This window comes from Chiloscyllium plagiosum, unplaced genomic scaffold (genome assembly GCF_037043375.1).
Source record: "Chiloscyllium plagiosum isolate Xiang-an unplaced genomic scaffold, Cpla_swu_hap1 HiC_scaffold_13, whole genome shotgun sequence".
Lineage (NCBI taxonomy): Eukaryota > Metazoa > Chordata > Chondrichthyes > Orectolobiformes > Hemiscylliidae > Chiloscyllium > Chiloscyllium plagiosum.
Genome location: NW_028270151.1, coordinates 71,924,231 through 72,068,409, shown reverse-complemented (window position 1 = coordinate 72,068,409; position 144,179 = coordinate 71,924,231). Strand labels below are relative to the sequence as shown.

The window sequence follows — 144,179 nt, the reverse complement described above, 5'->3', positions numbered from 1 at the left end:
AATATCATATAACTTCTCTGCAGGATACATAATTAATACATCAGGAAGTTATTTTAGTTATATTCATAAGCATGTTAAGCACTTCATTTTATATCTTACACATTTGGGCTTTGTTTTTGCTTATTATTAAAGGATATTGTAACCTACCTTGTATGTCTTCCTTCAACCAACTCATACAAGCTTTACTATGGTTATCATGTTTCTAAATGTATTATGTTCTAATTATAAAATCTTAAAATATTTTCCATGAATTTCCTTGGAAACAAAAATACTCAGCATTCCTGTTATTTCTGATTAAAATGATACACATTTCATCGTAAGTTCTCCAACTGAAAGCAAATCCTGGACTCATCATTTGTTGCCACTTCATACTGAATCATTTCTCTTGCCAGAGATGGTTGCCATTGTGTTTCATCCTCAGAGATGGTGCAAAGAGGCAGGTATCTGGAGTAAGAATGGCATTAAACACACATTGTTAGTGTTATTCTAAACTAGACATTAGCCATCCAGACATCTGATGCAAGTGTTATAAAGAAATACTTTTTCAATCAACTTGCTTATTAAGCTTTACTAGTTAAAATCATAGCTCCAATATCTCTCCATTTAAAGTGGCATCTCTGGAAATGTATAGATATTTTTTAAAGAAAGGGAATTCATTTCTCAGTAAATCAGACATTAAAGAAGGGTAGCATAGATGCACTATTAACTAAATTAGCTAATGAGTACATAAAACAGGTTATTACCTAGCAATCCCTGGAAGTAATGTTTTCAACTAAACTAATAGAAAACATCAATAGAATACAGAAACGTACAAGAGAACCATTATTAACTCTCAGATGGGTGACCAATCACAAAATGGAACATCATCTATAAGAATCATATTATTTGACCCTCATATTAACTTAAAGAAAAAGATTAATGAAAGATCATCATTAAAAAGGAGACTGTTTAACAGTAAAATAACTGTGTAAAGCCTTATAAACAACTTCATCAGATAAAAGCCCGCAGTTGCAAAGAAAAGATGTTCAATAATTAAATAATTGGGATTTTTTAACCTTTAGTTGGGAATGACATGAAGATTAACATGGAAAGTTAATGAATGAAGGACAAGGGGGGTAATGCCCTCATTTGCAAGATAAAATCATTTGATTAAAAATTGGCATACATTTGGAATATTAGGAGCTAAAGTTTCAAATGTGTTGATCTGCCTCAATAAACAGTTTACATAAAGTGCCTTTTCTCTTATCCCTATTTGGGAAGTTTAAAGTTAAGGTTAGTCAATAGTTCACGTTGAATTTTGATGGATATTCTATGACAATTGGCTGCACCTTAAAATTTACATTGTGTGCGAGAAATAAGATTTGGTTTTCCATCTTACAATAGTTTTTAATGTAGTAGTAAACTTGGCTACATGTAGTTTATTGTCTGTTAGTTTCTATGAATAAAGTTTTCAAAGTGCTCCATGCATTTATCTGTAAACAACTGAATGGGCCTCATGTTTATACAATCCTTAAGTGGAGAAGAGTATTCTGAAGAGATTTTTCCAGACCATGGTAATATTTAGGACATTGGTGGCCTAACTAATGTTTATTAATCAAAAGTATGCTTTTTGGAAGGAGATAATATTCTCTGCTGATGTCTTTCATTGAGGAGTAGATAACTTAGTTCTTGAGGTTCATGAATAAGTGACTGTGAGAGCTGAGTGGGTGGTAATCAGGAAAATTCTCCTAATTATGTATGGTTCTAAAAAAAAGAGCTGTGGCTCAGAAATTACTTTATATTGGTTTTTGGAAATGTGAGTCAGTTAGTTAAGTGGCTGAACAACTGCTTTGTGTTGTGGAACGATACCAACAGCATAGCTTCCATTCTCACACCAGTCAAACGTACTGTCAAGGGCTTTCCTTCTCAACCTCTTGCCTGACACTGGTAATGCTCAGGTTAACCCAGCTCCAGTTTTCTCTCTGTAATGAGAGAGCAGTCCTATGGTCTCCTAAGACTATGGCAACTTTGCCTTTCGCTTAAGAATTTGCATCCTAATACCAATCAGGATGTTCAGAGGAGGAAAGAAAAGAACACTAAACCATCTCTGCTGTTTTGTCACTAATTGCAAAATGAATTCCCAGGTTTGTTAACTGCTAATAAATATTCGCCAAAGTACTTTGTGCTTTTCTACCTGCTTGTCTACGTAAGCACATACTACAGCAAATCAGGCCCTTGTTAAGATAGAGTTCTTGATGTTTATTAACAATGCTAATAATAACATGGCTACATTATCGTGGATATACAGGCTTCGTATGAGTTCTGTGCTTCTTCAAATTACTAGATGTTCCACACATAGAGTCAACTGACAGAAGACACTACACCGACTCCAAGACACAAAGAGACAGATAGAGAATGACTAAAGGCAGGGTGGGTACCTTGATACTGAAGCATTATTTGTTGTAATGCTACGTAATTGTTTTGAAGGTGTCTGGTCTAGAGTCTCACTCCATTTAGGGAATCTATCTACAAATGCAGAATATATAAGACTATAATTTCTAAAATAAAGAAAGGAAATGAAAAATGCTTTTCCATTGGGAATATTTGATGCAGAGACTGTTACAACCTTTAAAGAAAAAGTGATTACATCTTTGTGGCAGATGAAGATGACATGGGAGAGCAGATGTTGAGATTAATTCTAGATTAGTTGAACGAATAATTGGCAGAGATATAGTAGATTTAATATCCTTTTTCTGTAACACCACTTGCACATCCCATGACATTATTGGAAATCCAATTGCAGCAGTTATACAAGAAATAAAAAAAGAAATTCATGTAAGTTTGCAACAGCTAAACAAATTCTTTGGCTTTCTGAAAACATGTGGAGTTGACTGTGAGAGGTCAGCTCACTTCAGCACATTATTTATGAATGGGAGCAAAGTATCTGGTTTAAAAATCTGTTCACAATCAAATGCAAACTGCCTGATCTTTCCAAGCAAATTTCTAACTATTACTGTGACATAAGTTCATTTTGAAGCAATTGGAAATGCAAGCTAAAGAACGACATTTTCTTTTCTCTGCTTCATCCATGATAACTTTGCAGTTAGGTGCAGAATAAACAAGTGTTGATCTCTACAGATCACTGAAGTACTGTTTTGTGACCAATTATTTGCATTATCAAGGAGGTGGCAATAGAAACATTAGCCACCTTATATGTGTGCAGGAAGACCATGAACATGCACAAAGAATTTGAAAGGACAAGACTGAGTGCACCAATAGACGCAAACATCCACAACCCACTGCATTTGACTGCACTCAGGCAAACTTTCACCTTTGTCAAGTGTTAATAAGCATAACAATGTTTCTGCGGGAAGCAGTTATTATCTGGCACAGAATTAATGTCAGATAGACATTGGCAGTTACACCCAGAAATCCTACCGTCAATAATAGTTAACCCACTCATACAGAGCTGGAGCACAGGATAGGTTCTTTCAATGAAACTCTTTGAAGTATTCACATGTTCAATGTTTACAGAACTTGCAACTGTGTACAGAGCAAAATTGAAGCAAGGGGAATATTGTAACATGTCAAAGGATGCTCTTCTCTATAGGGTCATATGTCACAAAGAGCAAAAAATTCAAAACACAGTTGATTCTGCTACAATGCAAGTTTCTTCAACACAAATTGGCTATAATGATATTGAAGAATTCAGGCCATGGTTTGTAGAGTGTGAACTTTCCTTTCCTGTATTGGCTGTAATGTGATTCTAGTCTCTTTGGTTTAAATTGTGCTGCTACTACAAGATTTCCTTACAATGCAGGATCACACAGGAATGGAACTGTCCCATTATACCAGATCAGACTGTGTGGCAAGGTGTCCATGGTGGGAGGGGACTGGATGAAACAGAGCCCGTATCCAACCTTTGCTTATTCTTCTTCCTGTCCTTAATCATTTACTCATTCTATAATAAATAGACCAGTACAATACAATCACACTCCAACTATTGACAACTGGATTTGCTTTGAAAGTATTTCTTACTTATCCTGTTCTTTTATCATGATTACAAAATATTCTTGCACAACATGGAAGCAGTTCATGTTGGACCAAACTTGCAGCAATGTAAACGTCTATCTGTGGGTTTCATGTATGAACTTTCTTGAATGTTATCACAAATTTCAATGCATTTTATACAATCATTTTTCTGCATCCTTCTGCATCCTCATCTGCTTCAGAACGTTGACACAGCTAGATTGAATAGAATGGATTGCAGCACCCTCTAACAATTCTTTCCACTAGCTCCAGATCAAACATCATTCTGAAGTGACACTCATGAAGAGCTTTCTCCAATGAATAAAACTTAATAAAGCAAGTTGCGGCTTGAGATGCCTCCTGAGATGGCATGAAGACTGATGGGTGCTAAATAAATGTTGTTTATTTATTTTACATATTTTACAATTTACATTTCAAATTGTATTAATTTGAAATTGTTGATTATTTGTTCAAACATAGCAGCAAAAATCTCAGTTGCACAAGTTACAGTTAACCAGTTTTAACAATAAAATATTGAAGTTACATTTTGATGGAAAAATTATCTTTTATGGTGAAGAATGTTAATTCATCTTAAGAGGCCACCTTGTGAACCAAGATGATTGAAGTATATTTGACCCAGTGCCCATGGAGCTAACTGGATAAGTGATCTGGTTACTGTGAATTGCACAAAGGCAGAAAGGTTACCGAATGAATAGGAAGACGGAACAATAAAATCAATCCCATTGTGAATCATTAACCCAAAACAGAAACTTGAGTGTTTCAGGCTAGGAAACTCCCTCCCCACCCCCAAAGAGGCAAGTAAATTGTCCTTGGTTTTACTGAGAACATTTGAGGAAGTGAGTGTAAACTACTCTCTGAATCAGAATCCCTTTCCAGATATAGCATAGTCAAAAATATTGAATGGACTATTTCTGTTGCCATGTTCCAATGCTGATATTTTATCGCTCCTGTTTTCTTGAATGTTTACAATGGTGAATATTTCTCCACATACATTAGGTTCAAAAACATCCTTCAAATAAACCATCCCATTATAATGCGATGGTCAGATGATTTACCATCAAGGCCCCCTTCCCTAATAAGTTGGACCCTCAAGGTCTGCCATGCCCCAAGCTGCTCTGAGATACAACCTGGTCGACAGAATGGACTGGGTGCTTGTCTCTGCACGCAGAGGGTCCTGGAAGTGGTATTGCAATGACAGGAGTAAATGCATTCCATAAGGCAGCACTGAAGTCCTCTTATACGGTGCTGTAAGTGGATTGGAGCTGTGCCGTGATGATGCGCTGAGATTAGTGCATGTCTGATTCCAATGATAATAAATGTGGGGTGTGCGTGGCCACTGACCTTGAGTGTGCACTGAGATGTCAGTGCTGGGCATCAAAATGGAATTCCAGAGGAACAAACAGTGAGCTGGAGTCATCAGATACTGCTCAGACTTTCAGGTTAGCATTTCTCTAGTATCTATCCGGAGGGAGAGATTAGGCAGTAATGAAGGCAATAATGAGTGATACTCTTTACAAATATGTCTCTCACTGCTCACTAATGAGAACCTTGTCTTGCTGTCCAACACTTCTTTGGAAAATGGGACTTTCTGTCTCGACATTAGGAAGGATGTGATGGCGATCTCACTTGATTTTTCCAAATTCCTCATCATGATTCATGTTGCTCAGAGGTTTGAAAGATCCCATCCAATGTTTCCAGATCTTTCTCTTACTTTCTATGTGTTATGTAATGTACAGTGAATCTGATTGTTCGGTTTTGCCTATGTTGCTCTAATGCCTTGGAATATTGCAGGTTTTGTCAAGGACAGAAGAACATTATCCCAGCTTGCTGTGTCCACTGCAAATATGGGATTTCTGTTCACTCTTAACTCATAAATGTGAACTTAATCATAATAAATCCACTCTGCTTACAGAAAATGTCATATTTGATGTGGAATCAACGTAATCTCATCGAGAGCACTCTGTGCAATTCTGATCACCAGATTATGAAAAGTATATCGATGCATTGGATAGGGTTCAGGAAAGTATGGTACCAAAATTCATGGGTATACATATCTGGAAAGGATTGATAGGCTGGGCGGAGACATGGCCGAATTATGTTAATTACTAAGTATATAAGTTAGTTCTTTTTTAAACAGTGACTAATGAACTTCAAGGATCCATTAGATGCTACCAGCAAAACCAACATCATTTACAAGATACCATGCAAGAACTGTAAAAAACACTACATCAGATAAATTAGCAGGAAGCTTACCACCAGGATAACTGAACACTAATTAGCCACCAAAAGACATGACTCGCTATCACTAGTTTCTATACATACAAAGAAGGACACCACTTTGGGAAAACACACACATCCTAGGAGGCGAGACAAAGACAAGCATGAGAATTCTTAGAGTTGAAACTTTATTGCTGGAACAGCACAGCAGGTCAGGCAGCATCCAGGGAACAGGAGATTCGACGTTTCGGGCACAGGCCCTTCTTCAGGAATGAGCAGAGAGTGTTCAGCAGGAGAAGATAAAAGGTAGGGAGGAGGGACTTGGAGGAGGGGCGTTGGAAATGTGATAGGTGGAAAGAGGTCAAGGTGAGGGTGATAGGTCGGAGTAGGATGGAGGCGGAGAGGTCAAGAAGAAGACTGCAGGTCAGGAAGGCGGTGCCGGGCTGGAGGGATTCGGCTGAGACAAGGTGGGGGGAGGGGGGATGAAGAAACTGGTGAAGTCCAAGTTCATCCCCTGTGGTTGGAGGGTTCCCAGTCGGAAGATAAGACGCTCCTCCTCCGACCGTCGCGTTGTTGTGGTTTGGCGGTGGATGAGTCCAATGACCTGCATATCCTCGGTGGAGTGGGAGGGGGAGTTGAAATGCTGTGCTACAGGGTGGTTGGGTTGGTTCGTCCGGGTGGCCCAGAGGTGCTCTCTGAATCGCTCCGCAAGTAGGCGGCCTGTCTCCCCAATATAGAGGAGGCCACACCGGCTGCAGCAGATGCAGTAGATGATGTGGGTGGAGGTGCAGGTGAATCTGTGGCGGATATGGAAGTTTCCTTTGGGGCCTTGGAGAGAAGTGAGGGGGGAGGTGTGGGCGCAAGTGTTGCACCTCCTGCGGTTGCAAGGGAAGGTGCCGGGAGTGGAGGTTGGGTCGGTGGGGGGTGTGGATCTGACAAGGGAGTCGCGGAGGGAGTGGTCTCTACGGAAAGCTGATAGGGGAGGGGAGGGAAATATATCCTTGGTGCTGGGGTCTGTTTGGAGGTGGCGGAAGTGACGGCGGATGATGCGCTGTACATGGAGATTGGTGGGGTGGTAGGTGAGGACCAGTGGGGTTCTGTCCTGGTGGCGGTTGGAGGGGCGGGGCTCAAGGGCGGAGGAGCGGGAAGTGGAGGAGATGCGGTGGAGGGCACCGTCGACCACGTCGGGGGGGAAATTGCGGTCCTTGAAGAAGGAGGCCATCTGTGTTGTACGTATTTTGAACTGGTCCTCCTGGGAGCAGATGCGGCGGAGACGAAGGAATTGGGAGAATGGGATGGTGTTTTTACAGGGGGCAGGATGGGAGGAGGTGTAGTCCAGGTAGCTGTGGGAGTCGGTTGGTTTGTAGTAGATGTCCGTGTTGATTCGGTCGCCTGAGATAGAAACAGAAAGGTCTAGGAAGGGGAGGGAGGAGTCCGAGACTGTCCAGGTGAATTTGAGGTCGGGGTGGAAGGTGTTAGTGTAGTGCATGAACTGTTCAACCTCCTCGTGGGAGCACGAGGTAGCGCCGATACAGTCATCAATGTAGCGAAGGAAAAGATGGGGGGTGGGGCCAGTGTAGTTGCGGAAGATGGATTGTTCCACATACCCTACGAAGAGGCAGGCATAGCTGGGGCCCATGTGGGTGCCCATGGCTACTCCTTTTGTTTGGAGAAAGTGGGAGGATTGGAAAGAAAAGTTGTTCAGGGTGAGGACCAGTTCGGTCAGTCGAAGGAGGGTGTCGGTGGAAGGGTACTGGGTGGTACGGCGGGAAAGGAAGAAGCGGAGTGCTTTGAGTCCTTCGTGATGGGGAATGGAGGTGTACAGGGACTGGATGTCCATGGTGAAGATGAGGCGTTGGGGACCGGGGAAGCGGAAATCCTGGAGGAGGTGGAGGGCGTGGGTGGTGTCACGACGTAGGTGGGGAGTTCTTGGACTAATGGGGACAGGACCGTGTCGAGGTATGCCGAGATGAGTTCGGTTGGGCAGGAGCAGGCTGAGACGATGGGTCGTCCGGGGCAGTCAGGTTTGTGGATTTTGGGCAGGAGGTAGAAACGGGCGGTGCGGGGTTGTGGGACTATGAGGTTGGAGGGGGTGGATGGGAGGTCCCCTGAGGTGATGAGGTTATGGATGGTCTGGGAGATGATGGTTTGGTGGTGGGGGGTGGGGTCATGGTCAAGGGGACGGTAGGAGGAGGTATCTGCGAGCTGGTGTTTGGCCTCAGCGGTGTAAAGGTCAGTGCGCCAAACTACTACCGCGCCTCCCTTGTCAGCTGGTTTGATGGTGAGGTTGGGGTTGGAACGGAGGGAGTGGAGGGCTACGCGTTCCGAGGGTGAGAGGTTGGAGTGGGTGGGACCTCCAAACAGACCCCAGCACCAAGGATATATTTCCCTCCCCTCCCCTATCAGCTTTCCGTAGAGACCACTCCCTCCGCGACTCCCTTGTCAGATCCACACCCCCCACCGACCCAACCTCCACTCCCGGCACCTTCCCTTGCAACCGCAGGAGGTGCAACACTTGCGCCCACACCTCCCCCCTCACTTCTCTCCAAGGCCCCAAAGGAAACTTCCATATCCGCCACAGATTCACCTGCACCTCCACCCACATCATCTACTGCATCCGCTGCAGCCGGTGTGGCCTCCTCTATATTGGGGAGACAGGCCGCCTACTTGCGGAGCGATTCAGAGAGCACCTCTGGGCCACCCGGACGAACCAACCCAACCACCCTGTAGCACAGCATTTCAACTCCCCCTCCCACTCCACCGAGGATATGCAGGTCATTGGACTCATCCACCGCCAAACCACAACAACGCGACGGTCGGAGGAGGAGCGTCTTATCTTCCGACTGGGAACCCTCCAACCACAGGGGATGAACTTGGACTTCACCAGTTTCTTCATCCCCCCTCCCCCCACCTTGTCTCAGCCGAATCCCTCCAGCCCGGCACCGCCTTCCTGACCTGCAGTCTTCTTCTTGACCTCTCCGACCTATCACCCTCACCTTGACCTCTTTCCACCTATCACATTTCCAACGCCCCTCCTCCAAGTCCCTCCTCCCTACCTTTTATCTTCTCCTGCTGAACACTCTCTGCTCATTCCTGAAGAAGGGCCTCTGCCTGAAACGTCGAATCTCCTGTTCCCTGGATGCTGCCTGTCCTGCTGTGCTGTTCCAGCAATAAAGTTTCAACTATGATCTCCAGCATCTGCAGACCTCACTTTCTCCTCTGAGAATTCTTAGAGGCATGGCATTCTAACCAGAACTCCATCAACCCTATCTACCTTCCCTTGAAAAAAATGTATTAGAAATGACATCACCACCTTAAGAAACCAAGACCTATAAATAGAAAGGCGGGACATACCACCAGTGCTTCACCGGAGACTCTCGCTGATGATATTACCTAGTCATGGTGACAAAACATCTGAAAACCAGCCTTCCAGCTCAGCGAGCTAACTTATCTTCTAATCTTCTAAAAAATTGCTAAGTTAATTACTCTTTGAAAGGTCTAATAGAGTGAGGAAGAGCACAGCGAAAGGCTATCTATGTACGATAATCACCAATAAAAATAATAGAAAGTTGAAAATAAACTCCTTTACCCAAGTATGTAGAAACTAGTAAAACAGGAAATGGTTGCAGTGGGTGGTATAGATGCACCTAAAGGGATATTAAATGAACCATGAAGGAAAAGAGGAACTGACGGTTAACATGATAGATATACATGACAAAAAAGATGGGGCAGGAACTCAACTGGACCTTGAACACCTCCAGGATGAATTGTTTGAACCAAATGGCTTGTTTTTTTGCTGTATATTCTACATAATATGATCTAATGCAGAAGCTGAAACCTTAACATCTCTTCAGCTTACAATGAATTCCCCTTTCACACAGTAGATGAAAAAAGGCAGAGTATATGTTTCAGTTTAATCTATTTATTGAGATAAACATATACAGAAAAAATTCAAATCACCAGGTGACAGAAATAATGCTAGATTTACTTCTCTTGATAACTTTATTTTGTGAGATAAAAGATATTTTCATTTAGCTAGGTTTTTCTCACACAAGTCACGCAATCTAATATTTATTGAATTCCGACTGATTGCTGTGATCTAAAATTACGCAGTGAACTAAATATAAGTTGCTTTTCTTTTCATTCTTTCATAGGAAATGTCATTGTGTCCAACCCTGATATCCTTCACAATCTTGTAGTTGTTATGTATTTGCCAATTTGCTGTATATCTGCAAGGTCTAATATATCTCTGAGCAAAGCAGTGGTAACAGCAATTCTAAATCTGCAAATAGGTTTATTTCGAGTGTTTCAAAGTCTCTCAGAACTCACTAAACAAGGATGGGGTTTGCTTAGAGCCTCAAGTCTTTCTGTAATTTGTTTAGCTTTCTTAACTCTCTAACTCCATCGACTGGCTTAATCAGACAAAATATAGAACATATATTAGTTAGAAGAATGACAGTATCAAACACAGATCACTTGAATCATTGAACACTATAATGGTTACCTGCCTTCTTGAACCATTGCAATCATGCGATGTATGCAGACCCATGACAATACTTTTAAATCAAAAATGGCTTCTCATATCTTAGCTGCCAATTTTCAAAGCACCTCGGAGTTTCAGCTGTTGTGTATCTTTTGTGTTTTCTCACAATGAGAAGCTGCAGATTTAACTTGACAAAGTAAGATAATTTGATGGATAATCATATTATGATTCTCTAAGAGCTTTTCTTTTATCAAGTCACCAACAAACTATTCCTGCATTTGTTGTTCGTACCAATTCTAAGTTCAGCCAGCTCAAAATGTTAATGACCAGATGAGAAGGCTTGAATTCTCTCTCCTAAACCCAATCTCCTTAGCTGGTCACAACAAAGCTTTACATTTTGTTTTGCACAAAGCTATACCCCTCTCTAATTACTGTGGATGAATATAGGAGGTGAATAGGGTTTAAGAAATCTTATTCTCAAACAACTAAGTGGTTTCCAATTGCAAAAGTTAAGGGGCCCCCACTTGTGAGTGACTGACAGCAAGAATTGTTAAATTCTTCAGACCCCTATAAATTGCTGATCTGGCCACCCTGCTACACCCAAGATTTTACAGGGAATTGAGTGAGTCCTAGGGCATCATACAGTGGAGACCCTTCCATGACCAATTAACTAACAGTCCAAGGTTAATTCTCATTCAGCCAATGTTTTGCATTGGTGGGAGGAGGTCAAGGATGGTGTGAATTAGCTTGGCATAACTACTCTGCATGGCTGGTTGGCAGGAAGGAACCCACACTTTTGTGACTGCTGACCCTTTTAAGGTAGGTAATCCTCTGGGTACTCTGCATGTCACACCCTTCCAGTTCAGACTCCCAGTCCTTTGGGGCCCCATCCTCATCTCCACCCTCACCTCAGTGGTGAGTACACCCTTCACCACTTAGCTGGGCACACTCTAATTTTGGGCTAAAAATCACACAACACCAGGTTATAGTCCAACAGGTTTAATTGGAAGCACACTAGCTTTCGGAGCGACGCTCCTTCATCAGGTGATTGTGGAGGGCTCGATCGTAACACAGAATTTATAGCAAAAATTTGCAGTGTGATGTAACTGAAATTATATATTGAAGAATTGATTGTCTGTTAAGCCTTTCATCTGTTAGGATACAGTGATAGTTTCACTTCTTTCATGTGTAAATCACAAAACCATTTTTTTTAAAGTTGCATTCTCGGGTTAGCTGTTCACAATGGTGATAGCTAGATAATATTAGATTAGATTAGATTAGATTACTTACAGTGTGGAAACAGGCCCTTCGGCCCAACAAGTCCACACCGCCCCGCCGAAGCGCAACCCACCCATTCCCCTACATTTACCCCTTTTACCTAACACTACCGGCAATTTAGCATGGCCAATACACCTGACCTGCACATCTTTGGACTGTGGGAGGAAACCGGAGCACCTGGAGGAAACCCACGCAGACACGGGGAGAATGTGCAAACTCCACACAGTCAGTCGCCTGAGTCGGGAATTGAACCCGGGTCTCTGGCGCTGTGAGGCAGCAGTGCTAACCACTGTGCCACCGTGCCGCCCACATATGGTGATAGCTAGACAATATCTAATTCTGGGGACTAAGTACACTCCCAGCTGTGGCTGTAATCCCAGTGGTTCTATGTTCTATGTTATATGTAATCCCAGTAGTGCTGTGAGAATACTATTGACTGATCTGATTAGCTGGCAACTCTCTAAGCTGGGATTTCCTCTCAAGTGAGGGATGGAAGTTCCTCCTTCATCCAATTATTGCTCTGGCTGTGGGGCTTCTTACATTGATGGAGGTCAGTTCCTGATCAATCTTTTCACTGGCAGAGGGAATCCAAACCATGTTGCTATATATATTTAACGAATGGTATCTTGTTAAATATCCATGGAAACAAGTGAATGGAGAGAAACTTGATTTATTTTTACCTGTGTTGGTTAACCTGATTCAAAGTGAAAAAGGTGATTATTTCCTGTGCATACTTATCTATCGCCTCTTCTTGAGGTCGTGCACTTCATACAATGTGTCACTAATACCAAATGATATCAAAGGTGATCTGATGATCTTGTGGTTATATTTTGTTCGAAGATAATACAGTGCTACGTTAGCAACTCCAAACTGCCTATTTCTTTTCTCACCGTAGATGTTCAAAGTCACTGAGGTCAGTGTCTCATTGCGTTGTACAATTCCTCCCACACTTCACAGTGACCACCCTCAGTTCTCGCTTATTAATTCTGTTGCAGTTTACTCTCCAAAGTGATCTTTGTCAGGTCATTTCAAGTAAAATGCTCTTCTCCCACTCCTACACACCATTCTGAAACCCTAAGAAGACCCATCCTGAACTCCCTGCCCACCTCATCTACATCCCTCCCTCTGGAGATATCTTCTGAAGACATGGCGATCTGTTTCTAATGTATGATGAATACATGCTCCCTCTCTATCTTCCCAGGAGCATAAAGTCCCCAGACACAACCTCAATCCTCAGCCATGGGCCAGATCCTATAGTCTCGATCACCTCCCTGAACTGGCACCTCCACCCTACCCCCGACTCCCTGCGGACCAAAAACTCTCCTGCCACTCGTCACTTGCCCACCAGCCAACTGTAAGCTGAGACCTTCACTCACCTCGCACTTTCACCCACTTAGCACCAGCTTCTCCCCACCCACCTGGCACCATATTGTACTGCCCCATTTGTAACTTTAATCCCTCACTTCCCATACACAATCACCTCTCTCAGGAGCTACAAAGCAGGTTTACCCCAAGAAGATAGCAGGAATTGTGATAAGATAAGAATTTGGTTTTAATAATGAGCTATTCAGTTGTTTGCTGGCTATGTGGATTGTTGACCTGGACTTTAGCTCACCTAGAAGATTGCACAGAGAATTCTATAAGTAAGTGTCTTTTCTGTCCAATCAGGATTGATAATCAATGGACTAAATCTGATAGGGGCCTGAACAATATGGGTTGTGTTGATATTTGTTGAGATTCATTGTAGAATCATGCATGAGTTCCTATAGGCCTATCTTGGTATTGTTATGCACATGATTCCCACTTAAGGGGGATCATTGCAGAATGGATTCTGTTATAGTGTAAAGCTGGAGACAGGGAGAATCTGCAGGTGATATTCAATGTGGTGGGTCTCTATATGAGGAGGACATGGGGGCAATGCGTTGTCAGGGTAGTGCGAAGCATTATGGGACATAGAGGCTTTAATGGATATCTGCCAACTAGGCAGGGTTTGCTGGTGACAGTGCCTATCGTAAGCTGCATTTCCTGCCAAAAACCTTCCATTCTCCAGATGGGAAGTGGTGCCAGAAAGCATGTAGAACGCAGTGAAGGGTGGATGGGGCAAATGTCTGTTTGATAGGCAAAAAAGAAGGAGCTTTTGCGAAACCCTGTTACATTTAGTTTGCAATTGTTTCATTGCCCATTTCCAATATAGAATGAAGAGACTTAGGGGTCAGATGCTGGTCAAAGGCAATTTTTGTAACATCCCATTGGAGTCTGAACTTGAGATTAATATGAAAGTGAGCAGCAATGATTCTGATTGAATAGAATCACAATAGTCCAACTTTCAAAGGTCCTGTGAGAGGCACACAACGTCCCGTCCTCAGGAATTATGGAAGTGTTATAACATTCTGTTCCAAGCCCAGGAAGAAGAGTAGATTGCTGCAGAGGATAAGGAGACTTGGCACAACTGCAGGCTGGTCTGGATGTGTAGACGGCCCAGAGGTTTGTGGCCTCAACTCCATTCACTGGAGATGACTGAGGCTCTGTATGTCTGTGGACAGAACAACGCTAGATTCTGGTATGGGACCTGAGGGCTGCAGGAGTGGGAGGCCATTCTCCCCCAGTGTCTGTGGAAGTGATAGTCGCTCTGAACTTCGATACACTTGGCTACTTACAGGGAGCAATGGGTGACCAGTGTGGGATCTTTCAGCTATGTTCTCTGAAAAGCATTATGAGCAATGCCAATTCATAGCAAGTCAATTTGTTCCCCGTGTTGAGGTCAGTGCTGTAGCACAGGCGGTCAGATTCAGGAACATAGCTGACATCCCCCCACCCCAGTAAAGGATACCATTAACTGCACACACTTGGCACAAAGAGGGCAAAGTTCACAAACAGGAAGGGACTCCATTCTATTAATGTTCAGGTGGTGTGTGAGATCACTGTTACTATTTCCCGGAGGTTTGTGCCCAGTACCCTGGCATGATTCCTACATCCTGGAACACCCTCATGTTCCTGGTGTGTTTGATGGTCCAGGTGCCTTACAAGGCTGGTTACTGGGGGACAACGACTATCCATTGTGACCTAGACGAATGACACTATTGTACAGTCACCACAGTGGAGCACTGATATAACACTGACCATGAGCCAAGCAGTGATGGAGCAGCTTATAGAGCTGCTGAAGTTATGGTTCTGCTGCTTGAAATGGTCTAGAGGGTCCTCCAGTATACTCCAGACTGTGTATCACATCATCCTGACATGCTCTGCTCTCCACAATGGAGGGGGCAATGAGGCAACAGGCAATGTGATAAACGCTGAGGAACTGAGGTACACGAGCAGCCTTCCAAGGGGGACAGTAACAATGGGGAGGAGTAAACTCACCTTATCAATTACAGAGCTCGGCTGCATCAGGCACTGTCAGCCAGACAGGAGCTGATAGGTACATATTTGCATGGAAGAGAATTAGGTGCAGCAAGAAATCATGAACGCAAAGTCCACTTTGGCTGCGATGTTGAAATCTGGTTTGCATTATGGAGGGACCTTCAGCCTCCATTGGCTTTGTTCATGTTCCCTTTTGCTTTCTGTAAATGAACTTTGAATTTCCCCAATTGCTTGCCCACATGTGATGTTCTTTAATAGACAATGACAAGTTGTGAATCTATAGTGGGCTTTGAGGACAGGATAGTGCTGATTTAGAGGGGGTTCAGATGAGGTGTGGCTATGGACTGTTAATGGGCTTTCTTCGCCTGAAATAAGAGAAAAGGAGGGATTGAGTGAGTTGAAAGACGATCACACAGCTGTTAATGCTGGTGCAGATGGATAACAAGTGGTAAGGAGTCCCAGGCGATGTAGAAATCACGCAGGTTGTGTGGGTTTGAAGGCAATGAGAATGAGTAAGGGAAGATGTTGCCTGACAGTGTGAATGGCAGAGTCTTGTTGCGAAGTGGTAGAGATGGAGTGAGTGTGAGGCAGCACAGAGATGCACTTAGCACTTACCCTGAAAGAACAAAACAGGTGATTGACCTCTTTATGGCAGCCTTTCACACTGTGGACACCGCACTGACCTAGGTGATGTCATGACCTCCTCTGTCAGGAAGAGGAGAGCCCACTTCTGCACCTTCCCCACCACCAGGACTTCCAAGCCTTTTTGGAGAATCGTGGCACCATCTTCTTCTTCTTCAGTATCTTCTGACTGAATGTTCATCAATGATCAGGCCAGCTTTGCAATACCAAGGCTTATCCAAGTGCACAACAGCACTTTAAGTGGAGTACAAGCTAAAGGGATTTTTAATGGACATTCACTGAGTGGTGAGAGAATGGGGTTAAGAAAAATATCAGCCATGATCAAATTGTAGAGCAAACTCAACAGCCAAATGATCTAATTCTGCTCTTATATCTTACTGTATTATGATCATTTACATGTTAAGCTTTTAAAGGGACATCATACCCAAAGGTTATAATATAAAAACAAATCACAACAGGACTGATACATTTAATGGTAATGTCCTGGGGAGTGTTGCTGAACAAAGAAATCTTAGAGTGAAGTTTCATAGCTCTTTGAAAGTAGAGTCACAGGTAGATCAGATAGTGAAGAAGGCGTTTGGTATGCTTTCCTTTACTGGTCAGAGCATTGAGTAAAGGAGTTGGGAGGGCACGTTGCAGTTTTTCAGAACATTGGTTAGGCTACTTTTGGAATATTGTGTGCAATTCTGGTCTCCCTCCTATAAGAAGGATGTTATGAAACTTGAAAGGGTTCAGAAAAGATTTACAAGGATGTTGCCAGAGTTGGAGGATTTGAGCTATAGGGAGAGGCTGAATAAGCTGGGGCTGTTTTCCCTGGAGCGTCAGAGGCTGAGGGTTGACCTTATAGAGGTTTATAAAATCATGAGGGGCATGGATAGGGTAAATAAAGTATTTTCCCTGGGGTGGGGGAGTCCAGAACTAGAGGGCATAGGTTTAGGGTGAAAGGGGAAAGATATAAAAGGGATTTAAGGGGCAACTTTTTCACACAGAGGGTGGTGCGTGTATGGAATGAGCTGCCAGAGGAATTGTGGAGGCTGGTGCAATTACAGCTTTTAAGAGGCATCTGGATGGGTATATGAATAGGAAAGGTTTAGAGTGATATAAACCACATACTGGCAAATGGGACTAGATTAGGCTAGGATATCTGGTCAGCATGGACGTGTTGGATGGAAGGGTCTGTTTCTGTGCCATACATCTCTATGACTCTATAACATTCCCAATTTTTCCAAAGCTTACTCTCATAGGTCAAAACTGAAAACACTTTTCACTTTGAGTGCAAAATAACTAACAGGGTGTATAAAATGAATGCACACAAGAACTCTGAGGAAAGGTTACTGGACCTGAAAAGTTAACTTCGATTTCTCTCCTCAGGTGCTGCCAAACCTGCTGAATATTTCCACCAATTTCTGATTTACAGCATCTGCCATCCTTTCAGTTTTTATTCATTAAAAAATGTATATGGATTTCCAAGTCAAAGACTTTTCATATTGTTCTGACAATATGACATTTCTTACGAACCTCACTATGGTGTGATCTTCTTGAAGTTTGAAAGTTGCCCTTGGCAACATGCTGTTGTGTTTCAGATTGTTGACCTGCTGTTCCATCACACTGTCATTGTCCAAGGGTGAGCTTTTGCATTTGCAGCACACATTGGCACACTGTACAAATCTCTTAGCTAGCTTCCTCCTCAGCATTGCTTCATTGGGTATCAGACTCTCATAATACCTGGGTTAACAGTGTACTTTCAACCTTCCATGGGTAGCCATGTTCCCATTGTGGGGGTTGTGACTCTGACCTTTAACACTGCACGACTCATACAGATCTTGGAATACAGGGTTACGGTGGGGGCAGCAGACTGCACTTGCCACACATCTTGCTTGTTTTTTGTGTCCTGGCCACAATAATCTGTTTGCTATACCCACAGCATTCAAGTGCCCAACCACAATTGCTTTGCACTTTCTGCCATCTGCTGGTAGTGAATCAATACGGGGATCCTTCATTCTCCAAGAGGTCATTTGAGAGTGCTTCAGTTGGTGCTGAGATAATTGCCAACTCCATTATCTGCTCCAAAGGTGATGACAGAACATTTCATTCTTACATTTTCAGTTTGTGCTTTTGTACTCACAATCTCATCTTTCTCTAGCATCACAATTCCCCTCCCACAAACTGTCTTCTTTTTACTTTGTTCACATGTCTCTACCCTCCCCTCCCCTCCCCAACCCTTCAGCCATGTATGCTTGATATTCCAGATTCCTATCCAAATCCCGTTTGATTTTTTTCTCTTCCATTTAATTCTTTCTTTAAAATTAATCAATAACAAAATGCTACGGATGCTGAAAAGCTGAAAAAAAATCAGAAAATTGCTGGAGAAAATCAATAGGACTAGCAACATCTGTCGAGAGAGAACGGGAGTTAATGTTTCACTGGAGAAGCTGAAAGGTCTGAAGGTTGCTAAATTACCCAGACTAGATGGACTACACCTCAGAGTTCTGAAGGAGATAACTGAAGATATTGTTGGTGATCTTTCAGGAATCATTAGAGTCAGGGAGGGTTCCAGAGGACTGGAAAATAGCTAATGTAACACCCCAGTTTAAGAAGGGAAGGACGCTGAAGACAGGAAACTATAGGTTGGTTAGCCTGACCTCTGTTGTTGATCAGATTTTAAACTCTGTTATTATGAATCAGATTGTGGAATACTTGGAAGTGTATTGTTAAAATGAGGCTGAGTCAACACAATTTTGTCAATGGGAGATTATGCCTGACAAATCTGTTATAATTCTTTGAGGAGGTAATGAGCACGTTAGACAAAGGAGATCCAGTGGATGGGATCTATTTGGATTTCCAAAAAACCTTTGACAGGTGCTGCACAGGAGACTGCTAAAAAGATAAGGGCTCATGGTGTTCAGGGCAAGGTACTGGCACGGATGGAGGTTTGGCTGACTGGCAAAAGGCAGACCGTGGGGGTAAAAGTGTCTTTTCAGGATGGCAGCTGGTAATTAGTGGAGTTCCACAGGGGTTAGCATGGTGGAGCAGACTCGATGGGCCGAATGGCCGAATTTTGCTCCTTTTTCTTCTAGTCTTATTCACAGCCAATTTGACTCATTTTCAGAACTAACATGCTAGAAAAGAAAACACTTTTCATGACAAGCAAAATAAATTATCAGGAGTGTACACTTTACAAACAGCTGTTTATAAGTATTTGTTATGGGGACAAGTTCGAAAGAAGAGTCATTTGGATTTGAAACGTTAACTCTGTTACTCTTGCCACAGATGCTGCTGAGTTCCTCCAGCCTTTTCTGTGTTTATTTCAATATTTTCCAGACAACTCTTAAAAGTCTTCCCCATTGAGGCACAATTCACTTCCTTTTCACAAATCTCAGTGAAATGTCATGGGATTTTATTTCTATAGTAAAGGTATGCTATGAATGTAAGTGGTTGTAATGTTCGCAGTAAAGGCTACCTTATTACAGGATATAGTTTTCAACCATAAAACCCTGCTAGTTCACTTTAAAAATATGGAGAAAGTGAGGACTGCAGATGTTGAAAAGCGTGGCGCTGGTAAAGCACAGCAGGTCAGACACTATATTAATATGACAATGTATGTCAATTTTAGCTAAGTCCAATAAGTATTGTTGGTCTAGTCGAATGGGCGGACACATGGAGAATGACATTTAATGTAGTGAAGCAAAAAATAATAAATTTTAATAGGGAGAATGAGGAGAAGCAATAAATATATATACTAAAGCTGTGAAAGAACAGAGGGCCCTATGGGGAAATGTGCACAAACCGTTGAAGGTAGAAAGAGAGGTTGAAAAAAAGGATCAATAGAGCATGCAAACTTTTATAAAAAGCTTATTGTGAACCATTATAAAACACTGTCTGAGACTCTAAAGGAGTACTGTGAATACCTGTGAATACCATACATTCAGAATTATGTGAAGACATTCGAGAGAGAGTACAGAAAAAAAGACAAAAACAGATGAAGACCTACAGTTGCATGGATACATTGGAGAAGCTGAAGTTCGTCTTGATGAAAAGAAGGTTGAGAAGTGACTTGGTAGAGGTTGGAAATTGATAATTTGTATGGGTGGAAAGATTGAGTTGTTTTCCGGACCAGGGGGATGATGGCAGCAGATTAAGAGAGCGGGATAGGTTCTAGGGAGAGGAAACTATTATAAACGTTAGTTAACACAGCAGCCAGAAAGCACATTTTAATGATTAACACTTTGGTAGAATTAGGGTTCAGACAGCACGAGGTGATTTTTATTGATAAAATGAGCTCAGAGATGACATGAAATGGAACAGAAAGTAGATAAAGATGTGAATTCAAGGTTAGGTCAAAGGGTAGCTTTAGAAGAAATTTGACTTAAGAGGTTTGAAAGAAAGTGGTGAAGTAACCGGTAACAGAATAAGTTCAGGAGTTCCCAGAACTTATTGTTGAAAGTCAAGCAGTACTATAATTACCAATCTTGTATTAGGCTCCTCTTGCTCGTGCCAGAAGGGAAACTTATTCTGCATTTTCACCTACAAATTCTTTCCCTTCTCTACCACAGAACTCCACTGAGCAGAGGAGGCCACAGATTGAGCCATCCTGTGCCAGCACTACCTCTCAGAAATTGCATTAACAAACAGTTCACCTGCAACTTCCACCATCACGGAGACAATTACCTCGGTGATTATTCCAGTCGGACTCATCAGCGTAATTAGGAATAGCCAATAAATGCTGGCCCAACTCAGTGTATCACAAATGTTTTGATGCCACCATTGAGACAGGGCACAAATACGTTAACTATAACAGAGACGAGGCTATCAGAGCCTTAGCCTAAAGGAGTAGCTAATATTTTATTGAACAGATAAATCAGATCAAAAAAGAAAATCAGTCCTAGTGGAATGTGGCAAACAGCAGCAAGCAGAGGGCTAACAGCCAACTGAGCCAAGGAAATAATAATAAGAATAGAAATAGTCTCAACCCAACTCAGTCATCCTGAAAATGGATAGTCTGAAGATTCTCTTTGGCCCATTGTCTGCTGTTCTTGTTGCTGCAGAAGCAGTTGTCTGTCTTGCTTTGTGCCATGGTTCTTCTGCAGTAGTAGGATGGCTGGACTGACCTCTGTCCCTCTTTCATAGCTTGCAGCAGATCTGTATTAGGAGTAAGTGAAAGCACAGTTGACCTCTAATGTCCTTCCTGATGATGTCCAGGTTAGGCCCCCACAGAGGGTATTGCCACACAATGTCAAGGCTGCTTGCAGTCCAGTTGACTCTGTAAAACTGGGCCTGTTGAGAGGATAACTCTTTGCCACAAACCTCACAGGAGCTTGCAGACATGTGCCACTGCAGAGTTACTCTCAGGCCTGACAATACCTCTTCCAATGCACAGTGGCAATCCTAAACTTCATGTAATGTGGCCCCAGAATAGTTTTCATGTGCCAAAGAATGAAGCCTGAAAAACATACTGCAAGAGTCCTGTCCTCACAACCTTCATTTTGTAACCACAATGTGATGGCTTCAGTCCAAAAGACTGTGCCTTGGCCAAAGAGGTAGATGAGGCATCAAGTGAATGTGCCTTGCTCCTTAGCTCTTTTTAACCTCAAAGTTACAAGATCCTAATAAAGGCATAACTTACCCTCAATCTTGCTTCATGAGAGCCAGTTGTAGTTGCACGGTATGAGGAAAAAGATTACTTTTAATCAACCTGGTCAGACATGCTATGACACATTTCTGGGGTAGGTATGATTTGAAGGAGAAAGTGAGGGCTGCAGATGCTGGAGATCAGAGCTGAAAATGTGTTGCTGGAAAAGCACAGCAGGTCAGGCAGCATCCAAGGAGCAGGAGAATCGACGTTTCAGGCATGAGCCCTTCTTCAGGATTTGAACTCAGACATAGGAATACACTCCCACTGTGTCATAAGTCCCTTGGGATAGTCTGCTCAACTGTGAATTAAGTATTGTATTTTGCGATCATCGGACTTATCACTGAAGTAGCCCTCGAGGAGGCTTTACATTCCAAACCAGAATTCTGCACTCTTTCAAAAAAAGTTACTTACTCCACCCACTTTACACGTTGCTTTGTTAATATTGAAATCTTAGGCCAATTGATTTTCAGGTCAGTATGGTGAGGTTTAGACATCGTGTTTGCTGCGATGACTTGTATCAGATGGGCCCCACTTTCTTCACATCCCCAGTACTCCTTGTGCCCCTGATAACCCTTCACAAGTCTCCATTTTGGTTTCAGATCCTTCACATGACCAACAATGTGCCCCTTTTACACCCAGAGCCTCTGGTTACCAAGGTTTCAGTGCACTTGCTGGTCTACACCTCCTAACATCAGGCCAGAGTGACAATTACATAACTTAATGCCTCTTTAAGATGGTGCAGCGCTCTCACATACCCTACAAGTTCCCTCCTACTATTGACAATTGGCCTCTTTGTGACTGTGACCTTTCTTACTTATTGAATACAACCAGGCAAATCCCAGACTAGAGCTGCCTGCAGCCTCAACGATGACATGGACTGGCTCCAAAACTCCCCATGAAAATGTATTATTCACATCGCCCCACCAAATGACTCCAGCCCTTGCTTGGACTGCATTTTCAAGGTGACCCTGACTGAGTGACCTGCATGGTCTGGACTGCTTTTGTCTGACTACCAGGACTAACCATGGCTCAATCCCTAGACTGAAACAGTGGATTGTTACACTTTCATTGGACAAACTGCCTGACAGATCTGCCAGTCCATTCCCTCAACTAGAAATGGCCTAGCCGCTGGACTGACTGCGCTATCTCTCAATCCCTCTGTTCTCATGAAGCATGCCTTCCCTTTCTCGTTACTTTATCCACAAATGGCATGCTTGCTATGCACTTCAGATGTTGGTACTGCATGCCATTCTGCAACATGTACAATCTTGCTTCTCGTCAATGCTTTACTGTTCCACTGGAGAAACTGATGCTATCATTGCCCAGTTTGGTGGAGTGATGGTCCATGAGGCAACTACTGCAGTCCTCGTGGTTTGAGGCAAAATTAAAGAGAGCATTGTGAAGGTGTTAGTAAATCACCAAAGGTTGCAGAGTCACCCAGACTGGAGACTGAATAACAAAGTTATTAGGTACACTCCTGGTTTATGCAATCAAATATCTGAAGCATTGAGCATTTCAATTAAGAAAGTTAATTGGAAAGGCAAAATTAATTCTAGTGAGTTGTGGAAAAAAATTAGCTGCATGTATTTATTTTTAGCACCCAAAGGCAAGAAAATGATCCAACCATCAAAGGAAGAAGAACTTCAATGTGAATATTTATCTTGATGGCAACAGTTTGTTGTTTGATTTTTTGCCCGATTAAGTCATTATGCTATTAACCTCTCCAACTCAGGGACTGGAATATCTCACTCAATAAGTGCAAACACTAATTGTTACAGAGCTATAAATTTCGAAACACAAATTGTGTTTTCTCTGGTACTTGAGTACTTTGAAACAATTGAGACCTTTTGAATATGGAAGGAATTTTGTCAACTCTTGAATGAGAGGTGGAGGAGAGAAGGGAACATAGACAATAGGTCAGAGATTAGCAAGGTGCACTCAGGAGACTGAGGGCTGTAAGAGCAGAGGGAACTATGAAGGCAATCTTATTCAAATCAAATAGGGGTTGGCAAATACTGAAGAGAAAAATTCCGTTCACGTCAGGATCCAAATAAAGTAAGATTATGTATCTCAATACAATTGAGCCACTATCACTTTGTTTCTGTTAAACTATTTATTTATAAATATTTTTTATTGGATAACATGTGATTTGCCAACATTCTCTGTCAATCAGCAGTACCAGCGTAATAGTTGCTAATTGGGCAAAAGTTACATCCTTCACTGTGTGGAAATTTGGAAGGTTCAGAACTGACAATACAGCAAATTATTTTTCTTTCTTTGTAATAACTATTACATATTAATACTAGCAATACACATTGCTGCTGATAATTGAAGGAGAAATATTTGTCAAATATGTGTGTTTGTAAAGTGCGGTGAGTTCTCAAAGGATTTGATTTGGAGGAGCCGGCGTTGGACTGGGGTGTACAAAGTTAAAAATTATACAACACCAGGTTATAGTCCAACAGGTTTATTTGGAAGCACTAGCTTTCGGAGTGCTGCTCCTTCATCAGGTAGTTGTGAAGCAGGACCATAAGACAGAGAAGTTATAGCAAAACTTACAGTGATACAATGATACATTGCACAAACCTAGATTGTTATATTTTTCATCTTTTAGAATGGGTTTCTGGTTTTGGTTCTTTAATATGTAAATCCCAGAATTTCTTTTAAGTCACATTCTCAAGATAATGTAAAGTTTTAAATCAAAAGGTAACATCTCAGCTCAGGCAATGCCATAAAGGTGTGAGGTTAGAGTCTGTCTGTATCCCAATCTTCAATTAGACTGGTTCTATTTCCAAAGTGGAATTTACAAAGTATTGCATGGATTGACTGCTTGCAGTACTGTATTTTTTGAGCAAAATAGAATGTATCTGCCAATATAATTCGCAAATACAAATTTACCCCATAAACCTATGTCTGTGCATGTGCAGGAAAGACAGACGATGTGAGTGAGTGCATGTGAGTGCGTGCGTATGAATGTGAGTGCACGTGAGAGAGTGTGTGTTTGCGTGTGTGCAAGCTTGGTAAAGTGTTGGTGTGAGTGTGGTAGGGTATAAGCCTGTGAGGAGGTGCGTGTGGGAGGTATCTCTGTGTGTGTTTGAGAGAGAGATTGTGTCTGAGGGAAGATCTGTGTGAGTGTGTGTGTGCGTGTATATATATATATATATATGTGCATGAGAGAGAGAGTGTATAGTGCAGTAGTGTCACCTGTAGTGTGACATGAACCCAAGATCCCGGTTGAGGCCATTGTCATGGGTACCGAACTTGGCTATCAGCCTCTGCTTGGCCACTTTGCGTTGTTGCCTGTCCTGAATTCCACCTTGGAGGATGGTCACCCGAAGATCCATGGTCAAATGTCCCAGAATGCTGAAGTGTTCCCTGACCACAACACCATACAACACTGTCATGGCAACCATTGCAAGACGTGTCAATCCAGATAATATTTGTAAATTGCACTTTGGAAATAGAACCAGTCTGGATCAGGATTGAGATACAGACAGACTCTAACCTCATACCTTTAAAGCATTGTCTGAGCTGAGATGTCACCTTTTGTTATAAAACCTTAAATTATTTTGAGAATGTCACTTAAAAAAAGTTCTCGGATTTACACATTAAATAACCAAAACCAGAAAATCCATTCTAAAAGATAAAAGATTTAACAATCTAGGCTTGTTCAATGTATCATTGTATCACTGTAACCTTTTGCTATAAATTCTGTTTCTTATGGTCCTGCTTGACAGCTACCTGATGAAGGAGCAGTGCTCCGACAGCTAGTGCTTCCAAATAAACCTGTTGGACTATAACCTGGTGTTGTGTAATTTTTAACTCAAAGGACTTGTTTGATGTATTGTAAGGTTGTTTTAAAGTAGGTTGTGGGAGATTATCAACAGGAAAAGGGCAGGTTAGCAGCAACTGACGGTTAGCTTGCAAAGGTAGTGGGACACTGCAAAAGTGACATTTAAGAGGTTTGATTCCTTTCATGAGGGTGTTCCAAATGTTTCTCTAAGGATTTTTTGGATGAACTATTGGAAAGCTCAAAACTCGGAACTAATTGGCTGAGTTTGCAAAACACATTAATTAAACTATCAATAAATTTAGGTAAAACAGTGAGCACATGAATATCATTGCAACAGGTTTGTCTGAAAGAAGACCTGGTGCTGGTCAGCTTGATGGATTCTTTATTGTTGCACCATTTTCACACCTCGAAAATGGACAGAGCAATGTTGTATTTAAGCTTCATAGTTCCACAAACGGTGACACGAAAATGTCTTCCCTCTTGAGCCACTCAGCAATGTGGTTTATAGATCTTGCCACTTACTATATTTAGCATGATACTTCCTTTTGCATTGATACGGCAATACTCACACCAACAGTTTGCTAAATTAAGTTTTCAGAAATTTCCAGATTTGAGTCATTGAGTCATAGTCGTAGGGTCATAGAGTCATCATTGAGGAAAGCTTTATTTGGAGACATTTGTACTTCCTCTCATGAGCAAATTTGTGCTGTGGTGTTCAGGGAGAGCGACAAGACTAGTGAAGATGAAGTTTTCCGACACAGATCAAACATTGTCCTCTGGTGCCTCAGTCATGAAATAGAAACTTGACTGATTGAACTGGACAAGGGTGTCCCATCATTCTGACTAAAGGAAACAGCAACTCAGGTGAAAATATTTAATTAGAAGTACTACAAAGTCAAATTGAAATAAAATAGCATAGCTCTTCACATTGTTTATTTTGATTTAATTTTTATTACATTTCACAGATAGAATGTTATCAGGCAAATATTATTTGCAAACACAAAAACTTCTTTGAAATGGAAATTACTTATATTTCCTTTAGACCACTTTCTGTGGAGATTTTGTTATAATACATCTGCATTTTACACTCCTGTGGTTAAAATTGTGATTGCCTCTGAATTCGGGCAGTGTAAGATAAACCTGCGTCCCATTCAAACGAATGGAGGCAGCATGCAAACTGTGCACTGCCTGATGAATATGACGATAATGACATGCAGCTCAGAGATGAGCATATAGAACATAGAACATAGAAGAATACAGCGCAGTACAGGCCCTTCGGCCCTCGATGTTGCGCCGATCCAAGCCCACCTAACCTACACTAGCCCACTATCCTCCATATGCCTATCCAATGCCCGCTTAAATGCCCATAATGAGGGAGAGTCCACCACTGCTACTGGCAGGGCATTCCATGAACTCACGACTCGCTGAGTAAAGAACCTACCCCTAACATCTGTCCTATACCTACCTCCCCTTAATTTAAAGCTATGCCCCCTTGTAATAGCTGACTCCATACGTGGAAAAAGATTCTCACTGTCAACCCTATCTAAACCCCTAATCATCTTATACACCTCTATCAAGTCACCCCTAAACCTTCTTTTCTCCAATGAAAACAACCCCAAGTGCCTCAGCCTTTCCTCATATGATCTTTCTACCATACCAGGCAACATCCTGGTAAACCTCCTCTGCACCCGTTCCAGTGCCTCCACATCCTTCCTATAGTATGGTGACCAAAACTGCACACAATACTCCAGATACGGCCACACCAGAGTCTTATACAACTGCAACATGACCTCAGTACTCCGGAACTCAATTCCTCTACCAATAAAAGCCAGTACGCCATATGCCTTCTTCACCGCACTATTTACCTGGGTGGCAACTTTCAGAGATCTGTGTACATGGACACCAAGATCCCTCTGCTCATCCACACTACCAAGTATCCGACCGTTAGCCCAGTACCCCATCTTTTTATTACTCTTACCAAAGTGAATCACATCACACTTAGCTATATTGAACTCCATTTGCCACCTTTCTGCCCAGTTCTGCAGCTTATCTATATCCCGCTGTAACCTGCCACATCCTTCCTCACTGTCTACAACTCCTCCGACTTTCGTATCATCCGCAAACTTGCTCACCCAACCTTCTAACCCCTCCTCCAGGTCATTTATAAAAATGACAAACAGCAATGGTCCCAAAACAGATCCTTGCGGAACACCGCTAGTGATGGCACTCCAAGATGAACCTTTGCCATTAACTACTACCCTCTGTCTTCTTCCAGCCAGCCAACTCCTAATCCAAACCTCCAACTCACCCTCAATGCCATACCTCCGTATTTTTTGCAGTAGTCTACCATGGGGAACCTTATCAAACGCCTTACTAAAATCCATATACACCACATCTACTGCTTTCCCCTCGTCCACCTCCTTAGTCACCTTCTCAAAGAATTCAATAAGGTTTGTGAGGCACGACCTGCCCTTCACAAAACCATGCTGACTATCCTTGATCACATCATTCCTATCCAGATGTTCATAAATCCTATCCCTTACAATCCTCTCTAAGATTTTGCCCATAACAGAAGTGAGACTCACCGGCCTATAATTACTAGGGTTATCCCTACTCCCCTTCTTGAACAAGGGAACCACATTTGCTAGCCTCCAATCTTCTGGCACTACTCCTGTAGACAACGAGGACATAAAAATCAAGGCCAATGGCTCTGCAATCTCCTCCCTTGCTTCCCAGAGAATCCTAGGATAAATGCCATCATCATATGTTACTGAGTAACTGGATTTCTCAGCAGCAGTCTAGTTTGAGCAAGGTTAGTATCCCCTGAAGCTTAGCCTCACCAATTAGAATCAGCCTGCACCTTTAAAAGCACATTCAGGCTGCAGCAAGTGCTGAAGCAGCTTGCAATAGACTACAAGATTCTGTGGAAGCCACAGAGGTGATGCAAAAGTCTGGCAAGGATGGTCTAGATTTCCAAATTCCATGCTGAAAGCTTTTCTGCAAGGGGTCGACAGAAGGCAAGTAATTCGCTACCCTCAAGTGTCCTCAGGAATTACTCCAAATGAGAACTAAGAAGCCAATGGGAGATGGCTGTCATGTTCAGAGTAATGTCTTGTTGCTTTGCTGTAAGATGGTTTATAATCACGAATGAGTGATCAAGGTCAGTAAATTCATCCTCATTTCTCATACCCTCAGAGCTAAGGGCAGGTGATGGCCTAGTGGTAATATTGCAGGATTGTTAATCCACGGCAGATGAATTCAATAAAAATCTGGAATTAAGAGTCCAATGATGGCCATAAATCCATTGTGGAAAAATGCATGTGGTTCATTAATGTCCTTTAAGGGAAGAAACTGTCATTCTTACCTGGTTTGGCTTATATGTGACTCCAGACCCAAAGCAATGTGGTTGACTCTTAATTGCCCTCTTAGCAATTAGGGATGGGCAATGAATGCTAACCTACCCAGCGATTACCTCATCTTGTGAATGAATTTTTTAAAATACCGTTAGGTGCAGATAGCAGAATACTTTTTAAAGATCCCATTCTCATCTGCTACTTGTCCCTTTGATGTTTCTGTTCCATTTCCTTCTGATGATGTGACCCAATGTGGACTGCAACTGGTGTCCCAATGAGTGGGAGCAAGTGGTGCACTCACTGGCTTTACAGTAGCCTTCCCAATGCCCAGTACCCCACTGTATTCAAGACTCAACTCAAAGACTGCACAGACTCCTTCAATTTTTTAATCTCTTCCAATAATTTGCTACTCCCAAAACCTCAGCAAGAGTCAGTAGAATGCATTAAACTAGTCAGCGGTAAGCTAGATGATGATGCATTTAGATAACGCTGGTGTGTCTTCCATGCTGCTGAACATGTGTTAAAATGTATGGGTGTATGTGAGGCTGTTAACCAAAGCAATGAGCTCAAAATGACAAGCTAGGCATTAATTAGGGATTAGATGCTGTCTGGAGTTGTGGTACCCTTACTTTGAATACTTTTAGGACATACATTTGAACACCCACAATGTTAAGCTACTTATCATTTACAAGAGGTTGTGATAGTCACTACGGTATGTAATCATTTGGCTCCTAAGGACTACATTGTTGATGATGGCTGTGTGCTGATTCTATGTTGATCATTGCAGTTTTTTAGAAACAAAATGGACTGCAGCTACTTTTAACTGAAGGAAAAGCAAAAGTTCTTTGCACCATTCCCAAAGAAGAACATCTCCCATAAATTTGTACAACACTGAGCATTGCACTTATTCAAAGTTTGTGAGAGGGTTTGTAGCTCGGGTGCTTGTTGTTGTGGTTCTGTTCGCTGAGCCGGGAATTTGTGTAGGTATTTGTAGTGGTTTGAAGCGGCAGATTCAAACCACTACAAATGCTAGAGGAAAGATCACAGAAGCACTCCCAAGCACTGAGGATGTCACCTAGACAGGGGACAAAACATCTACAACACAAATTCCCAGCTCGGCGAACAGAACCACAACATTGCACCTATTAATTCCCTGCAATGGCATCATTTTTGTTTAAGTATCTATTTTAATAATAATGTGCATTTAAATATAATTGCTTGATAATATTTTATGCTTCCCTGTGTATTTTACATTACAGTGATTTGTCAACTTTCTGAGATTGGTTACAACAATCTGTGGATTTTCTGGAGTACACTAGCAAAAGCATAAGATCAGTTTTAAAAGGGTGAGACAGGATTATAACATTGAGCAGTCATTTTTGCCAGAAAAAAAAACTTTGCCCATTCTTCACTTCTCTTCAATTTTCGGTGAAGAAACACATTGGTGAGCAGCAGACCTGTTCGGGTAAAGAATAACATTTAAGACACTGAGTGATTCAGTAAAGACCCCAATTAAAATGCTCATATTCTGCAGTTATGTAGCATTCTACCTGTTGCAACAGGAACAGCAACATAGTCAACAAACAACAGTAATGTATCACTGTGTACTGGGGGAAACTGAGTTTCAATATACTTTTAAACGCGCACAATATTGCTAAGAACATTAGAATTGGTGCTATAGGATAGAACAGATGGTGGTTTACAATGTGTAGGACTTAAACAAGGGATTGTTGAACCACTGTCATTTTAGAACTAAGTATGTTAAATAGCAACCATTAATTCTATATGACTTTCAAATACAGGCAAAACAAATGAAGATCATATCTTGCACGTGTTGCAGTTGGACAATTTTAACATGAAATTGTAGCTCCCCTATTGATATTAGGCAGTCTTGAATCTTATAATAATGGCAGATAAACCAGCATAAAATGAAACTTAGAAGTAAGCATGATTACTCACTTGAGTTGTTTGATCATCTTCTGTACCCATTTTGCTTTGGGGTTGGCACAAATTGGCCCCTTCTGTTTGGTGTAGAATCTAACAAGAAATAAATTACAGTAATTTGCTGAACAAATAAATTGACTGTAGTGTGAAGTTCCCCTTCTAACAGAAATATGAAGATACCTGCTTCATAGAACATAGAACATAGAACATAGAATAATACAGCACAGAACAGGCCCTTCGGCCCACGATGTTGTGCCGAACATTTGTCCTAGCTTAAGCACCCATCCATGTACCTATCCAAGTGTCACTTAAAGGTCACGAATGATTCTGATTCTGCCACTCCCACAGGCAGCGCATTCCATGCCCCCACCACTCTCTGGGTAAAGAACCTACCCCTGACATCCCCCCTATACCTTCCACCCTTCACCTTAAATTTATGTCCCCTTGTAACACTCTGTTGTACCCGGGGAAAAAGTCTCTGACTGTCTACTCTATCTATTCCCCTGATCATCTTATACACCCCTATTAAGTCACCCCTCATCCTTCGCCTTTCCAATGAGAAAAGGCCTAGCACTCTCAACTATTCCTCGTAAGACCTATTCTCCATTCCAGGCAACATCCTGGTAAATCTCCTCTGCACCCTCTCCAAAGCTTCCACATCTTTCCTAAAGTGAGGCGACCAGAACTGCACACAGTACTCCAAATGTGGCCTTACCAAGGTCCTGTACAGCTGCAACATCACCTCACAACTCTTGAATTCAATCCCTCTGCTAATGAACGCTAATACACCATAGGCCTTCTTACAAGTTCTATCCACCTGAGTGGCAACTTTCAAAGAGCTATGAACATATACCCCAAGATCCCTCTGCTCCTCCACCTTATTAAGAACCCTACTGTTAACCCTGTATTCCACATTCTTATTTGTCCTTCCAAAATGGACAACCTCACACTTGACAGGGGTGAACTCCATCTGCCACTCCTCAGCCCAGCTCTGCATCATATCTAAGTCCTTTTGCAGCCAACAACAGCCCTCCTCACTATCCACAACTCCACCAATCTTCGTATCGTCTGCAAATTTACTGACCCACCGTTTGACTCCCTCTTCCAAGCCATTAATAAATATTACAAACAGCAGAGAACCCAGAACTGATCCCTGTGGAACTCCACTTGTAACTGGGCTCCAGGCTGAATATTTACCATCTACCACCACTCTCTGACTTCGACCGGTTAGCCAGTTCTCTATCCAACTGGCCAAATTTCCCACTATCCCATGCCTCCTGACTTTCCGCATAAGCCTACCATGGGGAACCTTATCAAATGCCTTACTAAAATCCATGTACACTACATCCACTGCTCTACCCTCATCCATATGCTTGGTCACCTCCTCAAAGAATTCAATAAGACTTGTAAGGCAAGACCTACCCCTCACAAATCCGTGCTGGCTGTCCCTAATCAAGTAGCGTCTTTCCAGATACTCATAAATCCTATCCCTCAGTACCATTTCCATTACTTTGCCTACCACCGAAATGACACAACATTCACTGAAACAATATATTTCAAAGTAAGTTGTCAATTATAAAGAAAGGACAATTATTTCCAAATGGATTCCTTCTAACTTGTTTTACTAAATCCATCTTGATCAGTAATGCTGGGCAGAATCTTCTCAGCCCCTGAACAATGGCAGCCTTAACATCAAGGTTCAGAAAATTTCATGATCTGGCCAGCAAGGACCTTAAGATCTTAAGACTGTAGGAACAGAAGTAGTCTATTCAGACCATCAAGTCTGCTCCACCATTCAATGAGATCATGGCTTATCTGATCATCCTCACCTTGATTTTTCTACCTTTTCCCCATAACAATTGATTCCCTTACTGATTAAAATATATCTACCGCAGCCTTTAATATTCTTAATGACCAACCTAAGCAGCCTCCTGCAGTAAAAGATTTGGCAGATTCACTGCCCTCAGAGAGGAAATTCCTCCTTACTCTAACTTGAATGAGCAATTCTTTGTTCTGAGGTTATGTCCACTAGTCATAGCCTCCCCCACACAAGGAAACAACTTCCGCCCATCAGGATGCTGAAGAATCTCCTGTGATTCAATTTGATTCAATAAGTCTCTTGATGTCAAGAGCAACAAGTTCCATTTTCCTACTAAGCGTTTAACAACCAGATGATACTTTCACTAGTAAGCAGCAAGAAGCCTTTTTGCATATATCGCTATCTTAAATGGGTGACTGCTACTCTGGCATCATGCCGTCCTGCCCTAGACTCTTACACAAGGGGAAAGAAAGTTCTCTGCATGTACTCTCTCAAGCCTGATCCATACTACTCATCTTCTGCTTATAAGAAAATCTCTTCCCCCCATAGCACCTCCCCCCCACCCCCACCGCCACACACCTAGGATTCACTTGGTGATCTTTCTCTGGAGCCCCTTCAATACCGGTCTATTTTTTCTTAAATAAGGGGACCAAAACTGTTCACAGTATTCTAGGCCTGACTAGCACCTTGTATAACTTTAGCATGACTTTCCTATTTTTATGCTCTATTTCCTTTGAAAGCAAACATTCATTCACCTTCCCTATTACCTGGTAAACTTGGATGCCAGCTTTTTGGGGTTCATGTATGAAGATCCCCAAATCCCTCTGTGTTTCAATTATCTGCAGTCCTTCTCAACTTAAACATTATTCAGCTTCCCTGTTCTTCTGGCCATAGTGTATATCTTTTTTTTCCCACATTATATTCGATTTGCCAAGTTTTTGCCCACTTGCTGGAATTGTGTATATCTCTCCACAGACTCTTTGTGCCAACTGCTCTGAGAATTGACAATAATACATTTGCTTTCCTCATACAAATCATTTATGTATAGTATATATTTGACTAAACGTATTTCACCCCAAATAATTTTGACCCCAGTTTTGATCCCTGCTGCACACCACTAGTTACAGCTTTCCATCCTGAAAATGCCCTTTATTCCAAATGTGTAACATCTATTACTTAGTCAATTATCTATCCATGCAAGTATACTACCCTGACACCATGAGTTCTTATCTTTTTAAGTAGACTTAAATGCCTTTGGAAATCCAAATACATTGCATCTCCTAGTTCTCCCTAATTTAGCCTCTTCAAATAATTCCAGTCAATTTGTCAAGCATAATTTTCCATTTGTGAAGCCATACTGTCTCTGCTTGCTTACAGTATTATTTCTAAATGCTCTGTTATTACAGTCTTTATAATAGACTGTAATATTTTCCCAATTTCCAGTAAATAAGAATACTTGGAAAATTACTACCAATGCATCTACAATATTTGTAGCTGCTTCCTTTAGTATTTTAGGATGAAATCAATCAGGTTCAGGTGATGTACCAACCCTTTCCCCATTAGTTTCCCTATCATTGTTTCTCTCATGATGATTTATGATATTTGTTTCCTCCTTTTGTAACATTGTTTAGTATTTTTGGAATCCTATTAACTTCTTCTACTCTGAAGATTAACATAAAATATTTATTCAGCTTCTTTGTCATTACTATTTGTCCAGTCTCATTCTGTAAGGGGCCTATGTCCATTTGGCTTCTCTCTTCCTTTTATATATTTAAAAAAGGTCTTATTGTCTATTTTTATATTATTTGTTCATTAATTTTCATTGGTCAACTTTTGTTGGCTTTTAATGCTTTTCCAATCCTCTGGTTTACAAATAATCTTTGTCAGAGTTTTTTGTTTCATCTCTTAATTAGATATTATTCATAATTTCCTAAATTACCAGTGGAGTGCCACAAGGATTGGTGCTGGGTCCACTACTTTTTGTCATTTACATAAATGATTTGGTTGCGAGCATAAGAGGTACAGTTAGTAAGTTTGCAGATAACACCAAAATTGGAGGTGTAGTGGACAGAGAAGAGGGTTACCTCAGATTACAACAGAATCTTGACCAGATGGGCCAATGGGCTGAGAAGTGGCAGATGGAGTTTAATTCAGATAAATGCGAGATGCTGCATCTTGGGAAAGCAAATCTTAGCAGGACTTATACACTTAATGGTAAGGTCCGAGGGAGTGTTGCTGAACAAATAGACCTTGGAGTGCAGGTTCATAGCTCCTTGAAAGTGGAGTCGCAGGTAGATAGGATAGTGAAGAAGGCGTTTGGTATGCTTTCCTTTATTGGTCAGAGTATTGAGTACAGGAGTTGGGAGGTCATGTTGCAGCTGTACAGGACATTGGTTAGGCTACTGTTGGAATATTGAGTGCAATTCTGGTCTCCTTCCTATTGGAAAGATGTTGTGAAACTTGAAAGGATTCAGAAAAGATTTACAAGGATGTTGCCAGGGTTGGAGGATTTGAGCTACAGGGAGAGGCTGAACAGGCTGGGGCTGTTTTCTCTGGAGCATTGGAGACTGAGGGGTGACCTTATAGAGGTTTACAAAATCATGAGGGGCATGGATAGGGTAAATAGGCAAAGTCTTTTCCCTGGGTTGGGGGAGAACAGAACTAGAGGGCATAGGTTTAGGGTCAGAGGGGAAAGCTATAAAGGAGACCTTCGGGGCAACGTTTTCACACAGAGGGTGGTATGTGTATGAAATAAGCTGCCAGAGGAAGTGGTGGAGGCTGGTACAATTGCAACATTTAAGAGGGTATATGAATAGGAAGGTTTGGAGGGATATGGGCCGTGTAGTTGCAGGTGGGACTAGATTGGGTTGGGATATCTGTTTGGCATGGACGGGTTGGATCAAAGGGTCTGTTTCCATGCTGTACATCTCTATGACTCTAACCATATCTCTGAACAGGTTGATCAGAAAATATCAGTGTAAGGCATGATGCAGCACATAAAATCAGACACCGAGGTACAATTGTTCCATTCTCCAGAATCTCCAGCATAGCCATCCTAAGTCAAATCAAGAAATTGCTTGAATATCATCAGATGTGGTCGAGATAACTGAGTACCACATGGACTGCGTATTTAGACACTGAATTAATACAGAGATTGCTTTTCTCTTATTTAATAAATGAAAATTATTAAAGATCAAAATCATGATAATTACCAAAAGCTTCCTAGATTTCTTTTCTGCAAACATCTGTAGGCAGCTTTTCAGAAACCACACAGCCACTGTTGCCTTCAAAATGCTTGGTGTTTACAAAAGCACCATGAGTTCAAATTAAAGGTTTGAGTGCTATTTGTAAAACATTTGAGCACTGTGGGTGCAGTTTATATTGTTGTTACGAACATATGAAAATATAAGGATTTATGAAACAATAAGAAGCCACTTAACCCAACAATTTAGCAGCTTTTAGTAGATTGTGTGCAATTCAGTTTTATGGAAGCTACTTGGTATCTATCCATGATCCTCCAACTATTTTGATGAAAACAAAACTTACTTTGTTCCCCAGAGATTAGCGTGCTATGATTTAACTTGATTGCATATTATAGTGCAGACAATTTGCTTCTGTAAAGTGTACCTACATGACAGCTTTTACACAAGGCTTTGACATCGGCTGAATCCTGTAACTTGTGATGGTAAAAGAACCTTTCTTTGAGGATACAGACTTGCAGCAGTTGACGGGAATTCTGCCTGGACGTCGAACTGTAAAGGAAGAGAGAGAGAGACCTAGAATTAGCACATCCTCAAGAGAAAGCACCAACTTATTTTTAAGCTTTGATTTTTATCAGGCAACATACTTCTCTCAGAAACAGCAAGACAATCCTTTCAAAAACTCAGTTCTTAAAGAGAAAAAAAACAAAACAGCTTAAAACATTTCAATTTTCAACCAACTTACAAGAGCCAGTAGTCAAGGTAATAAAGCCAAGTATCATAAAGAACAAAACAAGATGAAAAGGTCCCCTGTTTAACATAAGGTGCATCTTAAACATACAGATGTCAGTTATGTGTATGAAAGAGTCTTAAAGATTGAAAAATGTTACAATTTATAAAACCCTCAGCTTATGTCCATATCTGAAAATAGTATCGGAAACTGCACAAAGGAAACAAAGCATCAGTTTAGTGTCATACCTATGTGTTTATTTTTACTGTTGCTTAGTGTTGGGGAGATTTCACTGGGGTGTTTAATGTAGGGCTAGGGAGGGTGACACTTCCAGCCCTGAAATGGTTAACAACAGCCAAGCGAGCTGCTGCAGGTGACTGCATGACTGCTGGAGCTTGTAAGGGATATGCATAATGTTAATTAAATCTTGGAGCCTGTAAATACCAGCCAGTATCAATTGCCCCATCGAAACTCGGGATTAATAAAGAAACCGATCGGAATCTGTAACTGTTAGACAAGTGTGAATTGCTTTATCGGAACCTGTAACTATTGAGTGTGAATGGCTCTATTTAAGTCTAAAGTTGATAAGTGTAATTGACAATTTAGTTAAACTGAAACTATTGAAAATGGCTAGCCTGTCAGACGCATAGTAATTCCTTGAAACAATGAACTATTGAATACGGGATCGGAACCGCTCCCGGGGATGGCTGAGCCATTGTCAAGCACAGCAGGAGCTGGACAGGCACTTCGATGCGGCCAATAGGAGGACGGATCCCCAGCGCGCGCAGATGAATGGACCAATGGGGAAGGCGAACTGACCGGGGACTCCAGGCAGCGCGAAGTATAATTGTGTCAAGTTTGAACGGGAAGACAGAACGCCTTCTCCAACGAATGCATGCTTGTAGATTCGTTGTACCAGTTAAGATTCTGTGAATAAACTGCTGTCTGCGTCTAACCATAGTTGCCAGTGTGAGTCTCTCCTTCCGAAAGAACACGCAAAGACGGGACCCCGCGGGTCCGTCTTAACATTTGGTGACCCGGAAGCGGGAAGGAAAAGAGACAACGGCAAGTTGGCGGATCAGGGAGCAGACAACCTTCGGCCGAAGTTTTCTAAAGGTGGGGAAGCGCCTGTTAAATCTAAGGCTTCCAGTAGTTAGATTTTCTCTCAGTTTTTTGTCTGCTCTCCGACCCTCACCAACCCAAAAAAACCTGATCAATTTGACAGCAGCATCGCAGAGTCCTGACTGGTAAGCTTTTACTAACCTTTTGACTTACCGAGAGTGTTTATTACACTAGCGCAGCTTTCGGAGCCGGAGCGCATGTATTTTTTACCTGAATCCCTAGCGCAGCTTTCGGAGCCGGAGCGCATATATGTTTTTTACCTGAATCACTAGCGCAGCTTTCGGAGCCGGAGCGCATGTGTTTTTCCCTGAATCCCTAGCGCAGCTTTCGGAGCCGGAGCGCATATATGTTTTTTACCTGAATCACTAGCGCAGCTTTCGGAGCCGGAGCGCATGTGTTTTTTCCCTGAATCCCTAGCGCAGCTTTCGGAGCCGGAGCGCATATATGTTTTTTACCTGAATCCCTAGCGCAGCTTTCGGAGCCGGAGCGCATGTGTTTTTTCCCTGAATCCCTAGCGCAGCTTTCGGAGCCGGAGCGCATGTGTTTTTTCCCTGAATCACTAGCGCAGCTTTCAGAGCCGGAGCGCATATATGTTTTTTACCTGAATCACTAGCGCAGCTTTCGGAGCCAGAGCGCATGTGTTTTTTCCCTGAATCCCTAGCGCAGCTTTCGGAGCCGGAGCGCATGTGTTTTTTCCCTGAATCCCTAGCGCAGCTTTCGGAGCCGGAGCGCATATGTTTTTTACCTGAATCCCTAGCGCAGCTTTCGGAGCCGGAGCGCATATATGTTTTTTCCCTGAGTCCCTAGCGCAGCTTTCGGAGCCGGAGCGCATATCTGTTTTGCCCGATTTTGCAGATAGTTCTGCCTGACGATTACCTGACGTTACCTACCTGAGCGCTGACCATATTCGACTTCCTGGATCCATGTTACTGAGCACTTAAACCTGACGGATTTTTGGTTTGTATATATTTGTTGTGACCACCGAACATACCCGGGGTGACAGAGGTCGGAGCTCTTCTGAAGAGGGTTTAACCGTACTAACGTCTACCTTAGACCGGTTGTTAAGAGCAGAGATCTGCCACGCGAAGGTCAGGCTTTGAAAGACTTACTGTTCTTGAAGCGGTTCCCTTCAGGGGAGATCCGACATGGGGGACCTGAATTTCGGACCACCTAAGTTGACTCACCTCAGGACAGCACGTCCCGGAGTGCCCTGGTGGCACTGCAGGGACGGTGGGGACATGCCTATTCACAGTCAGTTACTGCTGGATAGCGTAGCCCTGCATAAGGAAAAGTTGGACCTGGTGATTGCCCAAGCACCAGAACAAAAGGGAATTATCCTGACAAGATTGAGGGAAACATTTAAAAATCCCACATTAATGATCAAGATTCTGGACGGTCTCTGCAGGTCACCACATTATTTGGCTCTCCAAACAATTGTGCTAGGCAAGCCCCCCGCTGGGTGGGCACCCCCGAGCACTGATAGCTCCCGGGAATGGAAAACAAAAATGGTTGTGACCTTTACCCCGCAGTGGCGATACAGACCGGTTTGTTCCCCTAATGGCCCAACTGTTTCGGACGGTCTTACCCGGGAGCTAGACTATTTGGCCGCAAATGTTACTTTACCCGCTGATGCATACACTGGCGAGTCCACCCCTGTCCCGAAAACCCCCGACTCGCGGCCACCAACCGGGGAGATATTGGGGGAGATCAGGGCCCAGTTAAGGGAGAATAATACTGCTATGGAGGCTAAACGAAAGGTCCGTAACCTAGAGAATAGTCTCAAGCTGTGGCGGGTTAAGAACTGGTTCCCTAAGGATGACCAACCCTTCTTTACGACAAGCGAATTTGATGCCTTCCAAGCTAAAGTCCAAACCTTCTTGCGGGAGGGGAAAGGGGATACCAAGAGAGGGTTTTTTAATTTAGTCAAATCTTCCAATAAAAAGGAGGATGGAGATGTTTACTTGCGGGAGTTTCTGATACGCTTCCAAAGCCACTTACCGATTTCACCTATTCACACACCAGTATTGGATGAGCAGGGTCCTGTCCCGGAATGTGAGCCTGAGTGGTCTCTGAGCCAAACTCCAATTTACCCCCCCACCCCCTACACTTCTCCTGTGGCCGTGCCGACCCAAGGTGCCAACCACGAGGGAAGTCCGCCACCCCCTTACACCAGCCCACAGTCAGGATCACCCGCTCCCGGTGCATCGCCCGCGGCCCCGCTTGCGGACACCAGGGCACCACTGTGTCCGCTCCAACCGCATTGCGAAGGGCCAACCATACAGGCGCCTGTTGTCAAAGTTCTAGGGGGAAATATCGCGTATGAGGACCCGGTCCGAGACCGTGTAACAGAGCAACTGGAGAGTGTGCTCAATAAGCATGAGCAGAAACTAAACGCCCTCACTGACATGGTCGCAGCCGGGATGGGGATGGTAAAGGCAGGGGGCAGTCTGTGTCGGATCGGCCAGCCGGACGGCATCCCACAGAGATGGGAAGTACAGGACGTAGAGGTACAAGGGGAGGGGTGCTGCCCCGTGCTGGGACAGGATGGCTCCCATGCCCCAAAGTTTCCTTCCCTGGGAAGACATGACAAATTGGCTTCAATGAATGGCCAGTCCGCCAAGTCTGAACAGGCACCCCGGGGAATTCAAAAATCCCGGCGGGACAGTAAGCCCTTTGCTGCGGAAGGGGACACTTTAATTGTTACGGGAGCTCGCCTCCAGAACAAGCTTGTGAAGGGAGGGAGCAAGTATGACTCCCAGCTAGATACCACCTCCTCGGGGGACGAGGGGGAGATTATTGGGGATTTTGATAAGGGGTCCTACACATCACTCCCACTGCCCCACGGCAGCCCAATGCAGGGGACTTTCGCCACTATGCCGCCCGTTCAAGCGCCTCTTCTCGCCACTGGTATGGGGGTAGAGAAGTACGTCCCCTGGTCACGGACAGACCTAGACGCCCTGCTCAGGAGGCTTCCTCCGATTGCCAACGGGGCGTCTGCCTGGATAGCGACTTTCGAGAGGGAGACCTGTCATGAGAAACTAGCGCTGGCGGATTTTAGAACCATAATGGTACGCATCCGAGCAGAGGAGGCGCTGATCAGGGCAGAAAGACTAGCTAGGTGTTCCAGGTCAGATGAAACTGTCTCATTTGGCCTCTACTGAAATTTAATCTGGCGGTCCCTGCGGGACAGCTTCCCCACTACTCTCTCGCTGGACGCGTTGGGGACCCTCAGACTAAAGGACGCGGAGGACGTACATGAATACCTGGGGAGGGCCTGGGACCTATGGCAGGCTGGGACAGGTGAAAGGCCAGATAGCTCTCCCTTGGCAATAGCACATTTCCGGAGGGGGGTGACCGAGGGACTCCCTGCACCAGTGCAGAGCAAATTGAAAGACCTGGTGGGGGTGGATTCGACAAAGGAGGACATATGGAGGAAACAGGTACATCACTATCTGAACAGGCACCGTACATCGGAAAAGATGAAAGCCGAAGGGCAGGCCTCCAAGACGACTATACAGATCTTAGAGCAGTTTGGGATGATTTGTTAATTGCCAGTGAAACTGACACCCAAAATTTGGAGGCGGTCCGCACCTTGCTGGACACCCTTGTGGCAGCCGGTTTTAAAGTAAAACGGGAAAAGTGCCAGATAGCCCGAAAATCAGTATCCTTTATGGGACGGATAGTGGGAAAAGGGGGCACCACACTTTCAAGAGCGCACAGGGAAGCAATCCTCTCCTACGGCACCCCTATAACGGTACAGGACTTGATGGCCTTCCTGGGGTTATGTGGGTATTCTCGCACCTACGTCCCTGACTTTGTGACTATGACATCCCCACTCAGGGAAATGATCATGGAGGTTGGGGCAAAGAGGCTCAAGAGTCAGTTGCGATGGAACGCGGAGAGAGAGAAATCATTCAAGGAGGTGAAGCAAGCTTTGGGAGCAGCGGCCACGCTAGCGCACCCAGACTATAAGAAAGGTTTCCACCTGGACGTGGGAGAGACTGGGGGATAGTAAACGCCGTCCTCTACCAAAAGGACCAAGGCTGCAGGAGAGTGCTGGGGTATTACAGCTGCCGTTTAGAGCCCATTGAGACAGGACAGCCAGGCTGTGCCAGATTTGTGGCAGCAGTAACGAAAGCAGTCAACAACACATCTAGTACTCTGCCATCCCTTGACTATTCACACAGATCACAGCATAGGAGCCTTTCTGGCCTCCAACTCATTCAGCTTTTCAGCTGGGCGGCAGGTTAGAATTGAGAATGCCCTTCTGTCTCCGCACATTACGTTTGCATCCGATAGGGGGAGTACTAGGAATATGATGGTGGGAGTGAATGGGGGATCCTTGAAGCCCCACGACTGTGTGGCCAGAGTAGCTGAGGAGAGGAGGATACGTGAGGGGTTGCACACAGAACCCCCGGCCGAGGCAGGCTGGGACCTGTACACCGATGGCAGCAGCCATCGGGAAGCAGGCGGCGTACGAGCCTCGTATGCCGTGGTCAGAGATTCAGGGGGGGTATACGACACCATCGAGTCTGGGGGAATCCCACAGCCTGCATCTGCACAGCCAGCAGAGATTACAGCCCTGACAAGGGCATTAGAACTGAGTGAGGGACGCCGAGTTTACATCTTCACTGACTCCAATTATGCATGGACCACAGTCCACGTAGGGGGCACAGCATGGGTTAGACGTGGTTTTAAAACCAGCACGGGGAGGCCGGTAAAACACGACCAGAGTTCGCGACGGTTGCTCCAGGCAATGCATCGTCCAAGGGAAGTGGCAGTAGTGGAAGTGCAAGGGCACTCTGCCTTACGTACCAGGGAAGCGCTGGGAAATGATGCAGCTGACAGGGCAGCCAAGCTCGCAGTACAGATGGTCACCCTGAGGTCATGGAGATTACACCCTCCATGAGCCCCCGCCTGGGCTCGCCTCTCTGACCCGACACAGACGGGCTGTTGACCCACTGTTGGATTTCAAGAATTCAGATGGGGACTGGATTGATGCTATTGGGCAGGCCAGAAATATCCCGACGAATACAAGCTGGTGGATGAGATTGATGCGGGTTTTGAAAGTTTTCCCTTTTGTTTTTTCTCTCGCCATTTTCCCGATCACGGTTAATAAAAACGTTAACAGAATCAACCTCCTCCACTACAATATGCAGAGGCTTACCAACCTAACTCGGGATGCAGTTGACGCCATCCATGAACAGCTTGCACAGTCCTCCCTCATGACCTTACAAAATAGGATGGCTTTGGACATGTTACTTGCTGAAAAGGGAGGTGTTTGTGCACTGTTTGGGACCATGTGCTGTACAGCTATATCAAACAACAAGGGCCCAGATGGCAAACTCACTAAGACCCTGGTGAAGCTCCGAGCCCTAGCTGCTGAGCTGAAGCACCAATCGGGGGTAAAAAATCCAGTCGTCGACTGGCTGAATGCCACTTTTGGGAGATGGGGGACTCTGCTGGGGCAGCTGGCCATGGGGGTATGCATCTCAGTGGCCATTCTTGTCACTTGCCGGTGTTGCTGCATTCCGTGTATCAGGACACTGGTAACACGCACTATTGATCGTGCCCTATCAGGAACAGATGCCTCCTCGCCCGCATACCAGGCGGTGATGCTGGACCGGCCTCCAGCTGAAACTGCCCAGCGAGAGGGTACGCTCCAAAACCCGCACATGTTACGTGCGACATCACGGGTAATGAGTCGCAAGACTATCTACGATTTTCCCCTGTAACCCTAGTGCCCGATTCCCTCACTTTCACCCGGGTGTGGGTACTGTATTCCACAGACCCCGGGCTGTGTCATCTGTCCGTTTAAATCGGGAACTCACCCGGCTTTTACCTCAAAGGGCCCTTGCTGTCTACACGGCCGACGGCCTGTGGTGAAATTGCTAGAGTTCTAGGTAATCACTTTTCAAGTGCCTTTAATATGTTTACACAGCTGGCGGGCTGCGGGGGGGGGGGACTCCTGCTGATTCGAGTACTTAAATCCTAGAAAGTTTACTCAGCTGACAGCCGGATTGCCTCTGCGTGGGGGTAATTACAAGTGACGGGATACTTGCGGTTTATAATGATTTTTTTTCCTTTCTCTCTTGGATAGAAACAGATGCTGTAGTTTGCGTGCATGTCCGTTCCCGGTAGACGGGGGACTATCATTAATGTACGGCAATTCACACTGCTCACGGTGACAGGTCTATTTCAGGTTCGTCTATTTCCATAGGGTACGGGGTTCCAATAGGTGTGCTTATGCTTTTTGTTCCCTACTACTACCCAATACTATCCCTTCTCCCTCAGTGTAACATCTGCTGTTCAAAAAATATAATAAACCCCTTCCATGTTATTTTTGCCCACCTACATTGGCAGCACTTTGACTTATATTGTACGCTGCAGGCAGGGGCCGGGAAGTACTGTATGCCCCGGGATTCAACTGCTGATCACACCAGTGACTACTACACTGCAATCGGAGGTTCTACGTGGGTTTTGATCGGGTTGCCACTGCCCGTCTCTGTCCTCAGCGGCACCTGGATGGAGGTTGCTGTCCGTTACTGACTGGAGGTTATCCAGTGGCAGAAGAGTCTCCTCGGGCACGGGTCAGCCTGGCACAGGTGCAATTGTGCTGTGCACTCGGAGGAGATTGCCTCCGACCACATGGCCTGCAGTACATATATCAGACGCCTGGACGGGCCTGCAGGCCTGTGGACCATTCTGGCCGGCGGGAAGGCCGGGGCACAGTACACTGTTCCAATGGGTTTCCGGTCGCTGGCGTATACCTGACTGCGGGCAGTATGCCCTTACACCTTCTCGTTTGTTTTAAGAGGAAACACGAGACAAAACACACACCACCGTAGTGGATGGGCATTTACACTTGGGACTTCTTTTTTGAACAGCAGACGTGGCACCCTATGTAGTTTACTTTCCCCCTTCCGGCCCTCTTACGTTCGTTACTGTTTACATGAGTTGGTGTGGCCTCAGTAGAGGCCAAAGGAGGGAATATTGGGGAGATTTCACTGGGGTGTTTAATGTAGGGCTAGGGAGGGTGACACTTCCAGCCCTGAAATGGTTAACAACAGCCAAGCGAGCTGCTGCAGGCGACTGCATGACTACCTGGCTGGAGCTTGTAAGGGATATGCATAATGTTAATTAAATCTTGGAGCCTGTAAATACCAGCCAGTATCAATTGCCCCATCGAAACTCGGGATTAATAAAGAAACCGATCGGAATCTGTAACTGTTAGACAAGTGTGAATTGCTTTATCGGAACCTGTAACTATTGAGTGTGAATGGCTCTATTTAAGTCTAAAGTTGATAAGTGTAATTGACAATTTAGTTAAACTGAAACTATTGAAAATGGCTAGCCTGTCAGACGCATAGTAATTCCTTGAAACAATGAACTATTGAATACAGGATCGGAACCGCTCCCGGGGATGGCTGAGCCATTGTCAAGCACAGCAGGAGCTGGACAGGCACTTCGATGCGGCCAATAGGAGGACGGATCCCCAGCGCGCGCAGATGAATGGACCAATGGGGAAGGCAAACTGGCCGGGGACTCCAGGCAGCAAGTTTGAACGGGAAGACAGAACGCCTTCTCCAACGAATGCATGCTTGTAGATTCGTTGTACCAGTTCAGATTCTGTGAATAAACTGCTGTCTGTGTCTAACCATAGTTGCCAGTGTGAGTCTCTCCTTCCGAAAGAACACGCAAAGACGGGACCCCGCGGGTCCGTCTTAACATTAGTAAGTTAATTTATAGACGTCTGGGAGAACTACTAGGTAGATATTAAATAGTTGATATTTCTGATCTGGTACAGAAGAGGGCATAAATTGTGGGAAAAAAACAAATTTGAACTTGGGAGAATGTATTCAAGGAGAAAGTGAGGACTGCAGATGCTGGAGAAGTCAGAGTCGAAATTGGCGGCGGTGGAAAAGCACAGCAGGTCAGGCAGCTTCCGAGGAGCAGGAGAGTCAATGTTTCAGGCATAAGCCCTTCATCAGGAATGTGAAGGGGGAAGGAGGCTGAGAGATAAATAGGGGTTTAGAGGTGGGGCTGGGGGAAGGTAGTTGGGAAGGCAATAGGTGGATGCAGGTGCGGGGTAATTGTGATAGGTCATGAGGAGGGTGGAGTGGATAGGTGGGAAGGAAGGTGGACAGGTAGGATGGGGTCAAGAGGGCAGTGCAGAGTTAGAGGATTAGATCTGGGATGAGGTGGGTGGAGGGGAGACTTGGAAACTACTGAAGTCAATGTAGACACCATGTGGTTGAAGGGTCCCATGGCAGAAGATGAGGTGTTCTTCCTCCAGTCTTCGGGTGGCTTTGATTTGGTGGTGGAAGAGGCCCAGAACCTTCATGTCCTTGGGGGAGTAAAAGGGAGATTTGAAGTGCATTCAAGCTTAGTTAAGGTAATTGATTAATTCTTTTACCTTTAAGTTCATGGAAATTAATAACTATTTTAGAAATCCATTTGTGGTGATCATTTCTCATTGCTTGAATTTAGCTCTGCAACCACAGCTTTTCTTAGCACTAATTGATTTATACATGACACAACAACAACATACATTTATATTGTGCCTTTAACTTAATAAACTCCATGATAGTACCATGGTTACCATTAGTGAGGTTAGCTTTTAGAGCATAAGAACTAGGAGCAGGAGTAGACCATCTGGCCCTTCAAGCCTGCTCAGCCATTCAACAGGATCATAGCTTTTTGTAGCTTCAGCTCCACTTACCCACCCTTTCGCTATAACCCTTAATTTCTTTATTTTAAAAACATTATCTATCTTATCTTTAAAAACATTTCCTGGGGAAGCCTCAACCACTTCACTGGGCAGGGAATTCCATAGATTCACAACCCTCTGGGTGAAGGTGTTCCTTCTCAATTCAGTCCTAAATCTGCTCCTCCCAATTTTGAGGCTGTGCCCTCTTGTTCCAATTTCACCTGCCAGTGGAAACAACCTCCCTGCTTCTTTCTTATCTGTTCCCTTCATGATTTTATATGTTTCTATAAGATCTCCCCTCATTCTTCTAAATTCCAATGAATATAAACCCAATGTACTCAGTCTCTCCTCATAAGACAACCCCCCCAACTCTGGGAATCAACCTAGTGAACCTCCTCTGCACCCCCTCCGGTGCCAGTACATCCTTTCTCAAGTAAGGAGGCCAAAACTGCACGTGGTGCTCCAGGTGTGGCCTCACCAGCACCCTGTACAGCTGCAACATAACCTCCCTGCATTTAAACTCAATCCCTATCGCAATGAAGGACAAAATTCCATTTGCCTTCTTAATTACCTGTTGTACTGCAAACCAACCTTCTATGATTCATGCACAAGGACACCCTGGTCCCTCTGCACAGCAGCATGCCTCAATTTCTTACCATTCAAGTAATCATCTTTTTTACTGTTATCCCTACTGCAAGGGATGATTTCACATTTATTAACACTACTCCATCTACCAGACCTTTGCCCATTCACTTTAATTATCTATATCCCTTTGCAAAATTTCACAGTCCTCTGCACACTTTGCTCTATCTCAGAGTCATCTGCAAACTTTGACACATTACATGTGGTCCCCAACCCCAAAACATCTATGTAAATTGTGAATAATTGTGGTCCCAACACTGGTTCCTGAGGCACACCACTAATCACTGATTGCCAACCACAAAAGCACTCATTTATTCCCATTCTTTGCTTCTTGTAAGTTAACCAATCCTCTATCCATGCTAATACATTTACCCAAAATGCCTTGCATCTTTATCTTATGCAGAAGCCTTTTGTGCGGCATCTCATCAAATGCCTTTTGGAATTCTAGATACACCACATCTACTGGGTCCCCATTGTCCACCATGTTCGAATTGTCTTCATAGAATTCCAAAAGATTAGTTGAGTATGACCTGCCATCTCTTTTAGCATCCTGGGATACATTCCATCAGGGCCAGGAGATTTGTCTACCTTTAGGTCCATTAGAATCAAGGTTAGAGTGGTGCTGGAAAAGCACAGCAGGTCAGGCAGCATCCGAGGAACAGGAAAATTGAATTTCGGGCAAAAGCTCTTCATCAGGATGATGATGAAGGGCTTTTGCCTAAAACGTCGATTTTCCTGCTCCTCGGATGATACCTGACCAGCTATGCTTTTCCAGCATCACTCTAATCTTGACTCTAATCTCCAGCATCTACAGTACCCACTTCTGCCATTAGCTCCATTTGCTTGCCCAACATTACCTCATTTGTACTAATGACTTTCCAGATCCTCACCTACCTTTGTCTCTTTGTCAAGTACTGGTATGTTATTCGTGTCCTCCACTGTGAAGACCGACACAAAATATCTGTTCAATGCCTTGGCCTTTCCCTCATATCCCATTACTAAATCCCCCTTCTCGTCCTCGAAAGGACCAATGTTTACTATAGCCACTCTTTTTGGGGGTTTTATATATTTATAGAAACCTTTGCTGTCTGTCTTTATGATTAGATTACTTAGATTAGATTAGATTACTTACAGTGTGGAAACAGGCCCTTCGGCCCAACAAGTCCACAGCGACCCGCCGAAGCGCAACCCACCTAGACCCCATTCCCCTACATTTACCCCTTCACCTAACACTACGACCAATTTAGCATGGCCAAGTCACCTAACCTGCACATTTTTGGACTGGAGCACCCAGAGGAAACCCACACAGACACAGATTTCTCATAATCTATCTAACTTTTCTTTATACTTTTTTTTGTGGCTTTCTGTTGACCTTTAAAGCTTTCACAATCTTCCAGTTTGCCACTGATCTTGACCACTTTGTATGCCATTTCTTTCAATTTGATCGCCTCCCTTATTTCCTCAGACATCCATGACAGATTATCCCTGTTCTTACAGTCCTTCCTTTTCACTGGTATATACTTTGAGCACTTTGAGAAATTGCTTTGAAAGTTCTCCACTGTTCATTAACTGTCCCACCATAAAGTCTTTGCTTCCAGCCTACTTTAGCCAACTCCTCCCTCATCCTATTGGAGTCTCCCTTGTTGAAGCATAGGACCCTGGTATTGGATTTTATCTACACACTCTCAATCTATATTCGAAATTGATAGCTCCTTCCAAGAGGATCCCTAACTTTTACATCATTAATTATTCCCATCTCATTACACAGGACTAGGTAGAGGAGAGCTTGCTCCCTCGTCGGTTCCATTACATACTGTTCAAGAAAACTATCACGGATACATTCAATGAACTCCTCCTCAAGGTGTTTAATTCCAGATTTAATTAATTAATTAATTTCTAAAATTTAAACCATGTTCCTGGCCTCTGTTTACAAGTGCGCTGTGTTGTCACGATAGATCAAACCCCAAAATACCATGAATTCCAAAATTTGGTTTTTAATAGGAGACTTCCACAGATTAAAAAACAGACTGCAAATATACCTCCAGTGCTGTTTCACAAAGTCCTATGTGGGATCCATGGAATGTTGCACCTGTAACCTGTCTAGGAAACTTTAAACAAAAAGAGAATCATAACAGGAAGCGATAACAGAGGAGCTGACGATCTTCCCTACTCTCAGCAGAAAGCCACTGCATATTTTTGGTGTTTTAATTTTTCAGGAATATATAAATCAAAATATTTGTGTGCACTGGTGAAAGAAAGTCTGCTAGTGAACTGGGGTATTCTTGTGTACTAACTTGAGTTTAATCACTAGTGTATGAAGAACACAGTCAAAGAATTTTCACGAGTCACCCCTGCAGTGCATGTAAAAGGCACTTAACATCCTGAGGACTAGAAGCCAACTAACTAACATGCCAATCAGAAGGAAACAGGACAAAAAGAGTTTCTTGTTCTGAGTATGCCAACTCACCACTATCAAATGGAAGCAGCACAAAAGGATTTCAACTAACTGCAAAGACAAGAATCCCAAACTAAACTGTTCAAATACCAACATTCTCATATTTACTCTTCACAGAATACCCAAAGAGACTAATCCATATACCTTTTAACTTGTATCTATTTTTAGACTCACTTATTATGCATAAACTGTCTGTACGTATGCTGTGTTATTAATTCTTTTATATATTTACTTAATAATAAACTTTGGTTAACTCAAGAAAGCCAAGTTGAAATGGTTTCTTTTAAAACATACATTCAATTTGTCTATGAGAAAAGCACCAGAAGGGAGGGATCCTTTTCAATAAAACTTGTTATGAACAACTGACAGGGCAAGTGAATAAAGAAGGGGACCTCCTCATTTAGAAGCTTAATGATTTGGTGTGACCTACATGGAACTGTAACAACTTGGGGAATATCAATTATGAGCAGCATTTATTCAACATCTAAGGTCAAGCAAAGAGGGAGGTTATTGATCAGTATGTGATTGCACTAATATATCTTGTTGGATTAAATACATTTGGACAACTGAAAGATAATCTCATCAGAGATAGAATTGGTTTAGGTATAAGGAATGCTGTAGTGAAAGCATGTCTACTGAAGGAGAAGAAAATTATTCTCAAGAAAGTTATTAACTTGGGCAAAAAGCCTAAGATAGTCAATCATTGGTTGAACACGACAATAGGAGAACTGTTAAGGTTCTGCATTATACTGAGAGATTTTCTAGACAAATTGAAAACAACATATTGGATAAAAGAGAAGAAATGTTTGCAGAGGAATCAGTGGAAAGGTCAAGGCCAGGGGACGGGATTGCAAAATTAATCACATAAAGAAGGAAACATGTTCAGTGCAGAGAACAAGTAGTCTAACTGTAAGAAGCTGAATCAATTTGCAAAGAAGTACTTAGCTAGAAAAAAACAAAATATGCCTACAAAACTGGCTGCTAAATAGATCATAGAATCCCTACAGTGCAGAAAAGGCCATTGGGCCCAACAAGTCCACACCGACCCTCAGAAGAGTAAACCACCCAAACCCATTCTCCGACCCTATTACTCTACATTTACCCCTAACTAATGCACCTAATCTACACATCCTTGAACACTATTGGCATTTTGGCCTGGCCAATTCACCTAACCTGCACAACTTTGAATTGCAGGAGGAAACCAGAGCACCCGGAGGAAACACGGGGAGAATATGCAAATTGCACACAGACGGTCGCCCGAGGGTGGAATCGAACCCACACCCCTGGCACTGTGCAGCAGCTAACCACTGAGCCACCGTGCTGCCCATGTTAGCTGATAATTCTGACAAATTACTCTCATCATACTAGACTGTACATCAGGTTGGGGTTGTGACTGTCAGGATAATGACTGTTGAAGGAGACCATCAGTTAATGTGAAATATCAGATTGACACCGTTGCTTCATGCAACATCATGAGCATCACAGACCAATGTGAAGTAGCGGAAGATGGTGACCCAGTAATTAAGCCCACAAAAGTGAGGCTTAGGTTATTTTTAAGAATGATCCAATACCAAGAGAACAAAGATCAGGATTTCCAAACTCCACTCACCTTAGCTAAAGCAAGTCTAATACTTTGACAAGTAAGCATAAATATGCCAGAAGATAATTTCTGCATTTCCCAGGGCACCAAGCCTGAACCTCTGAACAGATTAAGTCATAGAGTCATAGAAGTGTACAACACGAAAATAGACCCTTCGGTCCAACTTGTCAATGTCGACCAGGTAGCCTAACCTTATCTAGCACTTATCCAGAGCCCATATCCCTCTAAACCCTTCCTATTCCTATACTCATCCAGATACCTTTTAAAAGTTGTAATTGTATCAGCCTCCACCACTCAGCTTATTCCATACATGTACCACCCTCTGCATGAAAAAGTTGCCCCTGAGGTCTCTTAAGTTTTTTCCCCTCTCTCCCTAAACCTATGCCCTCTAGTTCTGGATTTGCCCACTCCAGGGAAAAGACCTTGTCTATTTACCCTATCCATGCCCTTTATGATTTTATAAACTTCTATAAGGTCACCCCTCAGCCTTCGACGTTCCAGGGAAAACAGCCCCAGTCTATTCAGCCTTTCCCAGTAGCTCAAATCCTCCAACCCTGGCAACATCCTTGTAAATCTTTTCTGAATCCTTTCACATTTCAAAACATCCTTCCGATAGGGGGGAGACCAGAAATGCACACATTATTCCAAAAGTGACTTAACCAATGTCCTGTACAGCTGCAAAATGACCTCCCAATTTCATATATGCAATGCTCTGTCAATAAAGGAAAGCATACCAAACACCTTCTTCAATATTCTATCTAGCTGCGACTCCACTTTCAAGAAACTATGATCTTCAATCCTACAGGTTTGGGATGTCTTCCTGATGAATATCATTGTGAGTAGATGAAAATGTAAGATCAATGCTTAGGAGAGTTCCAGCTGTTACAAATCCAACCTGAAAACGAGATAGAGGAGCTGGTAAACAAGGGTCTAATCAAGAAATGAACCACTCATGCATACTAGATTAGCAACTTTGTAGAAGTGAAATGACCCAGGAAACTGAAAGAACAAAAGGAGTTCAATAAAGCTACCCCATTCTAACCAGTGAAGAAATTGTGAAATAATATGCCAAGGCAAGAATCTTTACATGTTCAATGTAACTGGAAAGAGAAGTTGGAGAAAGCATCAGTTTTCTAGCTGCATTTTGGGTACCATTTGTGGGAGACCTGGTATGAATGGTGAGCTAGGAATCAAGTGTCATTACTTAATGTGTCATCACAAGTGTGAAATATGACCAATTTAGTTTCTGGAATGGTTAGTGTCTGGCTGTGGCCACTAAGATAAAAGAAACTCTCACCAGATTTCATCAAGGGACAAGAGATACACATATCCTCTAACATGTAGCTAAAACAGATTACTAATTACTAATGTAACTTTAAGATATGTCACTTATATCTAAACACACACATGCATTCATTCATAGGACAGACAGATAGATGAGCCAAACTGTTTATTTTTATGTAGGTCATAGGTGGAAAATATAGGCAAAACAATGTAAATTCTGTGATTCTAAATCCATTCAAAAAGTATGGAATGAGATGACCATTCTCATAGATGTATTTGTTTGTAGCAAATGATATCACATTGTTGTTGACTACAGCAATCCTCAATTCAATGCACAGTCAGCTGGGCTTCAGCTTTGGCTTGAATTAGAGATTTACTTTCGTTTTGCAAATCTGTGAGTATTATTTATTTATTCATCAAAAAAGTGGAAGAGAGAGAGAAGGATCTGATTTGCCTACAGGTTTTTTTGAGATCTGCATCGTGACTGCTCCTCAGGTCTGTGATAAGTTGTATGTAAACGAATTCAAACCTACTTGCTGGGCAGTTACTTTTGTTTTGTTCAAGATCCTTGGTACCAGCATATCTCAGAAGTATCAGATTCATTTTCAGCATCTCCCATAATTTCTACCCAAATGGCCCAGGTGAGAAGTTAAATGCTAATACCAACGAGCTGCTGTTAAAGTTGTGTCACTCTATTGTCAGCTTTATGAGGTTCTGCAATGTGCTTTGTGTCGCTGCATGAATAGGTAGATTTGGGCAAATCTAAGAAGGGGATAATAATAATTCTGAACTTCAGCAAAGCTATCGAGTTGACCCCCTTTCTGACATCATCGATCTTCCCTTCAACATTCCTGCTGTGGTCTCTACTATGCTCACGATCTCACCATTGACCTTTCCTCTGTTACTTTGGATTTCTACACGATCTTACACACCTCCCTTCTATATCTATTGACTTAACCTTCTGTAATTCATATTCTTCCCTCTATCTCCCATGAGTCCTTGAACATCCTCAAGAACAAACCTGATCCTCCTACATTGCCAGTACTTAACATCAAAACATCTTCCACCAAAGTCAAACAGAGCTGTCTATGAAAGAAAATTAGCTCCTACTCACTCCAAATTCACTGTAAACACTATCATAGACTTTACCTGCTACACCTAACCAGTCAGAATTTGTACATGTTTCTTGTTAATTGCAGAGCTAATTAAGGGAGGTGATGCGTAATGGCGTCATCGCTGGAATAGTAATCCAGAGACACAGGTTCAAATCCCACCATAGCCAAAAGTGACATTTGAATTCAATATAATTTGGAATTAAAGTCAATGAGTTCATGAAACCATTGTTGATTATCATAAACAAAAACCCATCTGGTTCATGAATATCCTTTAGGGAATCTGAATAGCTACATAACTCGAGGCCCACAATAATGTTGGTAAACTGTCCTCTGACTGTTATCAAGCCACTGATAAAGGAATATTACTGGATGAGTTGCATGGTTCTAGGCACCAGAAATGACAATGACAAATATGACTTTGTCAACTCTGCAAAGTCTTCCTTATCAATTGTGGATATCATTTTATTATCTATGGACTAGTGCCAAAGTGATAAAATCACTCTTGCACACTGGTCAAGCAACATCCTGACATGGCCGTACTCATGGAATCATATCTTTTACACACTACCTTAGAAAACACTTTCACCATCTGTGGGTATGTTCTGTCCCACCAGTGGGACAGAGCCAGCAGAGGTGCTGGCGCAGTGGTATATGGGGCAGAGTTGGCCTAGGAATCTTCAAAACTGACTCTGGGCCTCATGAAATCTTATGGCATCAGATCAAACATTGCAAAGAAACATTCTGCTATTTATTGCATACAGCACACTCACCTATGAACTGATGAATCCATACTTTCTGTTTTGAACACCACTTAGGGAAAATACTGAGAGTGAAAGGGTGCAGAATATACTCTGGGGGTCCATTTCAATATCCATCACCAACATTGATTCAGAAGCAGCACTACTGACTAAGATTGTTGAGTTCTAAAAACATTGTTGCTAGATTGGGTATGTGGCAGTTGTTGAAGGAACCAAGAGAGAAAAACATATTTGACCTCATCCTCACTAATCTGAAGATCTACCTTGCCATGACATTATCAGTGACAGTGATCACTACACAATACTTGTGGCGATGAAGTCTCCTCTTCACATTGAGAATATTGTCCATTGAGTTGTTTGGCAATATTATCATGCTAAACAGGATAAACCTTGAACAAATCTAGCTGAAGTTTGGGCATCCATGAGGTGTTGTAGGCCATCAGCAGCAGTAGAGGTGTACTCAAGCACAATCTACATAAACAGAGCCTCATGGCCTGCTATATCTCCCACACTTCCATTACCTTCAAGCCAGGAAGTAAGTACTAGTTCACTGAAGCATGCAGGAGGGTTTGTCAGGAGCAGAACCAAGCATGCTTGAAAATAGGCTGTCAATTTTGTGAAGCAACAACACAGGACTACTTGCTTGCCAAACAGCATTAGCAGCAAGTAATGGACTAAATGAAGCGATTCCACAATCAACAAGTTAGACCTAGGGACTGCAGCCTTGTCACATCCAAACTAGTATGGAGGAAGACAATTAAACAACTCCATGGAGAAGGAGGCTCCATAAATATCCTCATCCTCAATGATGTGGGTGCCCAGTATGTCTGTGCAAAATATAAGGTGAAAGCATGTGCAAATTGGAATAGGATACATAAAATTCAAGAGACAAATACTTGGCTCAAAACCTGTGTGGGTTTTAGTCTGTGGGACACTGGCACCAGTACAATAGAAAGTAGAGGCTGTACCTATTAGGACTGTATTGGGGTCAGTGTTCTTGTAAACTGCATAACCAAGAAAACAAACAGAGCTTTAAATTAAATAGTGGGAGAAAGGGATCTAAGATGGAAAGATGTAGTATATCAAAGAGTAGAGACAGGAAATAGTAATATGGGAAATGAAGGTCAATGAATGTCAGGAAGTGGCAAAAGAAATCTCAGGAAGACACCAACAATCAAGACTAGATGTTACCAAGATAATAAAAGCACAAAACGAACAGCTTTGTATCTAAATACTCCTATCATTCATAACAAAGTGCACAAGTTGATAGAGGACATTGAAGTAAATAAATATGACCTGATAACCATTACAGAGATATGACTGCAGGGTGACAAGGATGGGTCCTGAATATTGAGGTGTCTTTGACAACCAAGAAGAATATGTAGCTAGGTAAATGGACAGGAGTAGCACTGTTAATCAGTGATGATGTTTGTGCAACAGTTAAAGTTGACTTTTGTTTAGGACATGTGATGAAGCTATTCCTTTAACAAGGGTATGCTGTCCTTGGCTTTTTTTTCAGGTAAGTTGTGAATGACCTAGACTCCAAAAAGTCTGAGGTTAAAGGGTTTTTGGGCCAATTTGATAATAATTGACAGATACTGCCTCATTCGGAAGGCTTTCAAGTTTAAAAACAAAGCCTTGTACAATGAAAGAGAAGTGGCCAGTTCTCCCAGCTCAGTTTTTCTCTGGATTGGTTTGGTTTTTAGCAGTAGTGTGAAAAAAGCTGCCGGACCCAAAGAAGCAGGTCCAGGCTGGTACTCTCTCTCTGTCTCTGAATTATCTCCTGTAAGATCCTTTGTGCCAAGGAGTGTTTATGGGGATTGTTGCAAGTATATGGAACAGTAACATTAAATTGGGGTGATCTGTTGGGTTTTCAAATAGGTTAAGTAAATCAGTATTCTGTACTCTTTTGTATGTGTTTCATTTGGTAACATTGTAAATAAATTCTGTTTTGTTTACAGCTAAGTGGTTTCACCAATTGCATCCCTCCTGGAATATCTTTTTTTTAGATTAGATTAGATTACATTACATTATATTACAGTGTGGAAACAGGCCCTTTGGCCCAACAAGTCCACACCGACCCGCCGAAGCGCAACCCACCCATACCCCTACATTTACCCCTATACCTAACACTACAGGCAATTTAGCATGGCCAATTCACCTGACCTGCACATCTTTGGACTGACTGTGGGAGGAAACCGGAGCACCCGGAGGAAACCCACGCAGACACGGGGAGAATGTGCAAACTCCACACAGTCAGTGAGGAGGCGGGAATTGAACCCAGGTCTCTGGCGCTGTGAGGCAACAGTGCTAACCACTGTGCCACCGTGCCGCCCTGCTTAAAACAACCAGCAAAGTTAGGGTGTGGGCTACATTTTTGAAATATTTTGGGGGGTCTGGCCTAATCTATAACAAATAGTAGTATGTAACATTGGTTTAGGTGGAGATGAGGAATGGTAAGAGAAATGCCATTGGTAAGAATTGTCTACAAGGTCCCCTAACAGTAACCACAATATGGGAGAAAGTATAGAAGACATATTCAATGCTGTAAAAAAGCAAAAGTCATGTGTGACTTCAATCTACATATAAACTGGAAAAGATGAATATGCAACAGCAGTTTTGGATGAGGAGTTCGTAGAGTACTTTTAGATAGTTTCTTAGATCAGCAAATTTGGAATCAACCTGAGAGTAGGTTATATCAGATTTGTTTAATGTGATAGGAATAAATAATTATTACCTCAGAGTTAAAATGCCCCTAGATTGTAACAATCCCAATATGATTAATTTTATATCCAGCTTGAAAAGGGAGAGGTTACATCTGACACTAATATTTAAACCGAGAGATGGCCAACCATGTGAGCACAAAAGCTGAGCTAGCTGAAGTGAAGTGGTAAAAGGATAGAGCATTAGAGATATGGTGGCTCAGTGGTTAGCACTGCTGCCTCACAGCTCCAGGGACCCAGGTTCAACCCCGGCCTCCGCTGACTGTCTGTGCGGGTTTCCTCCTACAGAGCAAAGATGTGTTGGCCAGGTGAATTGGCCGTGATAAATTGCCCATAGTGATAGATGCATTAGTCAGAGGGAAATGCGTCTGGGTGGGTTACTCTTTGGAGGGTCAATGTGGACTTGTTGGCCTGAAAGACCTGTTTCCACACTGTAGGGAATCTGATCAGATGTAGCGTCAGCTAAGGGAATATTTTAGAATACTCAAATACATATGTTCCTATTCTAAAGAAAAATACCAAAGGACAAATCTACCATCCAAGGTTAATTAATAAAATTAGGGAAAACACAAACTTGAGGAAACAACATATAACTGTGTAAAGACAAGTGGTCATTAAAATGACTAAAACATTAATCAGGAGGAAGAAATTAGAGTCTGAAAAGGAGCTACCTAGGAATGTAAAAAATAAATAGCAAGGGTTTCTATAGGTATTTAAAAATGAAAGAGTAAATAAGGTGATGTTTGGTCCTCCAGTGAGTGAGAATGGAATTTTAATAACAGATAATGAGAAAATGGTAGATGAAATGAACAAACACTTTGCTTCTGTCTTCACAATAAAGGACACAAAAACATGCCAGTTACAGCTGTAAGGAGGTGAAAAGAGAGACAGGAACCTTGTGAAATTTCAATCATGAAGGAAGCAGTACTGAGAAAATTGATGGAGCTGCAGGCTGACAAATCGCTTTGTCCAAGGACCGTAAACTAGGTGACTAATGAAGTAGTAGATGTGTTGGTGTTAATGTTACAAAATTCACTAGATTCTGGAAAAGTTCCATTAGAGTGGAAAGTAGAAAATAATCAAGAAGGTAGAGAGACAGAAATCAAGAATCTATAGACTCGTTATAGAGTCATAGAGCCATACATAATGGAAATAGACCCTTGGTGTCTGTCATGAGGAAGATTTTAGAATTGAAATAGAAGCTATGCGCTCAAAATGTTTGAGGTATTTGGAGAGAATTAACATGGTTTCCCCAAGAGGGTTTCATCAAAAGGAAATACAACTTAACCAATTTATTGGATTCCTTTAAAGGAGTGATAAATGTGCTGGATAGTGGGAGCATGTAGATGCACCATACTTGGACATAAAGAAGAGATTTGATAAGGTACCACATTAATGCTTACTGTGGAAAATAAAAGCTTAAGTTACAGGGGAAACAAATTAGCGTAGATAACAAAAATAGAGTGTGCAGAAATAGATCTTTGACTGATTGGCAGAATTTGATGAGTGGAGATGTCGAGGTTGGGGTCTTAACTTTTTACAATTTATATTAATAACCCAGATGAGAGCAATGAAGATATAATACCTGAATTTGCAGATGAGACCAAGATAGGTGAGAAAGTATATTATGAAGAAGACATAGGAAGTTGCAAAGAGATATGGATTGGTTAAGTGAATGAGCAACGATCTGGCAAATGGGTTATAATGTAGGAAAATGTGAAGTTATTCACATTGGTAGTAAGGATAACAAAAGAGTGTTACTTAAATGGGAAATGACTGCTGAATTCCATATGGATTTTGGTGTTGTGTTACGTGAGTCACAAAAAGTTAGTGCGCAGATACAGCCTATAATTAGGACATTGAGTGGAACGTATTGAAATTAACCTAAAGTTTGCTGAGTTAGCTGAAATGAAGTTAATTGAAATTAAATTAGAATGAAACTAGAATGAGAAAATGATTAGAATGGTCACGGGTTTTAAAGTGCTTCTGTGTTTTGCTAAAGGAATGTGTGTTTTTATTTACATCAAACATTGTGACTCAGCGGTAATGGACTGAACTACCACAGCAACTCTGGAAAAGATAAAGTTCTGTTTAAAACAGGTAGAGTGAATCCGATGTCATAATTTGGACAATTTATTGGTTGAATTTTTCATTATCATGGAATTGTGCTGCGTAAGTGTCACATAATTGACTGCATGATATAAAGTGATGAACAGCGAGAATAAGCTAATGTTTTATGTCAAAGTTCATTAAAAGCAAAAAAAAGGTGTCTTTCCAAGGATATACAAGCAAGCCTTAATAACTTAGTTGATCAAATCATTGTGGAAAACGTGACACATTTGTGATGTCTGCCAATTGTCAAACTGATCATTTGTTGGAGACTGGATCGTGTCCAGACTATAAATGCATAGATTCTTTATACGGAAATAATATAAAACAAGTTTGCATCACATTAAAAATTTAGCTAGATCAGAGAGGTTGTTTGATCAACACCCAGATATTGAGATGGAGCATGCTTTTCTGATCCGAGTTTTGGACGAGTCTACATAAACAGGTTCACTCGTGTTCAAAAGTGTTGAATTGACAAGATTTTCACAGCATTTGTTTTGTACTGTACTTTGCTTTAATAAAGAACTCTGGGTATATTCTGTTGTTAGAACTTGGGTTACAGAACAGCCTTGGTTATCCGAACATCAGTTATCCGAATTTAGGATTATCTGAACAAGATCTCAAGGTCCAGTAAAATCATTATCCATTATCCGAGCAATCAGTTCTCCAAACAATCATTTATCTGAACAAACTACTCCCCGCCCATCTTGTTCAGATAATCAAAGTTGTTCTGTATTGATATCTAAAGTAAATCCAATTGGCCAAGGAAAGTGGAAATAAAATCTTAAGGTACAATCCTTTATTACAACAGGAAGTGAACCTAAAAGTAGCAATGTTGCTCTTCAGTTCTACAGGACATTGATGAGTCCAAATCTCTAATACTCTGTGTGATTTTGCTGTCTGTATTTTAAGGAAGGATGTAAATACATTAGAAGTAGTTCAGATGAGGTTTTCTAGATTGTTACCAGAATAGGTGGGTTGTTTTATGAGGATAGGTTGGACAGGTTAGGCTTTTTTCCACTGGACTTTAGAATGTCTTAACTGAATTATAAAAGTTTCTGAAAGCCCTTGACTAGGTAGCCTGCTAAGAATGTTTCCTCTTGAGGGCATTGTTTTAAAATTAGGGGCATCCTTTCAGGAAGAGATAAGGAAATTCTTCTTGATGCACTGCAAAATGTTCAAACTGTTGAACCTATTAAAAAGCCAATCAGATGCAAGTTGTTTTGTTGCTTGACATATAAGAACATCTTTGAGAATGAGTGGTTCATGGTTAAAGGAGACAAAACCAGGATGGATGGAAAGACATGTAGCAACAGACTGAAACTGGCATTTGTTTAGTTTTTGAGGGAAACATACTAAATTGAGGAGGGCATGAGATGAAAGAAGATCTTCAAACTGATGTTGAGAACTGACTTCTGATTAATGTCCTGATCCATTTCCTGCTGTATGTTCTGCCCTTCACATCAGATTGGGAGTGGAGACCTCCCTTATAGTAGTAGTTGTCAGCGATACTGTGGGCCAGGAAAAGTAGGCCCTGATCTGTGAGGCTCACTTTCACGGAAAAGAGCCAGCCCCGCATCAGAGAGGAAGGATATTCCAACAGTCCGGCTTCAATATGTGGATCATTGTGGGAACTATTCCTTTTCAGATGGATAGAGCTAAACAGAGAGCAAATATGTGGAAATTTGGGAAGTACTCACTTGGTGTTTTTGATAAGGAATAGGCAATAAAGTGGAGGTGAACTGCAAATTTGTCAATAAAATAAAGGTGAACTGCAAACAGAATCCTGTGACCCTTTGACCATCTCAAAGACAAGAGTGCTTGGTCAAGTGCTTTTAATAAATACTTGGTCGAAGTGTCCAAAGCACAGACAACACAGTTGAGACACAATAGGCCAAGGTTACAAGCAACCTCCTGTGAAAGCTGTGCAAACATTATTATTGTTATTATTATTATTATTATTATTATTATTGTAGATGGCCGCTGTCAGTTTGATGTGTTTTCAGGTTGTATGCGATGAACCAGGAATAAACTAGTGCTGCAGACACTGTGGAAAGCATTTAAAGCAGAAGTTACTGGAAAAACTCAACAGGTCTGGCAACATTTGTGAAGAGAAATCAGAGTTAGCATTTCAATTCCAGTGACTGATTCAGTCCCGGAACATTAACTCTGATTTCTCTTCACAAATGCTGCCAGACTTGTTGAGTTTTTCCAGTAACTTCTGCTTTTGTTTCTGATTTACAGCATCTGCAGTTCTTTCTGTTTTTACTGTAGAAAGCAACTTGACCACCAGCAGAGTTACTGCAAAATGTGAATTCACGATCTAAAACTCAATTTTTAAAATTCAGTTCTGCTCCCAAGGGTCCTTTCCTTTTTCTTTTCTATTTGCCCTGTTTCTATTTTGTTCCTCTTGATTATTTTCTTTAACTTCATTTTCTGCACACCCTTTCTGTGATATGTTATCATTTTTCCCCTAAGATTAACTGAATAACCAGTTGAATGCCAACATTTTCAATCAATCCACAAGCAGAAATGAACGACTGCTGTGTTTATGTGATACCAGTTCACAATCCTGATGGTGAGGGGCAAAATGATATTAGTTTCTTTTGTGAGGTCACAAGTGCCTGACTAAAACACACACATTTGTGATTATAACTGTCTATATATGATTTCTACCCACGTGTGTTAATAATTGTCTCTCACTCTCCTTTTCTGTCTCTGACCTTTTCGCTCTGTGTCTGAGTGACGGACTTCTGTGATGCCAATGAAGGTTGAAAGTGGTGCCAGTGTTCCAATTCTCATTAAAGACGCTTACAACCCATGCTGAAATAGGCACTAGTTGCTTTGCTTGTACACTGGAAACAACAGAGGAGGCCTAACATAGTGTCAGAAGCTGTTCCTGCTGATTTGGTGCTCATTCCGCTACTGAAGGCCTGAGTGCTAAACATTGAAGGTTGAACATGCTTTGATCAGCAAAGTGACTTTATCACTAGCTCTATTTAAAGAGACAGCCAACAACCTGTCTGGAGAATCAATTATATTCTCTTCCTTTCCTCTCAACTGGGTAAGAGTAGAATAAAAGCAATGTGACTTTGCCAGGATAGCAGTTAACAGTTTCCTACTAACGCAAGGGACCATTAATTGTAGTCAGAAGACACCACGGCCAATCTCAGGTCATTCAAGAGAGGTGAAAGACTCTAACTGGTTACCATTCTATGACCATGCAATTGGCGTGCTACCATGTTGGTCAATGCTGCTATCCTGGCAGAAGCTACAATCCCATTATTCTGAGACAGTCATCTTTAGATTCCCATGTAGAATCAAAGGCTTGCTTCAAGGAGGCAAAGACAAATACTCATTCCTATGCCCTCCCTCTGCCACCTGACCACAGGCAAATACTGTGTGAATAATGAGCATACTGAAGCCAACAGGAATGTCACAGGTCATACCATCAGCAAAGTCAGGCACTGTAGCCAATACATTTCCCATTCAGCGAGCCCTGCTATAGACAGAGGTATCCAAGTTTCCGGTGATCTGCTGCACCTTCTAGAACATTGCCATCATAAGGGTACAGCCATTTCCACTGGGAATCCAGAGGGTTTCATGAAAAGAGGAGGAGGAAAATGACCAAGAGGTAGAGGAGGAGAAGGAAAGGGTGGAAGGGAGGACGTGCCTTGGCTCACTTCACTCCAGATGCTGCCAAGATTGCCCAGACAAAACCCTGTGTTCACAAAGCTATTTCCATTTGCCACCATGCACTCAGCACCATTACGTCCATTGGAGGTGTCTCCTTGACCCATCCCCCCATTCAGAAAAACCTCAAGGAGGTTAGGATTTTAATTCCAGATTCTGAGATTGACTTGAAGCGAGCCCTCAGATGTGAAACATTTTTAACAAACCACAATACAAACTTCCCACCTTTGCTGTCTGGTATTTGGAAAGAATAAAAAATAAATTTACAGATTTAAAAGATTATTCAGATGATGTAAAAGCAATGCTGGAACAATATTGTTTTGTCTGAAAAGGTACGCGAGATAAATTAATAATCACAGGATGGCACATTACGAGAAAGCGAAACTGCCCACTTGTTTTACTATCAAAGCATTGGTAATTCTGGACTGAGTCAGTCTTGTAACTCATTGGTGCAACCCTCACATGCATGTTGTTGAAGAATTAAAGCATTTATTTGGTTGGAACTTTATACCCTCAGTATGCTTGGTCAGTTGGACTTTATAATTACCTGTACTGAGAGGTCAGTCCTTTAACTAATGATTACTTTAAAGAGGAGTTTCTATCCTTGCCGTAGTTAATAGATCCTTCACAATAAAAAGCCTGCCAGTCATATCATGTGTTAGCATCTTCAAGGTAGACAAGGTGGTGAAGAAGGCATTTGGTATACTTGAAGAAAGTGGGGACTGCAGAGGCTGGAGATCAGAGCTGAAAAATGTGTTGCTAGAAAAGCGCAGCAGGTCAGGCAGCATCCAAGGAGCAGGAGAATCGACGTTTTGGGCATAAGCCCTTCTTCAGGAATGAGGAAGGTGTGCCAAGCAGGCTAAGATAAAAGGTAGGGAAGAGGGACTTGGGGAGGGGCATTGGGAATGCGATAGGTGGAAGGAGATTAAGGTGAGGGTGATAGGCCGGTGAGGGTGATAGGCCGGAGAGGGGGTGGGGGCGGAGAGTTCAGGAAGAAGATTGCAGGTCTAGAAGGCGGCGCTGAGTCCGAGGGTTGGGACTGAGACAAGGTGGGGGGAGGGGAAATGAGGAAGCTGGAGAAATCTGCATTCATCCCTTGTGGTTGGAGGGTTCCTAGGCGGAAGATGAGGCGCTCTTCATCCAGGTGTCGTGTTGCCATGGTCTGGCGATGGAGGAGGTCAAGGACCTGCATGTCCTTGGCGGAGTGGGAGGGGGAGTTAAAGTGTTCAGCCAGGGGGCGGTTGGGTTGGTTGGTGCGGGTGTCCCAGAGGTGTTCTCTGAAACGTTCCGCAAGTAGGTGGCCTGTCTCCCCAATGTAGAGGAGGCCACATCTGGTGCAGCGGATGCAGTAAATGATGTGTGTGGAGGTGCAGGTGAATTTGTGATGGATATGGAAGGATCCCTTGGGGCCTTGGAGGGAAGTGAGTGGGGAGGTGTGGGCGCAAGTTTTGCATTTCTTGCGGTTGCAGGGGAAGGTGCAGGGAGTAGAGGTTGGGTTGGTGGGGGGGTGTGGACCTGACGAGGGAGTCGTGGAGGGAGTGGTCTTTCCAGAACGCTGATAGGGGAGGGGTGGGAAATATATCCTTGGTGGTGGGGTCTGTTTGGAGGTGGCGGAAATGAAGGATGATAAGATGTATCTGGAGGTTGGTGGGGTGGTAGGTGAGGACCAGTGGGGTTCTGTCCTGGTGGCAATTGGAGGGGCGGGGTTCAAGGGCGGAGGAGCAGGAAGTGGAGGAGATGCGGTGGAGAGCATCGTCAACCACGTCTGAGGGGAAATTGTGGTCTTTGAAGAAGGAGGCCATCTGGGTTGTTCGGTATTGGAATTGGTCCTCTTGGGTGCAGATGCGGCGGAGGCGAAGGAATTGGGAAAATGGGATGGCGTTTTTACAGGGGGCAGGGTGGGAGGAGGTGTAACCTAGGTAGCTGTGGGAGTCGGTCGGTTTATAGTAAATGTCCGTGTTGAGTCGCTCGCCCGAAATTTGGTACACTTGCCTTCATTAGTCAGAACACTGAATATAGGAGTCAGGATAGTTATGCTGCAGCTCAAAAGTGAGAACACTTTTTAGAATACTGCATACAATTCTGATCGCCCTTCTATCAGAAGGATGTTGTTAAAAGTGCAGAAAAGATTTACAAGGCTTTTGCCAGAACTTATATGGCAAGGCTGAATAGACTGTGGCTTCTTCCCCTGAAGTATCAAAGGCTGAGGGGTGACATTATAGAGATTTATGAAATCATGAGGGGCATTGATAGGGTAAATAGACAAGGTCTTTCTCCTGGGGTAGAGGAGTTCAGAGCTTGAGAGCATAAGTTTAGGGTGAGAGGGGACAGATTTAAAAAGGACCTGGGAGCTAACATTTTCACACAGAGGGTAGTGCATGCATGGAACAAGCTGCCAGAGGAAGTGGTGGAGGTGGTTCCAATTACAACATTTAAAAGGCATCTGGGACCAGGTCAAATTGGGATGTCTGGTCAGCATGGACGATTTGGACGGAGGGTCTGTTTCTGTGCCGTATGACTCTATGATTAAATTAGTCTGATGCCTTCCTTTTGCACATTTGAAAGAAACAACTTGCATGTAATAAATGTTTCAGTTGCCGCAAATAACTCAAATCCCAAGTTAACTGTTAATTTGCCTGTCTAGCTGATAAGGTACTGAATCATCATCAAAAGGATGTTTTAAAGGGTTTATTAAATATGATAAAATTAAGTTTGTATAACCTGCACAATGGTAGTAATCTATTGCATACCCATTCGATTTGAAGAGGGGCAAGAAAGCTCAGCAGTAAAAGGGTAGAATACAATACATTTTACAACTCGAAGCATCCCAAAACACTTTACGCACCATGAAGAACTTGTGAAGTATACTATTATTGTAATATAGGAAATTCAACAGCCAACCTGTGTGAAGCAAGCTCCCAGAAACAATAACATGAAAATGATCAGATACACTCCTTGTTTTGTGATGTTGATTGACTTATGTACATGTACACCCAACTCTCTGTGCTGTTGCAAAGTATAAATCTTTTTCCCAGGTGGAGGAGTCCAAAACCAGAGAGCATAGGTTTAAGGTGAGAAGGGAAAGATTCAAAAAAGATCCATGAGATGGCTTTTTCACGCAGAGAGTGGTGTGTGTACGTGCCAAAGAAAGTGTTGGTGGCAGATACAATTACAACATTTAAAAGGCATCTGGATGGGTATATGAATAGGAAGGGTTTAGAGGATTATGGGCTAAATGTTGACAAATGGGACTAGTTCAGATTGGGATGTTTCATTGGCATGGATGAGTTGGACCGAAGGGTTTGTTTCCGTGCTGTATGACTCAATATCACCTCACATCCCTTTTCATTGAACTTCATCTGCCACCTATCCGCCCATTCTGTAGTGATTGCAATGAGGTCAGCCGAGTGGACCTCATAGAATATGAGTTCCCTGAATGCGGTTGTTAAGCTGGTCCAATCAGGGAACCTTAGCTGACAGACATGAACAGGAGCATCCGAGATTCTACTCATTCTGAGAGCTGTCTCTGAAGAAACTGAATCAGTGTCAGAGACTCTCCATGTGTAAACAAAGGGTGACCTAGTGACAGGATACCAGCCTCTGTGAAGTTATTTCACATTCTACCAACTTATCTATGTTCTTTTGAGTTTCTACATTGTTCTCCTCACAATTTACAATCCTCCCAAGTTTTATGTCATCCACAAACTTTGAAATTGTTCCCTCATTAAGATCATTTATATACATAAGGAAAAACATGGGCTTCACTCGGGAATTCCACTTCGAACCTTCTTCTAGCCTTAAAAAAAATTAATAGCCATTTCTCTCTGTTTATGATTCCTCTGCCAACTTTGTACCCACTTGGCCCCAGAACCTTTTATTTTGTGGTGTTTTATTTCCTTTCATGTTGGACTACAGTCATAAAAAGAATGAAGAATCAACTTTACACCAAGACTGTGAAAAGAGATGGCTGCAGTTTGAATAACTACCTTAAATGGAGAGCATTGTGAATTGTACACACAGTTTGCCTGGAACACTGAGAGCTGATGTTTTCTGAACTGGGTACAATTGTTTGACAACATTTTGATTGGCACCTGACCAGTAAAGTAAGAGGAATTTGAAGGAACTGAAAGAAATAACTTATCAACTTTTGTGGTTCACACTGGTGCTTTTGAATAATGATTTTCTCAGATTTTTTTTCTTTACATCCTAATGTTCACATTTTGTCTTTATTTGTGTGCCTGACAGTTTGTGAAAGGGATAATTTAAAAGGAATGGAGTTTTACTTGTGGAGAGTCATTAGTTAGCAATTCATGTTACCTGATTGCCATTGCTAAAAGACAACTTATTCACAATTCTTCTTGTTAAGTACAGAAAAATTGAGATGTTTTCTTTTAATCTAAGCTTGCCAGTCAGCTTAAATTGAGGCCTCGAAATAGTTTGCGAAATATGTTCAAATTTCTGATGATTCTGGAAATAGTCCAATGCACTTCCTCAGTGAGTCATGACAATGGCCTCTAATTTTCTTCACAAGTCTGTTGTATGGTGTTGCATAAAATATCTTCTGGAGAGCCATGTACACTCTATCAACAGCCAGGTCTTCATCAATGCCTTTTTTAAACCTCCTCAAAAATGCCAGCCTAGTAGTTAAACATAATTTTCCCATAATAAATCCATGCTGAAATTTCCAAATTAATCCACATTTTTGCATGTGACTATTAATTCTTTTCAAATAATAGTTTCTAGTATTTTCCCCACCACCAAAGCTAAACAACCAACACAAGGCATATGTGCCTTCATTATCTCACATAGGATTTGACTTAGGTGTGGCTTAAGTTCCCTGTCATGACATTTGATAGTGTCTTCCTTGATTCACCATATAACTGAGCTTAAACTTTCATCGCTTCAAATAACCCTTTCAGTGACTTAACCAAACACTTCAGGTCTGGAACGTTTAAGCTAAACTTCATAGATGGCAGTAATGTATTTTTATTAATTCTAAACTTCTCCTTTCTTCAGAGAAATTGTTTTACACATTGATCATCAGCTGAGAACCTTACAGAATTGCCCATATTGCTAAAAGAACCCAGCTATGGGTGTTTCATGAGGCCCAAAAGTTTCCAGAATCTTCTTTTTGAAAGTTCACTTGTAAACTCTGCCAATTCTCAATTCTCAATTGCACAAAATGATCTGACTCAGACTGTGTTTATTTAAATACACTTCTATAGCTATAGAAATACTGTAAGGGTGGCATGGTGGCTCAGTCATTAGCACTGAGTTCAATTCCAGCCCCAGATGACTGTCTGTGTGGAAGTTTGCACTTTCTCCCCGTGTCTGCGTGGATTTCCTCCATATGCTTCGGTTTCCTCCCACAATCCAAAGATCTGCAGGCTAGGTGAATTGGCCATGCTAACTTGCCTATAGTGCTCAGGGCTGTGTAGGTTAGGTGCATTAGTCAGGGGTAAATGTACAGTAATAAGGTTGGGGAATGGGCCAGGGTGGGTTACTCTCTGGAGGATCGGTGTGGACTTTTTGGGCCAAATGGTCTGTTGCCATATTGTGGGATTCTATGAGAAAGACATACAAGTAATCATTAAACCCCATCATACACATAGAAAACCCATTGCTCACAACTTCAAAAGCAAGAGTATAAACATAAAGGTAAAGTATCAATATACCTCAATGACACAACTCACATTATAATAATGAATAACTATACTCACTCATAGACTTATTCAGAACCAGAAGGTATTGAATTAAAATGCTTTGCAAATGAAGCAAATCTGAGGTGAGATTTTTTTTTTCACATAGCAAAGTGACAAGTTCTAGAATGAACTGCCTGGATGTGTGGTGCAGGCAGTTCAATTAAGGTATTGTACAGAGTATTAGATAATTATTTTGAAAAATGTGCACAGTCCTGGGGACAAGGCAGGAAATTAGCACTGTGTTAAAATGGTCAAAACATCAGTGCAGAAATGGTTTGAATGGTTTCCTTCCACACTAACAGTTCTGTGATTCTATGATTTTTTTTGTCATCTAAAGAGTTGTTCGAGGGAATCCTGAGGGACAGGATGTACATGTATTTGGAAAGACAAGGACTGATCAGGGATAGTCAACATGGCTTTGTGCTTGGGAAATCATGTCTCACAAACTTGATTGAATTTTTTGAAGAAGTAACAAACAGGATTGATGAGGGCAGAGCGGTAGATGTAATCTACATGGACTTCAGTAAGGCATTCGACAAAGTTCCCCATGTGAGACTGGTTAGCAAGGCTAGGTCTCACGGAATAAAGGGAGAACTCGCCATTTGGATACAGAACTGGCTCAAAGGTAGAAGACAGAGGGTGGTGGTGGAGGGTTGTTTTTCATACTGGAGGCCTGTGACCAGTAGAGTGCCACAAGGATCGGTGCTGGGTCCTCTACTTTTTGTCATTTACATAAATGATTTGGATGTGAGCATAAGAGGTACAGTTAGTAAGTTTACAGGTGGCACCAAAATTGGAGGTGTAGTGGACGGCGAAGAGGATTACCTCAGATTACAACAAGATTTGGATCAGATGTGCCAATGGGCTGAAAAGTGGCAGATGGAGATTAACTCAGAAAAATGTGAGGTTTTGCATTTTGGGAAAGCAAATCTTAGCAGGACTTATACACTTAATGGTAAGGTCCGAGAGAGTGTTGCTGAACAAAGAGACCTTGGAGTGCAGGTTCATAGCTCCTTGAAAGTGGAGTCGCAGGTAGATAGGATAGTAAAGAAGCTGTTTGGTATGCTTCCTTTTATTGGTCAGAGTATTGAGTACAGGTGTTGGGAAGGTTATGTTTCAGCTGTACAGGACATTGGTTAGGCCACTGTTGGAATATTGCATGCAATTCTGGTCTCCTTCCTATCGGAAAGATGTTGTGAAACTTGAAAGGGTTCAGAAAAGATTTACAAGGATGTTGCCAGGTTTGGAGGATTTGAGCTATAGGGAGAGGCTGAACAAACTGGGGCTGTTTTCCCTGGAGTGTTGGAGGCTGAGGGGTGACCTTATCAAGATTTACAAAATTATGAGGGGCAGGGATAGGGTAAATAGACAAAGTCTTTTCCCTGGGGTCGGGGAGTCCAGAACTAGAGGGCATAGGTTTAGGGTGAGAGGGGAAAGATATAAAAGAGACCTAAGGAGCAACTTTTTCACACAGAGGGTGGTACATGTATGGAATGAGCTGCCGGAGGAAGTGATGGAGGCTGGTACAATTGCAGCATTTAAAAGGCATGAGGTTGGGTATATGAATCGGGAAGGGTTTGGATGGATATGGGCCGGGTGCTGACAGGTGGGACTAGATTGGGTGGGGATATCTGTTCGGCATGGACGGGTTGGACCGAAGGGTCTGTTTCCATGCTGTACATCTCTATAACTCTATGACTTGAAATGTTTGAAGGATTATCAACTTGGCTGTAATCAAAGCATTATCAAGAGTATAGCGAATAATCAAAGCTGCCATCATTATGAACCACTACAGTTCTTGGATACCCAGCTTTAAGATGCTAGATATGTTCTGATAATGAAGATCTTCATCACATTAAACATTCTAGCTTGTCAGAAACACACCAGAAAGACAGATGGTCTTATTGACGCTTTAATAATTATACTTGTCTTACTCATTTCCCACTCCTTCTCCCTCGTCATCTTTGCTCAAAGGAGAACAAAAACCCCTCTAATCTGTCTACGCAACAGGAGCCCTTCATTGCTGGAACTATTTCTGTAATCCCTTTCTGCATCATCTCTGTAGCCTTCACATGCTTCTCTATGTGCAGTGCCAGGAACTGGATATATTTTTGTGTCACCTGGAAATTTTAAAGTTCAGCATTTTTGCATTCCAGCCTAAAATCCCAGCTAAAACATGTAACAAAAAGTAATGATTCTATTCCTAATCCCTGTGGGACCTCACTGTCCTTTTTTTCTACGGTCTAAATAGGAGCGTTTCACCACTACTTTCTGTTTGCTGTGATTCAACTAACTTTGTATCCATGCAAGTCTTCCTGTTTTATTGATGAGTTTTCTTTTGCTGACAAAACATATTATGTGGTACTTAAATCCCTTTTGGAAATTTCTATGCAATGCATCAGCCACGTTACACTGATCAACTCTCTTACACTTCATCAAAAAAACTCAATCATTCTCCCAACATTGCAATAAAGCGAATGATAATTAGAATTTGGCAAGAAGTGATTGCAAACTTAGGTGTGTGCCAGCAGATAGGGTTATAGCTTACAAAAAGAGTAAATAAATAATAAAGACTGAATTGAGGATCTGTACCTGAATTTATAAATTGTCACCTCAAACAGTAACTCAGATGGAGGACCTGATAGTCATTACAGAAACATGGCCACCAGCAAACTAAAGCTTGGATCTGACTGTTGAGGTTGATCATGGGTATGGAGGGATTGTAGTATGAGGATACTTGGAGTGGTTTGGACCTTTTTGAAATTTTAATAAATGAGAGGAGACCTTAATGAAATGTATGCAGTTCTTTGGGCTTTTGACAGGGTGGATGTGAAAAGGGTGTTTTCCCTTGTGGGAGAGTCTAGGACAAAAGTGTATAATCTCAGAATAAGGGGTCACCTATTTAAAATAGAAATTAGGAGAAATTTCTTCTCTTCAGAGGGTAGTGAATCTGTGGAATTCATGTTTTTCAGAGGGCTATAGTGGTTGGATCATTAAGCATATTCGAGGCTGAGATTGGCACATTTTTAATGAGTAAGGGAATCAAAGGTAATGGGTAAAAGGCAGGAAAGTAAAGTTGAGAATTATCAGATCAACCATGATCTCATTGAATGGTGAAGCAGACCTGAAGGGGTGAATGGTCTTCTTCTGCTCCTACATATTATAGTCCGATGTGGGGATAATATGGGGGAATGATGTTAAATGGAAGACCTGATCTCATTGAAAGATGGAACTGGCATAAAGGTCTAAAACTCAGTCCTGTTTCTATTTCCTATCGAACAAATCTGTGCTGGTTTTCCTCAATTAAGTCACAATTGTAAAAATAACTGTTAATTTAGTACTGCATTATTGTTTCTCACCAGAGAGATTAAACTGACAGGCCTCTAGCTGTTAGAATCCACCTTAAACCCCCCTTTTTTGAGCAATTATGTAACACTTAAAATTCTGATGTCTTCCAATACCACCATTGCACCTGTACTAATGGGAGTATGGCCAGATACTGTATAATTTGCATCCTTACTTCCCTCAGTAACCTCATTCTATCTTGTCCTGGTGACATATTCATGCGGTTTTGGTTGGTTCCTTGGTAAGAGTCCCCAGTTTATTTTGATTCCAGAAGGGATATCCCCAAATCTTTGCACTCATGGGTGAAGAGGAAGAAACTGGCTTTCATTCCTTATTTAACCCTCACCTACTTCACGCCAGTTGGTTGCAACAAGTTTAACTTCCCCAATACGAATGTATTTATGGTTTTAAAAGGATTAGGGAAAATGTAAGTTTATGAGTCACGAAACATAAGGAAAAATATTAAAACATGACACACAGATTAGAATTGTGAAGTGAGGAAACGCATAACAGTTAGAAAAAAAGATGTCACTAAAGAGTTTGGGTGTGGTAGCCCTGACCTTAGCAGTTGAACAGCTGGTTGGGAGATTCTTGCTTCTACAAGTTAGCTAAAGAGAATTATCCTGTTCCCTTGTCTACAGTGGCTGTGCTGACTTGTGACTTACTTCCAGAGTTCAGAGAGACAGAAAGAGAGAGAGAGACTTTTCTTATATAACCTGTAAGTACAGGGGTACCCAGTAGATCTTTGTACCTCCTCTAACTTGTATTTAAACATACACAGGGAACTGCAAATAGAAGCACTTTCTTTTACCTAACACTGTGTTTATAGTCTGGGGTACAACTCAGAGAAGATGATTTCTGCGGATAAGGTATTTGGCCTCCATTATCTCTGGCAAACACAGGAGATTACAGTTCAGATTTTATGTATTGCATCTCTTGCTTTGAAGTGTCTCTGTCTGAGGTGCCTTGATACCTTCCGGTTGCAGCATTCCCCAGACTGTAGCTTTTGACAGCAATCAATAATAGTTTCATCATTATCATTAGACAAATGATGTCCACTACCCTCAAGACTGGCAGGGGAGGCAACTGCACCAGATCAGGTCTGGTGATGTCACCGGCTCAGTGCAGTTTCAGCCATCTGGAGATACACCCACCAGTGACATGAGAATGTCAGTGACCTCCTCCACTCTTCTAGGGTCAGTGCCACCATTTTCTCTCTGCTCCCTCACCCTTACCCTGGTATCGCACCCACCTCCTATTAAGGCTCATTTTCTATCACTGATTATTGGCTGCATCTTCAATCATTCGGTCTCACAGCTAACATGCCCACATCCCACTCCACGTGTATCCCCACAACAAGTACTTAATCTGCATTGCTTCTGAACCTCCAACTCACTCACCTGAGATACCTCAACACATCTCCTGCACCAGCACCAACAGCTGCCACTATCAATTTCATCACACTCGGCCCCTCTGTTTCTCTCAGTGCAGGAGCAAATAACCCATAATAGGGCAAAATGAAGCAAGATATGGATGGTGGGGTGACGTTCAGATACATGTCTGCCCTTGGACCACTAACAACCATGACAATCTGCTTGGCTTTATTTCTGCACTAAATAACCAAGCACAGAGAGGATTCACGTAGGTGCATGGAGATTGAGTTGTAGCAGAGTAAGTAAGAAACATAGCTTGGCACTGGCCATGAAGGCAAGTTGTCCTTGTGCATAAGTGTCTGTTCGGCATATTCCAATGAAAGGTGCTGGTGCGCTCTGAATGCAGCACTACAGTGTAGAAGCACTGAGGCCGTGCCATGCTGGTGTGGAAAGGCTGGCATGTATTGGATGTTGGTATTCCTGGACATGGGATGCATGTAGTTGGTGCTCTGCATTGTTACCCTGGGCTGTTGTGTGCCCACATTGTCAGTTTAGAGGAGCATGTGGTGAGCTGGAGTTGCCAGAAACCTGCTCTGCCTTTCATGTCAGGAATGTGTGGCAAGATATTTCTATCCATTCTGGAGTATGTTAGGAAGTTGAATGGTAATGAAGTGAGATTCAGCACACATGAGGGCAATAATGTGTAATAATCCCCTTTAAGATGCATTTTGCACTTCCCTAAGCAAGAAACTCATTACACATCTGGAACTCCATTGGAAAATGAGAACCAACATCAAGAAAAGCCTCACTGGATTTTCCACATGTTTCCCTCAGATTTCTAACCATAGTCTACATTGTTCAGAGCTCTCTGACATCCTGTCCTTTGTCTTCTAATGTGATATGTCCATATATGGCTTAATGTCATATTTTATTTATAATGCTCCTGTGAGGGCTTTAGGATGTTTTATAAAGGCACTATGTAAATATAATAATGTTGTTTAAATCAATTCAGCTGAGACAACTAAAATACACTTTGGTTTTATACTTTAATTCAAGAGACCAAAAAAATGATCAAATGTGGGTCCTTAATGTACCTGGTTTTTACAGTAACTGAAATTAAAAGCATTGATGAATCACCTGAACAAAGGTAAAATGCATTCTTTCCACTACAGTTCTATTAACTGTAAAGTAGATAGCTATACTTCCTCAAATAATATCTGTTCTGTTAGTACACAAGAGATTGATCAATTAATTAACTAAACCTTAAGCAAAATTATAAATGCAAGCTTCAACAATGGGTTGATGCTTTGTTTCCTTTGCATATTTTATTAATCTATCTTCAGTTATGAACAGAGAGTTTTATAAATTTTAATAAGTTGTGTCAGACTCATTTGTACTCACAGCTAACAGATAAGGGTATTTAGTTGTTTAAGATGCAGCTTATGTTAAACAGGGAATCTCTTCATGTTATTCCATCCTGAGAAATGTTTGCCTTTATTACTTTGATTGCTGATTCACGCAACTTGGTTAAGGAAACTCAATTGGTTTTAAAGTGTTTATTTTATTAACTAAAAACTGCATGCAAAGTTAAAATGCTGAATTTTTGAAAACATTGTTTTCTTGTTTCTGAGAGAAGCATGTTGCCGAATATAAATTAAAGTTTAAAAAGAAGCTGGTGCTTTATCATGAACACGGGCTGATTCTAGATCTCTCTCTGTTGCTTTGTTCCTGTCAAGTGCCGCAAGTCTGTTTCCTCAAAGAAGGGTTCTCTTACCATTACAAGATCCTAGATTCAGCTGATGTTTAAGTCTTGTGAAATTGTCTGTTCTATAATATACAATGACAGCGTATTTAATCTCTAAGGAACACACTAAGTTTTGATTTCATCAAAATAGATGGGGGATAATGGCCAGGTGCCAAGCCCTAATAAACTGGATTACACACCGTCTGATAAAAGCTATTATGTTGTTGGGTTAAGTGGCTTCTCATTGTTTTATAGATTCTCATATTTTAACAAGACCGAGTTTCAATCGTATGTTCCTAACAACAACACAAACTGTATCCACAGTGCTTGAATGATTTAAAAATTGCACTCAAAGTTTGATTTGAACTCATGGGTGCTATTCTAAATGCCAAACATGTTGAAAGCACCAGGGGCCGTGTTGTTGCTGAAAAGTTAACTGCAGAAGTTTGCAGAGAAGAATTTTAGGAAGCTCTTGGGATTGTGGATGTTGCCTGTATGGATTTGACAAAGTCCCACATGAAAGTCTGTTCAGGAAGTGTAAAGCCCATGGGGAATCTAGCAAATTAAAACCAAACTTGGCTCAGTGATAACAAGGGGCAAAATTTAATGGATGTTTTCGTAAAAAGAAAACAGTTTTCAGTGGTGTTCCATAGAGCCCAGTGTAGGATTCCTTGTTGTTTGTGATATGTCCTATGTCTTATGGCCTTAATTAATTAGGTATATGTCAAAGGAAGGGGTTTGTATAAAATGAAGTGTCAAGTTCTATTTCCCCAGCAGAGGTCAAGGGGCGCAGATTTAAAAATTAGAGTTAGATTTTATTTTCATGGTGAACTCAAGTATAGGAATACATGAGGATAGAGAAAAAAGTGTACTGTGTCATCATTCTCCAGCACTATCTTGCTTAAAAAAAACAGAATATTTTTTAAAATGATGATTTAGATTTAAATGAGAAAGGCAAAAATGGGAGATTTTAACATGGTGCAAAAATAGACCAGGTAGTTGATCGTGAATAGGATGACTATAGACTGCAGGGTGAAATCACTGGTTTGGTTGAGTTGGTGAAGAAGTGGCAAAGAGAAGTCAGTCTGGAGAAGCTTGAGGTTATGCATTTGGGGAAGGCTTAAAAGCAAGGAAATAAACGATAAATAGAAGGGGTATAAGGAGTGGGAGACTTGGGGGTGCATGTCCACATGTCCCTGAAGGTGGCAGCACAGTTAGATAAGGTGGTAAAGAAGGTGTTTGGAATGTTTTCTTTGGATGAGGCATTGAAAACATAAGCAGAGATGTAATGATGGAGCTAGTTCAGCCACAGCTGGAGCTTTGTGTCCAGCTCTGGTCATGACATTAATGAAATGACATGATTGGCATGGAGAGAGTACAGAAGGGGCTTACTTGAATGTTGTCAGTGCTTAAAAATTTCAAATTTCAGGAAAGATTAAATAGAAAAGTTGTTTTCTTTAGAGCACAGGCAGTTGTGTGGTTCATCCATCAGCCATGATTGAATGGCAGAGTAGACTCGATGGGCCGAATGGCTTTACTTCCACTCCTATGTCTTATGGTCTTAATTAATTAGTATATGTCAAAGGAAGGGGTTTGTATAAAATGAAGTGCCAAGTTCTATTTCCCCAGCAGAGGTCAAGGAGCGCAGATTTAAAAATTAGAGTTAGATTTTATTTTCATGGTGAACTCAAGTATAGGAATACATGAGGATAGAGAAAAAAGTGTACTGTGTCATCATTCTCCAGCACTATCTTGCTTAAAAAAAAAACAGAATATTTTTAAAAATGATGATTTTTACAAGGATTAGAGGAGACATGAGGAACAATATTTTCTCCTGGAGGGTGGTAGGTATCTGAAATTCATTGAAACCCTCAACTCAATTTAAAAGGAACCAGATGCGCACAGAAAGCGCTATAATCTGTAAGGCAACAGCCCATATGCTGGAATGTGACATCAAAATAGATGGCCAGCACATTTAGACAATACAACATGGATGTTTTCGTAAAAAGAAAACAGTTTTCAGTGGTGTTCCATAGAGCCCAGTGTAGGATTCCTTCTTGTTTGTGATACATTAATGATTTAGATTTAAATGAGAAAGGCAAAAATGGGAGATTTTAACATGGTGCAAAAATAGACCAGGTAGTTGATCGTGAATAGGATGACTATAGACTGCAGGGTGAAATCACTGGTTTGGTTGAGTTGGTGAAGAAGTGGCAAAGAGAAATCAGTCTGGAGAAGCTTGAGGTTATGCATTTGGGGAAGGCTTAAAAGCAAGGAAATAAACGATAAATAGAAGGGGTATAAGGAGTGGTAGACTTGGGGGTGCATGTCCACATGTCCCTGAAGGTGGCAGCACAGTTAGATAAGGTGGTAAAGAAGGTGTTTGGAATGTTTTCTTGTTTTGGGCCATTCATTTCGTATGGTTCCATGGATCCTTGAATGGTCCTGGGCAGCCTACCTCACTCATATTTCCTCCAGGCTCCAATGATGATAGTGTCCCTAGTCCATGCTGTAGTACTGGCAGTGGCCCTGTCTGTGAATGTGTTGCTAATGGTGGAGTTCTACCAGCCTCTGCTTCTCTGGCAGAGCTCAGAGTGGGACATGTGTCCCGATGACACCAAGGCCCAGGTAAGCCTCTGCTGGCCTTAAGTTAGGTCCAGCCTGGGAGCAGACAAGGCCCATTGGGGTTATAACGAACAATCCAGTTAGTGGGCTGGCCCATTACTGTAAGCATTACTTCCTGTCCAATATTTCAGGTTATTAACTGTTATAGAATCCCTACAGTGTGGAAACAGGCCCTTTGGCCCAACATGTCTACACCAACCCTCTGAAGAGTAACCCACCCACACCGATTCATCTAGCCTATATTTACCCCTGACTAATGCACCTAACCTACATATCCCTGAAAACTATGGGCAATTTAGCATTGCCAATTCACCTAACCTGCACATCTTTGGATGATGGGAGGAAACCGGAGCACCCAGAAGAAACCCACACAGACATGGGGAAAATGTGCAAACTCCACACAGACAGTCACCTGAGGTTAGAATCAAACCCGGGTCCCTGGCGCTGTGAGGCAGCAGTGCTAACCACTGAGCCATCATGTCACTCCCTGAGTAATTAAGACTGCTTCTCTTACCACAGATGCTGCATATCCTGCATTTTCAGCTATTTCTCCAAAGCAGGTAGATAGAAACAAGACATAAATCAACTTTTTATTATTTTCTCACAGGATATAAGCATTGTAGGCAAGATCAGTAAGCTTTGCACAATTAAGATGGAGAGATCACAAATAGAATGAGGCACAGCCTGAGTGAGTGTATATTTCTGGGATTTTGGGACAGTGTGGGAATTCGGTACAAAAGGGAAGAGGTGTTTTATTTTTAGCTCACACTTTGTAAGACTGTTTTTAAACAGGATAAATTGAAGCCCAGTTGGTTCAAAACAAAACAGAGGGTGACATCACAGGAAAGTCACAAGTGCAATGGCTAGTACTTTGGCTTTCTATTATATGTAAATTACTTTCAGATTAAAAGTAAATAGGAGAATTATTTTACAGACTAAAAATTAAAAGGACCAGTAGAACTTTTTTAAAAATCAAATTAAGAAGTAAGTAAATAAAGTAAAAATGAAGTGTGAGGTGAAGTGTCGTAACTGTATGATGTGGGAGCTGATAGACCCCATTGTGGTTGTTACCATATCTGTAGCAATCCAGTTCTGAAGAAGGGTTACTGGACTGAAACATTAACTCGGATTTCTCTCCAAAGATGCTGCCAGACCCTGCTGAGACTTTCCCTCAATTTCAGTTTTTGCAGCAAGTCTTGATTGCTCAAGGACTTCTGGCTCAGAGTTGATGAGCTGGAGTCTGAGCTTTGAACACTGCAACACATCAGAGAGGGGGGAGGGACCTGGATGCTGTGTTTCAGGAGGCAGTCATGCCCCCTAGATTAACTACCTCAAATTTGGTCAGAGACAGGAGGGTGTGAGTATGAGTGAGGCAGTAGAGGGATCCAGGAGGTAGTGCTGAAGGAGCCTCAGCCTTTGACTCTGTCTAACAGGTTTGAGATTCTTGCTCTCTGTGTGGATGAGAGTGGGGGCTGTGGGGAGGATGAGTAAACTGAGCACAGCACCATGGTACATGGAGCCATTCAAGAGGAGAGAGAAAAGGCAAATGTTGTATTCAGGGGTAGTATAGTCAGGAGAATAGATATGTTCTCTGTGGCCAGGGTGGAGAGTGCTGAGGGCTGCCTGGTACCCAGGTTCAGGATGTCTCATCTGGTCTGCAGAGGAACTTGGAGTGGGAGGGGAAAGATCCAGATGATATGGTCCATGTCGGTACCAACGATATAGATGAAAGAGGAAAGAGATTATAATGAGGAAATCATGTGAAGGAGCCAGTGTTGGACTGGGGTACACAACATTAAAAATCACACAACACCAGGTTATAGTCCAACAGGTTTATTTGGAAGCACTAGCTCCTTCATCAGGTAGGAGTGGGACAGAATCTAAATACACAGAATTGATAGCAAAAGATCTCAATGTCATGCAACTGAAATAATATATTGAACAAACCTAGATTGCTGTTAAGTCTTTCATCTTTTAGAATGGGTTGCAGGTTTCGGTTCATTAATATGTAAATCCCAGAACTTCTCTTAAGTCACATTCACAAGATAACTTAAGGTTTTATAAAAAAAAAGTGACATCTCAGCTCAGACAATGCATTAAATGTGTGAGGTCTATATCCCAATCTTGAGTCAGACTGTTTCTATTTCAAAAATAGGAATTCATAAAATATTACATGGATTGACTGCCTGCAGATTGTGCATTTTTTGAGCAAAATAGAATGTATCTGCTAATATAATTCTGCAAATGCAAATTCACCCCATAGACTTATATGCGTGTGTGCGCGTACATGAGAGAGAGAGGGTGTTAGTGTGAGCATGTGACTGTGTATGTGTGAGTGTGAGAGCGCGAGAGAGTGTGTGTTTGCGTATGTGCGTGCGTAAAGTGGGTGTGGGTGTGATGGAGTATATGCCTGTGAGAAGATGTGTGTGTGGGTATGAGTGTGGGCGGTATATGTGCGTATGTGTATGAGCGAGCGCGTGTGTATGGGAGAGGGTCTGCATGAGTGTCTGAGTATGTAAGAGTGTGTATGTTTGAGAGAGTGTATAGTGTAGTGGGGTCACCTCCTAAGGTACCGTTTGAGGTAATCCTAATGGGTACCAAACTTGGCTATCAGCCTCTGCCCTGCCATTCTGCTTTGTTACATATCCCAAAATCCACTCGGGGGGATGGTCACCCGAAGATCCAAGGCCGAATGTCCCTGACTGTGTAGTGTTCCCTGATTGGCAGGGCATGGTGAGCAGCTAGACACTAAATTGAAAAGCAGAACCAAACAAAAATAATCTCCAGACTATTGACTAAACCACAAGCTAATTGGCACCGGGTCAAGGTTAAAGATGTAAACACATGGCTTAAAGATTGGTGTAGGTAGAACAGGTTCAATTTAATGGGATGTTGGCACCAGTATTGGGGACGGAGGGAGCTATTGTAATGGGACAGGCTTCACCTGAATCATGCGGGGACCAGACTCCTGATAAATTACCTAACTGGAGCTGTGAATAGGGCTTTCAACTAAATAGCGGAGAGAGGGGGTTTCTGTTGGATAGAAAATTTAAAAATCGAAAGTAAAGGAGCAGATTGGATTGCAGGTTCGTGACAGGACTGATTGTTAGCAGAAAATAAAGGGAGGAAACAGAATGTGTGAATGTCAACTTACACCAAGGAATCACAGAGTGGAAGGAAGTTAGATAGTAGAACAAGGCTACAGAGGATCAGTGTGCAACTCACAATACATAGGTAATTTGAGGGATATGCTACTATTCGAAAGGTGAAAATGTTTTACTCCTTCATTCAATCATACAGAGGAAACAATTTTATTTAAAATTCCAATGATCAGTGTAGTTTCCTAATGTTTAGGAACTAAATGAATATGCTAGCTACACTTCACCAGAATATCTTTCTGCTAAAATCTGAATGGGATGTCAGATGGAGGACAGGATGGCCTAGGATGGCCTCACAATACAACTATGATCAGAAGCTGAGGTTATCTCTATAGGTGCACCCTCACTGCTGATCATTTTCAGAATGTTGTGTTTTTGATTCCAATGTTAATCCACAGTTTAACCAATATATTGACTTCTGTTTCACAACTTGGCATTCTAGAATTTGAATTCACAAGTGCTCAGGTATCAAATGATTTTAAATTGGTCCAACTCTACCCCCTCAGCTTTTTCTGTATGTTATATGGGGTCCTCACACTCTGATCGATCAACTTTCTCCTTTCATACCAACCCATGATTTTTGGATTTGACAGTTAATTTTGAAGGCGGATGACCTTCTCTCTGCTTAACAGTTTCATTTAATTTTCATTTCCCTTTTACAAATTCAGTTTTGTAAACTAGTTTAGCACTCGGGCTGCTTTTCAAAAGAATATTATTTTAAGAGCTGGTTCTGTCGCTAAACTATTATTAACCTTACATTTTGAAGTTACAACATTTTGTCCAGGCTACTGGAGAAATAACTTCTGAAATGCTGCAAAACATCAGAGGGCATGAAAACCAACATATTTATTGGACTAAAATCTTTACAGAATATTGAGAAGAGGAAATGACATCAACTACTATTTTGAAGAACGACTTGTGGTTGTAATGTGCGACTTGAGGACATTCTGTCTGTGTAACTTGTAAATGTAAACATACATTCTTGCAAAGACTGAACAAACAGTTTTATTTCAATTTGCTTCAATGAGATGTTCTCACTCTAAGTTGCTCTCTTCTTGTTCAGAGAGATGGGACGTCCTGGCCCGTTGAATCTTGCATGTTTCTTTCTCTTGGTAGAGGCGCGAGCAACCATATTTGGGTTTAAGACCATAAGACATAGGAGTGGAAGTAAGGCCATTCGGCCCATCGAGTCCACTCCGCCATTCAATCATGGCTGATGGGCATTTCAACTCCACTTACCCACATTCTCCCCGTAGTCCTTAATTCTTGGTGACATCAAGAATTTATCAATCTCTGCCTTGAAGACATTTAGCGTCCCGGCCTCCACTGCACTCTGCGGCAATGAATTCCACAGACCCACCACTCTCTGGCTGAAGAAATGTCTCCGCATTTCTGTTCTGAATTTACTCCCTCTAATTCACTCTCAACAGTTTGGCATTTCTTTACTGAAATTGGCTCACAACCAAGTTTCCCTCAACCACACAACTCTAAAAACTTCTGAAAATATAATTTAGTAGGCTGTTAGCTGAATCAACACAAGAGGAAGTGTCAAGCTGAATGTAAGTTGAGGCAAGAAAGAACCAGAAACCACAGTGTCAAGTAGGCCCGCTGGCCAGTTATTTCAGTGCATCTGTTTGTGGAACAGTAGGGTCAAACTCCAACACATTTGCCCAATTACAGTGGAACAAAAAAAAATTAATAGGGATAATATTCTGAAGGCGGCAGTCAAATCCTGAGGGAACTACTCAGAAAAATCTTTCATAATAAACCCTGTTGATGAGAAGTGCATACAACATGGGGAAAAGCAAGAGATTGGCACTAGCTAATAGAACCGAGGCAATGGCTTAGTAGTATTATTGGTGGATTTTTAATCCAGGGACTAAGATAATGTGCTGGGATTCCAGATTCAAATCTTGCCCCAGCGGGTAAGACGATAAGACATAGGAGTGGAGGTAGGCTATTTGGCCCATTGAGTCTATTTCACCATTTAATCAGATGGTGGAATTTGAAGTACATTTTAAAAATTTTGGAATTAAGAATCTAATAATAGTCATGAAACTGCTGTCGATTATTGGAAAGACCCATCTGGTTCACTAACCTCTTGTACGGAAGACATTTGCCATCCTTACCTGACTTTGCCTACATGTAGCTAGTCCCAAACCCCAACAATGTGGTTGACTCTTAATGGTCCTCTGGTCAACCAAGGAGAGCAAAAATTCTGACCTAGACAGAGTACCTAAAGCTAAGAACGAATCTTTTTAAAAATGCAGGTAGGATGGACCAAATGGCCTCCATCTATGCTGTAATAATTCTGGAATGACAAAACCTGGGGTGGAATCTTGTTGAGGTATTTTGTCTCCAGCTAGTGAGAGTCTTTTGCTGCCCCTTTCCAGGAAGGCCAGCAAATCACATGGCGACCAGGCACTGACAAGGATGCAGAAAATGCTGGAGAAACTCAGCAGATCTGGCACCACCTGCTGAGAGCAAAATAGCTAATGTTTCGAATCTCGAACCATTTTTCTTCAGAAGTAGAAAAATGCAGAAATGTTTCTCAATTCCGAATTAGAAAAGTCATATCTCTGATGGACACTCAGACAATATCATCACTAAGAGATGAATTTTGTTAAACTAGGAACTTGCAAGTGCAACACTGAACTTCTACTTCTGTATTTAAATGATTTATAGTAATATCAGGATATTCTACAATAAAGTATATTTGCACTTTTCTTACTATTGCAACTAAGAAGTACCTTTTGCACTTTAAAATATCCAACACAACAACAATTCAGTCTACACAACTAAAATCAAAACGATGCAGTTTGTAGAAATCTGAAATAAAGTCTAAAATGCTGGTGAACTCACATTGTACTGGTCATATCTGACACGAAATGTTTCTTTGTCCAGAGATACTGCCAGACCTGCTGAGTTTTCCAGCAGTTTCTTTCTATTTCAGGTCTGCCGAGCTGACTAATAGCATTCAACCGAAAGTCATTTTAAATGAAGTTCTTTTAATTGAGGCAAGTTAAATGACAGCACTTCCTGTATTAGGATACAGAAGCCACTTTGGAAAGGTAAGTACCTTGATAATTAAATGTTTTCCATCAAAACATGGAATTAATCACTGGGCATTCGATTGACAAGTGTCATAAAAACTAATGCTTCCTCGAGGCCTCTGTATCCTCATCATCAGAGACTGAGGAAGGGGTTTCTGGTGGAGCTGGGTGTTCCTCCACAGACCTTGGGAACAGGCCAGAGGAACTTGCAAGACAAACAGAAAGAAAACATGATGGTGGTTAGGAATGGCGTGCAAGGTTTGAAAGTGACAGTGTGATTAATGTGACAATTGCAGTGGAACAGAGAGTGGTGTTCACTCATTTATCCGGACATTGATGTTTCTGCAATTCTGCCAGAGTGATCCTAGTCAGTTCCTGCAAGGGTAACAATTATCTCCTTGTAAGGAATACAAATCTGGATATCAGGCACTCCTCCATCTGTACGGACTTTTTCTGCCCCGTTGGACTATAAGACCGTAAGAAACAGGAACAGGAGTAGCCCTTTCAAGTCTGCTCTGCCATTTAGTAGAATCATGGCTATTCTGATATTATTCATATTCACTTTCCTGCTGTTTCTCTGTAACCTTCAATTCAGGAACAAACACTTGCTCTACCCATCTGTTCCATATGTTCATTCCATCCATCCATTCCATTCTATCCATCTATTTGTTCCACGTGTTCATTCGATCTGTCCAATTCACCTCTCCATTCCATCCATTACAGTGTGGAAACAGGCCCTTTGGCCCAAGCAGTCCACACTGACCCTCTGAAGAGTAACCCACCCAGACACATTTTCTCTCTAACTAATGCACCTAACACTATGAGCAATTTAGCATGGCCAATTCACCTAACCTGTACATCTTTGGATTGTGGGAGGAAACCGGAGCACCCGGAGGAAACCTGTGCAGACACAGGGAAAACGTGCAAACTTCACACAGACAGTCACCAGAGGCTGGAATCGAACCTGGGTCCCTGGTGCTAACCACTGAGCCACCATGCAACCCTTCTTTTGCTCTCCTTTCCAAAATGAGCAACTTCACGTTTTTCCACATTAGACTCCTTTTGCCAACTTTCTACCCATTCACTAAATCAATCAATATCTCTCTGCAAGCTATTCACATCAACCTCACAATGTACCTTTCCACCTACTTTCATGTTGTCTGCAAATTTGGTGACAGTAAGTTCACTTGCTTCTTTCAAGTCATTAATATAAATATATTGCAAACAGTTGCAATCTCAGCACTGATCCCTGTGGAACCCCAGTGATCACAGGTCACCAACCTGAAAGAGAATTCCTTATCCCCCACTTGCTGTTTCCTGCACATTAGCCAAACCTCTATCCATACCAATATACTACCCCCAACACTATGGGCTCTTATCTTATGACTTAGCCTTTAATGAGATACCTTGTCGAACACCGTCTGCAAGTCCAAATACAACATATCTACTCGTTCCCGCCTATTCACACTGATTGAGACATCCTTGAAAACTAATAAATTAGTCAGACACGATTTCCCTTTCACGAGCCAGGCTGATTCTGCTTATGGACTGCCTTATCCTGTAACAAGCAAAAGGGGAAATGAGCGAAGTTATGATGGGTGACCCAACAGTGTTGATTAGATTACTTACATTAGATTACACAGTGTGGAAACAGGCCCTTTGGCCCAACAAGTCCACACCGACCTGCCGAAGCGCAACCCACCCATACCCCTACATTTACCCCTCACCTAACACTACGGGCAATTTAGCATGGCCAATTCACCTGACCCGCACATCTTTGGACTGTGGGAGGAAACCGGAGCACCCGGAGGAAACCCACGCAGACACGCGGAGAACGTGCAAACTCCACACAGTCAGTCAGTCGCCTGAGGCGGGAATTGAACCCAGGTATCTGGTGCTGTGAGGCAGCAGTGCTAACCATTGTGCCACCGTGCCAGGAAATGTTAGTGAGATCTGCTGAGAGACTGGAGAGACAGCATGGAAGGTATAGGAGGATATGGTGGAGTGGGTGTAATGGAGACTGAGTGAGGGAAGGTGTTGCATGCATGCATGTTGGTGTGAAGTGGGTGCAGTAGCATAGACAGTGAGTATGACGTGGATACAGGGATAGAAGGCTCTATAGCCAAACGTGTGGATGATAAGAAAAAGAGGCGGGATGGTAAATTGCAATTAGGAAATAAGAACCTTACAAATGTATATAGATAGGTTAGGAGAGTGGGCCAAAATGTGGCAGATGGAGTTTAATGTGGATAAGTGTGAGGTCATGTATTTTGGTCAAAAAATAGGAAGGTGACCTATTATCTAAATGGGGAGAGACGTCGGGGTGCTCCAGTGCAGAGGGGTCTGGGTGTACTCATTCACGAGTCACAGACAACAAGCATGCAGGTATAACAGATAGTAAAGAAAGTGACTGGAATGTTGGCTTTTATAACGAAAGGAATAGAATATAAAAGTAATGAAGCATTGTGGCAACTATACAAGATATTGGTGAGACCGCACCTGGAGTGTTGTGCACAGTTTTGGTCCCCTTATTTGAGGAAAGATGTAGTGGCATTGGAGGCAGTTCAGAGGGGGTTCACTAGATTGACCCCAGAGATGAGAGGTTTGTCATATGAAGAGGGATTGAATGGTTTCAGCCTTTAATCTCTGAAATTTAGAACAATGAGGGGAAATCAAAATGAGGTATTCAAGATGATAAAAGGTGTGGTTAAAATAGACGTGGAGTGGATGCTTCCTCGTGTGGGGCATTCTCAAATGAGAGATGGTAGTTTTAGGATTGGGGGGAGCAAATTTAAAACCGAGTTGAGGAGAAACTACTTCCCCCAGAGGGTTGTGAATCTGTGGAATTCACTCCCCCAAAATGCAGTGGATGCTGGTACAGTGAGTAAGTTTAAGCAGGAGTTAGAAATATTTTTAATTGGTAATGGGTTGAAGGATTATGGGAGGAAGGCAGGAAGATGGTGGGTGATGGGCATATCAACCACGTTCGAATGGCAGAGCAGAATGGCTTAATCCTGCTCCTATATCTTATGAACTTATGATAGAAGATGGTAGCTCTTGAACTGGCAGAGTGGGTAAGGTCATTGACCTTCTCCAAACACCGCTGACACAATAGCTGGAAGAGTCTGGTGACATGGTCTTGTCTGTCAGGAAGACGACACCACTCCATTGCCCCACCCTGTCCAGCAGGACCTCCAGGTGTCTCTCGGAAAAACGCAATGCCACCTTTCCCTTCTGCAACACATTCCACTTCCATCTTTGACCGAGCAAGGCTGCTTTTTTTATGCCTGTTCTTGTCCAGGCGCACAACGAGCTTCTAAAAATAGCGTGGGTACTGATTGTTCAGCAGAGTAGTGAGCTGATGTGATAAGATAGAGTGTAAATCAAATGTGAGGTATGCCATGGGATGGAGTAGATAATTAATGAGATGCATTTGGTAAGATTGGGCAAGAAAACTCATTAGGCCTCACAGTGAAAAAATCTCCAAAAAGTTTGGAAATAGGTCACCCAACTTAAGTCTAACAGACTCTGTCTATGTCAATGGACATTTCATTTAACTTTTAGCCTAATGCATGGGTGAGTGTCAATGTATTATCAGATCACTTACACGGGTGAAGACTGAAACGTCACAGCTTATAAAGATGTAACTACATAATGCACCGTTGCCCAAGAACACAGCTGTCACATCATAGAAGGACTACCTGTATTGCATTTATAACTCTACTGAGAGATGTCATTGTGACAGATTGCAATTCAGGATTGTCTCAACCTCAGAGATTTTTCAATGGACTACATTCATTATTTTACAAGGATTTAAAGGCGTTTTATGTCATGTGGGTGGTATTATGAGATATTGGGGAGATAATTGGGGAATATGACTAGAGGGTCCATGCACTGTGAATTTTCCAAGTAATCCATTTGCTTTTTGGGGACATTACCAACAAGAGTGCATTATTACCAGACTCATAGGTAACAAAGTCCATGAAGGCGTTTCCCACTCTGAAAATGGTGGGAAAATTGGTGGGCTCTGAAATTTATTAGGCATGGTAAACCAGCTGGCAAAATTCTTATTTTTCTCTCTCTGACCCACTGTGATCTCCAGCATTTGTTGTTTTCAGTACATCTTCCAGCATTTAAAGTAACTTGCTCCTGGCAAAATTCTTGCCTCATTCAGCAACTTTGACTGAACACTTGAGGTAACTCTTCATAAAAGCACAAGAATGGTTCTAGCACTGACATAACAAGGAAGCTTTCCAAAAGACATCCAGACATGGCCTTGCCCACTGCAATCCATTCTTTCTGGTTATCATATCGGAGGATGCTTCATCCAAAGGCATGGGCCTGTGATGTTTCAGGAGCAACCAATGTGTGTCAGTAATAAGTTTATTATGCACGGAGGGCAATGACAGACATGGAAACAGTTTTAGACGAAGAGACTTTCTCACTGACAAGAGCATGCAAAAATCTTTCAGACTGTATCTTTGGCCTGAAAGTGTCCATAGACACAAACCATTTATCTCCCTATAAAATGAGACAGTCTTCTTATTTCTGCCTCTGATTAAGGAGGAGAAAGTGAGGTCTGCAGATGCTGGAGATCAAAGTTGAAACTTTATTGCTGGAACAGCACAGCAGGTCAGGCAGCATCCAGGGAACAGGAGATTCGACGTATCTGCTCCCAGGAGGACCAGTTCAAAATACGTACAACACAGATGGCCTCCTTCTTCAAGGTCTGCTCCCAGGAGGACCAGTTCAAAATACGTACAACACAGATGGCCTCCTTCTTCAAGGACCGCAATTTCCCCCCCGACGTGGTCGACGGTGCCCTCCACCGCATCTCCTCCACTTCCCGCTCCTCCGCCCTTGAGCCCCGCCCCTCCAACCGCCACCAGGACAGAACCCCACTGGTCCTCACCTACCACCCCACCAATCTCCATGTACAGCGCATCATCCGCCGTCACGTCCGCCACCTCCAAACAGACCCCAGCACCAAGGATATATTTCCCTCCCCTCCCCTATCAGCTTTCCGTAGAGACCACTCCCTCCGCGACTCCCTTGTCAGATCCACACCCCCCACCGACCCAACCTCCACTCCCGGCACCTTCCCTTGCAACCGCAGGAGGTGCAACACTTGCGCCCACACCTCCCCCCTCACTTCTCTCCAAGGCCCCAAAGGAAACTTCCATATCCGCCACAGATTCACCTGCACCTCCACCCACATCACCTACTGCATCCGCTGCAGCCGGTGTGGCCTCCTCTATATTGGGGAGACAGGCCGCCTACTTGCGGAGCAATTCAGAGAGCACCTCTGGGCCACCCGGACGAACCAACCCAACCACCCTGTAGCACAGCATTTCAACTCCCCCTCCCACTCCACCGAGGATATGCAGGTCATTGGACTCATCCACCGCCAAACCACAACAACGCGACGGTCGGAGGAGGAGCGTCTTATCTTCCGACTGGGAACCCTCCAACCACAGGGGATGAACTTGGACTTCACCAGTTTCTTCATCCCCCCTCCCCCCACCTTGTCTCAGCCGAATCCCTCCAGCCCGGCACCGCCTTCCTGACCTGCAGTCTTCTTCTTGACCTCTCCGCCTCCATCCTACTCCGACCTATCACCCTCACCTTGACCTCTTTCCACCTATCACATTTCCAACGCCCCTCCTCCAAGTCCCTCCTCCCTACCTTTTATCTTCTCCTGCTGAACACTCTCTGCTCATTCCTGAAGAAGGGCCTGTGCCCGAAACGTCGAATCTCCTGTTCCCTGGATGCTGCCTGACCTGCTGTGCTGTTCCAGCAATAAAGTTTCAACCCTGCCTCTGATTAAGTTTGGCCAAGACAAAGGCCAGTGGGTTGGCCATGAAGATTGATTTTGAGCATCGACAGCATTTCACCATGTGGACAACTTATTGGTGGCTGATGAAAATCCAGTATTACTGCGGGAAGACATCTTTGATAGAATATACCAAAGGTATTTGAGGATGACCATTCATGGAATCATTCATTATCAAATGGAGGAGGAGAAAATTAATGAGTAAAAAGAAATTAGATCTTGTTGATTAACAATGTGGAGTTATTTATGTTTAACTCCTAACATTAAATCAACATAAACATTTAACGAAAAGAACCAGTGAAGCTTTATAAAGCTATCCAAACTCTGCACATTTTCTTTGTAACTTGAGATTCAGTCTGACCTCACCAGATCATATAAACCCTATTATAGAGTTGGGTGGGTGGCTTGTGATGCATGTGTTGGTGTCTCACTGCAGTGCTCAACTTCCTGTCTAAATGCATTCGAAATATCTTTCAGTATTTCTTATCAGGGCAACCTTGATACACCCAACATGTTTAAAAATACACTTTCTCACCTGGTCTAAAAAAGGCCTGTGAAAACTAAATAGCCATCATTTCCAACCACATTTTTCCTCTCCTCATCACCTTTCTTTCCTAGCTGTATGTGAAATAGAGTCATAGAGATGTATAGCACGGAAACAGACCCTTCGGTCCAACCCATCCATGCTGAACAGATATCCCAACCCAATCTAGTCCCACCTGCCAGCACCCGGCCCATATCCCTCCAAACCCTTTGTGGGCGGCACGGTGGCACAGTGGTTAGCACTGCTGCCTCACAGCGCCAGAGACCCGGGTTCAATTCCCGCCTCAGGCGACTGACTGTGTGGAGTTTGCACGTTCTCCCCGTGTCTGCGTGGGTTTCCTCCGAGTGCCCCGGTTTCCTCCCACCATCCAAAGATGTGCAGGGTCAGGTGAATTGGCCATACTAAATTGCCCGTAGTGTTAGGTAAGGGGTAAATGTAGGGGTATGGGTGGGTTTCGCTTCGGCGGGTCAGTGTGGACCTTTTGGGCCGAAGGGCCTGTTTCCACACTGTAATCTAATCTAATCTAAATCTAATCTAATCATATACCCATCCAAATACCTCTTAAATGTTGCAATTGCACCAGCGTCCACCAATTCCTCTGGCAGCTCATTTCATACACGTACCACCCTCTGTGTGAAAAAGTTGCCACTTAGGTCTCTTTTATATCTTTCCCCTCTCACTCTAAACCTATGCCCTCTAGTTCTGGACTTCCCGACCCCAGGGAAAAGATTTTGTCTATTTATCCTATCCATGCCCCTCATAATTTTGTAAACCTCTATAATGTCACCCCTCAGCCTCCAAAGATCCAGTGAAAACAGCCCCAGACTGTTCAGCCTCTTCCTGTAGCTCAGATCCTCCATCCCTTGGCAACACAATTGATCTCTTGGAAGCTGACGTACCCCTCGTTGCATTAGAGCCAATCTCAATACCAGAAATTTGGCTGTTTGTGCTACGTTCCCCTGAGAATCCAGCACCCCTTACATTTTCCAAAACAGCATACCTGTTTGAAATGGGTACATCCACAAAAGATTCCTGCACTAGCTTCCTACCTCTCTTACCCTTCCTGGAGTTAACCCATCTATGTGACTGTATCTGTGACTTTCCCCCCTTTCTATAACTGCCATCAATCACATACAGTAGCTGTTGCAAATTCCTCATCGCTTCTATCTGTCCCTCCAACCGATCCACTCGATCTGATAAGATTCGCATCTAACAGCATTTATAGCAGATATAATTCGCAGTAACCCTTAAACTCTCTTTAAACTCCCACATTTGACAAGAAGTACATATCACTGCAAAGGCTATTTTTGCTCCTTCACAATCTACAGACCCAGAAAATAACACCGTCTTATTCCTCTACAAACACTGCCCCAGGTTAAATTAATAGCTATGGCTTATATTTTAAGTTTAATCAAGAGACTTATCTCCAAAAACATATAATCATGAAAGAATCCATTATACTCACTACTGCAGCCTTTCTGTTGGACAGACTTAAAACAACCATTAACTTATCTGATTCTGTGCTGTGAACTTCGCCCAACAGTTCCTCCAAGATTAGTTGTGAATTTCACTGTTTGTTAATTTTCCCGGATGCACTCCGATGTCCAGCGATACACAAATTCAAACAGCAAAGGCGGTAACTGTGCAGGTTCTCTCCCTCTCTGTCCTGCACTGTCCTCACCATATGCTTCCTTTGTCTGTTCTTCTCCCTTTTAAAACTGCTGTTGTTTTGACTTTTTTTTCCAAAGTTCCAAAACAATACAACAGCATATAAAACAGTAATTGCTGCTCCTGGAATTTGAGGAAATCACCTCCAACACTTAAAATACCTCAAAAAAAGGAGTAGCTCTTACAGCCAGAAATTTTTCCCGTCCTCCATCTTGGATTACCCAGAATCCTCTTCGACTAAGGAGAGTCAGGTTTTTGAGGTTTCTGGCCACAGCAGTACTCCCACTTAGGATAAAGCTTAATGCCCATCTGAGTCAAACTAGGAGGCGTGGCTGTCATTAAATTGCACAGAAAGGTATGGGCTGGAGATTCACATCCTTCAGGTTTCTGCCTCTGCTTAAGTCCAGGATGGAAAAGTTCAAGCTCTGCTGCTGTTAAATCAGTTTCCACTAATCTTCTTATCTTTTTGTCACTGGTATTCAGCAGGAATGTGTGTGTGAACTTTTACAGTAAAAGCACCATGCCAATAAAAGCTAGTTTTCAGCAGACACTTGAATTTAAAACATTCGTTGAAAGAATCGGTGTCAATTTCTAGATTAAAAGTAATGACAGTCTGAGCGCTATGCTTTCATTGCTTTTGCAATGAGTAACTTGATATTCTGTATGCCAGGCTTGTTTATGGGGTTCTAAGGAGTGTCCTCATTCCAAGACATTTAGCGTCTGACCAAGGGCTCTGGTTTTGGGAAGAGGAGATGTCCTGAATGCCTTCCCATGCCTTGCTGCGAATCTCACGCCCCTCCATCTGGCTACACACAACATTGCAAGCGCAACCCTGCCTTCATCCTCCTGCGGCCTGACTCACCCAGAAATCCTAGGCCTCCTCGTGGCACTCCCACTGGCACTACCCACAATGATGCCTTCTGATTGGCTGTTGGTTCTCAGGGTCTTGATCCAGAGCAGAGCACACAGTTGGCCACATAAGTGCCTGTTTGATATTACATTCCACCAGTTGGTGGGAGAGATCTCCCTCCTCTCAAACAGCCCTTAAATTCCACAATCTCCATCCCTAGAAAGGTCACAAATTAGATTATGCTTCAATTCGGGCAGGAAAGACAGAAGGCAGAATCTTATAGGGGATCTGAGCAATGCAGGTGATGGCGTGATTTGTGTCAGAACTGCATGAGAAGTCTAGGGAAGCCTGTCTCAACACTGGAGCATCTCACTCCATCATTTCTGTTTTTGTCAAGTCGTGGTGGGGAGATCTTTACTGGGCAAAAAAAAAATTGCACATTAAGGGAGAACACTGCTTGTTAAATGCCTTGCTAATGACCCAACCCACCTTATTAATATTCATCTCCCAATCTTACCAGACATTCCAAACAAGGTCGATGTCGAGAAAACTTGACACAGAACTCAAGCGGCTACCTGGAAAATTCAGCTTGTTTGCTCTTCAGGATCTCCATGTTGTACACAAACTAGCCACATCTCAGGGCACCAGACATGAGCACCCCTCATCCATAAACAATGGTATGTGGCATTTGTAATTCCTCATGACTATCATGGCACTTCTACGATACATTGGTAGGGCACTCTGGAAGCACACTCCTGTATTGATGGGTAAAACAGCAAACAGCATTGAAAAGCTTCAACTGGGACAACTTTCATGCAGAGACAGGTACCCAGTTGAAGATCTGCTGTATCTCAAGGTTGTTTGCTTATTCTCTGAGTGCTTGCTCACTTACAGCCTAATTGCCATGTCTATTAGCATTGTCACACTGGTCAGCAGCTATCAGTCAAGTGCGTATGCGTCTTGCAGTATGCTACGTCAATTTCACACCTGCGCTATGTGCTAGCACTGTACTCAGCAAACACACTGCATGTACTGTAGGCAGGCAGACATGTCTCAAAGTCTTAGGGGAGTAATCTTCAGGAAAGTCATGGAGGCACATGTCAATCAGAGTTCCCAGTCTGCTACAGAAAGGAGACTTGGAATATATTCCTCAGGATTGGCAGCTGCAGGCTGAGGGGGAAATGGGGCATGACAATTGTCAAAAAATCCCCTGAAAAACGGTGACCATGACCTGGTACAATTTAAAATTCAGTTTGAGAGGGAGCAATTTGGGCCAGAAACAGCTGTGCTAAACTTAAATAAGAATAATTACAAAGGAATGATAGCAAGGGTAGCTGGAGCAGTTCGGGCAAATAGTTTAGCAGCACAGACTTTTAAGGGACAATCACAGATGTTAATGAAGGTGGTTCATAGCTCACAGAAAAGACATTTTTCAGTGAGGAAAAAGAATTCTAAAAAGGAATAAGCCAATGATTGTTAACTAGGGGAGTTCAGGATAGCATCAGTTGAAAGAAAAAAAAACCATACAAAGTTCAGTGGTACGACGGAGGAATTAGAAAAGTTTTAAAAACTAACAGAAAATAACCAAAAAAAGTAATAGATAAAGAAAATCTTTGAAAATATACTTGCAAGTAATACCAAGACAGACAGCAAGCATATTTTTTTAAATACATCAAAAGGAAAAGAGAACAAATTTAACATAGGCTCCTTGGAGAATGAGGCTGGGAAACAAAAATTAGGATACTGAAAGCAGCAGTGGAGTGAATAAATACTTTGTACTTCACAGCAGAAAACATGATTAGCATTCCAAAAATGCTAATATATCAAGAGACAAAAGGAAAAGAGCAAAAAAATCACAATAATTATCACTATAAAAAATGTTCTCGGCAAACTAACGGATGAAAGACTAATAAGTCCCCTGGAGATGATAGAATGCATTCTTGTGTATTCAAGGAAATCACCCCACAGATAGCGGTTGCATTGATAATGCTGTTCCTTCGCCTATGTCAAAAGTATAAAACCATTCTCCAACCTCTTTCAATTCTGAAGAATAGTCAAATAAGTCTTGAAATTCTAACTTTGTTTCTGTCTCTATAGATACCACCAGACTTGCTGAGTTTCTTCAGCCTTATTTGTGCTTGCTTCAGATTTCCAGCATCCACAAAATTTTGTTTTTACTTGGGTAGACAGATTAAGATGTTCAGGGCTTTACTTTCAAGCAAGTGTATTTTCAGGTAAGGATTCTGCCTTTGACCGTGAGAAATTGTAAGTATATTCCAGCACCCCAAAGTAGAGTTCAGTGTTAGATTAAAAAAATGAAAAATATGCAGGCTTTGAAATACGACCAAGTACTTTATAGCCAATGATATACTGATTGAAGTGTCGTCATTAATATATATTTTGTGCACAGCAAAGTTCCTCTAATAGCAATGATATAAATTAATGGATCTTCTGGTTTTCTTTCATGGTCAGGAGATCAGAAGAACTCCCCTATTCTCCATTGCCATAGGATCTTTCGCATCACATGAAAGAAAAAGCACAACCTTGATTTAACCTTTGAACTGCAGAATGGTACTTCTGATAATGTAGCAAGCCCTCAGCTCTTCACAGAATTGCCAGGCAAGACTATATACTTGTGTCTCGGTAATGGATTTGAAATCGTATCTTCCAACTCCACAGCCGGAATACTATTTATTACCTAAAACACTGCTTTGAAAACCATAACATTTTGAGTATAAATCCAGATAATAATTACTCACATAGCTATGTAACAGAACTTTTGCTACCTTTATACAGTTCCTACATTTTGATAATGTTGCTATCTGAAGATTATAAATTAATCTTCCATGAAATTAAATTAAATGGGTAGTGTGCTGCCTCACAGTGCCAGGGACCTGGGTTCAATTCCCACCTCAGGCAACTGTGTGGAGTTTGCATATTCTCCCCGTGTCTGCGTGGGTTTGCTCCGGTTTCCTCCCACAATCCAAAGATGTGCAGGTTAGGTGAATTGGCCAGGCTAAATTGCCTATAGTGTTAGAAGCATTAGTCAGGGGTGAATGTAGAGGAATGGGTCTGGGTGGGGTTGCTCTTCAGAGGGTTGGTGTGGACTTGTTGGGCCGAAGGGCCTGTTTCCACACTATAGGGAATCTAATCTAAATGCAGGAGTGAATAATATTTTGAACTTCCAGGATAGAGAGAAATAATAAGATCTAAGACTCTAGAAAATAGGATTTGTAAAATAATATTGTTGGAAAATAGGAGCAGGCCTTCCAGACCTTAACACTGTCCATTATTTAACTAACCTTGCTTGATCTATATCTTAACTCCATTCACCTGTCTCTAGGCTATATTCTTTCCTATCTATTGACGTCAGCCTTGAACATTTCGTTTTACTGCTCATGCATATTCTTTTCGGGGAGTTTACTCCAGAAATGCATGACGCTTTAGATGGAAAGATATTCCTGACCTGACTGATCTGCTGTTTTATTTCTGCTTACTCTGGATTACAGCAACAGAGAGAATCATTTCTCTGTACTATTCAATCAAATTATTTATGCATTCTGGGGTAATGGCTGTTAATTATCTATTCATTTAGACACTTAATTGTATTTATGTAGTGGACATTAACTTGTTATTAAAAAGGTAGGAGCATAGAACTAGAGGGCATGGGTTTACGGTGAGAGGGGAAAGATTTAAAAGGGGCCTAAGGGGCAACTTTTTCACACAGAGGTGGTGTATGTATGGGATGAACTGCAAAAGGAAGTGGTGGAGGCTGGTGCAACTATAACATTTAAAAAGCTGGATGTGTATATGAACAGGAAGGGTTTGGAGGGATATGAACCAAGTGCTGGCAAATGGGACGAGATTAATTTAGATATCTGGTTGCATGGACGAGTTGGACTGAAGGGTATGTATCCATGGTGTACATCTCTATGACTCTATACTCAAACAGAGATTAATGTTATTGAAATACATTAAATGCAGTGTGTGCCTCTGTAAATAAAAACTGTTCAGTATAGATGGGGCCCCAGTTTTTATTTGTTGCAGTTGTGTTCCAACCATGTCCAGTGGAATATGAGCATTTACCTCACGAGAGCTGGCATTGAGAGGTTGCGCGACTCTGCTATAGTTATGGTGCTCAATTGAGACTGACAGCAACATTTAGTTCTGGCCACTGCTCCTTGGGAGAACTACATTAGCACTAAAGGAGGTGCAGTGCAGTGCAGATTCATTAGATAGTTCCATGCCTAACTTGAATTCTCTCAGCTGTGGAAAACAAAGAGGTGACCAAAATGAAATATTTAACATTATTCTCTTCAAAAGGATTTGGAAGGGTCGATCGAGAGAAAGCATTTCCTTGGCAGCTAAGACATTACCTTAAAACTAGAACTGGATTAGTTGGAGCAATGTGAGAAAGCATTTTTTAAAAATTATTTATCACTGGCAAGGCCAACATTTGTCACTTTAATTGCTAATTACTCCGGAAAGGTAGTGGTGAATTATCTCACTTAATAAGTATGTGGAAATATGCAACTCCTAAAGAATATGGAACTAAGTGGAAATGAAATACAGATCAGCTAATATTGAATTGAAGGACTAAATTACCTTTCCTATTCATGTTGCTGTGGAATCCTACCCTTGTTTTAAACCCAAGCTCCATTCGTACAAATTTAATATGCCAACTATCAGGGTTTGTCTATTCCCATGCCATATAGTTCTGAGTGTTTATAACGGCTTGTATTCTAAGAACTCTACACATTACCTTTTCCTTTTATCCATGTGGTATATTTTGACCTTTAATGAATTAACAATCAATTTTCAATACTGTGATATATCAAAGATGCTTCTTTTTCAGACCACTTAAAGCTGATGTTTGCTAACTGGAAAGACTGACTGAAAAAATCATATTCTGTTCAAAAGTGGCACCAAACAATTAATTCAGCTCTTGCTTGGATTTTGTTGTTTCTTAATATCTGCACCATCAGCCTTAGAGGTTCAGACATCTTTTCCTACTGTACGTCTCTAGGCGTTCTGTTGTTAATATTGTGTTGTAAGGTTGCAGAGCACTGACAGCAACTCAGCAACAGAGGGCAGCAATTTTCATTATCCACTGCCTCAGTAGTGTAGTGGTAGCTACAGTGAAAAAAAAACTCCAGCAGATGAAGCGATGAGAATTCTAACTAAACGCACACAGTGGGGAACTCAGAAGGAATTTTTCCATGTCTAAGTAGCCGGGTGTATTTCATTTCATCCAGAGTTTAGGTTGCTGTAGCCACACACACTCATACAAGAATGTTGCTAGCTGGAGCAATAGGAGAGTCTGTAACATTCTTTCTATCACATAACTGAGCATGACTCACTTCCAGTCTTACTATCTTTCATTGGTGAATGTGTAGGTAGCGTTAACAGCTTGATACTCAACCTGTTTGGCCACATTATGAATGAATGTTCCAAAGTCAATAAGTCCTAGGTTGGCCCTCAAGCTTGGTTCTGGCTCAGAGATAATACAGCTTCCCACTGCACCACAACAACAGCTGAGCAATGTATGCAATAACTCATCAACCCTAAACTACTAGACATCACAAGGACACTCGATGTTTTGTGGACAATGGCTTGTTTGTTTGTGGTTCTTGAACAATTCCGCTGCTCTGAGATTGACACAGGAAAATCAGGAGGTCCATCGGTGACGATGTCAGAAAGGGTGCAGTCCTGGTCTGAACCTGCAGGATAAGGCAGATCTTGCCCCAAAGTCCTGCTCAGATAAAGGAGATTCAAGAGAGATTTTAAGGAAGGAGGTCGAAAGCTTTAAAGACTGAATTTCAGAGACTAAGTCTCAGGGATCTGATGGAGACCAGTATTGGTAGTGGATAAAGTAGACGACAACGCAAAGGCCAAAATTCAAGGAAGTAGAACTCCTGGTCAGAAGACAATTTGTAGATAGGACAGGACAAGACCACACAGAGATTTGAAGGATGAAATTTGAACCAGTGGATTGGCATCCTGCATGAGTCAGTGAGCAATTTCAATTCATTGTGATAGAGAATACTCAAAACAGAGTTTCTGAAAAATTTGAGTTAATGCAGAATGGTAATGTTCTGCAAGGAGAAGGTTGGATTGGTTGATAATTGATTTAGCAATGGGCTCCACAAGGGTTTCAATAGTGTTGTGTAAGGGCTTTGGGGTCCTAGAATAATCTTGGAATGATATTATAGAGAAGCTCGTTATTGGATGTAAAAAATCACAGACTGATTGGACTTAAGCCAGATGGATGACTGACAATCTCAAAGGAGGGTGCCTGTAAACAGGAAAGTGGCTTGAAGTGTGTATACTTCAATGCAAGAAGTATACGAAATAAGGTAGGTGAACTTGCAGCATGGGTTGGTACCTGGGATTTCGATGTTGTGGCTATTACGGAGACATGGGTAGAACAGGGACAGGATTGGCTGTTGCAGGTTCCAGGGCTTAAATGTTTTAGTAAGGTCAGAGCTGAAACTTTATTGCTGGAACAGCACAGCAGGTCAGGCAGCATCTAGGGAACAGAAGATTCGACGTTTCGGGCACATGCCCTGAGGAAGGGCATGTGCCCGAAACGTCGAATCTTCTGTTCCCTAGATGCTGCCTGACCTGCTGTGCTGTTCCAGCAATAAAGTTTCAGCTTTGATCTCCAGCGTCTGCAGACCTCACTTTCTCCTCCTTAGTAAGGTCAGAGGTGGGGGTAAAAGAGGGGGAGGTGTGGCATTGCTTGTCAAAGATAGTATTACAGCGGTGGAAAGGACGATGGATGAAGACTCGACATCTGAGGTAGTTTGGGCTGAGGTCAGGAATAAGAAAGGTGAGGTCACCCTGTTAGGAGTTTTCTACAGGCCTCCTAATAGTCCTAGAGACGTAGAAGAAAGGATTGCGAGGATGATTCAGGAGAAGAGTGAAAGTAATAGGGTGGTTGTTATGGGGTCTTTAACTTTCCTGATATTGATTGGGAAAGCTATAGCTCGAGTTCATTAGATGGGTCGGTGTTTGTCCAATGTGTGCAGGAGGGTTTCCTGACACAATATGTAGACAGGCCAACAAGAGGTGAGGCCATACTGGATTTGATTCTGGGTAACGAACCAGGACAGGTGTTAGAATTGGAGGTAGGTGAGCACTTTGGGGACAGTGACCACAATTTGGTGACTTTTATTCTAGTGATGGAGAGGGATAAGTGTGCACTGCGGGGCAAGAGTTATAGCTGGGGGCAGGGAAATTATGATGCGGTGAGGCACGACTTAGGATGCGTGGCTTGGAAAAGTAGGATTAGATTAGATTAGATTACATTACATTACAGTGTAGAAACAGGCCCTTCGGCCCAACAAGTCCACACCGACCCGCCGAAGCGAAACCCACCCATACCCCTACATTTACCCCTTACCTAACACTACGGGCAATTTAGCATGGCCAATTCACCTGTCCCTGCACATCTTTGGACTGTGGGAGGAAACCGGAGCACCCGGAGGAAACCCACGCAGACACGGGGAGAACGTGCAAACTCCACACAGTCAGTCGCCTGAGGCGGGAAGTGAACCCGGGTCTCCGGCGCTGTGAGGCAGCAGTGCTAACCACTGTGCCACCGTGCCGCCCACTAGGCTTCAAGGGAAGGGCGCAATTGATATGTGGAGCTTGTTCAAGGAGCAACTATTGAGTATCCTTGATAAGTATGTACCTGTCAGGCAGGGAGGAAAGGGTCGTGTGAGGGAGCTGTGGTTTAATAAGGAATTGGAATCCCTTGTTAAAGGGAAGAGGGCGGCCTATGTAAAGATGAGGTGTGAAGGTTCAATTGGGGCGATTGAGAGTTATAAGGTAGCCAGGAAGGATCTGAAGAGAGAGCTAAGAGCAGCAAGGAGGGGACATGAAAAGTCCTTAGTTGGTAGGATTAGGGAAAACCTAAAGGCTTTCTATAGGTATGTCAGGAATAAAAGAATGACTATGGTAGGAACAGGTCCAGTCAAGGATAGTAGTGGGAAGTTGCGTGTGGAGGCTGAAGAGATTGGGGAGACACTGAATGAATACTTTTCATCAGTATTCACTCAGGAACAGGACATTGTTGCCGATGTGAATACTGAGTACACTTACCTACATTGAACTCCATTTGCCACCTTTCTGCCCAGCTCTGCAGCTTATCTATATCCCGCTGTAACCTGACACATCCTTTGAGGTATGTAGGGAAGAGGTGTTGGAAATTCTGGAAACGGTGAAAATAGATAAGTCCCCTGGGCCTGATGGCATTTATCCTAGGATTCTCTGGGAAGCAAGGGAGGAGATTACAGAGCCAGTGGCCTTGATTGTTATGTCCTCGTTGTCTACAGGAATAGTGCCAGAAGACTGGAGGATAGCAAATGTGGTTCCCTTGTTCAAGAAGGGGAGTAGGGATAACCCTAGTAACTATAGGCCGGTGAGTCTCACTTCTGTTGTGGGCAAAGTCTTAGAGAGAATTGTAAGGGATATGATTTATGAACGTCTGGATAGGAATAATGTGATCAAGGATAGTCAGCATGGTTTTGTGAAGGGCAGGTCGTGCCTCACAAACCTAACTGAATTCTTTGAGAAGGTAACTAAGGAGGTGGACGAGGGTAAAGCGGTAGATGTGGTCTATATGGATTTTAGTAAGGCGTTTGATAAGGTTCCCCATGGAAGGCTACTGCAGAAAATACGGAGGTATGGCATTGAGGGTGAGTTGGAGGTTTGGATTAGGAATTGGCTGGCTGGAAGAAGACAGAGGGTAGTAGTTGATGGTAAAGGTTCATCTTGGAGTGCAGTTACTCACGGTATTCCGCAAGGATCTGTTTTGGGACTATTGCTGTTTGTCATTTTTATAAATGACCTGGAGGAGGGGCTAGAAGGTTGGGTGAGCAAGTTTGCAGATGATATGAAAGTCGGTGGAGTTGTTGACAGTGAGGAAGGATGTGGCAGGTTACAGCAGGATATAGATAAGCTGCAGAGCTGGGCAGAAAGGTGGCAAATGGAGTTCAATGTAGGTAGGTGTGAGGTGATTCACTTTGGTAAGAGTAACAAAAAGGGGTACTGGGCTAATGGTCGGATACTTGGTAGTGTGGATGAGCAGAGGGATCTTGGTGTCCATGTACACAGATCTCTGGAAGTTGCCACCCAGGTAAACAGTGCGGTGAAGAAGGCATATGGCGTACTGGCTTTTATTGGTAGAGGAATTGAGTTCCGGAGCCCTGAGGTCATGTTGCAGTTGTATAAGACTCTGGTGCGGCTGCACCTGGAGTACTGTGTGCACTTTTGGTCGCCATACTATAGGAAGGATGTGGAGGCACTGGAACGGGTGCAGAGGAGGTTTACCAGGATGTTGCCTAGTATGGTAGGAAGATCGTATGAGGAAAGGCTGAAGCACTTGGGGCTGTTTTCATTGGAGAAAAGAAAGTTTAGGGGTGACTTGATAGAGGTGTACAAGATGATTACGGGTTTAGATAGGGTTGACCATGAGAACCTTTTTCCACGTATGGAGTCAGCTATTACCAGGGGGCATAGCTTAAATTAAGGGGGGGTAGGTATAGGACAGATGTTAGGGGTAGATTCTTTACTCAGCGAGTCGTGAGTTCATGGAATGCCCTGCCAGTAGCAGTGGTGGACTCTCCCTCTTTATGGGCATTTAAACGGGCATTGGATAGGCATATAGAGGATAGTGGGCTAGTGTAAGTTCGGTGGACTTGGATCGGCGCAACATCGAGGGCCAAAGGGCCTGTACTGCGCTGTATTTTTTTCTATGTTTCTATGTTTCTAACTAGCCATGTGCATGTTAGAAACACATGCAGAGCAGTATATGGAGTAGATGGACTAACATTGCACAGAAAGATTCATTGAATAGTCTTTGAAAAATGTAACAGTATGATTAGACCCTGGTGCATCTCTGAATACTATGTATCGTTATATTTTTTAATGTAACACTCAGTCTTAATACACAATAAAAGTGTTACAAAGAAGCACAATCCTGAAGACAGTTCTTGACCAAGTCTTCTCCTCTATCCAAGTAATCTGGGACCTAAACTTGTGGATGTGGGCATAAACCACAGAACAAAATAGTAACCGCGAGTCAGCAGCAGGGAACAGAGTAGACTTGGACGTTAAGCTCTATCGATGAGAGATATTATGAGGTCTGAAGCAGAGTTCAAGACGCCAAGATTACAAAAAGTGCGATTAAGCCAGACACTTTGTCTGAGAAGAGCAATTGCATCAGCGACGAACATTGGCAATTTGTAAAACAACTGGTTAATCCACTTGCCCTTTTTTTATCTTGAAAGCTGTGAATAGTTTTTGTCCCTTATCTAAGGAAAGATATATTACCATTGGAGACAGTCCAGATCTTAGGTTTATCCTGGCTATGGAAAGATTGTCTTATGAAGACCCCTTCTGTATGTTGGTCTTGTAGTTACTGGAGTTTAGAAGACTGAGAGAGACCTTACTGAAACATAGAACATTCTTTGGAGGCTTGACAGGTAGATGCATAAAGGTTACCTCTTCTTGTAGGCAAGTCGAGAACCAGAGGGCAGAATCTCCAAGTAAGGAGTGGTGCATTTAAAACAGAGTTGAGGAGGAATTTATTCTCTCAGAGGAAAAGGAACCTATGGAATTCTTTACTACAGAGAGCTGTCAAAGGTGGATGATTAAGGGAATTCAAGGCTGAATTAGTCCAATTTTTAATCAATGAGGGAATCAATGAGGGTTAAGTGGATAAGAAGTTGAGGATAATCATGTCAGCATGATGCTGTAGGATGACAGATTACGCTTATAGAATCATAGAGTCATAGAGATGTACATCACGGAAACAGACCCTTCAGTCCAACTCATCCATGCTGACCAGATATCCTAACCTAATCTAATCCCATATGCCAGCACTTGGCCCATATCCCTCAATAGTTAGCACTGCTGCATCACTGTGCCAGGGACCCGGGTTCGATTCCAGCCTTGGGCGACTATCTGTGTGGAGTTTGCATATTCTCCCCATGTCTGCGTGGGATTCCTTCAGGAGCTCTGGTTTCCTGCCATGGTCCAAAGATGAACAGGTTAGGTGAATTGGCCATGAGAAATTGCCCATTGTGTTCAGGATGTGTAGGTTATGTGCATTAGTGAGGTAAATGTCGAGTAACAGGGTAGGGGAATGGGTCTGGATGGGTTACCCTTCAGAGGGTCAGTGTGGACTTGTTGGGCCGAATGGCCTGTTTCCACACTGTAGGGATTCTATGAATCTATAAATGTATAATCTTGGGGTTATGTTACAGAGAAGCTCCTTACTGGGTGTAAAAATCACCTATTCATATACCCATCCAGATGCCTTTTAAATGTTATAATTGTACCAGCCTCCACCACTTCCTCTGGCAGCTCATTCCATACACACACCATCCACTGTGTGAAAAAGTTGCCCCTTAGGTCCCTTTTAAATTTTTCTCCTCTCACCCTAAATCTTTGCCCTCTAGTTCTGGACTTCCCCAACCCAGGGAAAAGACCTTGTCTATTTACCCTATTCATGCCCCTCATGATTTTATAAACCTCTATAAGGTCACCCCTCAGCCTCTGACACTCGAAGGAAAACAACCCCAGCCTCTCCCTACACCTCAAATCCTCCAACACTGGCAACATACTTGTAAATCTTTTCTGAACCCTTCCAAGTTTCACATCATCCTACCTGTAGGATAGAGACCAGAATTGCACACGATATCCCAAAAGTGGCCTAACTAATGTCCTGTACAGCCACAACCTGACCTCCCAATGCCTATACTCGATGCTCTGTTCAATAATGGAAAGAATTCTAAACACCTTCTTCACTATCCTATCTACCTGCACTTTCAAGGAACAATAACCTGCATTCCAAGGCTTCTTTGTTCATCAACACTCCCCAGGAGCTTACCATTGTGGGCGGCACGGTGGCACAGTGGTTAGCACTGCTGCCTCACAGCGCCAGAGACCCGGGTTCAATTCCCGCCTCAGGCGACTGACTGTGTGGAGTTTGCACATTCTCCCCGTGTCTGCGTGGGTTTCCTCCGGGTGCTCCGGTTTCCTCCCACAGTCCAAAGATGTGCAGGTCAGGTGAATTGGCCAGGCTAAATTGCCCGTAGTGTTAGGTAAAGGGGTAAATGTAAGTGAATGGGTGGGTTGCGCTTCGGCGGGTCAGTGTGGACTTGTTGGGCCGAAGGGCCTGTTTCCACACTGTAAGTAATCTAATTAATTGTATAAATCCTGCTTGGAATTGCCTTTCCAAAATGCAGCACCTCACATTTGTCTAAATTAAACTCCATTTGCCATTTCTCAGCCCATTGGCCCATCTGATCAAGATCCATTGTACTCTGAGGTAATCTTCTTCACTGTCCACTACACCTCCAATTTTGGTGTCATTTGCAAATCTACTAACTATACCTCCTATGTTCATATGCTAATAATTTATATAAGTGACCAAAAGCAGTGGACCCAGCACCGATCCTTATGGCACACCACTGCCCAGAGGCCTCCAGTCTGAAAAACAACCTACCACCACCCTCTGTCTTCTATTGAATAACTTACTTCTGCTCCTATGTGTTATGGCCTTGCAAAAATGGACCTCAGTGTAACTGTGAACATCAAGCATAGGTAGTTGTAAGACAGGTGCACAGAGATCATTAGTCAAAGAATGTACAGCAGCAAAACTAGAGTTTTATAAACCTGTGGATTATAAAGCTGTGACAAGTATGGAGGTCCACAGTTTGAGATCGAGCAAGCAAATTATTCTGTGCAAGAGATTGTCAATTTGTAACAATTATTTCTGCTCAGTAAAACTGTTGAGAAGAACAGCATTTGAGATGGCCTGTTTGCAAAAATAGGGTTAAAGTTGGAGGAGCTGGATATGGTGGTATTTAGGTAGATAAGAAAGGAGTGACACATCTAATAACCAATATATTTTTTTATCGCCTGCCCACACATGACAACATAGAAAAAACACTAAATTATTAAGTTACAAAGATGACCCTGAAAGCATTGCCAGCCAGCACTGACACTCTGGCACCCCATAAGAAACACCACAGTAATTATAGTTGTCAATCTGGTTTACTGACATTGGTATTGTGTACTGCTGTCACGGCAGCAGGATAATTAATGGTTTGGGTTGCCAGTTGTGAAAATTCAAAATTAAATCACCTTCAAAGTGTGAGGACCTCATCTCCAGTAAACTCACAATTGCATTTTAGTCAATAAGAATGGAGAGGGCAAACCAACCCACAGTGTGTTTGGTTACATTGGGTACAGCAGTTCAGATAATTCAAGCATATAATGTGGTTTGGGACGGAGTGCACTCTGAATTAATCTCAGCTCTGCAACAGCAGCATGTGCACCCAGCTCTGGCAGGCTTTGGAGAAAACTGTAGGAAATTTGGGGACAGCCTTAGGAAAAGGACGTGGGCTACCTACGCCAGAGGCTCATCCACAAATGTGTGTGCCTAAGTAGAGGCAATCCAGGTACACAGGGTTGCACTGAATGGAAAACATGTGCGCCCAACATAACATATTAAAACAAACTATTATTAGGAATGTCCAAGAGATACTGAAAAATAAACCTTACCCTTCTTAGCTATGGAAATATTTGCTCCTTTTAAAATTTTGGGCCAACTTTTTTTTAGTTTAAAAGGAGCTACTCTCCAAGGCCTGGTTGTGTGGGGCACTGAATAGTGCAGAGGAAAGATGGGAACTCAAGTGATTTCATGAAGGTTGCTTCCCGCAATCAATATTATTTGCAGCAAATAAGACATTAAAGATGTAGACAACAGCATTGTCACTCAAGATATAAGTTCTCCTGCTGCTTACAGTGCAGCAGCTGTTGTCCAGAAATAATGGGACTACTGCCTAACCACCACCATAATGACTAAAGTCTATTCACACTACTTAGGTCATGTAGTCTATACATATTCAGGAGCTCCTCTGTGGGAAACACAAGGTTGACAGTAGGTACAATCACAGGCCAATTATTTTGTGTGACATGAACAATTATTGATTACCAGTAACAAAGTTTATAGGATTGAAGAAAAAAGGGTTACTTTTATGAACAAATAATTTCTGAACAAATACTAAACTAAGTATGCAAGTGTTGTAGTTCTACCAGGGTTGATTGCACTGACACGTTCCAGACTAATCCCTACCCGAGTTAGCAGGGACATTGGGAAGGCACCTGTGGCTGAATTTTACTAGAAATCAGCTGTGTCAATTTTATTAGGACTCGCGAAGAAGCTGTGAAACAATTCTTTTGTACCAGCAAGAAAGAAAACAATTGCAAGGACTCAGTATTTCTTAGACTACGCCCATGGATTTGAAAAGGTTTTAAGTGCTATTTGGTTTTCACCTTGTTTGCAACAATACATTTCAGGAGGTTGACAAATCCTATTGTTAAATATAAAGTCAAAATAAATCTTGCTCCTATTCAGTGGTTAACATATGTTGCTCAAATTAGCCAGTTTCTCAAATTGAACGCAAGTGGGCTGATATATTTAAATTAGTCACAAGAGGCTGTGGATTGCAAGCTGGCTTCCAAATGCATTCATATTTTTGCCAGTCAGCTCCCTTACCTTCACTCAATCTCTCGTAACACTCCAGGTTAGAGTTTCCGTAAATAATTCAGAACATGAAACGTTAGCATCTCTCACAATTCAAACTCTGATTTGTTAGCTTAATGTTCAGATTGCGATTAATGTGAAAGCTATCATCACAGCTTGAATTCACTTAGTTTGATTATTTATCTTCTGTATCTTAACAACAAAGATGAAACATTATTTGTTTTAAATGCAGAAATCATTAAAAGGTTTATTTAAAAGGATTCAGAAAAGGATTCACAACACTTAATTTGAAGTATCATTATGTTAAATATGGTATTGCTGTTAACTGCTGATTCGTCCTGAATCTGTGTAAATATATTTCAATACTAAATCCACTTTGTAATTTCTGTCTGAATTACACTGACTGAGATTGTGGAGTTTTGTTTATTAAAGAGATCAGGAATGTCTGGTGGGAATTCAGTGCCGCATCTCATATATGAGAAACAAATGCAGACCTTATCACTGAGACATGCTGTACCTATTCATTCATTACATACCCTACAGTTTACATTTCAGCTCAAATAATACAAATTGTTACTGCAATTTGCTATGAATATGAACAAGTATATTGGAACAGCCACTGAAACAAATGCATCAATTCATTTAAAGTGGCCTAGTTATATCTTTGTTAAAATTGCAATCCATGAGAGAAAGGTTAGGAGGTGAGCAGAGACAAACAGTTCAGTAGACATTTCATAATGGTGAAAGTGAGGACTGCAGATGTTGGAGATTAGAGTCGAGAGTGTGGTGCTGGAAAAACACAACAGGTCAGACAGCATCCGAGTAGCAGGAGAGTCGACGTTTCAGGCAAAGGTCCTTCATCAAGACATTTCGTAATGCTCAGACAACCTTTATTCCAGTAAAAATGAGAAGAATGAACCATCCATAATTAACAAAGGCAGTCAAGGAAAATAGCCAAGCAAATCTTTGTAACAGTCCATATAATGATGAACAAAGTTGGCTAAAGGCAGACAGATCACCAGGACCTGATGACCTGCATCCAAGGATTTTGAAGGAAATGGATGGAGAGATAGTGGAGATGTTAGTGGAGACATTCAGAACTCACTGGATTCTGGGTAAGTTCTAGAAGATTCAAAATCTGCTAATGTGTCTCCTCTGTTCAACAAGCAAAGGGGACAGGAAGCGGGAAACTTTAGGCCAGTTAACCCAGTTTCTGTTTTTGGATAAATGCAATAATTCATTATTAAAGAAGAAATAGCAGAACATTTAGAAAAACTTCAAACAGAGTCAACATGGTTTTGTGAAAGGCAAATCATGTTTGACAGATTTGCCACAGTTTTTTTTTTCACAAGTAGAACAAGCAGAGTTGATAAAGGGGAACTGGTAGATGTAATGTAGTTGGATTTTCAGAAGATGTCCAATAAGATGCCACATAAAGTATCATTGTACAAGATTGAAGCTCACCATATTAGGGGTAATGTATTTGCATGGATTGAGAATTGATTAACACACAGACAATAGTGTGTTAGAATCAATGTTCATTCAGTTTGGAAAGGTACAACTAGGAGTGCCTCAAGGATCAATCCTGGGGATTCAATTATTTACTATTTGTATTAATGGCTTGGAGGAGGGGAAAAAAGTTCACATATCCATTTTTGCTGATATAAAAATAGATGAAAGTGCATATTGTGATGATGGCATAATTAAACTGCAATAGGGTTTCCATAGGTTGAATGGTCAAAAACCTTGGGAGAGTTGTGTAGGAATTTATGAGGTCGTGCATTTTAGTAGAATGAATCAAAAAGCAAACTACCATTTATATGGAGAGAGACTCCAAAGAGTGCAACACAGAAGAATATAGAAGTTCTTGTGCGTGAAACATAAAGGGTTAGTATGCAGGTGCAGCAAGTAATTATGGTAGCAAAGGGAATTTTAGCTTTCATTACTAGTTTTGGAGTTTAAAAAAAGGGAAATCGTGTTACAGTTGGACAAGATGTTGGTGAGGACACATCTGGAATACTGTGTACAGTTTTGGTCTCTGTATTTAAGAAAGAATAGCCTAGTATGGGAGCTAAGTCTAAAGAGACTCACTCGATCCCAGAATGAACGAGTTGCTATATAAACAATAGCAACACAGGATAGGCCTTCATACATTAGATTTCGCAAAAATGAGGGGTGATCCTATAGAAACGAATAAAATTCTGAGGGGACTTGACAAGGTAGATGTCGAGGAGACATTTCCATAATGGGAGAATCTTGAACTGGAACACCTAGTTACAGAATAAAAGACCCTTTCTTTAAATTCACTCATGGGACGTAGGTGTCACTGGCTGGCCAGCATTTTATTGCACATCCCTAATGGCCCTTGAGAAGGTGATGGTGAGCTGCTTTCTTGACAATATTTTATTCTATTCTATTAGCAATACGAAGGTGGAATCATAAGAAAGAGGAGCAATTGCTTCACCATTCAGTTAGATCATAGCTGATCTAATTGTGGGTTTCAACTCCACTTTCTCCTTCCATAACCTTCATGGTCCTTCATAACCCTTGACTCCCTTCTGGATCTAAAACTTTCTAACTTAGCCTTGAATACATTTAATGATCCAGCCTCTTTGCTCTTGATGGAAGAGAATTAGAAACAATGAAGGCCTTTTAAGGGAAGAAAATTGTGCTCATCTCTGTCTTGCACAATCCTCGGTTTTGAAATTTTCCTCCTTATTCTGGATTTCCATGAGGGAACACATTATCTCAGCAACAACCCTGTCAAGCACGCACAGAACTTTATACATTTTAGCAAGATCAGATGCTTATGAATTCCAATACGCATCGGCACTAGTCACTCAACATCTCAGCAGTAGACAATCCTTTCATCACAGGAATCGATGTGCTCTGAACTGCCTCCAATGTAAATATTTTTTGTCCTTCATTCAGGAGACCAAACGTGCACATAATACTCTAGCACATAGTCACGCCTATGCCCTGCAGCGTTATAGTGAGATTTTCCCTATTTGTTTCTCCATTCTCCATCCAATAAAGGCTAATATTTCAGTTGCATTCCTAATTACTAGCCATGCCTTCACACCGACTTTGTGTGACTCATTTACAAGGAGGCATCCGATCCCTCTGTAGTGCAGCATTCTGCAGTCTCTCATCACTAAAAGAAGTTGTTTTGTGATTCTTTCTGCAAAAGTAGACAACTTCACATTTTGCACGTTACACTAAAATTTACCAATTTCTTTAGCCTCTCCATATCCCTTTGCCTCTTGTATCTTCACCACCTTTTGCTTTCTTAGCTAACTTTGCATCATCGGCAAATTTGTCTACAACATCGAAGTAGTTAAGAGAAGAATAAATCACAGATGTGAAGTTAGGGGTTAATGTAGTTCAGTTAATGATGTAAATGATGATGTGGATAGAAGCTTGGCTGTCTGGCAGAAAGCAGAGAGTGGGGACAAAATTGTCCTTCTCAGGATGGCAGCCGGTGACAAGTGGTGTTCCGCAAGGCTCAGTGTTGGGACCTCAACTTTTCACTTTGTACATTAACGATCTAGATGAAGGAACTGAGGGCATTCTGGCTAAGTTTGCAGACAATACAAAGGTAGGTGGAGGGACAGGTAGCATTGAGGAGGCGGAAAGGCTGCAGAAGGATTAGAATAGATTAGGAGAGTGGGCAAAGAAATGGCAAATGGAGTACAATGTGGGAAAGTGTGAGGTCATGCACTTTGGTAGGAAAAATAGAGGTATAGGCTATTTTCTAAATGGGGAGAAAATTCAGAAGTCTGAAGTGCTTGGGAGTTGGGAGTTCCAGTCCAAGATTCTCTCAAGGTAAACTTGCAGGTTAAGTCAGTAGTTAGGAAGGCAAATGCACTGATGGCATTTATTTGAGAAGACTTGAAGATAAAAGCAGGGATGTAGTTCTGAGCCTCTACAAGGCTCTGGGCAGACCACATTTGGAGTGTTGTGTGCAGTTTTGTGCCCCATATCTCAGGAAGGATGTACTGGCCCTGAAGAGTGTTCAGAGGAGGTTCACGAGAATGGGCGCAGGAATGAAAAGCTTAACATATGAGGAACATTTGCAGACTCTGGATTAATATTCAATGGAGTTTAGAAGGATGAGGGGGGATCTAATTGAAGCATACTGATTGGCCTGGACAGTGTAGATGTTGTGAAGATGCTTCTAATGGTAGGAGAGGCTCAGGCCCGTGGGCATAGCCTTAGATTAAAGGGAAGACCTTTTAGAACGGACATAAGGAGAAACGTCTTCAGTCAGACAGTGCTGAATCTATGGAATTGATTGTCACGGAAGGCTGTGGAGGCCAGGTCATTGAGTATATTTAAGACTGAGATAGATAGGTTATTGAGTATCAAGGAGATCAAGGATTGCAGGGAGAAAGCAGGAGAATAGTGTTGAGAAACTTATCAGCCATGATTGAATGGCGGAGCAGACTCAATGGGTTGAATGATCTAACTTCTGCTCCTATGTCTTATGGTCTCATGGACATTGGCAGATCACTCAGAGATGATCCTGAAATGGTGACTGAGGAAAGCAATAATCTGTACTAGACTGTGCTTACACCATTGCTGACAACACCACCATCACAAGCCAGATATCAATCAATGATGAGTCACAATACAGGTAGGAGATAGAATACCTGGTGTCATGGTGCAATGGTAACAATCTCTCCCTCAATGTCAGCAAAACTAAAGAGCTTATCATCGAATTCGGGAAGAAAGGTGGCGGACACACCCCTATCTATATCAATGGAGCTGAGGGTCAAGATTGTCAAGTTCCGAGGAGTGACAATAACCAACAATGTGTCTTGGTCGTCCCACATGGATGCATCGGTCAGGGAGGCACAACAATGCCTCTTCTTCCACAGGAAGCTTAGGAAATTCGGCATGTCCATAAGGATCCTCACCAACATTTACATATTGCACCATATAAAGTAGTCTATCTGGGTACATCACAGCTTGGTATAACAATTGCTCTGTCCAGGATTGTAAGGAACTATGAAAAGTTGTGAACACAGCCCAGACCGTAACAAAGCTGACCTCCCATCCATGGTCTCCATCTACAATTCTCTTCTCCGTGGAAAGGTAGCCAGCAACATCAAAGACCCTTCCCACACCACTTATACTCTCTTCTGACCTCTTCCACCAGGTAGAAGATACAGAAGCTTCAACACATCTACCAACAGATTCAAGAACAGCTTCTTTCCCACTGTCATAGACTGCTGAATGGACCCCTCAAATTTCAAACCTTATGTTGATCTTGCTTTTGCACACCTCCTGTGCAGCTGTTACTCTGTACACCTCACGCTGTTCAAGCACCCTATGATCTGTATGTCCCTGTACTTTATGACCTGCCTGTACTGCACACAAAACAAAACTTTTCACTGTACTTAGGTACATTCTACCACAATAAATCAAATCAATTCAAATCAAACATTCAGATGATATTAGAGTGGGGCAGACAAATAAAGCTTACCAAATAGATCTACACTAGGAGACTGGACCAAATGTCATCTAAGATTCTGTATAGTCCTAATGCCTGACTGTACAGAACTCCCTTCCATGGTCCCTTCTATCCCAATAGTAGTCCTACAATTGGCAACAGTTAGAAATGAATAATGTCAAATGTTGAACAAATGAATGATGGTCTATAGGTTTCAAAAAGAGAATATTGCAGTACTGATCTAGAAGGGATGTTAGGGGAAGAAAACAAGTTAGCTATGAAGGTGCAGCTAAGACATTGGGAGCAGCAAACAGGTAGATGTCAGAGGAAAAGGTCTTCACAAACAGAAATGTCTGGCAAGCTCAAGGTTAATGTTTACAGAGCAACTAACACCATCAGGATTTCAGATAAGGATTGTGTACTTGTACTTCCATATACAGGGGAACCAAATTATCCGAACGTGATGGGCGGGCACTATTTTGTTCCGATAATCGCTTATTCGGTTAATCGATTAAATGCCTTTCCTCTGGGGCTCGAGGTTTTAAAGTCTGCTCCCCCTTCAGGAGACTGCAGCAGCACACAGCACGCGAGCCCCTGCCCCCAACCCCGTCCCCAGCCAACCCCGCCACCCCACCTCCCGCCCCCATCCAACACCACCCCCTCTGCCAATCCCGGCCCCCTGGCCAATCCCGCCCCCGCCTTCATCCAACAACACCCCTGCCTCCCGCCTGCCCCCAACCATCCAACACCACCACTCGCCCTCTAAGCATCCAACACCTTCCCCCCCACCCGCAATACCACCCCCCACACGCCCCTCAACCCCATCCAACACCGACTCTCCCCCACACCCCTGTGCATACCCCTCCTATCCACCCCGCCCAACCCCACCCCCTCTTCGGGGCAGCCGGACTGAACACCAACAAGACTGTAGCTGCAGCTGCAATTGTGGGGTAAGTCTCCAAATAGCGCGTACGCGCACACACAGCCACAGACATGCACACAACTTTTTGACAGGTTCCACCTCTGCCCTGTACAGGACACCATTGGTCAGATTATCTGGGGAAGCAATTTTTGGGTTCACCTCTTTGCAGAACTCCGGGGAAAGTGTGGGGAGAGAGAGAGGGAGGTCAGTCATTTTTAGACGGTGCCTGCAGGACCTCAAGATCCCCTTCAGATAATCTGATTTTCGGATAATTGGTATTCGGATAATCAAGGTTCCTCTGTAAACCTGTTGGACTATGACCTGGTGTTGTGTGATTTTTAACTTAAAACAAACTGGGACATACTGAGTGATGAAACACTAAAGCTCCAGAAGGGATCATCAGTGTGGGAGGCCCACAGACGCCTGGTCCTTACTTCAGAATGTCCGTGAAAAAACACATGAAAATTGCGAAAAGAAAAGAAATCTACCACCATTTTGACCTGTACGTTGAATGAGAATAGCATATCAAATGGAGGAATGTCCAGCAGGGGGTGCAACATGTTACCTTTGTGGTAAAACAGGCTATTTGAAGCAGTCTTGCACACGGGCAAGCATTTTCAAAAGGCAGAAGACAAATAAGAGCTCCTAATAACATAGAGTCAAAGAGTCACAGAGATGTACAGCTTGTAAATAGACCCTTCGGTCCAACCCGTCCATGCCGACCAGATATCCCAACTCAATCTAGTCCCACCTGCCAGCACCCGGCCCGTATCCCTCCAAACCCTTCCTATTCATATCCTCGTCCAAATGCCTTTAAACATAAAGTGCATGAAATAGGAAATAAAAAAAGCAGTAGATAACCTGAGAGAAATCATGATCAGCAGTTCTGTCCAGTGATCGCCAATGTGAAAACAGAATGCAAGTTTGATACCAGAGTTGCAGTATCTATTTCAGCAGACCATTAACAAAGTTAAAATTCAGACAACTAATATTGAACTACAAAGACCAAGAGATACAAGGCTTAGAAAGTCAAAGGACAGATTACCACAATTCTTCAGCACAAAGAAAATGATCAAAACTCTCTTTGTGTTGCAGAATCAACAAACATTTTTGCTCAGCAAATTCCTGAAGCTGTTCCAAGAGCTGGGAAAGCTGAAAAGTGAGTATCATATTCCATGACTTCTAGATGACAAGCATATTTGCATATTAATTCCCAGGAGAGAATCATCTTTTAATAGACAAAAGTCAAGGCAGAGTTTGATAAGATGATAAATCATGGAGTCATCTGTAGAACGGACAATCCCGTGCTTTGGACCAGCGACAGTTCCTCAACCAACCAATGAGATCAGGCTTTATGATGACTTAATACCGATCAGCAAAGCAAGGTTGATCTACGCAAAGTCTTCCTTGAATGACAGTCAGATAAAATTGATAAAGAAAGATTTTTTGAAATCAAAACTATATGCTAATAATGTTTCTGACGGATAACACTTGAAAAATCAACAGATTGTTGAACAAACATATCACATCCATTGATATTGTTTTAATCATAAGAGCATGAGAGTAGGAATAGGCTATTCAGCCCCTCAAGTCTGTTCCACCATTCTAGATCAAGGTAGATCCTTCATCTTAATGCTATATTTCCATGTTATCCCATTAGTCCTTGATGTCATGATTAAGTAGAAATCTATAAATTACTCTCTTGATCTTTATTAGTAGCTGAGCTTTCACAGCCTTCTGGAGTATAGAATTCCAAAAATTCATCACCTTCTTATGGATGACATTCCTCCTTATCCCAGTGCTAAATGGCTTGTCTTTTATTCTGAAAGTACGCCCTCTGGTTGTAAACCCCACAGTCAAGGGAAACACCTTTTCTTCATCTACTCCATCTATGACTTAAAGCATTTTGTTAATTCCTGAAATTATTTGACATTCTTCTACACTCCAGAGAAAATGAGCCTAGTATCAATCCCTCCTCAAAAGTACACTCCCACCATCCCAGGAATCAATCTAATAAAACCTCCATTGTGTTCCCTCCATCCTTCCTTAGGCAAGGAGACAAGACCTCCGCACAATACTCTGCATGATCTCATAAGTGTTCTATGTGATTGAAGCAAGTCTTCTTTTCTCCTGCATTCGAATCCTCTGTTACTAAAGGCTAACATACGTTATACCATCTGGATTGCTTGCTTTCTAGCTTTTAATGACTTACAAACATGGTCACCTTGGTGCCTTTGGATATCAACACTTTCCAATCTCTCACTACTTAATTATACACTCTGACCCTTATTTCTCATTCCCACACTTATCCACATTATATTCCATTGCAAAGCTCTTGATCACTCATTCAGCCTGAGTAAATCCCCTCAAAGTCTCTTTGCATTCTCCTCAAAAGTCACATTCCCACCAAGGTTTGTAAATTTGATGCTATTACAATTGGCCTACACACCCAAATCATTGTGAGAGATGATGAATGGCTGGGGCGTATGTACTGATCCTTGCGATAGCCTCTGGCCACAATGACATCTGAGAATGACATCATTTTGTATTTCCCCTTTAGTGGCAGAGATTTTCCAGGGCAGAATGTCCTACACCCTCAAAAGCAGACGAAGAACCATCCGTCACATGAATGATGTCTCAGTGAGGAATAATATGACCGAATCTTTATATTAACATAGAACAAAGGAGCAGATAGAGGTCATTCAGTCCTTCAAGCCTGCTCTGTCATTCAGCATGATCATGGCTGATCATCCATCTCAGTACTCTGGTCCTGAAGGTCTATGACCCCTCCAAAGGGTCATCTCGGTTCAAGATCGGTCAAAAGAATCACTAGGAGTATGGTCTGTTTAAAGCATGGTTACCAGTTTAATAAATTAAGGCAGCCTGACGCAGATTTGTCCAGCAATACAGACGTTAAAAGCTTATGTGTTCAGTGGAGAAGTGGCGCAATTACGTTCAAAAATTGCACATTATTTATATGTTTTTTAAAAGATAGTACAGCCTTAATTACAAGACAAGACCAATCACATATAATAAGGTGACATGATTTACAGCAGATTAATCCAATGATATTCCCCGGAAAAGGGTTCTTAATTTGCGTAGAGCACCATCCCATGCAAGCACTTCAAGGTTAGTTCGAATACCAAATCACTGTCTTATGACTCTATGACTCTAATTCATATTATGAGAAATCCATTGTTCTCTTTTAGTTCTAAATAATGCATCAGTTCAAGTTGACACAGTCGAATCATTACTTGCAGCCATTTTGTTGTGTTATTTTAAATTGAAAAGCCATGTTGTGGTTATTAAAAATCTACAGATATTTGTTGCTTCTGACAACAGCCTAAATTCAAATTTTAGATCCTCATTCCCACTTTATCCCCATATCCTTTAGCCCCAAGGACTATATCTAAGTCCTTTTAAAGGCACTTGAGGAAGCAGGGTAGAAGAGATGCATGCTTCCTCTGGTCTATTAGATTTAGTTTTTTTTAATTTAGATTTAGATTTTATTGTCACATGTCCTCAAGTATAGGAGTGCAGTGAAGCACTTGGGATTCCAAAACTATCACCGATCACAACAGCAGATGTATTCACCATGGAGCTAGGCACTGTACCTTTATAAATCCAAGAAAGCGGCCAAACCAAACCAGTTTACTTTGTCTCTGGATCTTTGACAGGGACAGAATCACATTATACAACAAATGTGAAGAAAGCTTTAGCCATAATGTTGAAAAGAATTCTCATCAACAGATTCACTTACAAATTGGAATGCAGACAGACCACAAGTCTTTTGTTACTCTCCTAAACCCCAAAGGAATAATCAAGATCTATCCCAAAGATACAGAATTGAGCATTATTCTCTTTTCACTAAGTTTGAGTTGAAATTTGTATTTGGATGAGATTTCTGTCATGACGTCTAACAGGTTACCTCACAATATCTTATCAAACTCATCTCACTAACTACCTAACCTGCTGCCACAACAGTGCTCAGGTCCAATTCCAACTACAACTTCCTGTGCATTATTCACAGAACAATTCATCACTTAGCATATATTCTGGAGTTTGCCAGCAGCCTTTCACCCATGCCCATTGTGCACCCAGACAATCACTGTCAGCCTGCAGCTGACTCACATGGTTCATGCCATTTGCCCAGGACAAGGCAGACATTGGGAAACCTAGACATCCTGTCAGATGGAGTAGTGCAGATGCTGCATTTCCTCTTTCCCCAGGACTAGCAGGGAGACCATGACATCAGACCATACTAGCCAGTCTCAGGTTTGTCACCCAACCCATGAGGTCTCAGCCATCCAGGGGAATGCAGAGCAATGTAGGAAGAAGGTAAATGATCTTCTCCACTCTGCCACCATGAGTGACGCTATCTTCTCTCCAATACCTCACGCTCTTTGTTACTGGACACAGCTCCCAATTAGGCTCATGCTTTCCCACTCTCACTATCGCCGGCAACATCTTCCCTCACTCACCCACTCATCCAACTCCTGCCACCATTAAACCCACATATCTTCTGTGCTACCCAACCACTCGTTCGGGGCACCTCCCCAACTACGCTAAAGGAACACTTGTGCCACCCATTTTCACCTCCCTTAACGTCCACGCTCTAATTCCAAGAGGAAAGCAGCCCTCAGTTGGGAATAAAGACAGAGAGTTGCTGACCAATATTCAATTTCTCACTCTTTTTGTGGAGAACATCCTGACTGTACCACACCAAGTGGCTGACTGACCATGCCCTAGCCGCTGGACTGGTAGCAGAGAGTGCCCTTGGCCTACATTGCTGGATGCTCTGAGCAGGAGCTTGACTTCACTGTGGTCTTCTAGCCATGACAAGCTTCCTGGCTTTGTGGCAGCACTCAGTGGCAAGGCGAGACAGAAGTAACATGAATCTCATATCACAGACTGAGGGAGCAAAGTACATCAAGGCAAGGCAATGCTTGGCACAGATGCTGTCATCATCCAGACAGGCTCAAAGTTAGTGAGCACGATGAAAGAGAGTGCACAGCTCAGAGATGCAGCCTGGTCCAGTCCGTAAGTTTGGTCCATGTCCCTGAACACAGTGTCCTTGCTGCAGTATTACGATGAGAGTTGCCATGGTGCATCTTTGAAGTGCAGAAGTGTCTTCAAAGAAATGGCATGAGCGTTTCTGAGGTTGGCACATATTGGATGCCAATGTCCATGGTCATGTGGTGTTTGTGGCTGTGGAACGTGCCTTGAGATGTTGCTGCACAGTGTCTGACATGGAGCTCCAATGGAGTAAGTGCTGAGCTGAATTTGTCAGGTAGCCACTCTGCCTTTCATGTCAAGTTTTCCTCATATCGAGCTTATTTTGCAAGAAGGCTAACATGGACAGTTTAATATTAGAGAGGTAAGCTGGACCACCAACAAAACACTCAATGGGATGGTGCAACTTGTTCTCAACATCAAGATGGACCTCACTGCACTGCTCATCCAATTCTGCCATAAATCTCAGCACAGCCCATGGTGCCCACACCACTATAAGATTCCACCCACTTTTTTTGATTAAAAATAACACATTATGAATTGACACAAGTTTGCACTGGGAAGGATTCAAACCACGATAGACACTCTGTTGTTATCATCTTATAGGGTCTGACAGGGATGCTGAGACCCTATGGATCTAGGGAACAAGTCAACTGGTGTATGGTAAATAAGGGATAATTGGGTGAGAACTTGAACTGATGACTAAATGGAAAAGAAGTAATCAGTGTGTTTGGTGTTTAATGATGTGAAAGCCGGATACAATTCTGACTGAAACGTATACACGTGGACTCCGTCTGAATAAACTTTAACCTCTGATGTTTGACACCAATCAAGAGCAACAATTGATCAAGCGACAAAGCAAGAAGCCATGCTCATTTCAAAGATAGGAATATAGCCTGTTCATCATAGCAAGTACTTTACCAGCTTCAGATAAAAAAAACCCACTGAAGTGCAAGCCAGCTCAGTTACCAGGTGTAGACTGCATACAACTCAGACCATGCTGTCAAGACAGGCGGCCTGAGTACACTCTAAAAACTAGTGCAATAATACTTAATGGTGGGTGAGCTGTTAGTCCTCAATGATAGGCTAGTGATGTCTATGGAGATATGGATTAAGGGGATTAAATAAATCAGCAATGTGAGCTGAACACTGAGGGAAGAGTCTGAGATGGAGACTGACGGTGAAGCAACACTCTGTTCTAGACTGCAGTGATGTACATACTGAGAATGAAGCATTGGAATTACTTTATTATGCCTACATCCAGATTACTGACAGAATAGAACAGATATGGATTCCCAGCCAGATCTATTCTAAGGAGATTGGGAGGTAGCTGGGCTGAGATGAAGGGAAGACCAGGCTGTGATACGGATCTCCCTTCCATTGTCACCCTCATTCCAAACCAATAAGCAATTGGGACAATGCCTCAGCACTGATCCCAGTGGCACTGCACTATTTACAGTTACATCTGCCAACCTGAAAAGAGCCTTTTTTTCCTGTGGGCTAACTAACCCGCTAGCCATGTTGATATATTACCTGTATATCAGAGGGCACCAGTGACTGAGGAGGATTCTTGGAGAAGTCAGCTTGCTCTAGCCAACAGACAAGGGGATGGTGGAGAATCCACTATCTAAGAGCAGGAGAGAGGGAAGGTTCAAGCATTGGCATTGAACAAAGAAATGGTCACGCCCCAACGGGCAAAAAAGAGATAAGGCCAGAGTTAATGTACATAAATTCAGAGTATAATGAAACAAACTGGGAAACTGGAGTAGAAATTGCTCTAGGGGATATGACATAGTAACTATGACAGAAACGTGCGTCAAGCCAGAAGAGGACGAGCTACTGAACATCCCGGGTTATAGGGATTTTTTAGTGGAAACAGAGGGTTGTAGAAAAAAAGAGATAGCTTAGCTGTGTTGGTCAAAGATAATATCAAGGCTTTTGAATGAGATGCATTCCTGAAATAGAATCCATATGGTTGGAGGTGAGAAACAGGAAGTGAACAGTGTATTAACAAGGAAAGATTAGTGAAGAATAGAGTTGGGCCTTCCAGGAATAGGTTGTTCACTGAAGCAAACAGTATGACAGAGACACTAAATGAATATTTTGCTTCTGACTAATTTAGCAAATTAGAAAATGGTGACAGTTGTCCAATTGAAAATGTAACTATTGAGCAACTGAGCAGTATAGCGATAGATAAAGAAAAGGGGCTAAAAAAAAAACTGGCTGCACTCCAGATAGAGCAATCACCAGGCCCAAATGGGATGCATCCCAGCCTGCTGACAGAAATACGTGAGTAAATCAAGGAGCCATCGACAGAAATTTTCCAGGCCTGTCTGAACACAGGATTAGTCCCAAGGACTGGAGGATTTTAAATGCGATAACATTGTTTAAGAAAGGGGTAAAATATAACTCAGGAAACTACAGACAGCTTGATACAAACTACAGCTTGATATCAATAGTAGAAAAGCTGACAGAAGCCAAAATACTTTTTTCTCCAAGTTAATACTAGACAATCAATATGGTTTTGTCAAGAGCAGGTCATGGCTGATAAAATTAGTTGAGTACTTTGACAGGCAGATGAAGGTAATGCTGTGGATGTTGTATGCTTGAACTTTCAGAAAGGAATGAGGGATTAAAGATACAGGGAAAGATTGGAGAATTTGGGCTTATTCCCCTTAGGGCAGAGAAGATTAAGAAGTGACCTTGACAAGGTAAAGACAGATATTCTGTTTCCCCAAGTTGGTATGTCAGTAAGTAGGGGATCAAGATTGTCAGTGAGAGAACTAGGAGTGAGATGAGGAGAAATCTCTTTACTCTGAGAGATGTTAGGATTTGGAATGCACTCCCTGGGGGAGTGGTCGAGGTGGATTCCCCATTGAAGATTTCAAAAGAGAGCTGGATATATATTTGAAGTTGGAGAATGGGATGAGCTGGGTAGCTGTTTAGGGAGCTGGTACAGATATGATGGGCCAAATCATCTCCTTCTCTATTGTAAACCTCTGTTTCTATGATTTTGCAAATGCGTCATGAGCTCTTTAATTCTGTGCAGAAACCATGAGCTCATTATGAAATGTATCCCAGTCTCTCTCGTCCAAACAATATACTTGCATCTATAAAGGCAGAATCACTGAACAAACTTCATCATTATAAGTTAAACAAGAGTTGCCTGAATGGTTCTGCTTGCAGCATGTCTGTTTAAGTGTATATGAAGATTTAAGTGATCACTTCTTGCGCAGTTAAACGTTAATTATATCAATGGCCACAAGGTGGTGGTATTTCATTACACAGAGGAACCTCGAATCTCCAAACGACATGGGACGGAGCATTTTATTCAAATAATCAAATGTTCAGATAAGCGTCATAGAGTCATAGAGATGTACAGCACGGAAACAGCCCCTTTGGTCCAACCCGTCCATGCCAACCAGATATCCCAACCCAATCTAGTCCCACTTGCCAGCACCCGGCCCATATCCCTCCAAACCTTTCCTATTATATACCCATCCAAATGCCTCTTAAATGTTGCAATTGTACCAGCCTCCACCACATCCTCTGGCAGCTCATTCCATACACGTACCACCCTCTGCGTGAAAATGTTGCCCCTTTGGTCTCTTTTATATCTTTCCTCTCTCACCCTAAACCTATGCCCTCTAGTTCTGGACTCCCCCACCCCAGGGAAAATACTTTGTCTATTTATCCTATCCATGCTCCTCATAATTTTGTAAACCTCTATAAGGTCACCCCTCAGCCTCCAACGATCCAGGGAAAACAGCCCCAGCCTGTTCAGCCTCTCCCTTTTGTGGGCGGCACGGTGGCACAGTAGTTAGCACTGCTGCCTCACAGCGCCAGAGACCTGGGTTCATTCCCACCTCAGGCAACTGTCTATGTGGAGTTTGCACGTTCTCCCCGTGTCTGCGTGGGTTTCCTCCGGGTGCTCCGGTTTCCTCCCACAATCCAAAGATGTGCAGGTCAGGTGAATTGGCCATGCTAAATTGCCCGTAGTGTTAGGTAAGGGGTAAATGTAGGGGTATGGGTGGGTTGCGCTTCGGCGGGTCGGTGTGGACCTGTTGGGCCGAAGGGCCTGTTTCCACACTGTAATGTAATCTAATATCTCAAATCCTCCAACCCTGGCAACATCCTTGTAAATCTTTTCTGAACCCTTTCAAGTTTCACAACATCTTTCCAATAGGAAGGAGACCAGAATTGCACGCAATATTCCAACAGTGGCCTAACCAATGCCCTGTACAGCCGCAACATGACCTCCCAGCTCCTGTACTCAATACTCTGACCAATAAAGGAAAGCATACCAAACGCCTTCTTCATTAGCCTATCTACCTGCGACTCCACTTTCAAGGAGCTATGAACCTGCACTCCAAGGTCTCTTTGTTGACCTTACCATTAAGTGTATAAGTCCTGTTAAGATTTGCTTTCCCAATATGCAGCACCTCGTATTTATCTGAATTAAACTCCATCTGTCACTTCTCAGCCCATTGGCCCATCTGCTCCAGATCCTGTTGTCATCTGAGATAACCGTCTTCGCTATCCCCTACACCTCCAATTTTGGTGTCATCTGCAAACTTACTAACTGTACCTCTTATGCTCGCATCCAAATCATTTAAGTAAATGTCAAAAAGTAGAGGGCCCAGCACCAATCCTTGTGGCACTACACTGGTCACAGGCCTCCAGTCTGAAAAACAACCCTCCACCACCACCCGCTGTCTTCTATGTTTGAGCCAGTTCTGTATCCAAATGGCTAGTTCTCTCTGTATTCCATGAGATCTAACCTTGCTAACCAGTCTCCCATGGGGAACCTTGTCGAACGCCCTACTGAAGTCCATATAGATCAGATCAACCATTCTGCCCTCATCAATCTTCTTTGTTACAAGTGAATGTCGGATAACACAGTTTAGCCAAGCATCGGGACCTTGCGATCTTATTCGAATAATCCAACATTTGGATAATCGAATGCCGGATAATTGAGGTTCCTCTGTAGTGCAAGATATAAGAGATTACAACAGGTCAGACAGCATCCATGGAGTGAGAGCCAGCTAACGTTTCGAGCTGAGATGTCTCTTCCTCATGGCTCTGATGAACAGTCATCTAGACCCAAAACATTAGCTTGCTTGCTTTCTCCATGGATGCTGTCTGATCCACTATGACCTCCAGCATTTGTTGTTTTCAGTACAGACTCCAGCATCGGCAGTAATTTGCTCCTATAAGATGCACGAGCCCTTGTAAGAGAGGGAGGGCTGAGACTCCAGGGTGCAATCCAAAATGAACGTTTATGTTTCAGGTTGAGAGACATTACCACTGAACCACAAGAGCCCATGAAAGAATTATAAATTACTTACAACTCGATTACTCAATTAATATTTCTGGCTGCTGGTATATTTTAATGCATCTTTGGAGGTATCCTATAATTGTCCACAATTTGAGTCACAGGGAGAGCTCTGGTAGTGTGTGTTTTAACAAGTTAAATTATGTGCTTAAAGAAATTGCTTTGAAACATAGGTAGCCTTATAGGGTTAATTCTAGGAATCGAATATGACAGAGAAAGTGAAGAGAGACTCTCACAAGCCTATTAAAGCATTCAATTAATATTCAAATGAATGCACCCAGATAGAAAATACAAAGTTAGCAAGCAGGTAAGTTGGCAGTTAGGAAGGCAAATGGCATTTTGGTGTACGAGGAAATTGGGGAATGACAATAAGAAAGTCTTGTCAAGTTGTGCAGGACTTTGATGAGACCACATCCAGATACGGTGTGCAGTATCTTTGGTCGTCACAGTTGAAGGAGGCACTACTGCATAGATCTTTGAGAGAAAGTGAGGGCTGCAGATGCTGGAGATCAGAGCTGAAAATGTGTTGCTGGAAAAGCGCAGCAGGTCAGGCAGCATCCAAGGAACAGGAGAATCGATGTTTCGGCCATAAGCCCTTCTTCCTGAAGAAGGGCTTATGCCCGAAACGTCGATTCTCCTGTTCCTTGGATGCTGCCTGACCTGCTGCGCTCACTACCGTATAGATCTACAAGATTGGTTCCTGAGATAAGAGGAGGGTCCTATGTTGAGACTAATTAGATTAGGCCTACGCTCTTTAGAGTTTGGAAGAATGAAAGGTGACCATTGATCCTGAAGCTCTTGACAGGGTAGACACTGGGGAAACTAGAACAGGAGGGCACCAACTCATTGGGCAACACGAGGTGTTGGTCATCTAAGACTGCGATGAGAAGAAATGACTCAAACTGTCATGACATTTTGGAATTGATTGTTCGCCAAGGCTGGAGATGTTTTATTGTTATGTAAATTCAAGGCTGATTTAGATTCTGAATCTCTCAAGGAATCAAGGTATGTGACTAGTTGGTGGGAAAATGAAGTTGTCATGGTTATACAGAATGAAGAGCAGGCTAAAGGAACCCCATGTCCTACTTGTGCTTCTGTTTTGTCCGCTGTCCTGAAAACCCATTAGCCTGCCAGTAATCACCCTGCAGAAATCCTCTGTTTTGCTACAGCTAGTCAAACGATACCTGCAAGGGACAGGGTTTGACTGTAATCACATGGTTCACGGCTCAGATCAGGAATGAATGTACATGTTAAGCAGACCTACTGCTTCCACAAGGAATATTACATATTCAAGTAACCCTTTAGTTGCTAGGATCACTCTGGAATAGGCCTACAGTACTCAGCTGAGAACTTGTACACTTAGCAACCTGAGCTCGTCAGCAGCTCTCAGGCAAGAAGCTGCCAAACACATGGAGAATGGAGAAGGAGGAACTGAAAGAGCAGGAGGAAGTTCATGAAGAAGTGGAGGAAGAGGAAGGTGAAAGGAACCTTTCATATAGACAGCTACATTCAGGCCAGGCTTGACATCATCACAGAAGTCATGTGTTTAGTGAATAAGCACAAATGTTGCTTGTTCATTAGCCAACAGTCCCACACTTTCTGTCTTTGCTTTATCATTAATAATCACGCCATTCTCATTGTCTGCCGGCACCAAGTTAAGACAATCAGAAAATCCACATTCAAATCTAATTTTATAACTTCACTCATTAAATAATGTGTGCATCCTTCTCTTTGAGCCTGTCTTCCAGATATCTGCTTTCCTTAGGTGTTCTTAACAGGTACTTCCTCAATGGCTGCAGCATGTGAGTTGAAAGCTGCCTGGAGATTGCGATGGTGAGTTTACAGCAGCTCTAGCTCTGGTTCTGGAGGGCCTGTTGTCAGCCTGTACCCCTTCCGCCCTGGTGTTGGCCTGTACTCCCCCCACCCTGGTGTTGGCCTGTACTCCCCCCGCCCTGATGTCAGCCCGTACCCCTTTCGGCCTGGTGTCGGCCTGTGCTCCTCCCACCCCGGTGTTAGCCTGTACTCCTCACGCCCTGGTGTTGGCCTGTACTCCCTCCCGCCCAGGTGTCGGCCTGTACCACTTCCGCCCTTGTGTCGGCCTGTACTCCTCCCGCCCAGTTGTCAGCCTGTACCCCTTCCGCCCTGGTGTCGGCATGTACTCCTCCCGCCCAGGTGTCGGCCTGTACTCCTCCTGCCCTGGTGTCGGCCTGTACCCCTTCCGGCCTGGTGTCAGCCTGTACCCCTTCTGCACTGGTGTTGGCCTGTGCTCCTCCCACCCTGGTGTTAGCCTGTACTCCTCACGCCCTGGTGTTGCCTTGTGCTCCTCCCGCCCTGGTATCGGCCTGTACTCCCTCCCGCCCAGGTGTCGGCCTGTACCCCTTCCGCCCAGGTGTCAGCAAGTACCCCTCCCGCCCTGGTGTCGGCCTGTAACCCTTCTGCCCTGGTGTCGGCCTGTGCTCCTCCCATCCTGGTGTCAACATGTACTCCTCCTGCCCTGGTATCGGCCTGTATTCCTCCCACCCTGGTGTCGGCCTGAACCCCTTCCGGCCTGCTTTCAGCCTGTACCCTTCCGCACTGGTGTCGGCCTGTGCTCCTCCCACCCCGGTGTTAGCCTGTATGCCTCACGCCCTGGTGTTGGCTTGTGCACCTCCCGCTCTGGTATCGGCCTGTACTCCCTCCCGCCCAGGTGTTGGCCTGTACCCCTTCTGCCCTTGTGTCGGCCTGTACTCCTCCCACCCTGGTGTCAGCCTGTACTCCCTCCCGCCCAGGTGTTGGCCTGTACCCCTTCTGCCCTTGTGTCGGCCTGTACTCCTCCCACCCTGGTGTCAGCCTGTACTCCCTCCCGCCCAGGTGTTGGCCTGTACCCCTTCCGCCCTTGTGTTGGCCTGTACTCCTCCCACCCTGGTGTCGGCCTGTACGCCTCCCACCCTGGTATCGGCCTGTACTCCTCCCACCCTGGTGTCGGCCTGTACCCCTTCCGCCCTGGCGTCGGCCTGTACTCCTCCTGCCCTGGTATCGGCCTGTACTCCTCCCGCCCTGGCGTCTGCCTGTACCCCTTCCGGCCTGGTGTCAGCCTGTATCCCTTCCGCACTGGTGTCGGCCTGTGCTCCTCCCACCCCGGTGTTAGCCTGTACTTCTCACGCCCTGGTGTTGGCTTGTGCTCCTCCCGCCCTGGTATCGGCCTGTACTCCCTCCCGCCCAGGTGTCGGCCTGTACCTCTTCTGCCCTTGTGTCGGCCTGTACTCCTCCCACCCTGGTGTCGGTCTGTACTCCTCCCGCCCTGGTGTCGGCCTGTGCCCCTTCTGGCCTGGTGTCGGCCTGTACCCCTTCCGTCCAGGTGTCGGCCTGTACCCCTTCTGCCCTGGTGTTGGCCTGTACTCCTCCCGTCCTGGCGTCAGCCTGTACCCCACCTGCCCTGGTGTCGGCCTGTGCTCCTCCCGCCCTTGTGCCGGCCTGTACTCCTCCCACCCTGGTGTCGGCCTGTACTCCCTCCCGCCCTGGTATCGGCCTGTACTCCTCCCAACCTGCTGTCGGCCTGTACCCCTTCTGCCCTGGTGTTGGCCTGTACCCGTTCCGCCCTTGTGCCGGCCTGTACTCCTCCCACCCTGGTGTCAGCCTGTACTCCCTCCCGCCCAGGTGTTGGCCTGTACCCCTTCCGCCCTTGTGTCGGCCTGTACTCCTCCCACCCTGGTGTCGGCCTGTACTCCTCCCAACCTGCTGTCGGCCTGTACCCCTTCCGCCCTTGTGCCGGCCTGTACTCCTCCCACCTTGGTGTCAGCCCATTACCCTTTCGCCCTGGTATTGGCCTGTACTCCTCCTGCCCTGGTATCGGCCTACTCCTCCCACCCTGGTGTCGGTCTGTACTCCTCCCACCCTGGTATCGGCCTGTACTCCTCCTGCCCTGGTATCGGCCTACTCCTCCCACCTTGGTGTCGGTCTGTACTCCTCCCACCCTGGTATCGGCCTGTACTCCTCCTGCCCTGGTATCGGCCTACTCCTCCCACCCTGGTGTCGGTCTGTACTCCTCCCACCCTGGTATCGGCCTGTACTCCTCCTGCCCTGGTATCGGCCTACTCCTCCCACCCTGGTGTCGGTCTGTACTCCTCCCGCCCTGGTGTCGGCCTGTACTCCTCCCGCCCTGGTGTTGGCCTGTACCCCTTCCGCCCTGGTGTCAGCCTGTACCCCTTCTGCCCTGGTGTCGGCCTGTACTCCTCCCGCCCAGGTGTCGGCCTGTACCGCCCAGGTGTCAGCTTGTACTCTTCCCGCCCTGGTGTCGCCCTGTACTCCTCCCGCCCTGGTGTCGGCCTGTACCCCTCCTGCCTGGTGTCGCCCTGTACTCCTCCCGCCCAGGTGTCGGCCTGTACCCCTCCCGCCCTGGTGTCGGCCTGTACCCCTCCTGCCTGGTGTCGGCCTGTACCCCTCCTGCCCCGGTGTTGTCCTATCATCTGCCTGTTTTCAGTCTGTACTCCTCCATCTGAGGTACAGCATGTCAATGTAATCCTTAACAGTCATTTTAATTCTCTCCCACTTTTACATTGGGTCCCCTCTATTGCTCTATTGAAGCTGAACAGATGCTCAAGGAATGGTTTGTCGTATTACAATTAGACACTTTGCAGTCTTTTGGACTCGACATTTACTCAGCAATTTCAAATGATACCCAACTTCCCCTTTCTTTCATCCTACAACTGTTTGTAATAACTATATCAATACCATTTACACTCCTCTATGCCCACACCCTCGGTTTTGTTCTTGTCCCATTACCATCTCTTTTTGACCTTGCACCTTTGTCAATTTGTCACTCTTCCCCTCCCTAACTTGCTGCTTAAAATCTGTCATCTCTATCGAGATCTCATAAAAGGTCATCAGGTTGGAGGTCAGTGCTGAATTTTCACCACAGAGACAAGCAAGAGGAGCCGAATTTGTTTCGAGTGAGAACCCGTCTCTGGGAGGGTGGAGGAATGGATTAAAGTCAAAATGTTCACATGGGTGAACCTTTAATTAGCATGGAGACCAATTCGCTGCCCAAGTCAGGGCAGAGGTCAAACAGGGGATGTGCAGTTTCAAGGAAGCACAGTAGAAGATAAACAACAGGGAGGACACTTCAATAAGGAAAAAGCCTCTCAGCCCTCTCAGCCACTTTTTAAAGACTTTAAGTACAAAAACAGCAGAAAAATAGCCAGCTGAACCACCACAATTGTGTGTGTGCGAGGGTTGAAATCTCTGTCCAGAAGTCTTCAATTTTATGTCCAACCAATCACGGGAAGGTCTGCAGGAGCACTGTCACTGCAGCTTTCACACACTTGACTTGTTGTGAGCTGAAGATCAACAGAATAATCTCTCTCTAAAAACGCTCTTAATGAGTCTAACTGCCTGCCTAGCATGTGGAATGGTGACAGTTTTCCAGTGTCCAGAACTCAGCTCCCCAGAATGTCCTGCACTAATACTTCTGAGGGTGACCTACGGTGTAATCCCTGAAGTTCCATCCCTAGATCCTTTGCCTCCTTCCATATGCGACCTGACTCGCTTAGTATTTCTCGGATTTTCCATTAGCTGACAGTCAACAGAAAGGAGGGGCAGGGGATCAGAATGTTATCACCCTGAGAGCAGTTTTCTGTTCCACATAGCTGTAAGTATAATGGAATGTACCTCTGGAACTATAACAGGCGTCTTACCTAGACGTATTTGCTAATCAGAGAGTGCATCACAGCTACAGAAACAAAGATTGTTGAGGAAGGTTTGTCTACTGAGTCAGTATGGGTGGAAGTTAGGAACAGCAAGGGAACAGCCACCTCATTGGGGGTTTTCTACAGACCCCCTATTAACTGTAGAGAGATTGAAGAACTCATAGTGAGGCAAATTTTGTAAAAATGCAGAAGTAACAGGGTTGTTGTTATGGGTAATTTCAACTTTCCCAATTTCGACTGGAACCTCCTTAGTACAGATGGTTTGGATGGAGCTGTTTTTGTCAGGTGTGTTCAGGAGGGTTTCCTTACTCAGTATGTAGACAGACCAATGAGGGGAGAGGTCACTTTGGATTTGGTGCTCGGCAATGAGCCAGGACAGGTGTCAGATCTCGCGGTTGGAGAACACTTTGATGACAATGATCACAACTGCCGCAAATTTATCATTGCCTTGGAGAGGAAAAGGAGCAGTTACGGAGGGAAGGTATTGAATTGGGGAAAAGGAAATTATGACGCTATCAGACAGGAGTTCGGAAGTACAAACTGAGAGCAATTGTTCCATAGAAAGTGCACAGCAGACATGTGGAGACTATTTAAGGAGAAGTTGTTGTGAGTGATGCACAAATTTGTTCCTCTGAGACAGGTAAGATTAAGGAACCTTGGATGATGAGAACAGAGGAGCTTCTCGTTAAATGGAAGAAGGCAGCGTATGTAAGATGGAGGAAGCAAGGATCTAGTACAGCTTTAGAGGATTACAGGCTTGCTAGAAAGGAGCTCAGAAATGGACTGAGGAGAGCCAGGAGGGGGCACAAAAAAGGTTTGGCAAGAAGGATTAGGGAGAACCCAAAGGCATTTTACTCATACGTGAGGCATAAGAGAATGATCAGGGAGAAGGTAGGGCCAGTCAGGGTTAGAGTAGGGCACTTGTGCGCAGAGTCTGAGCAGATAGGGGAAGCGCTAAATGAGTTTTTTGCTCCGTTTTTCACTAAGGAAAGGGACCTTGTTATAAATGAGAATTTTGAGGAGCTGGGATACAGGCTTGACCAGATCAAGATTGATGAAGTTGATGTGCTGGAAATTTTGGAAAACATTAAGATCGGTAAGTCCCCAGGGCCAGACCAGATTTATCCTCGACTGCTCCGGGAAATGAGAAAGGATAACCGGCACTCATAAATTGCCGCTTGTTTACAATCAAATCAGTTATCCAAATGATCAGTTATCCGAACAAAATACACCCCATCCATCTCATTCAAATAGTTGAGGTTGTACTATACGCCCAACAATATGCTTCCTTCTATTTCTTGATCAAACTCTCAATATCCCTTGACATCCAGGTTTCCCTGGAGATGCTGCCCTTGCCCTTCAATCATAGGGGAATATGCTGCCCTGAATTCTCACTATATTAGTTTTAAAAGACCTCCGAAATCCTGCGAAAGATTAGAAAGTAAAAACAGCAGAACACCATCAAACATGCATGATGGTGAGCATGGTCAACTTTACCTCAGTGGGAATAGACAAGACAGTACTGATTCCGTTCTGTTGCCAGGCACAATGTATCTTCCGATAAGGTCTGGAAGTTGGTTTCAGCAACATCAGCTACCCAGTATATAAGGCTTCCCACTAACATGTGCCCCCTGCCAATTAGCAGCATGGCTAACATGGGCACCACAGAGCCTGCCAATAAATATAACATGCTCTCTGTTTTATACTTCTATATGAAGATTCCATCTCTCCTTTATTCTTTTAGCTTAAAATAATCTTTTACCAAAGGTTTGTCAGGAAAAAGAATGATTTATTTCTCTGTTGTTATGGTGTTGTTTGACTTTGGTTTTCTAAAGGCATTTATATAAGAAGGATCTTCACCATCCCTTATTTATTGGGTGGTTCCTGTACTCCTGTAGTTGGTACATTTTCACGACTGAAAACAAAAATACTGGACATCACAGTGGGTCAGACAGCATTCATGGAGAGAGAGCAAGCTAACATTTTGAGACAAGATGACTCTTCATCAAATGCACTAGGTGTCATTTTACCGTATCTCTTTCCAGGCCCTTTTGTTTAGTGGCTGAACTGAGTACTAACTTACTTTTTAGCAAGTGTGTGTGTCACTTCCATGCTTCCTTCTAGATATATCATTTTCTTGTGAACTGTGATGAAGTCGTTCATAGTTAACTAACACAAATCTTTATCTTTAATCATTTTTAATATCTAAGTATGTCCTACCTAACTAGTTGCACTTATTTCTCTATCAAACCTATATATCAAACAAAATAGCACTTGACTGCATAATGGTTGTGAAGAAAGAGTCTATAATCTGAAAGTGATCCCCTCAGGCAAATAGTGTAAAAAGTTCATGGGACAAACTTGGCTATTGCCGTTGGGTCTAATAGAATTGAGTAAATTAAGAAAATTTGGTTAGGGACAGGATTGAGTACTACACTGATTGAGAGAGACAAGGAGATTGATTGCTGTACACAACTCAAATTCCTGACTTGTTTCGAACATGAAAATATTGTGCCAATAAAAATAGTGTCAAAGATGTATACTGTATGAAATATTGTTAAATAGACTTTCTAGACTTTTGCTTGGTTTGTCATGAACAGAAGGAGCAATATCCCAGTCTCCTCTTTAAAATGAAGTCAGTTTGGTATAGTGAACAATCGCTCAAGTGAACGTCTCCAGATCAACTCTCTTCCAGGACCAAAACTTTGCAAATGAGCCAACAATGTGTTTCAGCTAATAGTATTCTGAGGGGAACTTGAAACTGTTATAGGAATATAGGAGCAGAGTAGAAGCTCCTCGAACCTCTCCCATCATGCATTAATCCTGGTTAATCTGAATCCTAGATCAATTCCGTTAATCTCCTTGGTCAGCAACAATTTATCAAGTCCAGAGTTTCAAGTACTGATTAAGCTGGCATCTGCTTTTCGCGATCATAAGTTTCATGTTTCTACCATTTCTATGAATTGTTTCATAACTGTTTACTCTTCAGTAGGGATTGTTCTTAAACCTGATGTACAGAATTTATTTTATAATTACATTCAAAGTTAAAAATTGATAAAACTTACCAGTTTATATACTGGTGACCTACAGGAGGACATTGCTTTTCAGTCTTGGGCCCTATGTGGAAGGATGCTTTGCAGGATCTGGCTTTTTTAAAATTCATTCATGGAATTTTATTGCCCATTCCTAACTAGCTTAGTTGCCCAGAGGGCAGTTAAGAGTTCAACACATTGCTGTGCGTCTAAAGTTACATGTAGGCCAGACCAGGTAAGGAAGGCTGAATACTTCCCTAAAGGGCATTAGTGAACCAGATGGGTTTTTTTCCTGATAACTGACAACATTTCATGGTCATCATTAGACTCTTAATTCTAGATTTTTAATTGAATTAAAATTTCACCATCTGTGACAGTGGAATTCATACATGGCTCCCAGAACATTACCTGGGTCTCTGGATTAATAGTTGAGTAATAATAACATTGCCCCCCCCCCCCCCCCCCCCCTTGTAACCAACTTGTTCAGAGATGTTATTATGCATCTCTGGAGCAAGTAAGACTTGAACGTGAGCCTCCTGGCTCAGGGGTAGCGACACTACCACAGCACCACAAAACTCCCAAGCTGAACAACTGCCAATGGGGAACATTTAGGAATAATGATCATAGTGTCTTAGATTTAGATTAGCTATGAAATAGAATAATATTGAGTAATAATACTTAATTAGAGAAGGGTCAGATGAGCAGGCTGAGAACTGCTTGATTTGGTTAAGGTAAATTAGAATGAAAGATCCACAGACGAATTATAATTGAACAATCACAGCCTTTATGTAGATAATTCAGGCAGAGCTTAGATTATTTCATAGGAGGGAAATAGGGCTATCAAAGCCAGAATTCACTGGTGATGAAAGGGATGAAGTCAGATGAAGCAAAAGTAGGGTGTGTCACAAGTTGTAAAAGACAGTAGACTAATCTAATTAATTTTACTTGGATGAAGAAACAAAACAGTAGCTGAAGGGAATGAAATGGATGTAGATTTTTAGCAAGTGTTTCACAAGCAAAAGCTGGTGAACAAAATCTACTGTCATGGAGAAGGAGGGTCAGTAATCAATTGGATGGCAAGTTGGCTTAAGGAGTGATGATAAATGGTTATTGTTCAAATAAAAAATGGTAGACTCTAGTGCTCTTTTAGTGTCAATGCTTCTTTTTTTTTACTAATAATAAATGTTTTTGATTTTGAAATGCAGATTAAAATTTCAAATTTTCACTATGATACCAAATTTGGAGGAGTAGCAAAGGGTGAGAATGACATGATTTGCCTGCAACACGACAGACAAGTGAGCAAAATGAGAATGGTGAATGAAATTTAATACTCACCACTTACTGGATATTGTGTAATTGACCAGCATCCCTGATGTCATCTTTACCAACCCGTTATGCACCCAGGCAACCACCATGGAGTCCAGAGTTACCCTGCACAGTTCCTGAAATTTGTCTTAGACGAGGCTGACAAGGTGAATTGATGCCTCACTGATGCTAGGATTTTGAGGTCCTTTCGGACGTACAGACAGGATGTCCTTCTGTCCCAGGACCAGGAGTGGAGGGCACGACACCAGGAGTGGAGGGCACGACACCAGGCAATGCCAGCCTGATCCGTGTTCGGTACCAAGGTCAGAGCGGTCTCAGCTGTCTGGAGGAATGCCAAGAAGTGTAGGAAGAGGTTTAATATCATTTGCCACTCTGCCAGCATAATTGCCACTATCTCCTTTCCGATACCTTACGGTCACTGCCCACTCTGATCATACCCAGCTCCCATCAAGGCTCATGCTCTATCACTCTCAGAATTGCCTGCAATATCTTGCGCTCCCTCACTGCCACCCACACCATCCCAAATATTACTAATGCTGCATTGCCCTCTGTGTTGTATTATCAGTGGCTCGGGACACCATCCCTGTACCAACCAATCTGCTACCCATTTCCATCTCTAGTAATACCCATCTCTCTCTCTCTCGTATGCCAGGAGGGCCACAGCCCACAATGGGACACAATCAATACAGATGATAGGCTAAGTGACATTCAGCTCCTTAAATGGAAAGGATCATGACTATTGCTTCCCCTGATTGGCTGACTGACCATATCCATACTCTGGTATCAGGCCCATGGACATACTGTGTGGGATTCCTGGGTGAAGACCTTCTTTGTTAACTTGAATGAGGCCCACTGACAACCATGAAAAGCTTGTTGCCTTTGTGTTTGTGGTAAAGGACAAGGCAAGGCTGAGATAGTACGGGCCTGGTAATTCTGGCTGAGGGGTGAAAGAGAATATATCCAAGGCAAAGCAACACAAGGCATGGATGTTGTGAACTTCCGGGTGGGGCTCAATGTAAGTGAGCTCCATGACAGCAATAAAACGGCCTGGAGTTGCAGCATGATCCACCTAACTAGCTGGGTGCATGTCCCTGAGCTATCCTTGCTGCAGTATTACATTGGTAGCTGCTAGTGCAGTCTGAGGTACTGCCTGGAAGTTCAGAAGTATGCTGTAAGTGGACCGGAGATGTGCCAAAAGCTTCTTAGAGGCTGACATGTCACATGATGCTGTGCATATGCCACTGAAGCCTGCCCTGAGTATTTGGTGCCTAAATGAAGTCTTTTTGTGACCTGAAGTTGCAGATACCCGCTCTGACTCCCACGATGAGAATTCTTATCATCTAGCTTGTTGAGTATATTTCATAAGACAGGACATTGAAAATTAATTAGGTCAGTTGTGGTAATGATAAAATGCAAACCCAATCTCTAACCCCCTTAATTACAACTCATTACAGACTGGTGAGAAATATGTCTCGCCATACCATAAAAACATGGTGTAGAATGCACCCAATGTTGAGATAGGACTCACCAGGCACTGTCACAGATCCCATTATAGTCCACATCATTCAAGGCCATATATGATTCCTTCCTCAGTGAGCAAATTGAGACCAACAGATTTCACAAGTTCAGGTATTTGAAGATTAGTTTGTGCTTTAAAGGGAAAAGAGGCCAAACATTTTGTTGATGTGCCCTGTTGATAAGCAAGAAGGATATTTGTATTATATTACATTTACATTTATAAATATGAATAAATATTTGGATAACCTATTGTAATGATGTTAATTGAGAAATAAATGTTGGTTAGGAAATTAGGAGAAATTACTGTCCTCTTTAAACAATGCAAAACATGTTTTACTGACACAACATCTGAGGCCTTTGCAAAAGTTGGCACCTCTGCCATTGGAATTCACCAGCTTTGGACTGAAATGAAACCCTGGGTTATATTCTCCATTCTATGGAGTGAGGCATTAACCCATGTCTCACCGACTCAGAGATAAAAATGATACCCTGAGCAAGAAATGTGTAATTTGGTCAGCAAAAGACAAAGCATCTTTGTCGGACTTTGAAAATGTATATTTCTTTTCATGAATTGATCTCAAGCCTTAAGCAATTTCTAGCTTTCAAAATAAATTTGAATTCTGCCAGTGTTAATGCACATAGCTGCGACACTGTTAATATAAAGTGTCGAAATTTCCTGTGAATGCTTGTGTCTAAACTATAAATTACAGATTCAAATGTTATTTTATGACATCACCTGGGAAAGATCTATTGAATCATAAATTAACTTGTGGATTTGCTATTCACTTTTAGTTATTTGATATTTTGAAGCTCAAATTTTTGAATAAACATTAATACTGAAAGGAGATATTTAATATTCTCTGTTTCACATATTAATACATGAATAAGTTCCTAGATAATTTTCAATGGCAGGCGTTAATTATTTCAGAGACAAAGCGCTTACATTTAATGGTTAACAATTCCACTCAGCTTGATTGATGATATGGCATCAGGAATAAAATTATTTATTATTGCAATCATTTCTGACTATCATTTGCCTCTTACAGTAATCATATACGCACAGCTCCAGTTCCAGGTAGTTTCAGTCTCTGAATGACGGAAGTGTAAGTGACTCAGTGCAAGAGGAAATTACCTGTTAAAGTTACAAAATGTGATTAAATCTAATGAACGCAACCTGATCTATAATTTGATGTAAAGAAGGACTTGTACTAAACGCAACTTGAGTACCACAGAATATATTGCCGCTGAAATCTTTTTGAAGGGGTTTCAGGAAATATTTTTGTAGGATCAATCAATAGAGAGAATGTACTGTGGATATTAACCTCTAATGAGGCTGTAAAATACTGAAACAGATGAAGAAATTGCTGGGGAAACTCAGCTGGGTCTGGCAGCATCTGTGGGAAGAAAGCGACATTCAGTGACTCTTCATCAGAACTCTGAAGTCTTGAAGAGTCACCTGACCCAAAACTCTGCTTTCTTCCCACAGATGCTGCCAGACTTGCAGAGCTTCTCCAGAAATTTCTGTTTTTGTTTCATATCTGCAGCATCCGCTGCTCTTTGTTTTATTTTAGTGAAAATTGTTGACACTGGCCCTTAAATATTTCAATGTCCAGTTTGGGCAAAGCATTGGAATGTAAGGTAAGAGGTGGAGGAGATGGTGCAAGGCAGAGGGAGAGGTGTCAGAGGGTGAGACTCACTGGTAAAACAGGGTCACAGATGAGGCCATGGGTACATCACTGAAATCTAACCATTTTAGTCAGTAAATATCTCGGAGGGGAGTGGAATTTGGGACAATGTGAATTAATCCATTTCAGCAGAAAAATAAAAAGGCATAGTATCTAAATGTTTGAAATTGTTTTACTGAGGTTAAGTTGAGAGGTTATGCTTCTGTTACATAGGTATTGGTGAGACTAAATCTGAGTACAGTATTGGTCACCTTCTTTAAGGAAGTATGGAAATGCATTAGAAGCAATTCAGAGAAGGTTTATTCAATTAATACCTAAAATGAATCAATTATCATATAGGGAGAGGTTGGACAGTCTAGGCCTATGTCTGCTGAAGTGGAAAGGGTCACCCATTTAAGGAAGAAACTTTTTTTCTCACAGAGGGTTGGGAGTCTTTGGAAGTCACTTCCATAAAAAAAGAGTAGAAGCAGGGTCTGTAAATATTTTTAAGGCAGGGGTGGATATCTTTTCAATAAACAGAGCGTGAAAGGTTTTTGGAAATAAGCAGGTCGGCATGATCATATTGAATGGCAGAGCAGCCTTGAGGATCCAAGTGGCTGATGCCTGTTGTTAATTTGTGTCTTTGTATTTTCATTTGTATGTACATAATTTCACAGGATCACAGAATGGTTACAGTACAGATGGAGGCCATGCAGCCCATCAGATCTGCACTGGCTCTCTGAAGGAACAATTTACCATGGAGAAAGTGTTGGTACTGTGAAGGTAAAAGGTGCCTTAATGTCTGAGGGAAGCCAGCGTTGCTACAAAAGAGTTCCATTGTAGTCACCTCGGAGGATTGTTAGAAACTGAAAGTGCTGTTGAAGGTCATTCATACCATGCCTTGATGTCATAGGGAAGCCAATTCATCAGTGACATTTTAAAATTTTATGGATAAAGAATCTAGCTGTTAGGAACAGAGAAACAGGAGGAGGCCATTCATCCCATCAAACCTTCTCCACCATTCGATTATACAACGCAGAAACGGACTCTTCAGTCCAACTCATCCACACAATCGTCTTCATAAGAAATTCACAAGTTTAACGCTACCCAGAAATTGCAATGGAATAATTGCTGGTTACATCAAGGAGCATCTCCTTTGTAAAAGCAATCCAAGAGATAAAAACTTGCTCTAGTCAAGAACAGAATCAACCAGCCAATAAACTGTCAGGTCTCAATCCAAAAATACATAATTGTTCAAGTGCAAAGGTCGTGTCTTTTGGGAGAATAGTAAAACCAGACCACCTGAATTTGTGATGTCAGAGACGTAGGGAGAGATGAAGTGGTGGTAAATACAATTCTATACATATATATCTAAATAATCATTAATAAAAAGAAGCTTGAGGGAAGGTGTTAAAAGGGTTTAAGGTTAATGCTTTGAACGCATCAACGCAGGAACTTAATGGATTAGGACCTTGAGGAAAAGGATAATGTGGGTCATAGAGTCATACAGCATGGAAATGACCCTTCCATCCAATTAGTCCACACTGACCATGTTCCCAAACTAAACTGGTCTCACTTGCCTGTGTTTGGTCCTTATCCCTCCAAACCTTTCTTATTCATGTACTTATCCAAATGTCTTTTAAACATTCTAACTGTACCTGCATCTATCACTTGCTCTGGCAGTTCATTCTACACACGGACCACTCTCTGAGTAAAAAAGTTGCTCTTCATGTCCTTTCGAAAACCTTCTTCTCATCTTAACAATGTGCCTTCTAATTTTGAACTCCCCCATGCTCGGTAAAAGACTGTTGCTATTCACCTTATCCATACTCCTCATGATTTCATAAACCTCTATAAGGTCTCCCTCAATCCCCTATGATCCAATGATAAAAGTCCCAGCCTATCCTACTTATCTTTATAACTCAAACCCTGCATTCCCACCAAAACCTGGTAAATCTTTTCTGAACCCTCTCCAATTTAATAATATCCTTCCTGTAACAGGGCAACCAGACTTGTATACTATACTCCAGAAGAGACCTCACCTATATCCTGTGCAAACCTCAACATGATGTCACAACTCCTGTACTCAAAGGTCTGAGCAAGTGTGCTAAAGACCTTCTTAACAACCCTGTCTACCTGTGACAAGAATTTCAAAGAATTATGTACCTGAACCTACAGGTGCCTCAGTTCTACCCAGGGCTTTAGGGAACATCTCCGAGACACCCGCACCAATCAACCAAACCACCCCGTGGCTCAACATTTCAACTCCCCCTCCCATTCTGCCGAAGATATGGAGGTGCTGGGCCTCCTCCACCGCCACTCCCTCACCACCAGACGCATGGAAGAAGAACGCCTCAACTTCTGCCTCGGAACACTTCAACCCCAGGGCATCAATGTGGATTTCAACAGCTTCCTCATTTCCCCTTCCCCCACCTCATCCTAGTTTCTAACCTCCAGCAAAACTGTCCCCTTGACTTGTCCGGACTTGTCCAACCTGCCCAGCTCCTTTTCCACCTATCCACTCCACCCTCTCCTCCCTGACCTATCACCTTCATCTCCTCCCCCACTGACCTATTGTACTCTATGATACTCTCTCCCCACCCCCACCCTCCTCTAGCTTATCTCTCCACGCTTCAGGCTCTCTGCCTTTATTCCTGATGAAGGGCTTTTGCCCGAAACGTCGATTTTGAAGCTCCTCGGATGCTGCCTGGGTTGCTGTGCTCTTCCAGCACCACTGATCCGGAATTCATTAATTGTGTAAGTCTTACTCTTGCTTGTTTTACCAAAATGAAATGCCTCGCATTTATTCAAATTAAATTCCATCTGTCACACCTCAGCCCATTGACCCAATTGATCAAGATCTCTTTACAATCTTGGATGAGCTTCTTCACTGTCCACTATACAACCCATTTTGGTATCATTTGCAAACGTACTAACAATGCCTCCTATATTCACATCCAAATTGTTTGTATAAATAGCAAACAAAAGTGGACCCTGTACCGATCCCTTGTAACCCCACTGGGTGCAGGCCTCCAGTCTGAAAAAATAACCTTCCACCACCACCCTCTGTCTCCTACTGTTAAGCCAATTTTGTATCCAACTGGCAAGCTCATTCTGAATCCCATAAGGCCTAATTTTACTAATCAGTCTACCATGTGGAACCTTGTCAAAGGCTTTACTAAAGTCCATATGAACAACATCTACCAATCTGCCCTCAATCTTTTTGGTTACTTCCTCAAAAAACTCAAGTTTGTGAGGTATGATTTCCTCCGCACAAAGCCAGGCTGACTATCCCTCATCAATCCTTGCCTCTCCAAATGCATATAAATCCTGTTTTTCAGAATCACCTCCAACAACTTACCCACCACCAATGATAGGTTCATGGGTCTATAATTCCCAGGCTTCTCTTTATAGCCTCTCTTAAATAACGGCACAATATTAGCCAATCTCCAGTCCTCCAGCACCTCAGCTGTGGTTATAGATGAGACAAATATTTGTGCAAGGTGTCCACAATTTCTTCTCTAACTTCCCACAACATCCTGGAATACACATGATCAAGTCCTGGAGATTTACCCACCTTTATATTTCTAAGGTCTGTAGCACTTCCTCTTCTGTAATGTGAAATGTTTTTCAAAACATCAATATTTATTTCCTCACATTCCCTAGCCTCTATTCTTTTCTCCACAGTAAAACTTGACTCAAAATATTCATTTAGTATCTCTTCCATCTCCTGAGGTTCAACATATAGATGACCTCGTTCATCTTTAAGGGGGCCTATTTCTCTCTCAACCTTTTATGCTATTTTGCTCTTAATGTGCTTGTAGAATCTCTTTGTATTACCCTTAAGCTTCTCTGTCAAGGCTATCTCGTATGCTCTCTTTGCCCTTCTGATTTTCCTCTTAAGAATGCTCTACACTCTTTATACTCTTCATGAGATTCATTTGATCCCAGTTGTCTAGATTTCTGATGAAGGGCCATTGGTGAAGTACCAGCCTCACCACACAATCAGAGCACATTTGAGACTCACTTTTAAAACAGCTTAGCTTTTCAATTCTCCATTTTAGAGCTCACTGACACTTTACTTTGCAATACTGCTGCCAGGTCATTTTGTGCGCTAGGGCAGGTGCCCATCTCATACATCAGAACAGGGTCCGTCTAAGCTCTAAGCTTCCATTCTTAGCACTCATTCACTTTGTGCCTACTTTGGTGCTCACAGTATCTCTGCCTATTAGCACAGGCAGATAGTGGCCCAGAGGAAAGCACCCACGTGAAATCCATAGGAAACTAGCTTGAGAACTATTGTCGTGTATTGGTGAATGATGATATTGGTCCGGTCAAGTCCTATTTCATACTGGAGTTGACCACAGTATTGGGTATTCTGTTGGCCAAAAATTGGAACCAATAGATTTCTGTGAGTTTTCAGCACAGATTCAGACTAATCTGTACTAAACTCCATGATGTCTTTGTGCGTGATTGTGTGTGCCTATATACAAAATGCATTACAGTCATCATCTAATTCGTATCTTTTTCTCATTTTAAGACCGTTCCTGCCCACCTTGACCCTCCACCCTCACAATCCCTATTGCTACTTTAGTCCATCCTCACAGCTCCTAGCTACCACACTCCCTACCCTCACAATTACTGTCCCCACACCAAGTATACATCCTCAGAGGCATTTCCCCTTCCCATGCTCACAAATCCTGCAACCTCACCGTCTTCCCTTCATAGCTCCTGCTCCATCCCAACCTCTATTCTCTTAAAGTAACATGGGCAGGACAAGCTGCTCACAGCAGCAGCCACTGAAATTGTCGCTTTTTGCTGAAAATGTTGCAATGGGGGCAAAAAAAGTTGATACAAAATTCCCCACATTTGCGCTATTCCACCAACGGACAATAAAGACTACCACTTTTACAAAGGTGATAATGTTTTTCTTACACACCAACATCCCCTAAGAAGACGGTGCAGGTGAGGACACACTTTTTGGTATCTTCCCCTCCTCCACAGGAAGTTCAAAGCTGGAATTACACCAAACTCTCAATCCACAGAGAAAAGCAATCTACATTGTTCAATGATTGGCTATATCACATTCCTTTCTGAGCACGTAATGGGACATCCAGCAGCAAGTGACAATGCTGAGGGATGCCAGTTTGGAGCAGTCAAATAGCCTCTCACCATAAAGAAAGCATGTCATTCATGGGTAGGACTGATGGGAAGGCAGGGAGGCTTGCTCAGAGCAAAGTAACCCACACTTTTTTGTGTACATAATGTAATTGGATCATTGTTTATCCTTACTTTTCCATGGATTTGTAATGGCCTGATGCCAGTGGAATAAAGAATATTTGCTCATGATCTTCGGGCTGTACATGTATTAAATTCTCATAGGTTTTAAAAGTCTGGCTTCATGAACTCAAGGTCATTTCCTCTTGACCTTGCATTAAACTCCTTGATCAGGTAAGCCATAGGAGAAAGGAATCTTTGTAAAAGTGGGGTTTAAAACTTTTTAATTAGAACAGCTGGAATAATTGGTTGCAGGGACGTAAAGTCACAGTCATAGAGATGTACAGCATGAAAACAAACCCTTCAGTCCAACTCGTCCATGAAGACCAGATATCCTAAATTAATCTAGTCCCATTTGCCAGCGTTTGGCCCACATCCCTCTAAAACCTTCCCATGCATATACGCATCCAGATGTCTTTTACATGTTGTAATCGTACCCTCTTCCATCAATAGGGCCCCTCAAAAATCAGCAAGGGGGCCTTTGTGTGGAACTGCAGGTGATGGGGGAGACACTAAATTAGTATGTTGCATCAGTGTTTACTCTGGGGAAGGACATGCACGATATAGAGTGTGAGGAAGTAGATCTTGAAAAATGTCCATATTACACAGGAGGAGTTGCTGGATGTTTTAAAATACATAAAGGTGGATAAATCCCCAGGACCTGATCAGGTGTACCCTAGAACTCTGTGGGAAGCTAGAGAAGTGATTGCTCGGCCTCTTGCTGAGATATTTGTGTCATCGATAGTCACAGGTGAGGTGCAGGAAAACTGGAGGTGGTGCTACTATTTAAGAAAGATGGTAACGAAAAGCTAAAGAACTATAGACCGGTGAGCCTGACGTCGGTGGTGGGCAAGTGTTTAGAGGGCATGCTGAGGGATAGGATTTACACGTATTTGAAAAGGCAAGGACTGATTAGTGATAGTCAACATGGCTTTGTGCATGGGAAATCATGTTTCACTAATCTGATTGAGTTTTTTGAAGGATAAAACAGTGGTCCTGATCTATATAGACTTCAGTAAGGAGTCTGACAATATTTATCATGGGAGACTGGTTAGCAAAGTTAGGTCTCATGGAATACAGGGAGAGCTAGTCATTTGGATACAGAACTGGCTCAAAGGTAGAAGACAGAGGGTGGTGGTGGAGGGTTGCTTTTTAGACTGAAGGCCTGTGACCGGTGGTATGCCACAGATCTTGGTGCTGGGTCCTGTACTTTTTATCATTTATATACATGAGTTGGATGGAAAGATTGGAAGTATAGTTAGTACGTTTGCAGATGACACCAAAATTGGAGGTGTAGTGGACAGCGAAGAAGGTTACCTCAGAATACAATGGGATCTTGATCAGATGGGCCAATGGCCTAAGGAATGGCAGATGGAGTTTACTTTAGATAAATGTGAGGTGCTGCATTTTGGAAAGCCAAATCAGAGCAAGACATTTATATGAAATGGCCCTGGGCAATGTTGCTGAGCAAATAGACTTTGGAGTGCAGGTTCATAGCTCCTTAAAAAGGAAGGTAGATCGGGTAGTGAAGAATGCATTTGGTATTCTTTCCTTTCTTGGTCAGAGCATTGAGTAAAGGAGTTGGGAGGTCATGTTGTAGCTCTACAGGACATTAGTTAGGCCACTTTTGGAATATTACGTGCAATTTCTGGTCTCCCTCCTATCAGAAGGATGTTGTGAAAGTTGAAAGGGTTCAGAAAAGATTTACAAGGGTGTTGTCAGGTTTGGACGATTTGAGCTATAGGGATAGGCAGAATAAGCTGGAGCTGTTTTCCATGGAGCATCGGAGGCTGAGGGGTAACCT

General features: G+C 42.8%; 2 protein-coding genes across 2 annotated transcripts in view; one reads left to right on the top strand and one right to left on the bottom strand.

The window, feature by feature from the left end:
• Nucleotides 1-146, top strand: part of LOC122555787 (eotaxin-like) — a 10,787-nt gene extending 10,641 nt beyond the window's left edge. The window contains exon 4 of the mRNA XM_043701930.2: nucleotides 1-146. This exon is cut by the window's left edge and continues 1,091 nt beyond it. The gene's annotated coding sequence lies outside the window, so the exon portion shown is untranslated.
• A 29,778-nt stretch (nucleotides 147-29,924) lies between these two features.
• LOC148148338 (monocyte chemotactic protein 1B-like) lies at nucleotides 29,925-133,985 on the bottom strand. Its single transcript, XM_087993260.1, has 4 exons — nucleotides 133,933-133,985; nucleotides 36,182-36,302; nucleotides 30,747-30,824; nucleotides 29,925-30,244 (listed from the first exon to the last, which is right to left on the bottom strand). The coding sequence occupies exons 1-4, from the start codon at nucleotides 133,967-133,969 to the stop codon at nucleotides 30,196-30,198; spliced, it is 285 nt and encodes a 94-aa protein (XP_087849386.1). The 5' UTR covers nucleotides 133,970-133,985; the 3' UTR covers nucleotides 29,925-30,195.
• Nucleotides 133,986-144,179: the final 10,194 nt, after the last annotated feature.

Coding starts and splice junctions, on each gene's coding strand:
- LOC148148338 (XM_087993260.1), bottom strand. CDS start 133,969: ATGACATCAGGGATGCTGGTCAATTACACAATATCCA. Junction 36,303..133,932: donor GGTCAATTACACAATATCCA/GTAAGTGGTGAG, acceptor CTTCCTTTACAG/TTCGACGTCCAGGCAGAATT. Junction 30,825..36,181: donor CCTTGTGTAAAAGCTGTCAT/GTAGGTACACTT, acceptor ATTTCTTGTTAG/ATTCTACACCAAACAGAAGG.